The 106,532-nt window shown below is 35.4% G+C and overlaps 3 protein-coding genes and 1 pseudogene across 3 annotated transcripts in view; 3 read left to right on the forward strand and 1 right to left on the reverse strand.

The window, feature by feature from the left end:
• LOC134473576 (taste receptor type 2 member 50-like) overlaps positions 1-11,975 on the forward strand; it is a 13,159-nt gene extending 1,184 nt beyond the window's left edge. Inside the window, exons 1-2 of the mRNA XM_063238291.1 lie at positions 1-11,245; positions 11,388-11,975. The exon at positions 1-11,245 is cut by the window's left edge and continues 1,184 nt beyond it. Coding sequence (XP_063094361.1) covers positions 10,885-11,245; positions 11,388-11,596 — 570 coding nt within the window. The 5' untranslated portion in view covers positions 1-10,884 and the 3' untranslated portion in view covers positions 11,597-11,975. The remainder of the gene's footprint in view (positions 11,246-11,387) is intronic.
• Positions 11,976-57,584: 45,609 nt separating this feature from the next.
• Positions 57,585-58,517, forward strand: LOC100731106 (taste receptor type 2 member 14-like). Its single transcript, XM_063238292.1, has one exon. It carries the CDS (start codon positions 57,585-57,587, stop codon positions 58,515-58,517), a length of 933 nt encoding a protein of 310 aa, XP_063094362.1.
• Positions 58,518-69,473: 10,956 nt separating this feature from the next.
• LOC111757024 (taste receptor type 2 member 31-like) lies at positions 69,474-70,355 on the reverse strand (annotated as a pseudogene).
• An 11,134-nt stretch (positions 70,356-81,489) lies between these two features.
• LOC100730276 (taste receptor type 2 member 14-like) lies at positions 81,490-82,422 on the forward strand. The gene has a single exon (XM_003470300.3). The coding sequence runs from the start codon at positions 81,490-81,492 to the stop codon at positions 82,420-82,422; it is 933 nt and encodes a 310-aa protein (XP_003470348.3).
• The last annotated feature ends 24,110 nt before the right edge of the window (positions 82,423-106,532 follow it).

Raw genomic sequence — 106,532 nt, forward strand, 5'->3', positions numbered from 1 at the left:
TAATCATTTTTCTCAGGATAAGGTATAGAATTAATCATATAATTACGATTCTGATGGATCCTTTGGTCTGTCAACATTTTATTTGGGAACAAATCCGGTGTTTTGTGAAGACCTATCACTATAAAATGTGAAAAAATTGAGACTTTAATAAAAACTATAATCTCTCATTTTTCTTCTTGATTAAATAGTATTGAAAATACATTTTTATACCATCTCTGATTCATTTATGTAGAATATTTGCATAGCTAAACAAATACTTTTATTCTAGAAAGAATTTTTTCCTCTGTTCTTTCTTTCCTCTACGTCTTTTAGATAATGGAACATATAATGCAGTTGTCAAATTATTAAAATATATTGTATTCTTGATTACAAAGGCCAGGGATGTTCCATGAGACATCATCTATTTATTGCTCTTTCATTAAAAATTAAAAAAAGTAATATTGACAAGCTTGTAAATAAATCATAAGAGTATGATATATGTGTATATATTCATACATGTATTATGGAAAGTAGTTTGAGAATTCTTCTAAGATAGTAGAGGGGAGGGGAGGAGAAGGGAGAGAACAAGAGAGGAGAAGAGAGGAGGAGAAATTTCTTCTACTCTTTAGCAAGGAGAATGAACTACTAGGCCACAAAGTCAGTTTATTTTGAACTCAGTAGAGTTGAGATTGCAAGGTAAGCAGGTAAACTGAATTACAAAAGATGATGAATCTTTCCAGGTCAAATACACAAATTGTTTCATTGTGGTAGGACTGAGACAGAAGTATCTACCATAAATGTAGATCAGAAAAAAATGGCTTCAACTTTAACCAGTTATTATATTTGTTAATAGTAGGTTATGGATTCAGTATAGGATTTCTGGAAACTGCAGATACAGAGCAATGTATAATTGCCACTTCTTTTCTCTGGGCCTCTAGTAAGGGTTTGTAAGAAGGGCTGGAGACAGAAGATGTAAAACATTCTTTTTCATTACATGGCATGGTAAGCAGAAGAATGACCCTCTAAAGATGTTTATAGTCTAATCCTGGGTCCTTAGATGGTGTGCAAACTTTGTAGATATGATCAAGGATATGCATCTGGATTATTTAAACAGCTCTAATTAATAACCCTTAAATGTAGAGCCTTTGTTTTAGTTAGAAGAAGAGAGAGGAGGGGAGAAAAACCAAAAGCAATAGGTTTTAAGTGGTTTCCAGTAGATGAAAACTGCAAAGAAATTGATTTTTTCCTTTATGGCCTCCAGAAAGCAGTGTAACCTTGGTGACATCTTGAGTTTTAGTAAAGTGATCTGTGTATCAGAATTCTGATGAATAGAACTGTAAAATGTGGTATTAAAGTTACTAAATTTATGGTAATTTGTTATAGCAGCAGTAGAAATCTAAAGAACATGGAAACATGGTCTGCTTAAGTTTGAAGGTGGAACTGAACATTAGAGAAAGCCATCTGCATTTTAGCCCCCATATAAATGAAAGATGATTATTGGCTACAGTGAGGGACAAGCAAGAGATCTGCTTGTGTTCTGAGTCCTTCAATATGCTTAGTCTGTCAGTGCTGACCAAGGAGCACTGTCCACTGTAATTTGGATCCTATTCTGATGCCAAGCAAAAAGCTCTGAAACCAGAAGAAAGAAGAAACTCTACCTCTGGACTTGCAATGACCAGTGTTAGAGGTCTGCTGCTACAGAAGGACAGAAAATTCTGGGTCCCACACTGACACTGGCAGAAACCATTTGCAACTCAGAAAAGGTACAAAACTATCCTTAATGGACTGTTCATAGATACCAGTCAGAAGCCATTTGCTGCTAGAAGGGGGCCAGTTAACCTCATGATAGTTAGACCTTCCAGGGTTAAGAGACATTGATTGATACAAGGGAGGCCAGGAAGGGAGCCTGTCTTGGATTGCTTTACTGACACTAGGTAAAGGTCATGTGTTGCCACTGGGGTGGGAGGAGGAACAACACTTTCAAGCAGGATACTACACAGAGCAAGAGTGTTTCATTATTGTGGGAGTGATGGGAACACTAGGAAAGCCCACTTTTGAGGGAAAAATACCTAGCAGGTGATAATGGCAATTGCTAGGGGTGAGGAAAAACACGTGATTGTTCCACTGTGAAACTGCACTGAGAAATAGGAATGTGGCAGGACATCCTTTTCTGTGATGCATGGATGGACAGATGAAGCAGGCATGAATACCAGAATCTCCTTTGTACTTTAGTCCTCACAATGAATGCAAAGCTGTGGCAAATTCTATTGTTGGGATACTTTGAATCCAAATGCATATAACATATGGACTGGCTAAAGTTTCACATATGAGTTGCCTACAGAGTTGGAAACATGTCTTTTTTTGCATGATAATATTTACTTTACTTCATAATTTATTATACATATCTAAACAAATATGCCAACAACCAGCATTGTTAATAGAAAACAAGAGGCTAAGATGTTGAAATTATGAGTCTTTAATCATAACTAAGCAGGGCAAGATAGTGAATGCCTGCAGTTCTAGCATTTGGGGAGGCTGAGGAAGTAGGATCTCAATTTACAGCCCACTCTGAGCAATTTAGGGACTCTATTTCAAAATAAAAGCTAAAAAGGGATGGGATTGTAGCATTGCGTTTTAACCTTTTGTGTGTGTATGTATGTATACATGTGCACATGCACTCATGATTATTACTAAAAATGTGGGCAACTGAAAAATTTTGGAGACATAGTAATTATATGAAGAATTCAGATGAAAACACTGGACAAGAAAATCTTGAAGATGAATGATTCATTTGCTAGCTTATTAATTGGGCACAGTAGAGACTAAAAATTAGTGATCAGTGAAGGTAAATTAATAGAAAAATGCCTGAGCTGAAAATAAAAATGAAACAAAAGGGAGAGTTGATGAGAGCAAATTGAAAACATTGACAATACTAATTGCTTTCATGCATTACTGATGGTGATAAAAATGGCATAGTCGCTTTGAAAAACAGGTTTTTTTTTTGCCGGGGATTGAACTCATGACCTCTCCTTTGCCAAGCAGGCACTTACCCTGCTGAGCTAAACCCCCAGCCAACTTTATTGTTTTAAAAATAAATATAGTGCTAGGTCTAGCAGTAAAATTTGGAAACTTGGGGTATTAGCATCTAAAAACTATTTAATATATGCATTCTATCTAGATGCTTAGTTTGAATTTGCTTCTTTGCACTTTGTGATGATTTTTTGGTACCTTTTAATCACTGCCTTTTTTGCTTAAGCCACCAGAATAACTTCTTTTAATAATTTCTAATGAGTTTATATTAGTACTTCTAATTGAAATTTCAGTATCTATTTTTTTTTCTCATGCTGAAAACTTTGCTCTCTAACAATACATTTGCATATATTTGTGTGTATCTCAGTGTGTAAAATTTTCAAGTTAACAATACTTGGTTTACTTTCTAGCCATATAATTGTCAACAGTTTTAAAATTTCTATTAGGGTATATCCTAATGGAGATAAAAGTCAAATTATATCTTAAGATCATTTGAAACAATTTCTGTTTTTAGTTAAACCATCAATCAAATTGTTTCATCTTTTGTTTGAAATTTTATGATTGTTTAATGAATTTTCATGGCACTGAAATAAAAACTTCAAAATAATGTTTCCAGAGAAGCCTCATTTCTTCTCCTTTCATTGGTTTCCTTTCCTATTGAACATTCCTATAGAACATTTACCTTTTCTTAGATAATATATAGCACTGTATAAGTGTTATTCTGTATTTTGCTTTTTATAAGTATAACCAGGAATGACTCCATCAGACTACATAGCAGTCATTGGCATTCCTTTTTATAACTGAATAGTACTTTACTCATCTCGTCTTTGCAGTTATACATTAATTCGGGATATAGGTGACTTAGCAAAGTTCAGCACATTTCATAGCTGCCCAGGGGTTAAGGGGGGACGTAGACTGGTTTTTTTTGAATAGTAAATTATTTTTCACTTTAGAAGGGTAAGGGATAATTATAAATTTTAATAGCATCATGTCCAGTAATTTTTTCTCTGGAAATAGTTAGAATTTTATCTTTTGGGATGACATAGAATTTTAACACATCGATCGATCGATATATTCTGTTGGCTAGAGCCCAGTCACTTGATCACACATAACTGCAAAAAATTTTAGGCGATTCAGTGGCATGTGTGCTCAGGAAGAAGAGAAGAGTAAGAATTTTGTTGAACTGCATACTGTTTCCTACATTTTTATGTCTGTTCTTCACCACATCTACCTTTCAACCCACACATAGGACGTAACCTATACTTCCCTGTGAACACAACCCACAGTCCTATTAGGGAGTCCCTATTTCAAATTAAAAACTTCAGCTTCTAGTGCAGAGTTTCTGGGTGACAGCCACTTCTTAGCATTTTTGCATGTGGTTCCTCATGATCTGGAGATAAACTTAGAATTAATACCATCCTTCATTCCCCATCTCCAAGTATAAAATGGCTAATTGGGGTCAGGGTAGCTAGAACACTCCCATTCCTTTACAAGAGAATGGAAGGAAAACAGTGGTCTGTGAGTAAAACCTAAGTGGCCTCTATGGAACTGCTTGCACAGACTTAAACGTAGAAATTCTTGGTTTATCCTTGTGTCTGATCTCAGGGAGGAGCTCTCTTACCCAGCATTCTCCGTGGCTTTGTGCTCCACCCTTTTCCTATGCTACAATGTCTTCCTTGACTATTGCTGAATTGAATTATGGATGAGATATACTCCTGGAGAAGTTACATATTTCAGGACATTCCAAGGAATACAAATTTGGGATCTAGAAAGCTATTTTAATATTACAGATTTTATTAAGTCACATGCAGCATTTACTAGCAAATACAATATCCTCAAAATTTTTGAAAACTTTAAAAAATCTATTTGCTTCCAATTAGTTCCATGTTTTTCATATAAACATTTCCACAAAGATTTTCCTCATACCAAAGTTTCATATCCCAATACGCAAATAAGTATTTTTGCTTAGCATACTGCACATCTCTTCTACTTCAGTGGCAGCTATTGTGAAGGCATATGATAGGGCACAGTCTGTTTAACTGAAAAATCTTAATGAACCTTTGTTGCTGTTGGGTTTTGTGCTAATCTCAATTGCTTACGAGAACCCAGTGTTTAAATATGGCATGGTTTCATTAATAGGAGAAACTCAAACTATAATTTGAAGAGAGATAGCAGAAGCAGAGAGATAATTGGAGATGGAAAGGGAATGAGAAGTAGGGAGAGGGAGAGTATGGTGGGCAGAGTGGGATGAAGTGAAGGAGTAAACATGATCAAGATTCAATATTTATATGACTAGATCTCCAAGATAAATGTAATTATTATGTATTGCAAACATATGCTAATAAAACTTTTTAAAAATTCATTATGTTGATGGCCTAAGTAGAGTGTAACAAATTAGTGTTTATCTTAGCAATTAGGGCAGTAAGGAGGGAGGAGAGGGAAGGAATTCCTAATAGAAAGGAATGTATGGCAGCATGGCTGGTTAGCTGGAAAGTTCCAGTTTTTGACAAGATGTGATAACATGGTATAATTTGTTTCTTTTATAGTGAATTTAGGTTATATATCTATGTCGTATGTAAACATAAAAATAGTTTCAAAAGCAGAAAAAGTTAGTGGAATATAAAATTAAAGCATAATGACATTTTCATAGATATTGTATTTTGATTGTTACTGAATAAAGAGGAAAAGGGAATTATGTTAGCAGGAAATACAACTTAAAAGTTTTAAGAAGCCTTTATAAAAAAGATATTTGAAAAAAGGAAGAGAGAAACAAGAACCATAAATGCACACTTTTAGTGCTAATCTTGGTGCAACCTTCAATCATTAAATATCTAGATTTTCCTAGACACTTAAAAAATTCGACTTAATTATTTGTAATATAACTTTCATTAAGTCAGAAAATGAATTTCCAATGAATTTTAGTATAGCTATCACACACTGTGGACAATAACTATACTCATACTGTTAACTCTGAAGATCATAATCACAAGCATATTCTAAAATTATGTGTATGTGTGTATGTGACTATGCATATGTACACTTGTGACTTGGGCAAATATTTTGTTAGCATAGTTTTTTTTCCTTGTTCCTTGTTGGAGAACAAACCACAGAGAGTAAAGTATTTTTTGAACTATAATATAAATTTAGTATAATAGTTGTATATATTTGTATATATGCAGTCCTAATTTTATTACACCAAAAAACCCCCAGAATGTAATAGTTGGGCATTTAGGTAAACAGCTGAGGGGATTTTACTTGCTCTATGATGATATTAAAATATGAACTAAAGATTTTTCCTTTTAAGTTTTTAAAAAATTGAAATTCATTTTAACTATTCATAAAAATATAAAAACTGTACATTAATGGGATGCTACCATGTGACATTTGAATATATATGTACAATGTGTAATGTTTAAATCAGTTTACATATATTTATCTCCTGAAGTTTTTTGTTATTTATTTATTTATTTGTTTATTTATTTTCTTTTTGTTTTTTCAAGACAGAGTCTCCTTATGTAGTTCAGTCTGGCCTCAAACTCAGGGCAATCCTTCTGTCCTAGTCTCCTGAGGGCTAGGATTACAGGAGTGCTATCATGCCCAGCTCTCCTAAAGTATTTATCATTTATTTATGATGAAAACATTCAAACTAACTTTTTGAATAAAGACAATATACTGTATTTTCTATCAATAATATGCAAATATCCATATTAAAAAACTCACAGGCAAATTAAAGTTCCAGAGCTTTGTTTTTGGTGTTATTTTTGTCATAATTATTAGAATGTATGTAGCAAAGAAAAAATGGTAAATAAATTCATTGAAAGTATGTTGGTTTTAGGTTAGTCTTGATGAAGCAGGTGAAGGAAGATATTCTTAAAAGTCATGGAGAAGGAAATTAATGTTCTTCCATCACAGTGAACTGTGGCATTCAGTAAACTGCACTCTGATCATATCTATCATTTAAGTTTCTCTCCTTTAGCTGCCATCATTGTCATCATCATGTACCTCACTTAATGCTTTATTTTGGAATGATCTCATACCTAATTTGGACCGTGTCTAAGTAATTTTCTAAAGACTGTTACTGTGGATAATAAGGCACACTGGCCAACAACAAGGTCAAGTCAACCTTATACTTTAAGACTTAGAAATTCATCATACTTTAAATTTAAGATACATTGTTTGAACAAATGATCTTAAAATCATCAAAGGATAACTACATGAAGATTTAGTTTTTAGTGCACATAAAATTCTTTTCATAAAAAAAAGATAAAATAAATGGAGTATTTCATAAATAAGCTCTTATTTCTAAAGAGAGGATTTTAGGAATCAATGGACAAATAAAAGTAAGCTGTACATCTTCTATATCAGAATTGAGTAACACGTTCTTAGGCAAAAAGTCTCATAAGAATATATGGAGACTAGGGCTTGGGACATAGCTCAACAGTACAGTACCTGTCTGGCAAGCACAAGGTCATGAGTTTGATACTTGGTACCCTCTCCAAATATATATATATATTTGGAATATTATATATATATATATATATATATATATATTGAAATATATATATATATATATGATTATTAAGGATTTACTTAAAAATTAAGCAATGTTAACAGCTTAATAAACCACAGAGTCACTGTGTTTTTACTTATTGGAATGCTATTTTGAGATCAAATTCTTTGTGTTAAATTTTCTCCAGTAAAAGCCTTGGTGAGGATTCAGCAACAGGTAAATTGTTACCAAAAATAGCCACTCACATCAAATCCTTTTTCAGTTTTTAAAACCAATGTGTAATTGGTCTATTTGTGGTAATGGATTATTAAGGTCTCCCATTATAATCATATTACTGTTTATCTTATATTTTTGTCTCAGTGTTTGTTTTATGAAGATAAGTGCACTGTGCTTTAATGCATGTATGTTTATAACTGTTATCCCTTTATGTTGAATAGTTAGTTCCGTTAAGCGCTATGTAATGTCCTTTCTTGCTTCATTTGATCAGCTTTGACTTGAAATACTCTGACTGAAAATAAGATAGATATTCTTGCTTGTTTTCAGATTCCTGTTTTATGGGATATTGTTTTCCATCCTTTGATTTTTAGCCTATGAATTTTTATTTTATGTTAAATATGATTCTCGAATTCAATGTACTTTTAGATTCTGTTTTTGATGCCTCCTGCTGATCTGTGTATTTTGTTCGATGACTTGTTTTTCTGCAATCTTGAAATCAGGAGAAACTTTTAAATTTTACAGTCCATGTTATTAAGTTTTAAAGTCATGTGCCATGGTTTTATGTATCTAAGAGGTCTGTTTTTAAAAACAACATTTCTTCTAAATGTTTTATTGTGTTAGTTTTTACATTTAGGTTAAAGATCAATTGTGAGTTAATTTTTGGGCATGAGGTTTGAAGGAATAGCTTAAGTTCATTATTGCTAGATTTATTAGCATTGTTTGTTTACAAAAGTAATAATGTATCATTGGGTTTCTGTGACATCTTCTAAAATCATATTAGCCATGAACATAATTGTTAATTCCTGAATCCTCGGTTGTGTTTTTTTCCTTTTTCAATCTAAATGTGATGATCAAACTATGTTAAATATTACAGCACTGTAAAAAGCTTTGAAATCACAAACTGTAATCATCCAATTTTGTTATGATTTAAAAATGTTTGACACTTTAAAAATTTGCATTTACATGCATACTCTTAAGAATAATTTTTAACTTTCTGCAATAAAAGAAATCTTGTTTGAATTTCATAGTGGTTTCATGAATATGTAAATTGGATTTTCATATAGAAAGACTCCCTTAAACTGGATTTCAGTGTAGCTAGTCTTCCTTGCTTGCACAGGTCTCTGGTAAATTTAAAATATAATGTCAGCCACTTATTTTCTATTCTAGTTGTTGCAAGAGTACTTCATATGTTATGTGTATTTGGAAGTCTTCACATGGAATTATTTTATTTCTTCCTAGTTCTGGAGATTGAACGCAGGGCTTTGCACATGGTAAGCAAGCATTCTGTCACTGAATTACATCTCCACACCCTCATAAGTAAATTTTAAGTTTAGATTACTCTGGATCAAGTGACTATTTAACCATCTCTGGCTCCTACCCTAAATCAGACAGAACAAACTGGAAGTACTTCATACAATTAGCTTATGGAATCCTCTTAAGATGAAGACAAAAACAATATTATTTCTCTCTGTGTTTTACAATGATTGTCTTGAAGCTGAGAGAAGTTTTAAAGCAGAATCTAAGATCAGAGTTGTATAAGCAGAGAATCTGATTTTCTGTGGCCCTGTGACTCCAAATCCTCCCATAAAAACTGTTAACTATAAATACTCAGAAGGAATAAAATATGTAACTGGGCTAATTTAACACTTACAAGTCTTAAAATTTAAGTCATCAAAATGAATTAACAACAGAAAGATAAAACTGAATGTATGGGAAAGTCTTTATTCTACAATGAAGAACATATGTTAAATAAGAACTATTAAGAAAATTACTGATTATTTCAAATAATCTTTCAATATTAACAACACAGGAGAATAACTTTACTAAAGGCCTACGCATGACAGATATGTTTGCAAAATATTAATGTGCAATGTCTGAAGGGGAAAAGGCATTATTTAAACTTATACAACCCCCTGAAACACATTATAGGACAATAATTGCTTCTATCCATAAGAGATATGTGCATGCATGTTTGTGTGTGTACTTGTGTGCATATACAGGCATGCTTTCTAGATTCTAAAGAAATCATAATAAGATAATACATAGACATTAGTTATCAATTACCAGATTTTAAAGGTAATGTAATGGTTGACACATTGTGTCAATTTGAGAAGTCTAGAAGTTTAGCTAAGTAACTGAGCAGTTTTACATCCTAGGTTATAGATGACAAATCCTTACCTCTCTAGGGTATTGTTCATAGTGTCTACTTGAGAAGTTTATAAGTTTTAACTAAGTCACTCATCAGGAGGACAGGGTCATTATTTTATAAATACTACCATGAACCGGTGCAAGTGAAGCGCATGGAGATGGTAGGTCTAGCAATGATGGGTAGGTTGCATATAATATAAAGGAGGAAAAGAGGCTTGTTCTCTCCCTTCTTTTGCTTTTGATGCTTTTGCTATCTTTTGGCATCTTGAACTGTTGCTCCTCAGCCATGCCACTTTGCCTTGGACCAGCTGTTAGAGACTGAAACCTCCACAAACTGTGAGCTAAATAAAACTTTCTTTCCTTAAGTTTGGGCATTGGATATTTTGTTTCAGCAACATTAGAAAGATAATTAAGACAATCGATCTTCTTGGCTTCACAAGAAATATTTAGCTGTGTTTGCAAAATTTGGGCTTTTTTTCTACATAAATCTGAAATTCAAAATGAATCGGTAGTGTTGATCATTCTAAATCAAACTAAACTTCATGAAATGATTTAGATATTCACTATTGGTTCCTGTTTTGAGATCTAAAATTTTACTTTAAAGAAATTAAAGCAGACTTACACAAATTACAGGGAGGTAAAACAAGGAAAAACTACGTAATACTGAAATAGAATATCTATTTGCATTCTAGCAAATTAGAATGCAACTTTCACTAACATTAGTTATGCTATATGCTGATATATGGCAGAGTATATGAGTAAGAGCTAATTTTGGCTCTTTGTGAAAAAAAAAAAAAAAACCAAAACTCTGTTTTCTATAAAGGCAGGGTTGAATTAATCCATGAGCATACTCTGCTGCTTTCCAACAAAACTGCCCATCCAGAAGTTGACGGCAAATAGAATTCAAAGTCAATGTATTAGAGGAATCAAGACCAGTAACAGTCCTGTATTTTCTGCTTTTCACATATGTTAAGTTTCTGTGGAGCATTTTGATCTTAGTCATGGTAGAATTTGCTGTTGCAAATTTTGCCAATGTTTTCATAGTACTGGTGAACTATATTGACTGGGTCAGAAAAGGAAAAATCTCCTTATGTGATGAAATTCTCACTGCTCTAGCTGTATCCAGGATTGGTTTGCTTTGGGTAAAAGTAATAAATATGTTTATAACTGTGCTTAATCCAATTTTACAATGTAATCTTTTTTTTTTCTTTTTTTTGGTATCTGCGTGGTTAATAACCAATCATTTCAGTATCTGGCTCGCTTCTGGCCTGAGCATATTTTATTTGCTCAAAATAGCCAGTTCCTCCAATCATGTTTTTCTTCACTTCAAGAGAAGAGTTAAGAGTGTCATTTTTTGGGTATGTTAGGGGCTTTTGTGTTACTGCTTCTTCAGATTGCCATAGTAACCAAATATGCAGCAATGGCAGTGGAAGGATGTGAAGAAAATGTTACTTGGGAGTCTGAACTCAGAAAAATTGTATATAATGTTCAAAAATAACTATTTCTTCTGATGATATTTGCACCGTTTTTACATCCATGATCTGTTTTCTGTTGTTAATCTACTCCCTTTGCAAACATCTCGGGAAGATGCAGGTCTATGGAAAAGGATTGTATGACCCCAGCACCACAACGCATGTGAAGGCTTTGCAAACCGTGATCTCCTTTCTCTTATTATTTGCCTTATGCTTTTTGTCTGTAATCGTATCCATTTGATTTTCTACTAGTTTCCATAATGAAGTCTTCTTTTTTTCTCAGGTTATTGGGATCTTATATGCTTCATGCCATTCGTGTGTCCTGATTTGAGGAAACAGAAAGCTGAAACAGGCATTTTTGTCAGTTCTTTGGCAGGCAAGGTGCTGGCTGAAAAAATATTCATATCTATAGCAATAACGGGGAAGGGTGTGACTTCCAGCAGAAACTGAAGTCTGGTATTTTGTACTTCATAATGTATAATTTTTGCATAGTATATTTGAGTGCTTTCTATAGACATTCCTAGAAAATATTTTAGCTAAACTTGTTAAATAAAAGTACATGTTTGTGTGTTAGTGTGCACATACAGAAAATATAAGAAAAATTGTGAAAATATATATAATTTTTTTGTACAAACTGCCTAATTATACAAAAAGTATATATACTTGAGGTACAATTTATTTCTTCACAAATTCTTCATGTTTAATTAAAAAGAAATGCAATTTTTATTATAAAATATCCACATATTCAATAACAGATTTATTTCTATCATACATAGTATAGAATATTAGATTTTGAATAAGTACATGAAAAGCTTAGATGATTACTATATCTGTAACAAGGATGAAAAAGAGAGATCCATGTTCATGACTTGATTTTAATGCATATGCAGTTACAAAATTCATCTTTCAGTCATCTCACAGTTTTTTTTCTTTCTTTTTCCTTTTTTTTTTTTTTTCTTTTTAAACTGAACTTTTGTCTACCTATACTTTAAGCTGGCCTTGAACTCATAATCTTCTTCCTTCTTTCTCACACTGGAGGGATTGCAGGCATGCCCAGCCATCTTTGGCTAGTTTCCTATTCTTGAAATAAGGACTACATTTTTTGTAGTAGAAATATGAACTTACATATTTCTTTTTTTCCCTAAGCCACTTTTGGGCCTCTGAATCAATAATCATTTTCTTCATTTACCACTCAAAATTTCTTTTAAATTTAACACATAAGTCTAATTTTTTCAGTACTATATATATGCTCACTATAAAAATATTATAGAGATTGTTATGCATAATTTCATGAAAATGCTTCAGCCATTAAAGTGATAAACCTGAAATGTGCTTCATAGTTACAGGGAATTGTTTAAGATCTAGTTAAATATAATCTGGTATAAAATGTGGACATGAAAGTATTGATACAATCATTAATGGTAGGGGAAAGGAAATGTATCACCTTGTACAATAGTTGAATTTTACATGACTAAATTTGCACTTATAGTCATGGAAAGGTTAGCATTATCATCTAAGATAACATGTAACATCTTGATAACTAATTTATTTATTTGTATGTTTGTCATACATCTTCCCTGGAATAGTATGAACTCCACTGAAGCTGAAATAACAAGTGTCTTGTTTACCTTTATTTTTAGCACCTATATTGGTGATAGAATAGTTGTTAAAAGTGGTATTGAATAAATAAATACACAAATAAATTAACTATATGAGGACTGGTAAAGCCACAAAAATAAAACCTTTCTCAAAAATCTTTCATGAATTTCTTGGGTCTGGTTTCATATGAGTTACAGGCTTATCCACACAGGATCATTTCTTTTTTGTCTTTTTCGTTTTTATTGGTACCAGGGATTGAACTCACGACTGCCTGCTTGCAAGGCAGGCGCTTATGCCGCTGAGCTAAACCCCCAGCCCCTACAGGATCATTTCTTAAAGCAAATGACTGGCTAGAATTATTACATAATGACTAGAATTATTACATAATTCTAGTGAAAATATCACTAAAATTCCACAATTCTAGGTAAAATATCACTAAAATATAGCCTCAATGCAGCTGTATCATAAAGTGATGTGAAACATCAAAATTAGATGGCATTTGTGACAATAGGGTTTTAAAAATATATAAAATTTTAAAAATTGTATATACAGTCTGCATTGTAAGTGATGTTAAAGTTGCTCCTTTAAAATACAAATGGCATTTAAAAATGTAATTAGTACCTGTTGTTCTCTCTTTTTGCTTTATTTTATGTTTTGTTTCAGTGCAGAGAAATAAATTTAGGGCTTTGGGTATGTGAATTAAACACTCTACAACTGTGCTGACACCCAGCCTAATAATTTCTTTCTAAAGTGTTATTTTGTTATTTTTAGTAAACTTTCTAAGTACATTTCTAATTAGTATATTGTAGACTAAAATAAAAAATGAAACAAAAATTGTAAAATCCAATGAGTATTTTAGCTAAGGGCTTTTGAAAGTAGACAGTGTCAGGGATTAAAGTGATAATATTGGTTAGGTCATTGCTGAGACAAAAATATCAGATACTCAAAATTAAGGAAAGAAAAGTTTATTTAGCTTGCAGTTTGTGGAGGTTTCAGTCTCTAATCAGCTGGTTCAAAAGCAGGGAGGATTGGCACAGGGGCAACTTCAAGGCAGCAGAAGACAGCAAAAGCAGCAAGAGCAAAAGCGGGGAGAACAAGCCTCTATTTCTCCTTTATATTATAAGCAGATTATCCTCTCCCAGGGTGAGTGCTCTAACACTATCTCTCCATCCTCCTCTTGCACAGGATGAGGATGTTTACCAAATGAGGGCACTGGCTTCCTGCTTGAGTTAAGCTACTGAACTTCTCAAGCAACATCTTGAAGTAGACTCAATGTATCAACCATTAAAAGAAGTAAGGTCCAGGGAAGAAATTAGGTAAAGATAGAAATTGAGCCAAAAGATGATGGGAAACAATGTGATGTGATGTGTGATTTTGCTGGTGCACACTTCATGATGAGCTGAGAAACAGCAAGATGATCAGCACATGTGTGTACTTATTCCTTAGTAATTTTCCAGAAGGACCTGAGAGGAAACTAGATCTAGTATCAGTCCATGAGAGATACAGAGGAGTGGCAGTTTATCTTTTTAACTCCTCTGTGTCTTTTATTTTCTGTTGATCTGAGTTTATACCACTATGTCCTACATCTAAAGATGCATATATATTTGTATCTAGTCTTCCCAGTATGCAACTTTGATGCATTCATATTTATAAATGTATGATTTGTATAGTTTTAGGGAACTCTGTACTTAGAAAGTACTTATACTTGTTTTAATGCTTTGCACTAGGTGTTTTGTTTCTTAGGGACAGAGTACTCCACTGTTGAAGAAGGAAAATTCTTGCATTAATTCATTTGGTATTTGGTTACTCCTTTTCCTTCGAGTCAAATCTGAGAAATGTATGTCACTGAACATTAAAAAGACCGCTAGCAGGTTTGAATCTAGTGAGTCATCTCAGGGTGGTCAAAGCGGTATGGAGAAAGTATACACCAATTATGGAGCCCTTTCTCACTCTGGGTCCAGTTGAAGCCAGTAGCCTTTAAGGAAATTTCAGAAATGTGTCAGTGTGATATCTGGGAATGTGATATATGTTGACCCCCAAGTAGAAAGATTCCCAACATGCATGGTGGCACTATTTTAGTGATAGAACATATAGGCTAGAAAGGCATAATTTTTTTTTCTTTTTTATTGGTACCGGGGATCGAACTCGCAACTGCCTGTTTGCAAGGCAGGCGGTTATGCCGCTTAGCTAAATCCCCAGCCCCCCAGTATACTTTTTACTTTAAAAGAATGTTTGTATATGTGGATAAGAACCGTGGACTCCTATTATTGATGCAAAATGCCTTAGAATTTTCTCATTTCAAGTTTTATGTTTTTCCAATATTATATTTTATAACTTTTTGGGAACCCATAATTTCCTGCTTATAGGTACCAATTATTATCCTATATTGAATGACTTCAGTGCTTAGAAAATTTACTGAAACTGAGAGCAGAAGGGATATGTTCATGATAATAAAGGTGACTACAGTTCTTAACACAAAATTTAGATTGTTTGGTTTTGTCTAATGATAGTGATATATGAAAATCATTTACAAATCAAAAAACCAAATGCAAATTGAGTAAAAATACTCTGTCTTGGAGAACAGTTTCTAGGGTAATGGAAATCTATGTAGTCTATATTCATTCTGTAGTCTGTCTGGCTATGATAGCACCCAGACACATTAACTTAGTGCTGATATGAGAAGGAAGATTACTCTGTGTCATTTGTGTGGCTGTACAATTAGTTTCATTCCTTGGAGAATGGAGTTGATACATGTTATTCATTGTCTGAAAGGCAGTGATAATTTCAGAAGTTTCCCCTTGGTCCTACTTATAATAATGTCCTACATGTCAGGCAGCAATGAGAATTTTCTTGGTTGCCAATCTGTGCATTTCATGCATACATTCAGGAATAATTAAGTAATAATAAACTCATTAACTCTACCTAGGGAGCATTTGAGATTTAGAACCTCCTAATCCATGCTGTGGGTCATCAGGTCTCTGGGTTCCCAGATATTAGAGTCACATCAGAGTGTATCCTTAAAGTCTTAGGCAATGTGAATACCTGCCTTCTTGTTTGGGCATCTTCATCTGAAAAACAAGCCTTTGGGAAATAGCACATGAACACATCATGATATTCCTGAGAGTCCTTTTGGGTCTTTTATTAGGAGGCTTAGATTTTCCTCAATCACTGGGTTTCTCTCTCTCTCTCTCTCTCTCTCTCTCTCTCTCTCTCTCTCTCCTCTCTTCTATCTCTTTTTAAAATTCTCTTTCTTTTTATTAACTAATTTTAATAACTAGCATTTCGTAGTCAGTTTGTGAAACTTGTCATGAAGGAAAATGTTGATGTGAAATAAATTAATGTTTTCCAAATATGAGTAAGTATAAACTTGATACAGAAATATATAAGGATAGTCCATTCTCAAATTTGACTTATTCAAGTACAGAATTACATTGTTTCCAATCACAGTAAAAGACACATTTAGGGACTCAGAGCCAGTTCCTCATGGGTTAACAGAGACCTTGCTGTTACTCCCAAATCTGTCTCTTCTGTAAAAGCCCATGAATTTTCAGTGCCGGCTCCAAAGCTACACATCCCCACATTTGCATTTCTTTTTGTTTTTCCAGAATACATCTTAGTTGAAAGGAGACTAGTTCAAGAGATTACCTCTACAGTGATGATATGCTTTTCTTTAATTCTTAGTATTCTTGCCTTTTTAAAAATTTTGCATCATTATTGTTTCTTTTAAAAATGTGTATTTGTGAGAATTTTCAAGCTACACTGGATTATCTTATTGCTCAGAATTGCTCAGGTGTGTGTGTGTGTGTGTGTGTGTGTGTGTGTGTGTGTGTAAGTGTGTGTATAGGGTCAATTCTTTATAATAAATAACACATTTATGTGTTAATAGAATGTTGCTTAATTTTTTCATTTACTCTGCTGATTGCTGTTTAGTTATTAATGAATGTTTGTGTATCGGGGACCAGGCCTAGGACCACTGATCTGCTCTGGGGTATTGACAATAGAAAAAAAACACAAGGAAGAGATGTATTTTAATTACAAAGGACATCAGGATGTCCAAAGCCCAGTGACAGGATAAGACCAGCAGGCACGATGTCCTTGCCTTTTATGAGGCAAGGACAGCTTGACTGGAAGGTGTGGTAGTGCGCTTCAGGGAGCAATTGGAATGAACTGCTGACATGATCAAGATTCAAGAACTGAGGAACAATGCATTTTTCGAAAAATGCTCAGGAACAGATGATGGTTAACTAGTGACCTGATTGCTGACTGAGACTACTGAGCTGTAAGGAATTTGCATGAGTTGATATGGACAGAAAAATGACAGACTCCAAAAAATTTAAAAAAGCACTTTATTAGCTGAGCTCAGCAGTGACACTGTCCTTGAAGGCAGTCAGCAAAGTGTGTACCGGAGCCTCGGCTGCAGGGAATTATAAAACAGCAAGCCGCAAGGAGAGGGTCTTAGGATCAGTTTGTCCCTATAAAAGGAACCAGGGAGGCAGAACAAGCAAGTTACAGGAACTAGGGAAGCAGGGAGGGGGTTACATGGTGGGTATGTTACAAGGTTGCAACTTAACTGGCAATTACACAAGTTTTACAGGAAGAGAACAAGTTATAATAAGTACAACACATTTTGGGTTTTTAGCTTATAACATTCCCCACTGCTTTTGGTCATTGAGTCAAATCTTTGACTCTGTTACATAATTATATGTAGGTAGTTGGTTATATCCTTCTTGCCTAAGTATAAATATTCTAACAGCTTGAAGTCAGTCCCGGATGTGGTTTAGAAGGCTCTTTGTAATGTATGGTGGGACAGTTTTGGCAAGTAAAAAGAGAATAATTGGTCTTATTAGAGCTGAGAGTAGGCTGGTCAGCCAGGACAGTGAGAACAGGTTTTGGAACCAGTTTTGGCCAAGTTGTTGTTGCTCCCATTCATGGAGTCTTTTTAAAGCTTGTTTATGTTATCTTGTGATTGGCATAGAAACAGCAAGTCTCTCCTATGGCTATGCATAAATCACCTTTTTTATGAATGATAGGTCTAGGCTCCTACAGTTTTGGAGAACCATTTCTGTCAGAGACCCTAGGGATTCTTCCAATTTGGATACAGAATGTTTTAGTGTTGCCAAATTTTTGTCTTTTAGGGCACTTAGTTCTTGGTAGTTTTGGTCAACAATTATTAAGCCTGTGGCTCCCAATGCTGTGGCTCCAGAGAGACCTAGTCCTATCAAAATTGGTATTAGCATAGGGACTCCCTGAGCTGTCCTAAAGAGGTCAGATAAATTTAAGTGCTTTTAAATTTAAAATTTTAAAAATTTTTAAATTTTAGTATCAGAATACCAGTAAACTTGGGGAAATACATGTGCAAGAATACATAGTTTAGTATGACTAGTAAATATATCAAGCATGACATAAGGAGTTAAACCTGAAGTGCAAGCAAGCCAAGATCCTATAGGGGTTTCCAGGTGTTGACTCGGTTTGTGAGAGACATTAGTTATTACAATAGAGTCAGAACATAAATTTGCATAGGGGCTAGAGTCGAGGTTATAGGCACATATCTGACACAAGTTCTATTACCTTGAATATTTCCTAAGGTAAAGATGGGTCATGTTCAAGACACAAAGCAACCATTTCCTAACAAGGAACAGAAATCATGATTATCGAGAACATTTTGACAGTTTGAGTCTTAGAGGGTGTTCAGTTGAGTAACAGTGCACTTATCCTGGGTATCTGGAGGGAGGGAGGACTTTGATGTGTGAGTGAAGTATCCAGGTAGGTTTTCCTGCTACTTTGACAGTCATAGAGGTGCTGAGGACAAGGGTGCTGAGGACAGTCGTAGGGGTGCTGAGGACAATGGTGTATGGTCTAGTCCAGCAAGGTTCAAGACAAGAGTAGGAACGATGCTTAAGTAGCATTTGATCTCCTGGGCTTGTGGCCAGAGGGGTCTCTGGTGCACCTGGCTTAGCTTGGTGGTCTTGGAAAGTTGGTAGATGGAGGTTGAAGAGCCTGTAGGGACTTAATTAAACTGTGGTTAGCAGTCTCTGCCAAATGGGTACTACCAAGCTGGAGAACCAGGGGTGGCGGTCTCCCGTAGACTTCCTCACAAGGTTATTCCATTTGTATATCAATGTGCATGCAAGAGCGCAAAAGGAAGGAGATTCACCCAGTTTTCAGCAGACTCTAAAATCAATTTGCTAAGATCTCTTTTGAAGTTCGATTTATCTTTTCAACTTTACCTGAACTTTGGGGATGGTAGGCACAGTGAAATTTTCAATCAATCTGTAATAACTGAGCAACTTTATTAGTGATGGAAGATATGAAAGCTGGGCCATTGTTGGACCCGATAGATAAGGGAAGGCCAAGTCTAGGAATTATTTCATATAAAAGCTTTTTGACAATTGAGGCTGATTTGGTCTTTGTCAGGAATCCCTCCGTCCATCCATTGAAACTGTCCTCCAGAACCAGCAAATACTTATGTCCATGTAGTCCTGGTTTTCCCATGTCTGTGAAATCAATTTTAGTGTTCTCCTGGAAAAGTTCCCTGATATCAAATTCCCTCTGAGATAGTGGTGACTTTGGTATTTACATTCAGGCACTGTGGGCATCTTTGACTGACTTCCTTTGCTAATTGAGTTAGCTTAGGAATGAAGTACCTGTTCTGAAGCAACTCAGCCAGTTTTGAGCCTCCTAGGTGTGAGGCTTGGTAGATTTGAAGAATCAAGTCTGTTTAAGGCAGCAGGTATTAAATTCATCTGGCAATTGAAACCAATTTTGTAGGGGGGGGCTCTTGTTTTGCTCTCAGTCATCTAGCTAGCTCTTGGTCTGACTCAGAATACACCACTTGGGGCAAACAAGGGGGTGGCAGAACTGGCAGCAGATGGGCCATAGGCTGTACAGATGACTTTGGAGCTGCCTTTTGAGCATTCCTGTTAGCGAGTGCATTTCCTATTGAGATTGGATCTTTTCTCATCTGGTGGTCCCTACAATGTACAATTGCTATAGATTTGGGGATCCAGATAGCAGCTAACAAGTCCAGGATAAAAGGAGCATTCTTAATCTTTGAACCAGTAGAGATTAGGAGCCCCCTCTCTTGGTTGATTGCCCCATGTACATGAATGGTAGCAAAAGTGTAATGGCTATCCATGTAGATAGTTGCCCTTAGATCCTTAGCCAACTTTAGGGCCTCTGTGAGGGCAATGAGTTCAGCCTTTTGAGTGGAGGTGATCCAGGGGTTGGGCCCAAATTACTTGTGTTTGAGTAGTTACGGTTGCCCCTGCCACCGGTTTACTTCAAAAAAGGAAGCTGCTACTATCAGTGAAATATTCAACATCTGGATTCTCTAATTGAAGATCAGTAAGGTCTTGATGAAGACTGGCAGTAGTAGAGACCAAGTCCATGCAATCATGGATGGGCACCTGTGGGTCAACATCTGGAAGCTGGGTTGCTGGGTTTAAGACAATAGTCTCCTTAAATTCAATAAGATCAAAGTTGAGCAAGAGGGCCTGGTATTGTACAGTCCTTGAGTTTGAGAGCCATCTGTTGAGTGGGGCCCTGAGGAGGGAGGGTTTCAATTGCATGAGGAGCCACAACTTGGAGTTTCTGTCCAAAAATTAATTTAATTGCCTCTTTTATTATTAAGGCAGTGGCTGTGATGGCTTGAAGGCATTTCAGCCAGCTCAAAGAGACTGGGTCCAGCCTTTTTGAGAGATAAGCAGCTGGATGGCACCATGGTCCCAACATCTGAGTCAGTACCCTCTTTGCTATCCTGAGCTGTTCTGCAATGAACAGCAAATCTGGTAGGGCCAACATTGGAGCTTGGGCGAGGGCCAATTTTAGTTTTTGGAATGCTTGGATTTCTTTCTTAGTCCAAACAGGTGGATCAGAAAGGGTTCCCCAGTTGCAGCATGGAGAGGTTGTGATCAGCAGACAGAGAGGTATTGAAAGTGGGGTGCTCAGAAAGTAGCGTCCTTCCTTGTCACATGGGCACCTGCCCACGACTTCCATCCAGCTCTCTTGCTGGGTGTGTGTCCTTACTTCAGGGAAGGTGTGGGACAAAATGCTTGTTCACTGGCAGAGTGCACCCCACTCAGTCTCAAGGAATGAAATGGTGAGGGTGAGGGCAGGGCCAGCACGTGGCTTTAGGGCTCCTGCTGGCAACAAGAAGCCAAACCCAGAATCCAGCATGATTGCGACTGAAGGACCAAAAAAGATGCTCCCAAATATGGGCAGGCACAGCACATACCAAAGGGAGTCAGGGAAGAGGCCAGTCCTTGTGGCCTGTATTACCCACCTTTACAGGATGACCCCAGTTTCTATCTAGCAGGCATTATGATTTGAGAAACTAGTGTGTTCACATCAGAGGCCTTCAATAAAGGTCAACTGAAAAGTTGACAGTCAATACCCCAGTTAGGCTACGGGAAGAGGATCAGGGTTCCAGGCCCATTATTCCTCCCTGCAGTAGAAAAGTGAAGAGAACAGCACTGAGCGAACATTTATGTTTCTAGTTTTTTTTGAATGGAAATCAGAAACTGAACTCAAGACCTTGCCTTTGTCATGTAGGAGTTTATGTCATTGAGCTTTATTTTTAGTCCCTGAAGCTGCATCTGGATATGAGCATACCCAATGGGGCGAGGAGCAAAACTCCATGAAGGTGAACTTGCAACTCTAAAATAAGAGCAGCCTAAGTAATCAGGAATATCCATGAGTCTCCATTCAGACCACAGCTGAAAAGAGCAGAAAGGGCAAATTGCAGAGGATGTGCTCCCCAGGAGGACAAGGGCAGGGAGACCAGGGCACACATGTGTGCAAAGCTGGCCCAGTGTCATGTCATGGACAACCAAGCCAATGCAGAGTGCTCAGTGCAGAGTGATTCTCTAGTATGTTTACAGCTTTTAGACTTCGGCAGAATTGACAGGCCCAAACCCTGAATGGATAAGTCACAAGACAAATGATGCTCACCAACTGCAATACCCTACATGCAACGTCTTTTCCAAGAGAAGTGGGTCACAGAGGCTGAGCTGTGTCGAGAGCCTACAAGGCCTGCATAGGCCCTGCCATGCTGTACTCTGGCAGGAGACAGCAGCAAACTTAAAAGCCAACCTGGTTTCCTGATAGCAGCAATGCTCCTGTGCTTCTATTCCCCAGTGGCTTGGGAACAGTGACAAGCCTGTGTGACTGTGGCCATGACAGCACTGAGTTAGGATGCTGATGCACAGTGACTTTCTTTAGAGATGTCTACTTAGGCTGCTGGGCCAGATTCCATGGCCATGGTTGAGCTTAAGAAGGGGAGCATGGTGCTCCATGCATGGAAGAGGAGAGCAAGAAGAGGAGATCACCTGGATGACTGGAGGAATCAGGGGGAGGCATCCTAGGCCTGGAGATTATGCAGTGAAGGGATCTTAATGTTGCTAGGCCCCAGGAGTGACACTCACTAAACACTTCCAGGAAGAGGCTATGCATCAATTCTTGACCTAGGTAGTGTCTTCCATTGCAGTAGCCACCTGCATGTGATGCATGTGGAGGATGCAAGCAGCTCCAGGAACAGAAGCCAGACAGCCTCAAAGACAGAGTCTCTTTCTTTGGCCCATAGCACATCCTTGGCAGCCAACAGGGCCAAGGTTGGTGTCTGCATCCACACACCAAGGAGATCCTATGTGCCCAGATGCTTGGGGTTGTCTCACACATGGAAGACCCTAATGCGTAGCATGCCAGGTAATTTTTATTCACATAGCCTTCTGGATGGCTAATTCTGCACTAGGAGATGGTGGTTACCAAATCCAATGAGCAGAAGGATCCCTAGGAACAAAAAGTTGCCCTCCAAGGGGAAGTCCACATGGTAAAGCAGAAGGGGCTTCACCAACACAATGGTACTGCAAAGACACCCCTGGTCAATCGTCAACATAATCCAATGGCTGAGGTGCTGGGCACCCTGTCAACAGCTCTTCCTATTCTGCAAATTAGGACTACCAACGACCGGTTTCTGGGATGGGAAATACCTCTACGGAGAGGGGGATGGGACAAGACCAGGCATTGACACACAATACTCAGCCAAGGCAGAATGATATAGCCTTCTACCTAAAAATCATCCTTCCTGGGGTAGTATTCTTCTGAGGGCCAAACCCAGGCCACAAAACAGCTGCAGTGTCCATGCAGGACAAAAGAAGTCAGAGACAAATGCCAACAGGACCAGGAATGACATGCAAAAGAAGGGTAGTACTTCCAAATAGAATTGTGCCAGCTCAAAAAAGTCCAGCATTGACCAGGAAACCTATGGGTTTCCCCCCACCCACACACAAACACAGTTAAGGTTACCCTGGGCTCTGGGGGGTGGGGAGTGGATGAATTCTGAAACTGTCAATCTTTTTCCAATAAGACCCAAGGGGTGGTTTCCCCTTTCTCCAATTTGGCCTATAACTTTGGACAATCCTTTTTCCAGTGGCCCAATTCTTTGCAACATACACATTGACACTTGTCTAGCAGGGTCTTTGTTAGTTGGTCTTTTCCCTTTTTGCCTTATATCCTTTTGCTAGTACAGCCAAGATTAATTTTTTTTTTCTCTTGTGGGTCTTCCCTGTTGTCAAAAACCTTTTGGGCTATTTCTATCAAGAGACTTATCATCATTCTTTTAAAATCCTCTAATTTTTGCAACTTTCATTTACTATCAGTGCCCACTGAGAGACGAATGCTATATTAATAGCTTGTCTATTCTCTGGTGCCTCCTGCTCTATAGGTGTATATATTTGATAGACCTCTAGAAGGCACTCAAGAAAAGCCAACGGAGAATCAGAAGCCAATTGTCTTACCTCAGTTACTTTTGATAAGTTGGTTGGCTTTCAGGCAGCACCTCCGAGTGCCACAAGAAGAGTCCAATGGTACCGATCTCCTTACCTTCCATGTTGGGGGCCCCATTTAGGGCGGGGTCCAAAGGGAAAACAATATTGAGTCTCATTAAGTCTAAAGTGGATTCCCCATTACTGTTGAGGATAGATCAATGCACCAAGGTGTGAATTTGCTCACTTTCCTCAAATGTGAAGAGAGTCTGCAAAAGCTGTTGGCAGTCATCCCAAGTCAGCTGATGGATGAGAGTGCAGAATCCTAACAATTAGACCCCTTGATCAGGGTGCATGGCTGGCTTATGAGGGGGATTCAAAAATGACTTGATGGACCTGTTGAGAGACTTGTAAGTTAAAAGTTCCCTGTGAAGGCCACCTGACACCAAAAGAAGGCCATGTGAGTTCACAGAAATTTCTCACCCTTTTAGGGTAGACAGAATCTCCATATCCCTAAAACCCTTAAAATGATTAAGAATGAGTTGCAAGGATGACAAAGGGGAGGAAGCTGTTTGGTTCATAATAGTAGACATGCAAGACAAGGGATGCAGAGAAGTGAACAAAGACAAGATGGCAGAAGCCTGCCACACAGACAAAGCACTATCCAAAAAGCTATAACAACTGGAGCAGGTTCCCGATTTTACAACCAGGAGCTGATAAAAATCAGGTGTGCCTGAGCCAGGGGCTACAGGGAGTTATAAAGTAGCAAGCCGCAAGGGGAGAGGTCAGGGTCTTAGGATCAGTTTGTCCCCATGAAAGGAACCAGGGAGGTGGAACAAGAAGTTACAGGAACCAGGGAGGCAGGGAGGGGGTTACATGGTGGTATGTGACAAGGTTGCAACTTAACTGGCAATTACACAAGTTTTACAGGAAGAGAACAAATTATAATAAGTACAACACATTTTGGGTTTTTTAGCTTATAACATGAATCAAGTCCTCAGCTGCCAAGGTAAGCTGTCTTTATCTTGCCTTGAGGCACCAGTACTCCACAGAGGGTTTGCTAGTCTTAGCTCTAGCTGTTGGCTTAAGGATTAATCTGCCCTTAAATTGGCCACCATTCTCACCACAAGTCACATAGACCTAGGGCAGAGTCTCAATTTATTTTTGTGCCAATTTATTAACATTAATTTTTTGCCTGCTCTGTAGTGCATCAAGCTGGCCCTCAGCAATTGTGCTATGCTGTTTACTATTATCCATTTTGATAGGCAGTATATCATCCTTCATCTGCTTTGAAGCTGCGTGAGTCTCATGGAGCAGATGTTGGTGGAAGATGCTAGAAAGAGGATGAAATCTGAGAATATTTGGTGCTGATGGAGGAATGTGCCCTCCTGAGCAAAGAAGAGAATTCTTGATGTGTGGATGAACTCATTCACCTTAGTGACAGCAGTTGTGCACATCTTTTAAAATGCAAATAACAGTCCCGTATTTTAGAGGATATTTACATTAATTTGAGTAATAGAGATGAGATTATTTTTATACATCTTTTAACAATGATTACAAAAATAAACTTGAGTCATACGTCCAAAAAACATTGAGTGAATGAAAAATCTGACTTACCAAACCTCGAAAAGGGAGAATTGAATCCAAATAAGTGTATATATATATGTGTGCACATGCATGCATGTGTGCGTGTGTGTGTGTGTGTGTGTGTGTGTGTGTGTGAGTGTATGTGAATGACCTTGTAAAAAAGAAGATAGACTGTATCCTTCTTAATACTGAATATCTAGGATATAATGATACATACAAAATAATTGACAACTCTGGTACTATGTAGGAAGAATTTTACACCATATTTGAATAAGTTTCTGTGCAGGCCAAATTTTGAAGTGTTGTAAAGCATATGGTAGTTGATATTTTCATTGCCTTCTGTTAAAACTTGAAATGTTATTTGTTCAGAATTCCATAAGCCAGATTGAAACATGTAGATAAGAGAAAAAGCAGCATAATAATGTAAACAGATGTATCTCTCTATAGGCTGAGCTTCTCACCTCATCCTTCTCAACTGTCTGCCGGTAAGTGCTAAGACAAAGTGATCTATGGTGTTGAGTGTTACAGCAAAGGTACGTAACTCAGGCTTTGCTTTTATTTTTTTCTCTTTTTTTTTTTTTTTTTTTTTTTTGGAGACAGGGTCTCATTATGCAGTTCCAGCTGGCCTTGAGCTCACTTTATAGTCCAGGCTGATCTTGAACTTGTAGCAATTTTTCCCTCTTAACCTCCCAAGTGCTGGGACTACAGGCATGCACCACAATGCCCAGCTTGTTTTTTGGATTTTTTTTTTTTTTTTTTTTTTTAAGTGAGGCTTGTACCTAAGTAGGTGGACCTACATAGAACATTGGTATGCATTAGGGTAGAAAGCCAAGGGCAGGATGCTTCCCACGTGGCCTGGCTACTGTGACTGTGGTCCCAGATTTTCCCCCCAGTGAATACACAGCTGACTGGCCTTTTTCCCTGTCAAAATATTCAAACTAAAGATTTGTATTTAATGAAGTTTCCTAAACTTTACTTGGCATCAGTTCTCTATTTAGTATGAAATATTAGCTAATATTTCTTTCCTCCCAGATTAATGCACTCACCATTGCCTGGTAGAACATCATCCCTGCCTGGAACAGATGATTCAACTCACACTGCTCCTTTTTCTTAGCCGATCAGTGTCACAGACTCTTTTCTTTTGTGCCCAAATAACTCAAAGTGAATTTCTCAGGCAATGTTACAGTAAGGCCTGTTGAGTCTTTGAGATAACAAAAAAAAAAAAATGCAGGGGTTTCGTTTCTTCCACAACACACACCAGATAAGGGGATTCATTCTTCTTAGCAAAATTTGAAAACTTAACCACAGGCCACTGTGAATCTGATGTCAGATTACACCACTATAAATTTTCCTCTACGGACTGCTTTCATTGCGTTCCACAGGTTCTGATATGTCACATGAGCATTTTCATTTAATTGTAGATATTGTTTAATCTCTTTAATTTCATCTGTCACATTTGTTGTTCAGGAGAATATTATTTCATTTCTATGTGTTTACAGAGTTTTTGAAGTTTATTTTGCCATTAAGTTCCAGTTTCATTTCACTATGGTCAGATAATATGCATGGAATAATTTAAATTCCTTTGCATTTACTTAACTGTGTTATATAGGTTTGCATTTTGTCTGTTTTAGAGAATGGCTCATGTGCAGTTGAGAATTTATACTCTTATGTCCATAGTGACTCTGAAACACTCTGTATACGTATTTATGATTGTTAACTCCTCCCCGCAAAGTTTTTTTCTAACAAATATATAGTGACCTTCTTTATTTCTTTTGATCATTCTTGGCTTGATGTTCACATTGTCTGCAAACAGAATAATGACCTCTGTTTTTTTCTGGTTCCTGTTGTATGGAATGTTGTTTTCCAACCTTTGACTTTTGGTCTATGAATTTCTTTATGAGTTAAATATGTTTCTTGTATATAGAATTTTGTTGGGTCTTGTTTCTTGATCCATTCTGTCAGTGTGTTTCTTTTGATGGCAGAACTGAAGCCATTTACTTTGATGGTTATAACTGATACATATTGACGTATCTTTTCAGCTACTTTCCTGCGGTTTTCTTTCCTGTTTTTCCTTTCTGTTTCATTGCTTGCTCTGCTTGGTGGTTTCTTTCTGTTGTTCCAACTGTGGTACTTTTTGTCTTTTTTAGAATATCTTTCAGAACTCTAGTGTGTTTTTGGTAGTCATGAAGTTCTTCAGTTATTCTTTGTTGTGGAAGTATTTTATGTCTCCATTAAATTTGAAAGGTAGTTTTGGATGGAACATCAGTCTAGGTTGGAAGCCATTTTCTTTCAGGACTTGAAACACTTTACTTACAAGACCTTCTTAACTTGAAGGTTTGTATTCCAATGGGCTTTCCTTATAGTTGATCTTTTTGTTTTCTTTAACAGCTTTTAATACTTTCTTCTTGTGAATTTCTGAGATTTTAATTATTGTATGTCTAGTTGTAGATTTAGTTTGGTTATGGTCATTTGGGATTCTATATGCTTTACTTATCTGTATTCAGATTCTTTTCCCATCTTGTGGAATTTTCTATGATTATTTTTACAAATAGATTTTTATGTCATTTTCATTGACTCCTGCTTTGTCACTGACACCAGTAGGTGTTATATTATTTTTCTTTGCATTGTCTTGAAGCTATTGAATGGCTATATCTTGATCTTTTGCTGTTTTTGAGGTATCTTTCTTTACATGGGCACTAGCTATGACCCTGTCTTCAATGTCTGAAAGTCTGTCTTCAGTTTCATTCGCGCAGTTTTGTCAGATTTTAATGGAATTTTCAATTTTACTGGCTATCTGAATTCATTTCTTATATTATTTTCCTTTTACATATTGATCATTCATGGTTTCCAGCCTTTTACTGTCATTATCTTTTTTTCCTTATCTTATTTCTAGATTTGCTGATGGATTTCTTTATTAATGCTGTCATTTCTTTTTACCAGAGATATCCTACTTTCAAAATCTGCAAGTCTATCTACAGTTTTGTTCAAGCAGTTTTACAAACTTTCAATGGAATTTCTAATTTCCTAGATTTCTGTTTGACTCCATTTCATGAATTCTATTTCATTCCTGTGTTCATGGCTTCGATCACTTTCTTATGATCCCCTATTTTTTAACCTAGGTCTATTCTTGATTTGTTGATCATTCCCTTCATTATGGTTGTAATTTTTTTTTAACCTGAGAAATCTGATCTGATTTCATCTATCACCACATTAATTTGTATCATTACTTCATTGGTGACCATTTCAGAAATTTCATTACTGTCCATCTTGTTGTCTCTTGGACTTTTTCTGGGTAGTCTGAAGGTCTGAGGTTGCATTTTGCTTCTATACCTTGTAATTTTCTATTTCAAAAACTTTTATTTTGTTTTCTGTGTTGATCCTTTTAAGTTTTCATGGTAGCTTTATCACTAGCATGAAGGCCACTGTAGGTAAAGTTTGTTCTTCAGGGATATTTTCTGTGGTTAGGAAGTTCTTGATTTGTGTTTCTTTCAACATTCTACCTTTTTAGTTAATAAAGTGAAAGGTTTGTATATGTTTGACTTAGTCCCTGGGCTTTTAGGGCTGGTGTGTGATGAGGTTATTACCCTGGAATTTCCCAGTATTGTTACAGAAGTGAGAACATCTGATTAAAGAAGATACAACATCTTAGCTAAAGTAGTATAATTAGCACAAGCAATAACATTAGACACAGTTTAGAATCTGATAAACTATTGTAGCTCTTAATATTATACCTTAAACCATAGGAGTAAAATCTAATTATGTAAAAAATCCCAGTTATATAAAAGCACTGATCATAAATTGGGAACACGTATGTAACGTGTTTCCCCTTGGTTGAGTGGTTTTATCCTGTGGTGGGAAATTTTAAGAAGGACAGTGGCTAGAACAGAGATAAATGAAAAGAAATAATGTATCTGCCGGGCTGGAGGACAGAGGACTATTACACAAATTTTGGGAAACTAGAGAAGAGGGTAGAAGAGAAAGAATAAAGTAGTAAGCAAGGGATTATTGAAGTTGACCAGAAAAATTAGAGAGACCATTCATATGAAAATATGATTAAGTCTAGAGAGGTAAATTGAGAAAAGGGGGAAAGATGATGAATAGATTATATCAAAAATATATGAAAAGGAAAAGAAAGCAAACCAGGAAATAAATGGAAAAAAAATAAAATAAAGCAAAACTCCTCTAGTGTCCAGCAGGAATCCAAAGCTACCAGATAACATAGGCAAGTGTTCAGTAGAGTTTATCCTGGATTTGGTTCTGATCTTCACCTCCAGATGTGGGAGCCTTGATCCAGAGTCTTTAGCAAGTACTTTAGTTTGTTCCTTAGAGGCCCCTCATGTCTTACATTGTTTCTCTCGGTGGCATCTCTCTCCTCAATCCCAGTTGTTACTCTTCTCCCAAGGCGGTGTACTAACTTCCCATTCATTGATTTACAGGTTCCACTGCCACTGTCATCTCCTTCTAATGTAGTCTGTAACTTCTTGGGCAAAATAGTGGTGGTGGAGTTTCTGTGGGTGTCTTTCTGCTCTCATCCTCAGCAGCATGGCAATAACTCAAGGCTGCATAGTTCTGAGGTGCAAGACTGTTTAATTTCCCATACTTCTCTAACCACAAGGCACAGGGAGGGGTTGGTTGTTCCATTTACTACACTCATCCTGTAGTCTTTAATCTTGTTTCTGACAGTTTCAGTAAGTGCACTGGTACACTAAAGGAAAAGGAAGAAAAGAAAAAAGAAAAGAGAAAAAGGGGGAAAAAAGAAAGGAAAATGGCTGATTATTAGGGAGAGAGAAATTCTTGTGGCAGAATTTACTGCTGGGCTGTAGTGTCTTCTGTTTGCAGGAAGGAGGAAGAGGCAGGGGATCTTATATCCCAAGTCTATCCTGTATGGCTTGATTTAGCCACTCTATTTTAGTAAATTTCTTTCTTTCTTTCTTTCTTTCTTTCTTTCTTTCTTTCTTTCTTTCTTTCTTTTTCTTCTTCTTCCTATTCTTCTTCCTCTTCCTCCTCCTTCTTCTTCTCCCTCCTCCTCTTCTTCTTCCCCCTCCTGCGCCTTCTTCTTCTTTCTCCTTCTTTCTTCTTCTTCTTCCTCTTCTTCAATTTCAAGTATTGTGGGCATCCATCCTGATCTGGTGATCAATTGGCAGCCGAGTGGGCTGGCTGACTGTTTTACTAAGTCCTTTATCTATGTTTTGCATGATCTATTAGTCTCATGTCAGATTGATTTTATTTTCAGGATATATGTCCACCCCCTTTCTTCCAATTAACTGTGATTTAATTTCTCTGAGTAGCCCTGAATGAGGCTCCTCCTCTATTTAGCCATATTGTCTCTCCCCAATTTGAAAGTTTCTATACTTTTATTTCATAAATTGTTTCTTTTCTTTTTTTGAAGAGCATAACACCAAACCAAACAAAATAGAATAGAGACAATAAAAAAAATGAACATGACACAGGACTTCAAAACAAGGCAATCAAAAAACAATGAAAGCACTATAGGATTTTGAAGCTAGATAATAGGAAATCAACAATGGCTACCATAATGTATTTTGTTATCTTTGAGGTAGCAGCCCATACCATCTGATATAATAAAATCAAACAAAACAAAATAGAATAAAATTAAACAAAACAATAATGAAAACAACACACGATTTCAAAACAATATAAGAGGAAAGTAACAATGACTACCATCTTCCTTTTTCAGATGCCTCCATCCTTTGCACTTACATGGTCTCGATTTTGCATTTTGGATCCCACTAACTCCTTTAGTCTTTTATAGTAGGAACACAACTCAATGTTCACCCATGTGACTCTGAACCATTTTATCCAGGAGTATAATCTTAAATTGCATCCATTTATCTCCAAGAGCCTTGAGGGTATTTTTCTTTATAGATAAGTAGTTTTACATTGTATCAAAATGCAGTATCTTTCTTATGCATTCTGCAGTTGATGGGCAAGCTACTCCTGCCTTTTCCTTATTCCGTCTCACAAGGAACATTGTTTTCTCTCCTTTGACTTTCAGTCTATGAATTTTCTTTCAAGTTAAATGTATTTCTTGTAAAAGCATGTTGATATATCCTGTCTCCTCACCACTCTGCCTGTGTTTCTTTTTATTTGTGAATTGAGGCCATCTACGTAAACGGTTATGGCCAATATGTGCTGGCTCATCTCAGCCTTGCTATTTTTCTGCCTTTGGCTCTCTATTTTTCCTCTCCATTCAACTGTTTAGCTATCCATTTCTGATGATGTTCCTGGACTATAGTCATTTTATCTCTCTTTAGAATGTCCTTTAGTATTCTTTGTACAGTTGGTTTGTTGGTCATGAGTCTCTTCAGTTGTTCTTTGTCAAGGAAGTATCTTGTTTCTCCATTATTTTTGAAAGATAATTTTGCAGGGTACATCAATCTGGCCTGTAAGGTGTTTTCTTTCAGGACTTGAAACATTTCAGTCCAACCTCTTCTTGACTTGATGGTTCGTGTTGAGAAATCTGTCATGATTCTCATGAGTTTTACTTTATAGGTGATCTGTTTCTTTTCACTAAAAGTATTTAATATTCTGTTCTTGAACTGAATATCTGGGATCTTGATTATTACATGTCTGGTGTAGATTTATTTTGATTATGGCTATCTGAAGTACTATATACCTCATTTATACTATATGTTAGGTGTTTTTCCCATGCTTGGGAAGTTTTCTGCGATTACTTCTGTAAATAGTCTTATTATTTCATTTGTGTTGACACCCGCTTTTTCACTGACACTTATCACTCTTAAATTATTTTTCTTTGAGTCATTTTGCAGCCACTGAAGTATTATTTCCTGGTTTCTTATTATTTTTAAGAGATCTTTCCTTTCACTGTTGCTAGCTGCAAACCTGTCTTCAAGGCCTGAAAGTTTATCTTCAATTTCTTTCAAGTGACTTTTGCCAGTTTTTGATGGAGTTTTTAATTTCCTATCTCTTTCAATCTGTTTCATGCATTCTATATCTCTGATATATTGTTCATTCAAGGTTTCTCTCACTTTCCTATGCTCCTTTCTTTTCTTATCCATGTCTTTTTTACATGTGATCAGAAATTCTTTTATTATATTTTTCATTTCTTTTTTATCTGAGATAGACTTTCTGATCTAATTTCTTTTATGAACTCATGAAATTGTTTACTTCAGTTGCCATCACTTCAGAAACTTCAGGTGTTCAGTGTCCAATCTTTTTCAAATTTACATCTGCTGGACTTGCTCTGCATGGGTTGGAGGCCAGAGACTGCCTTTTGCTTCTTTGTTGAAAATTTCCTGGGTTCTTTGAGACAAGCAGATTGTGTGTGTTGTGATTTCCTGGGTTCTTTGAGACAAGCAGTCACTTCTTGGATTGGCTGTCTGCCCACAGTGTAGGAGAATGGGTGAAGCAGTGTTGGGGTGCAGGAATGGGTTCAGCAGACATGCACAGCTGCTCGGTTGCCTGGTTCTCCCCACCAGAACTGGCTACTGGTTCCTGAAGGCTGTTTGTGGGCTCATAAGTTTAGCCTATGAATAGGTTTAGTTTCTTGTTCTAGTGTTCACAGTTCTGTGCTAATGCCCTGTGCTGCAAGGCAGAGATGTGTTGGGTATGGACCTGGCCTTGGCATTTGTGGGCATCTGTTCACTGGGCTATTGTCCTAGGTCTTGAAATTCCATTCAGTCTTACATTCTTACAGATGACCCACCATCCAGGATGCAGTGGGTGGGGCCAAGATTACAAACTCACTGACTTCAAGTGGGTTCATCCTCCAGGATAGAATGGAGAGAAGGCACAGAGAATGGACTCAGTATCCTCCAGCCAGCCAGCCCTCAAGGATGGAATGGAGGGCCAAAGGGCATAGACTCACTGCCTTCTTGCTGACCAGCCCTCCGGGATCCATACATTATTTCTTGCATAACTAGCCAGCACCTTTCCTGCCATACAATCTGCAGAAATGCTAGTTTCAGTTTCCTATTTTTCCCAAATAAGGACACTTGAATGGGTTGAAAGATACAAAATTCCAGTAGCCTGGGAAGTCAAGTAGATTGGTTCATTCCACAACCTATTGAAACTCTGACTTGATATGATTATGATTATAGACAGAGAGTACCTGGCAAATAACAAGAGATAGGAGACATAGTTTGCAAAGCCTTAGGGCTGGGATTTTGGGGTCCTTTGTCATTAAGCTGAATTTTCCTAAGATGTTTACACAGGGAATAGATTAACAACAGAAAACTGATGACACTATAATAAAAGCTATCAGGTTGGTTAGAGTGAACACAATTATGTTGGAAGGGTTTACCGTGTCTCTCACATCTTTCATGTTCTTTTACCCCTATAGCCTCAGATACATAGAATATCTAAAGGCTAGAAAGAAATAATACCAAAGACCTCAACAATATGGCTATGATGACCCTGTTAACTTTCTTCTTTAGATGAAGAAAAACAAAATTGGAGAAATTGGCCACTTTGAGCAAATAAAATATACTAAAGCTATTATCAAACCAGTTATGAAAATATTTGGTTACTGTCCAAGCAATATGAAAAATAATTCTTACTAGATTACTATTTTTAGCTGGATTAAACAAAGTTAAAATCCAGATTTTGAAAATTACTCAAAGTAAACCAATATTGGAGGAAGACACAGCAGCATGATTTGATCAACTGAAGAGATTCGTGGTCTCCTGGTCCAGTCAGTGTAGCTCACCAGTGAAGCTCACCAGTGAAGCTATGAAGACATTGTCAAAGTTTCCAACAACAACAAAACCTGCCATTGCTATGATGATTAAAGTGCTCCACAGTAAACATATGTCTGAATAGAAAAAGACTGATCTAATATTACTGTTCCTGATCCCTTCAATAATCAGCCTTTGAGTTTTATGTGCTCTTGAAGTTAGCATATGGATGGATGAGGTTTTTCTTTTTTTCACATTGTGTGACCAACATCAAGCAGGAAATCATCAAGGAATGCTAATATAGGAATTTCAATGCTGCTTTATGAAAAATAGTTTTTGACCCAATGGTTCAAATTCGTTCTTATTCACACATTCTGCCCTAGGGTAGTATATTTAATAAGTGATATTAGAGAGACAGCAACATTCTCATTTGCTGGCATGTAAATAAAGGCATATTCTCTTCCATTGTTATGAAATCTTTCTTAGTTTCACCTCTCTGTAATTTGTGTTTTTCTATTTTAGTTGACTGTTAGTAAAATTTGCGAAGTCAAAATATGAGTATCTAAATGTTTTGATGAAACTTGGTTATATTTAGAATCATCAATACTATAAATTTGTTTTGTTAATGCCATATTTTCATAGAAAGAATCCAGTATTTTCCTATCAAAAGGAGTCTTGTGGTTTGGGGAACTTTGAGAAGTCAATATGCTATAAGATCAGGTAACATATAAGTCATAAGGATAAATTTATTCTTTAGAAACTTTAAGCACATGTGCATCACACAAGTACACACACACACACACACACACACACACACACACACACACTACACTCCTACCTACCTACATATTCTGAATATTGCCCCCTATAATCCAAAATGGAAAATGTCATTCAGGAAGGTCATGTTCAGTTGAGCAACCTTTCTTCCATTTCAGGTTTTTTCATATATATAATTATTTGACCTTCAATAAAGTTACTTTCTTGAATCCAGTTAATATTTAAATATTAATTATTTAACTAAATTAATCAGCAATTTTCTAAATATTTCTTGGTCACTCAAAAGAAGATGTATTTTTTTATTACAGAATCAAAAATTCTCCACATCTAAATATTGTTTTAGTTTTCATTAGTTAACTCACTTTGATGCTGTAATTCTTATGATTATAAGTGTTAAAATCAGCCTCATGTTATGAATTTAGTTCTTCCAAATTTTTCTAGTATAACTGTTTTTAGGAGAGGATCTTGGAGGTAGACGCCTAGAACAGAAAGCCAGATTTTCAGCTAGATGCAGCTATAATCATCAGTAAAACACAGAGGAAAATGTGTGATCTTGAGAGGACTATGCATAAAAATTGTATGAAACTTTGCCAACTGTCCAGTGTTGTATAGGTCAAGATGAGAATTGTCAGTTTTTCATTTGTGCCTGTTTTTATCTGTTAGGAGTTTAGGATGTAGCTCCATGGTAGGGTGCTTATGTAAGACATGCCCAGCTGTGGGTTCAATGCCCACCACTATCCTCCCAAAAAAAGAAAAAATATTGGAGAAATTCTACATATGCATAAAATATAGAAGAAAAAAAATTTTATTTCTGTAAGAACTAAGATAGGAGAAAGTTATGGCTAAAATTACATTTTAAATATATCATAGAACTTTACAAAATAGACAATTTGAACTGAAATCCAAACAGAGTCTTGCAAGATGAAGAGTCAATTTTTATATTAAATGTAATTCATATCAACACAAATAGGTTATTTTGTTTGTTTGCTTTTTTAAAAAAGGAAAAATGAAAATGAAAAATGTTCATGTGGCAAAAATATTTCTCAAAGGTGAACCAAATTATAGCTTGTGATTTCAAAAGTTATTACAAAGCTACATTAATTGAAATGGTGTGGTACTATCATACAGATAGATATATAGAGCTGAGTGTGGTGGCACATAAGAGTAATTCCAGCAGTATAGGATGCCAAGGCAGGAAGATTACAAGTTCGAGCTCAGTCTGTGCAATTCAGCAAGATTCGAGATAAAATGTAAAAGATAAAAATACAAGCAGGTTAGTGATATAGCTTAGTGTTCAGGTCCTGGGTTCAATCCCCAATAGGAAAACAAACAGATATATAGATCAGTGAAATAAACAAAAAGCCAGAAAATTTACATTTATATTCATGGACCATTGATTTGATAAAGGTACCATGGCAATTAAATCAAGAAATGGTAAATTTTTCTAAGTGAATGATGCCATGAAAAAGAAATGTACACATGCATAAAGAAGCATAGGCCCATGTTCCACGCCATATATAAAAAGTAAATAAAAACCATTATTAGACCTAAATGTAAGGACTAGAATTTATAAAATTTCTAGAAGACAACAAATGTGACAAAAAACTTTGAAATTGAACTGGGCTGCTTGCTTCCAAGTGGGTTGGGCTGATCTCATACCTAAATCATGGTGCAGAAAATTGAGAATTTAGCTGGATCAGATGGAATTTCTAGTTTTAGTGGTCCCACAATTATAGTTTTATTCAGAAAGTAATTTCCTACAATGATGACTTTGAGTTTTACCTATTTTATCTTCTAGTAAGTTCATTATTTCTGTTTTACTGCTCATACCTTTGATTCATTTTGATTTTGTTTAACACATGGTGAGAGATATGAGTCCTGCTGCCTTTCTTTGCATAGAGATAACTAGTTTTTGTAGCACTGTTTGTTAAAGAGGCAGTCATTCCTCCAATGCATGTTTTAAAAGTTTTTGTTGAAAGTCAAATAGCGGAATGTATCTTGGGAGTTTTTACATTCTCAATTCTTTTCTATTGATCCCTATGTATATTTCTGTGTCAATAACATGCCAGTTTTTAAAAATTACTGTTACTTTGTATTAAAACTTGAAGGCAGGTATTTTTGATGCCTTCTGTTTTGATCTTCAAGTATTTTATTTATTTTGATGTATTACAAGTAGTTATTAATAAAGAAAATATAAAAACTCTCTTCTCAAGTGTATGGAAAAATAAAAAACTCTCATAACAGAATAATTAGAAAATAACAAAGGTTAATATACTATGCATCATGATCTTAAAAGTATGGCCCAAAAGTTTTCAGAGTATAAATCATACACAAAAATATTCTGACTTATAAAGAAAAAACAAATAAAAGGACAAAGCTTTCTGTTCAATGAACAAAAGAAAAAAGTAGTATAAATAAAACAAATGAACATTTATTTTAATATATCTTTGAAACACCATAATTTGAGGAGTTAAGTGAACTTTCTACCTCCTATTTATCTATAATCTATATCTCTATATCTCTGTTACCTAATGATCTTATATCATTTCTCATATAAAAGAAATTATATGACATTTAAACTTGTGTTTCTGACTTATTTTACTTAACATTATGTTCTCAAGTTACATCCATTTGCCTATGAATGCTTTGTTTTTCTCTATTTATGTGAGAGTAGTACTCCATTTCATATAAATACCACTTTCTCAGTCTATTCATCTGTTGATAGACATGTTGTTTCCAAATTCTAGCTTACTGAGGACCAAACTGATGTGGTACAGAGAGGACAATAATTAATATCAATAAATTGTCACAAAAATAAATCAAAAGTGTGTCCTAGGCCTATAGGACTCATAACAAAACATGCAGCTGGCAACTGGCTTAAAGACATATTAATATTAAGCCAACGGCTAGAGCTGAGATTAGCAAAAACTGTGAAGTGCTGGCACCTCAAATCAAGATAACATGGCAGATAAAGGCTTGACTTATGCAAGTTTCTTCTAGCTCAGTAGTCACAGTTATCAGACACTCATTACTAGCTAACTATGATCTGTTCCCCTCTGCTTTTCCAAAAATGCATTGTTCCTCAGTTCTTTTTCTAAAATATTTTTTATTTTAAAGAAGGTAAAACTAAACAGAACAAAACAGATCATAAGAAAGCAATTTAAAGAACAGAGAATTCAAAGCAAGCCCACCGGAGATCTTCACTCTCTATCATATTGGCTCTTGTTTTCTTCCAAATAGTTGTCCATATCTTCACACACAATGAATACATACTGAAAAATATAGTATTAGACTGATCAGAACAGGATGATGAAGGCATTTTAGGTCTTCAAGACCAGACAATAGGGAAGTCAATAATGGCTGTCATACGCCTCTTGTTCTCTTCAAAGTAGCTGTCCATATCTTTATGTATGTTAAAATTACACAAAAGAAAGTAGACTAATATCACTCTGAACAGAGAATAATAGTATTGCTAGATTTTATATCATACAGCATTAGCACTGGGTATCTTAGTATCTCTTCTTCAGAGTATCTGTTCATTATATTATGTATTATATAAACTATTGTAAATGTTTAGAAGTTCTACACATGCATGAATCTCTACATGTATAATTATCCTTTATTTATTATAGGGAAAACAAGACAACAGAACAAATTCCTAGAAAAACATGAAATAAAAAAGACACACAAAACCACAATACTAGGTGATCTATAGTAGTTATTATGATGTCTCTTGTTATTTTCAATAGAATTGTCTGTATCATCAGGTATAATATAATTGAACATAGCACTACATAGCAATATTAATAAAACCCAACAGTAGAGACATTGTAGGACTTCAATAGCAGTTAATAATCAAATCAGAATGGGTATCCTGTTGCATCTTGTCATCTTCAGAGTAGTTGCCTCTACTCTTAGACTTGATACTATCAAGCATATCAAAGTCGAACAAAATCAGTCAAGACAAAACAGCAATCTAACAAACTAGATTCAAATAAGATCAGTCATAGTAAGACAGTGTAAGTAATACAGAGCTTCAGTTTAGGTTAATGGGAAATTTAGGATACTTACCAGAGTATATCCTGCTATTTTTGGGATAGCTGTCTGTGCCCTCAAATCTAGTATGAGTAGACCGACTGGAACAGAATAAAACCAAACAAAATAGAGCGATAAGACTAATGTGGCTTTTAAATCCTGATACACTATTAACGATGTCCTCTGCCTTCCTTTTTTAGATAACTCCTCCCCTTTTCCTTTCTCAGGGTGCTTTGTACATTTTGGGTCCCACTAACTCATTTAGTTTTTAGATTAAGGGGGCAATCTGCTATTTATCTAAGTGGTTCTGAACTTGATCTTGAGCTATATTCTTTTACCCACTAAAGCTTCAAGATTTTCCTTCCTACTTATAGTTCAGTAATTCTCCACTACACAAAAGTGTCACGACTTTCCAGCCTATCTGCAAATACTGGACGAGCTGTCCCTATTTCTCTCTGGTTCCCTGTCAAATAGAGCATTGTTTTCTCATTTTTTATTTTTGTTCATTAACCCTCTTTCAGGTAGATTATATTTCTTATTCAGAGCATCTCTATGGACCATATCTTCTGATCTACTCTGCCTGTGTTTCTTTTTGGTAGTGTATTAAGGCATTTATGTTAGAGATTATAGCCAGTCTTCTCTGCCTCATCTCTGCCATGCTGTTTTTCTGCTGTGGGTTGTCTACTTTTCCTCTTCATTCCACTGTCTGCCCCGTTCATTGAGGCCTCTCTGCCACTGTTGCCGGAATCCTGGTGATTTTTTACTCTCTCTCTAGAGTGTCCTTCAGTATTTTTGTAGGGTTGGATTGGTGCTCACAAACTCCTACAGTTCCTCTTTGTCATGGAAACATCTTGTTTCTCCATTAATTTTGAGAGACAGTTTTGCAGGGCACATCAATCTGGATTGGAATTTATTTTCTTTCAGGGCTTGGAATACTTCACTCTAAACTCTTCATGATTTGATAGTTTGTGTTGAGAAGTTTGTCATGATTTTGATGGGTTTGCCTTTATAGGTGATCTGTTTCTTTTCTCTGACAGCTTTTAATATTCTGTTCTTGTGATGAATTTCTGTAATCTTGATTACTATATGTCTGGGTGTAGATCTGTTTTGGTTATAGCTGGCTGGAGTTCTGAGTGCCTCATTTATCTGAATATCATTTCCTTTTCCTATGCTTGGGAAATTTTCCTTAATTATTTCTGTGAATAGCTTTTGTAATTCATTTGTGTTTACTCCTGCTTCTTTGCTCACATTTTTCATTCTTAAGTTATAGATCTTTCTGTCTTCTTGTCTTTGTATTGTTATTTCCTGGTTCCTTGTTATTTTTAAGAGATCTTTTCTTTCACGATCAAACATTGCAAATAAATCTTCAAGTTTTGAAAGTCTAACTCTAGTTTCTGTCAAGGAATTTTATCAGCCTTCAATGGAGTTTTTAATTTCCTAGTAATCTCTTTGGATCTGTTTCATGTATTCTAGATTTTATTTATATTCTTCATCAAAGGTTTTTTTCCTTTTTCTGGGTTCCTCCATTCTTGCACCTGTGTCTTTTTGAGAAGTGTTTAGCATTTCTTTTATTAATCCTTTTATATCTTGCCTCACTTCAATTAGAATTTCAGTTTATCTATTAGGTCATTAAAGTATTTCTTTTATTTCCACTGATGCTGTGGCTGATATTCCATAATTGCTGTCCTCGATCTCTTCTGTATTTATGTCTCCTGGACTTATTTTCCCTGGGTCAGTGGCTGGAGGCTTTTCCTTGTTTCTGCTCCTGTCACATTTCTGGTTTCTTTCATACAGGTGTATGGTGGAGATCACAGGCCCTTTCTGTATTGCCTACGGTTTTTCTGAAGTGTGCTGGCTAGGGGCTTGCAGTTCTCTACAGTTTACTGTTATCTGAAGTGCACACAGGGATAATGTGGGCTGGCCCCTCTCCTCTGAGCCTGTCAACTGGCGAGTGTCTTTAGCACATTAGTTTGTGCCGTGCAGACATCACAGGTTCAGGACAGTTTTGTCCCTGGCTATTGGGTCCCCACCAGGGACGTGACCCAGTCTAAGCAGATCCCACCAGTCCTCTTTGGGCCAGGGGTGGCAGACTGACACCACTGCGGTTCCAGGTTCAGGCCTATCCTGCCCAACTCCAATATGTCGTCCAGCTGGTCACCCCCACATGGGACCCAATTCCTAGCCTCACTACGGATTAATGCAGCTCTCCATTTTGGTTGTGCTCTCCGTTGCACTGCATCCTCCCGCCAAGGGTCCTGGGCTCACCAACTCCCTATATTGGCAGCTGCGACTTCAGCATGACCATGAATTTTCCGACTCCAAGGCATGCCCAGCACTGCATGGGAACAGCCCCAGTGACAGCGTCTGCTTCCAGCCTTTCATCCACATTTTTCCTTCCTTCTTTTTTTTTCTTTTTCTTTTTCCTCAGCTTTTCCTGGGTCATGAGAATCCCTCTCTTTTCATCTGATCTTCTTCATGGTGTTATATTCTAGTGTCTGTGTTGTTTTTCTCAGAGAGGCTCTCTACCCTGCTACCTATCAAGCTGCTATCTTCAGACCCTGGTCTCAGTTCTTGAACCTTGATCGTGTCAGCAGTTCAACCCCACTGCTTCCTGCAGCCTACCAGCACACCTTCCCATCAAACTGTACATCTAATAGAGGCCAATGACACTTTGTCTTGACCTAACTAATTATTGGTCTAAAATATATGTTTTGTGTGTGTTTTATTCTGCTATCCTACTTCTGTGCAGGAGATTGGCAGTCGTAGGCCAGAGCCTCAATATTAGCTATTACAAATTGTGCTGATATAAACAGGTATGCTCCAAAATCTTGGGACATACCCCAAGGTGATTCAAAGCATGTCAGTGGAAAGGAAATCAACAGTTAGCTGTCTGAATTGTATAAAATGATAAAAAAAAAAAGGAGAGAGACAGACAGGAGACCAAGAAGGAGTTTGGTGAGCTCAAGGATGATGTAACTAAACATATTATAAACTTAACACAATTATCAGTTAGCTTAAAAAACTCATAATAAAAAGTTAGCAAAGCTAATCAAAATGATATAAGGTATGAATGACAAATTTAGCAAATGATCAGACTCCATGAAAAAATATCAAATAGAAATGCAAGAGATTTAAACAAATTGTCTTGAAATTTTTACACACACAACTGATCAGTGTGCAGAGAAAGTGTTAGAAATAGAACAGCATTGATGCCAAAAACCATATACTCAAAGATGCCTGAATCCAGTAAGACATCATGGAAAGTATATACAATAGCTGCTCTATAAAGAATAGATTGAACTATGTTCAATAGTAATTTAAGAAAAAACAGAAGGTGTCACAGATGGCATAAAAGTCTGTTTACAGAAATCAAGGCAGAAAAATTTCCAAGTATGGGGGAAAAATCAACACAAAGGTAAATGAAGCATATAGAACTCCAAATAGTCATAATCACTAAAGGACTTCTCTATGACAAATATCATAGTTAAAGTTCCAGGAGCCTAATAAAAGGACAGAATATTAAAATATGGTGGAAAAATAAATCACCTATAAAAGTAAACCTATTAGAGTTTCTGCAGACTTTTCAACAAAAAGGATAAATGCCAGGAGAGCTTGAAGAGAAGTTCAATAAGGCCAAAAAGAAAAGAAGCTTTGGCTTGGATTAACATATACTGCAAAACTGTCTTTCAGAATTGGTAGAGCAATTAAGAACTTCCACAGATAAAAAGCACCTTAAGAAATTTATGACTATTGAGCCAGATGTGGTGGTGCATGTCTATAATTCCAGCTTTGAAGCAGGAGGACCTCAATAGATTCTAAACCAGCCTAGACATAATTCAATAAAATAATGATAGATAATGGGAAACAGGTAGACAGGTTAGAAAAGGGAATGTAAAGATGGTGGGAGGAGAGAAGAAGTAAAATGATTAAGATACAATACAAGCACAAATAAACTTCCCACAATGAATGTACTTATTATGTATCACAAACAAGTACAAATAATTATTTTTAAAAAAACAAAGTAGATGCATAGATTTTCTTTATAAGTACCGAATAGTAAGTAAAAATTTTAACATTTAAACATTTTATCAGCTGATAGAAAAAACTAAACTAGTAAAACAAATAGGATGTGGAAAAACATCTGAGTTTAATATAACATAAAAAAATGAATCCTTTACCAACACACCATGTTCAAATGTTTCAATAATGCAATTAATTGTTACAAAGATATCTAAAGGGTTAAAAATTTCTGGATCAATGTTAATGTCTGATTAGTACAGAAATATATTCTCACCAGGCATAGTGGTGCAAGCCTGTAATCCCAGGATTTAGGAGGTTGAGCAGGAGGATCATTAGGAGTTCAAGGCCAGCCTGAACTACATAGTGAGTGACTTCAAGGGCTGCCTAAAATATATAGCAAGACTCTGTCTCAAACAACAACAACAAAAATTCTAGTAATATGGTTTAACAATATTTAACAAAATAATAATCATTCTGATGTCCCAAAATGTTGCAAAGTAATTATATTCAAATTCAGACTTAGATATATAACATCAACAACAAACCTTGTCAATCCAACTTAGAATTAAACACTAATAAATTTACTAAATATCTGGAGTTGGAAAATTTCAGCCAAATATGGAAAACCCATATTTGTGATGGTTTATCTTAAGTGTCAACTTGATGGAATGAGAAGCACCTAGGAGAGAGTCGAACACCCCAGATGTGTCTGTAAGTGTGATTCCAGAAACTGTTAATTTTTTTTTAATTTTAATTTTTTTTAAATTTTATTTAAGGAGAAAAGAAAAAAAAAGCAGAGAAAGGGTACAAGTTATACAGATTTACAGAAAAAAAATGAACAGTAGGAAGTCACTAGTTAATGGATTACATATTGTCATCTTAGAAATAATTGTTCAAGTCACAAAATAAAGCTTGTAAAGTGGACATTCCATCAATGATACTGCACACAGTTCTGTTCAATGATCCAATAAAACTCTGTGATATCATTTTCTATCTTATACACTTAAATATACATGCAGTTATATAGTTTAGAGCACTTTCTTTTCCTCTCTTTTGTAAATGACTATTACACATTTTGGGTTTCATTGCTCCCACGGTTCTTATTATTTTTTGGAAGAGAGTGAAACCAAATGTGACATAACAGAACAGAATAGGTCAAGTCAAAAGGGTGGACATAATAGATAATGTAAAAACATAATACAAGGTGATCAACAATGGTTACCATAATGCCTCCCGCTATCTCTAATAGAATTGCCTATATCGTCAGTTATAATACAATTGAACAAAACAGTAAAGAATAAAACCGACAAAACCAAAACATTGGAGACATTGTAGGTCTTCAAAAGTAGATAAAAGTCAACGAGAATGGGCGTTATAATGAATCTCATTATCTTCACAGCTGATGCCTAAACTTTCGAACCTGATACTATCCAGCAAAACAGAATAGGGGAACATCAGTTAAAAACCAGATGGTGAGAGTAATACAGGGCTTTAAATCGAGGTAATGGAAAGTCAAAGTGGGTTACTATAATATATCCTGCTATTTTTTTCCTTTAATTAAAAGGATAAAGATAAAAAAGTAAATAATGGAGTGGAGATTGAGATAAAAGAGGGCATAACAACGAAACAGCGCAGATCAAAACATAACCATTTAAGCAGAATAGTGTTTCACCACCAGATAAACCTAACCTAAAAGTAGTTACCATATTGTCTCTTTCCTTGATTTATGACACCAAAGCGAGTGAAAATAGGTTCTGAATGGGAGCAGAACCATCCTGTAGCCTGAGAGCCTGCATGGAGCAAAGGTTTGAGAAAGAGGAAGTCAATCAACCAAAGTGACCTCTTGCTCTTCTTCCTGCCCACCAGAAGGCAACAGCTGTCCTCTTTAATGCCTTCTCTGCCAGTGGTTTAAAAGCAATGGAGCCATCTGACCTTGGAGTAATGTCGAAACCAAGATAAACGTCTAATTATTTAAGTGAGTTTGCTCAAGTATTCTGTCATAGTGAAAATAGACTAACAAAAATCTCAATATGGTGAATTGGAATGATGTTTCTCAAAGAGTCAACTAAACTGAGAGCAGTGCTTATGGGTGGAACTGAATAATAAGAGTATGTAGGCAGTGAGTATGAATCTCTGGTTTCCCAAAGACTGCCAGAACAAAAGCAAAGCGAAACAAAGCAAAGCAAAATATTAATATCCTGAGATTTTAAGAAGTGATACAACTCTGATTTTGAAAGTTCAGTTTGGAATTATTCTTAGATCCCAGAAAGTTATTAGTTTTATTTACTTAAAAATTTTTTTTGAGAAATGATCTAACTAGGTAGCTCATGCTGATCTCAAAAGCATGGTAATGCCCCTGCCCCAGTCTTTTGAGCACTGGGATTACAGATTTGCACCACCATGTCCATCTTATTTTCTCAAGTTTTGAACAACATAAAAAAGGTGTTCACCAACTCAATAGTCTTATATGTTGTGCTAGAGACATTCTTCTGCTAAGTAATGACACAAATCTATGGTGATTCTCATTTAGCCTACTTCCCATTGGGTTTGGGAAGAGTCAATATACATTAAATTAGTAAGAATTTGAAAGGATCTCCACTCTCTGTAATGGTAGCTAATGATTGCCAACTTGACTGGATTAAGATACACTTGACAGATTTGCCATCCTTTTCACAATTTATTTTTCTTAATTTTAAAGTTTACATAATTGAAATATAGTAAGATGTACCCTATCAAATGCATAGTTTGATGAACTTCAATAATATATGTACTCTTAAAACAATATATAGAACAATTTTGTCATCTCCAAAAGATATGTTCTATTCTTTTACAGTCAGATTCCTGACAGTGGTTCTTGTGTTTCCTGTTTTAACATTTTCTATTTTAACACTCAACATGAATGAAATCAGGTAGTACATACTTTTTTCAGGATATTTTTCAATCAACATATGTAAAGGCAATTTACTTTGCTACATGTATGAATATTTTGTGTCTTTTAGTGCTACATAATATTTAATCCTATGAATATTTATTCTATAATTTGTTAACTTATTGCTATGTTAATTTGTTTAAATTGCTTCTTGTTAGGCGTTAGACAATAAATGGTGTTGTACAAGTGGTTTTGTGGTCGTTTTTACTAATGTTGAATGAACATATACAGGGTAGAATAGTAGGATAGGAAGGAATATGATTAAACTTATAGGAAATGGTCAAATAGTTCTTTAATGTGATTAAATTATTTTGTATTAAACAGTAGGCTTAAATGAGAGTTTACTGTTTTATCTTGTTGCCAAATCTGCTGTGCTCAGTCTTTTAATTTTAACATTCTAGTGGGTATGAACTGCCATTTCATTCTACCTTTATTTACAATTTTCCTTTGAGTAATTATGTTGGGCCTCTTTTTATAGGCTTAGGATATCTTGCTTTGTCTGAGTTATGTTTGAATTTTTCAATAACTCCTGACAAATTTAGATTTTTCTGAGTACTGACTTGGAAAAGTATTTAATGTATGTATAAACATAAAAAACAACTCTTTGTCATCTTTCTCTATAAAACTATGTCTGTATATATATTTCCTCCAAATATGTGGGAAAATTTTTCTTTGTTTTAATGGCATCTTTTCTATTATGGATAGCATTTTTTTGTTCTAGTTAAGAAATCTTTTTTGTAAAACACAAAATTATATTTTCCCTGTAAGTACCACTTTAAATTTTGTATTTTAAATTACTGTCATGTCAAGTTATTTTTGTATAGTGTATAATAAGAGTTGAAATGTATTCTTCTATTATTCAATTTTTTTCATTTCTTGAAGAAACTTTTCTTTGTCATTGAAAATCTTTGATTTCTTTGTTGAGAATGAACTGATAAGATACAAATAGGTCTATGACTACACATTTTATTCTATTCATTGATCACAGTGTTTAAGAGAACAGCATTGACTTATTTATTGCTCCTTATTTATTATTCTCTGTATTCCTGCTCTGATCTGTCCCCCGACAACCACTGAAACCTTAGATGAGGAAAAAGGCTTAGCTTGTTCACCTCCACACAGTGAACCAATAGCCTCAGATGCCCCACAGATGGAGGAAAGAAGCCTCTACTCTCCCACACCTGCTACGGGTGCCTCCTGGGTCCAGTGGAGGAGGAAGGAGGTCCTGCTCCATACCTATCACCAACATTGGGTTGCCTCACGTGCCCCGCAGCACAGGATGGCAGAGGTGAGAGGACGAAAGTGTTACTCTATGACAAAGAGACAGTCTTTGGATGAAGTCTAGGAGAGGGCAAGAGCTAGACAGAGATCTCCTGAGGCCACCTGGGTAGTTCAAATGCAGGCCAGGGAGATCACAGAGCCTGTATTCTGAGATGGAAGGCCAGCTTTGGTAGTTGTAACCTTGAGATGTGGAAGATCTTGAGCAGCTGAAATTTAGTCCAGTGGTTTGCTTGAGCTTCTGCCCTGCTGGCTATATCCAGCAAAATTAGTCATCTGATTTCCTATTGGTCACTAACTTAGTTGCCTAAGAATCTGCACTAAAGTCCTAGACCTTTTTGCTTTGGTTAGGGGTAGTTCATCACTGGTTCTTAGGGCTTGTTAGGACACAGTTCATATTTTATGTTATTGCTGTTTCTGACTTTACTACTATATCCAATGTCACATAGTTGCTATTTTCAATTAGATTTCTCTGTAAGCAAGTATATGGATTGTCTGAGGCTCATAAACAATAGTGAGGCTAATTCCCAAAGAACTGGATACTAGACCAATGATGCTGCAGACCACAACACAGAAAACAAATACACAAACAAGAAAAAGTAAAAACATGTGAAAACAAGGTAACAAAATGCCTCCAAAATCTCCCAACTCCTCCACAGCTGATCCAGGGGTCATCAAATGAGAGGAAATTTAGGCACAGCACAAATGCCTGAAAAAGTAATGGTGCCGGTAACAAAACAGTTTAATATGTTGCTTGATGAATTGAGAAACAGATGTAACTAGACAAATAACGACTGAAATAAAATAGTTAATGAGTTTAGAGAGGACACACAAACAGCTAGTTGAGTAAAAAAAGAGATACAAAAAATGCATGACCAGAATAAAAAAATGACATTCATTTTAAAAAGTTCCAAACAGAAATCCAGGAGAATAAAAATATCATTGAAAGTCCAGGCAGCAAAAGTGCCTAATATGAAGGCAGAGTGTCAGATCTGGAAGACAGAATTGTGATTATGGATCAATAATGAAAAGTATACAAAATACCACCAAACAACATTAAAAATTGGTCCAACAGCTGCTAGATGACTCAAAGAAGATTAGTGTAAGAGTAAGAAGAATAAATGAAAATCAGAAGATAGTACAAATGGCATAAAAATCCTGTTTACAGAGGTAATAGCAGAAGACTTTCAAGAGTTGGAGAAACAATTTAATATATTGACAAATGAAACAATAAGCAGCAACAACAACTCTAAAGCAAACAAAAAACCTTCCAACCTAGGTTGGAAAGTTATCTTGCAAAATTATCTACCTTGCAAAATTATCATTCAAAATTGATGGAGGAAAAGATATTTCCAGGATAAAAAGCACCTAAAGCAATTCATGACTATCAAAGCAACCATCCAAAAGATTCTCAAGAATTCTCAATTCTTCACTGAGACAATGAAACTAACAGTATGAAAGGTCCAATAGAATAAATACATCAGGTTAGGCATATTAATTAATTAGAACACAATGAAAGCAAAACAGCAACAAGCAAATAATACAATGACAGGAATAAGTCAGTAACTATCAATATGAATGAACTCAATTCACAAATCAAAATATGAAGATTGGCAGAATGGATCAAAAAACAAAATAGAGTGTTAACAAATATACAAGAAACACATAAAACCCAAAAAAGAAATTTATAGACTAAAAATATAAGAACAGAAAGTGATACTCCATGAAAAAAAAAAAAAAACCTCTAAAACAAACAGCAGCTATGTTATTCTCAGACAAGGTGGACGTTAAGCCAAAGCTGCTCAAAAAAGACAAAGAACGACATAACACATTGGTTAACAAGAGCTATTCGACAGGAAGAGCTAATACTTATAAACATATATGCAGCAAACCATGATGACCACAACTTTATTAAACACTAATGGACATAAAGATGCAATAAACAATTAATACAATTATAGCCAGATATCTCAAAAATATCCCACTTTCACAATTACACAGGTCAAGTAAACAAAATACTAAAAGATGAATTTCAGAGTTGATCCAAACTCTTGAGCAAATAGATTTAATAGGCATCTAGAGTGTTTCACTAAGGACAGCAGAATACACATTCTTATCAGGAGCACATGCCATTTTATGCACAACAGATCACATACTACTTAATAAAGCATACTCAAGTAAATGCAAAAAAAAATCAAAATATCAGATCACAATGCAATGAACCTAAAAATCAGTATCAAAAGAAACCAAAGAAACTATGTAATTGCATGGAAATTAAACAACACAGTTTGCTTTTTTTTTTTTTTTTTTTTTTTTTTTTTTTTTTTGGTACTGGGGATTGAACTCACTACCTTGTGCTTTCCAGGCAGACACTTAAGCTACTGAGCTAAATCCCCAGCCCTAACAAGACAGTTTTGAATAATCAATGGGTCAAAAAGAAATTAAGGAAGAAATAAGATAGCTTTTCTAATTAAATGATAAAGCCAGTATAGCATATCTGAACTTATGGGACACAATGAAAGCATTCCTTTGAGGGAAGTTTACAGCTGTGACTCTCCATAAAAACAAAAGTACATATTTCAAATAAACTGAATAGTTTCAGTACTTGGGTCAGTAGTAATGACAGTTTTTCATGCTAGTTTCCCAAGGTATCCGGTGGACCACAGTACCTGGCTGTTAGCAGTTTTCCCCAGCAGCCTCTCCAATTGTTTTACACAGAGCATTCAGATAAGACAGCAGTCTGTGAGGAACTTTCCCCAGACTCAAAGGGGAAATTTCAGCCAGACCTCTACTGAGGGCCTCCAGACATTTTGTATTAAGAACTGATAATCATGGCTGGGGTCTTTTTAGCCTTGGCTGAAGAGAGAAAAAGTGTGTGTGTATTTGTGCTTGTGTGGGTGAACCTAAAAATCTACCTAAAATCAATGATATTATGCTGTTACATGGTAACCTTAGTTATAATTATTGCTGCTATTTCTGTATTCCACAGAATTATTTTTACTTATTTCTAATCAGTCATTATTCCATCTCCTTACAGTTAATTGTTTTTATGTTATTCTCCAGTGAAATTCCTATGTGATATTGTGTCTTGATTAAACACTGACCATTGACAGATGTTGAAATATCTTTTGATTATACTTAGTGAACCAATGTATGTGGTGGTAAATAATAATGATCTAATGAAAATTGTATACTAAACATACAGGAACATTATCTCTAATAATGACAAGTAGACAATTTTACACTATTACCAATACTGACTGTAACTTTATATTAAAATTATTTGCCAGCTCATGAGATTTTTTTTATGGGAAGGTACTTTTAAAAATGAAAAGTTAAATGAAAGTGGCAAAACATATTAAGTATAATCCATGAAATTTTCTAAGAAGCCATGAATTTACCAACTAGAATCAGAAGGCTTCGCAACATTGCAAAATATTGTATTAAGATAAAACTATTCATTTATAAAGCTCTTTTAGGATATGATGTTTGAGGCTGAACTTTTTTCACAGTAGCAAGAAAAGCTAGAAAAAATATGTTTTAATATCACATTATCCTGTTCTTAAACCATAATGCCAATAGAATTTCAATGAAGATCAATGAAGATTTCAATGATTTCAGAAATATCTATACAATTACAAAATATTTTCATTGAGTTGTGAACAGTGAAATTTAAAATGGAGCCAGGAAAAAAGACTTTGTAAATGATTGCTAAGCATGAGAGATATATTTGAGATATATTATGGTTAAAAATCCCGTTCTGAAAGAAGAGGATGCAATTTCCCAAAACCTCAGTGATTCATGTTTGTTTTGGATATGATAGAATAACAATTCATGTCTTAGTGATACAAAAAATATTTTCATGAAAAATAAAATATTTTCTGGTTTTTATCAGTGGTATTGTGTGTTTTCCCATTTATGGGTCATAGATAACGAAGGGTGGTTTTTAAGGATTCCTTGAAGCACTAGGATAATTTTGAATAACAGCAAAAACAAAAAAAAACCCAAACAACCTTATAAATTTGTTTCTGTAAATCTTCCTCATGAATCTAATGTATTTTTGTCAAAATAAATCCTTGATGCAAATGAACACATGGTCAGGTCCTTAAAACTGAGATTCATAGCTCAGTTTGCATATTTCTGCATGTTCCATATCCTAGGCTTGAGAATTTTACTAGCTGACATCTAAGGCTGATAAAGCCAAATCATTCTAGCCAAGCAAAACTCTGCAAAGCAGTGGAAGAGAATATCCCTTCATTTGCATGTCAAAAAAGAGAATTCAGTTTTCAGCCCAACATCATCTGTGAAAGATTCTAGTTTTGTAGACCTGTAGATATGGATTGGATTTATTTTGAGTCTTTTTAGGGACACCTATTTTCTCTAACAGTATCTTTCAATTGATCTGTTAGCATACTATAGTGCTTTCCTGCATGATATTGTTCATAGAATGTAAAAGGCAGAAATAACTTTACTACACACAGAGAAACCAGATGTTAGCAGAACTCTAGGTAAGGAGATCAAGAAATAATGCCCAGCGGTACTGTATTTTCTCTTTTACTCTTTTCTAGACCTAACAAAGTATCATTTCTACATGAGCAATGGCAAATTGTTATTGGAAATTTTGGCACCTTCTTCCACAGCACTGTTGAATTGCATTGACAGTGTCAGAGACAACATATGCATCCTGGTGATCAAATTCTTACCATTGTGGTCATCTTCAGAGTTGTTTGCTTTTGAGAATGTTTTACACTGATATTCAAACATGATTCATCCAGTTTAACAAAGTGGAAAAAATAAGAACTATCTTCTTATGGTCTTGGCATTGAGCAACCACTTTGGCTCTTGGCTTGCTGTTTAAGTGTACTTTATTTGCAACACAGCCAATTTTCCCAACTTGGTTTTTCTTACCCTAAAGAGGGGAGCTAAGGATGTCATTAGAATAGTACTATTGGGTCTTAGTCATTCTTTTCATCTTTGCATGATTATCAAAAGTGAGATCAAGTAGACATAAAATCATGAAGGAAAAGTGACTGCAAACAATAAATGGAAGTCCTCATGAATCTTTCCAAAATGATTACATTCCCTCCATTGAATCATAATTACATTCTTAATTACATCAATGCTGTTTTCTGATATTACTCTACTCTTTGTGTGCACAGCTCAGGAAGATGCTTTCCCATGGCAGAGGAACCCAAGACTGTAGCATCAAGGTTTATGTGAAGGCCTTGCGAGCTCTGGGTCTCCTTCCTGTTGCTATTTACCATGCACTCGTTGTCTGTGGAGCATGTCCCATTGAAATTCTAATAGACTCCTGAGTAAACTGACCATATGTCTTAACTGTAATGGCCAGTTTACTTCTAAAAATTTTAACAAATCTTCACAGCCCTAGTGAGCTGACTGGCTCAAGACACAAATATCTCCTTAGCTGATTCAATTCATACTTCTTTTAGCCTCTCCATAGTTGACTTGGCTTAATGCTCACTCGTGGTTTTATTTTCTTAGACACAGGGAACTCCTCTGTGGAAGGGATTAATGACTTTGCTATAGTTTGGTTTATAGAGGTTTTATATCCCCTTTTTTTAATTGTTTGTACATATAGATCAGACTATTGGATTGCTAAATATATGACTTGTGGTATTAGTCTGTGAATTTTTTACGTTTATTAGTCTTTCTTTTACCTGTTTCTCATGGTTAATTTTATATTTTTATATGAGAATTTTGCCACTTTCTACTTATAAATGTAAATTAATTATCTAATATGCTGCATTAACATGATATTCTTGGCAAATGCAAGTTAAAATGAAAACAGAGTTGTCTTAGTTACTTTTCTCATTGCTCATACAAAATATCAAATACCCACAAATTAAGAGAAGGAAAGGTTTATTTAGCTTACAGTTTGTAGATGTTTAAGTCCACAATTTGTTGACTCCAAGGCAGACTGGTACCTGGCAGTGGGGCACGGTGGCAGAAAACAGCGAGGAGCAACAAAGGGAGAGAGAAAACAAGCCTCCTTCCAGCCTTTGATCTTATCCAGACAACTGGGATTAGAGGGGTGCTAATCCAATCAGTGGGATTGATCCAGATAGCACTCACATTTAATCTCAGCATCCTTAATCCTAGTATCCTTAATCCCAGCCTGAATTTTGAGTCAATCACACAGTCTAGATTCAGTGACATCAGAAAAAGTCCCATCAAAAATTACATGAGGCTTTGGGGAGACATCTAGACACAAACTATAACAAGGGTCACAGGATGTAGCTCCTCACAGAGTATGTTTAGCATGAATTAGGCCCTGGGTGCAAGCATAAAGTATATTTCCAGGAGTTGCCACTTTTACTGAGGCCTGTGGTATCTCAGTCTTTCTTTTCCAAGAGACTTCTCTGTTTTTCATTCTTTGTCTAGTTAAAGAAAGCTTTACCCCTAGGACAGCAAGTGGGCAATTGGGCTATTCTAGTATTTTTAATTTTCCAGAGATGCACATTTTTATTGTTTTACAAATCAAGGGATAATTAAAATTTTTAATTGTAAACAAAAAGAATAAATAGGATCTAGCATTCCCAGGCACTGCCTAGACACGGACCACACTACATGAATACTGCCAGCTCCAAAGCCTGCAGGACCTTCTCTAGTGAGCCTCTCATGCTCCGGTACTTCCTCAATTCAGGAAGAGAACTTCAGCATTAGGCAGCAACATGCACAGAAATGCCTGGAGTCCTAGGTCCCTGTGGCTGCAGGTTCTCAAAATAATAATATTAAATTTTTTGATTTCCTTAAAAATGAATATTGATAAAGTACATTAACCAAGTCAACAGTCACATACAAAGAGGAGGTCAGATGTTGTGCTCATGAAAGGTTATTTAATGGAGAGCATCAGTCAGGGAAATGAAATTACTTGGCAATCTGTATTGACCCTAACTAGCCTGCCTGACTATGGCAGAGTCTAGATATTTTAATTTAATAGGAATATAAAAGAAATATAACTTTCTTAAAATTTCAAAGATTTTTAAAGTAGTAATCCATTCATTCCTTAGAATATGTGATTTACTTTCTTATTTCTTGTCTGTCAGGAAGAGACTTTCATAAGCTTCCAACTTAGTCCTGCTTACAAGAATGCCCCTTAATCCACAAGGTCTGAACAATATGAGCATTGTTCAAATTGTGAATTCTGTCTACTGAAATTATGCATTTGTAATTAGTTAAAGATGCCAACTCATGGGGCCCACCTTGGGCTGAACATGAGTCAAATTTCCAGAAAGCATTATCAGTCTCAAGTTTCTATCCCATACAATATAACATAAAGTCTCTTTGCCTCCCTATTTACCATTCCTAGTTTGGCCTATAAAATTGAACTCCCCCCAAAATGTGAATAGGTGCCCTTCCTCCTCAGGACTGGTATCTGGTACGTGATTACAGGTCTTCAGAAAAAAACCATGAATACACCCTGAATAATTCTCTTTATATGTTCAAGGACCTGTGTGAAAGGGATTTAGATTTCCCTGATTTTGACTCAGTGCTAGGAACTGGGTAATGGGTTGAAACTCCAAAGGCTATCCTCATGAATCTGCTTTTCAGTTCTCAGCTGCTCTTAGTTTATAGTATGTCTCAGACACAAAGCCTAATGAATGGCTGTTTCATGAAACTTCTCAGTAAGGCTGTTAATCATTCCATTTCCTTTCCCAAAAACATCAGTGAGAAGCTGCTGCCAATGCTCAGTCTTTGTCCTACAGCACCGATAAGCAGCATTGCAGGGACTCATCTGCTTTCTTGCCCAATGCTTTCTCTTGAGTTTTATCCTTGCTCACTAATTACTACGTTCTGCTTTTTTTATTTCTTTCCCTTTTATCTAGAACATATCAGAAAAGGCTAAAAATCACTTCTTCAATTATTAATCAGCTTTGATGAGTTTGCAGGTGATCTCAAAGAATCACTTCACTGAACATAGTTGCAGAGATAAATAAGGCTGATCATTCAGATCAATCTATATCTAAGTGTCTAGGTGTGTATGTATATGTTCATACACTTCACAAAGGAGTGGTTTTTCTTCATATGTCTAAGGTATATTTAAATCTAATGCTACTAAGTTGGGAAAAGAAAGGAGCTTCAATAGTCACTTTGTGTCAAATCATAATAATTATGATCTACTGTTTTATTTGTGTTTATGAATAACAAGGTGTATATATTTATAACCAAGGGGTTTTTTTATAATTATCGTAATCTAAGTAAAGATATAGCTCTAATGATTTGCATTTGATATGCTCAGTATGTAAAACTTACCACCAACAAGGAAATTAACATGAAATGTACTGAGTATATATATACCTCAGTCGGATATTGGTTATGAGATGAGTGATGTCTCTGCTATTTTCAAGTACTGCCCTGTTATTGTGATGCTGGTTGTAATACTTGGAAATTATCCTCAATTCTTTTCTCCCCTTTTCTGGAAAGGACTGTCTTTCCCAAGTAGTTCTCAGTGAGGTGGAACACACATTGCTTCCATCAAAAGTGGAAGAATCAGGGGTATAGCTCAGGCAGAGGTCCCCAAGGGTGAGTGTACTCCTTGCCAGGGGTCCAAGTTTTCTCTGTTTTCTAAAAAGTTATGAAATTCCTCTACTAGCTTGCACTCCACAGAACACCACACATGGCTGTTTGCATGTCTTTTTGTCCTCTTCCAGAGCTCATCTATATCACTTCGAAGCAGAAATGCAAGGAAGATTGTTCTCATTCAATACTAAAAATCCTGATAATCATTTTGTTAAAGGTTGTGGAATTATTGAAAGGTATGTAACCATTGTGGGATAGAGTGTGGAAGAAGATAGATGATTCGGGCATGCTCTCAAAAGGGATATATTGGTTCCTTCTTCCGTTTTCCACTCTTTGCTTCAAATAGTAGCGGGGGGATTAGTTATTCTTTATCACATGATTCCTCATATAATGTTCTATCTAATTACAAGAGGCAAACAATAAAATCAAATTCTGAGGTAAAAATCCAAATGAAGCCTTTCCTCCTTTTAAGTTGATAGTGTACTATTTCAGAGTGATGGAAAACTGACTCACACAGGGATCTTCCTTCCTCTAGTCTGATGGTATGCCTATGCTTTTATTCTTGGATCTTTTATCTTGTAATTTTCTTATGGTAGGACTATTTTGCCTTATCAAAATAAACCTCCATTAAATGTGCAGCTATATTTTTAAAATGTGTAGTGTTTACTTTGTTTGCTAAATCCAGGTTGAAGAAAATGAAGATGGGATCTCACCATCATGAGTACCCTGTCTTTCTCTGCCAGCTCTGAAGCTGGTGATATACATTTGCTGTTTTTGTAGCTGCTGCTGAATTTGTCCTTTGGTCCCTTTTATATTCTGTAGCTACTGAATAACAGTTGTGTGGTTGTTCTTTTTTCCATCACACTCAGGCAGTATCACATATCGTATCTTCCTTGGTGCCTATAGCGGGAGTCATGAAGTTTATACTTGTGGGTGTGAGGGAAGGATACAACTTGGAGGTCTTCAGGTGGTTGGAGGAAACAGCCATTCAGTGCAAAGGAGAGGCAGAGAAGTAGGAGGATACTGCTGTGCAGGTGAAGTTGTTCATCACAGTGTATGATTCATGGGACCACAGAGAGATTTATACCTCTTCCTATGCACAGAAATGACTGTTTTAAATCTTGTTGAGTATTTACATTAATACTAAACAATTTGTATGTCAAATCCTTTTGTAAATGATTTTGATATCTATGAAAACATTTATGATATCCTTAGTGTACAACAATTGCTTATTAAATGAAAATCTGAATTATTGAACTAATAAAAGGATATTTGCCTTCATAAAGTCTTTTTCAATGTAAGTGTGGTTGCATATGTGTGTGTATACATGCATTTGTAAAAAGTAATGAATAAACATTATCTCAATACAGAACATTCAAGGATTAAGGAACTTCTGAGATTAATACTCTCATAATTTCCACAATGAAATTGGCATAACATGAACATATCCTTATATAGACTGAATTTTGAAGAGTTTAAAAGTTATTGGAATTAGGAAATTTTATGTATTATTTTAAATTCTTTTTTATTTTATTTTATTTTATTTTATTTTTTGTGGTACTGAGGATTGAACTCATGACCTCACACTTGCCAGGCAGGCACTTATGCCGCTGAGCTAAATCCCCAGACCTAAATTCTTTTTTTTTTTTGTATATGAGTCAAAATTTATAATGTTATTGGTCTTGATCGTGGCTTAAAATACATAAGTAATGCAAGAGGGGCAAAAGCATGTAAATAAATACATCTTTGTTTTATGTTTCCTTCACCAACAACTACAGCAGACTCCAGATCCTGTCTGTGATGCTCAGAGTACTTGGATGAAACTCATCTGAGATGTCAGGAAAATACAAGATTTTCATGAAGACTGTGTGAATCAGCTCATTTGCAAATGTAGAATTCTTTTTTTCTTTTTTAATATAGTACCCTAGATTGAAGTTTCCATTTAGAAGAAGAATGGTTTAAGATATAGGTACATATAAAATTTTACATGACTATTAATACATCTTGAGCAGTGATATTACGTGTAGAGCCAGTCTTTTACCAACAATGGGTAGTATTACACTAAGCATATTTACTATCATTTTTAGTGTGAAGTTCATATTTGGAAATTTAGGAAATATATTTATAATCCTGGTGAACTGCAGGGACCTGATCAACAGAAGAAAGATCTCTTTAGCTGATCACCTGCTCACTGCTTTGGCAATCTCCAGGGTTGGTCTGCTCTGGGTATTATTCATAAATTGGTGGAAGGACATGTTTTATTCCAATTTCTGGATGAATTTAATAATGGTAAGAACAATGTATATTATTTGGATTGTGACTTGTCATTTTAGCATGTGGCTTGCCACATGCCTCAGCATCTTTTATTGCCTCAAGGTAGCCAATTTTTCCAACTCTATTTTTCTTTATTTTAAGTGGAGAGTCAAAAAGGTTATTTCAGTGACATTATTGGTGTCTCTTGTTGTCTTGCTTTTACACCTTTCGCAGTCAAATACACATATGAATGTCTTGATTGATGAGTATAAAAGAAACATGTCTTACAACTCCAGCTTACAGAACTTTTCTGAGTTTTCAAAACTTGTCTTACTCAGCAACACTATGTTCACATTCATAGCCTTTGTGCTGTCTCTGATGACTTTCCTCCTGCTCATCTTCTCCCTGTGGAAACATCTGAAGAAGATGCAGCACAATGACAGTGGGTTCAGAGATGTGAGCACCACAGCCCATGTAAAGGCCTTACAGGCTGTGGTGGCCTTTCTCCTCCTGTACACAGTTTTCTTTCTGTCACTTTTTATACAACTTTGTAGAATTAAGTTTCCAAATATTCTCTATTTTTACTTTTTTCAGACTGGTGAAATTGCCTTTCCATCAGTCCACTCACTTGTCCTAATCCTGGGGAATAATAAGTTAAAACAGGCCTGTCTTCCAGTGTTGAGGTGGCTGAGGTGTGGGCGCAAAGATGAATCCTCACATTCATAAAGCATTTGGGGATCATGTTGCATATGCTAAGAGGAAAGTAAGATCATAGGAAATTCTTGTTGTGCCATGTATGGATACATATTAGCTACGATGAACCTGACAATTATATTTACCTAAAATGTACACCAAGCATAATTATTTTAAAAAGAATACTAAAACATACTTAAGAGAGTCTTTTGATGGAACATTAGATAGAAATGAATGCTTTAGATTTTCTTTCATCATTAAGTTGTGTATTGTCCGAGTGCAAACAAGCAGATTGCTACAAGAAATCAGAATAACTTATCATGGTTAACATATAAATAAGGTAAAGTTTCTTGTGTTTATGTGTTTTTCTTTGGTGTGAGAAACCAAAGTGTAAATAAGTACCAAATATATAATAGATATGGAATAAGAAGAATATTCAAATGGGTAGGGACTCATACTGGTAGAGATGAGGGGATGTAAGAAAAAATAAAGGGAAAAGAAGGCAAAAATGGAAATAAACCTTTTATAAATAAGGAGAAGAAGTGAGTTTAAGGGAGTTTAGAGGAGTGGAAAAAATCAATCAAGTTGGGTCATGTTCAGGTACATATTCCCTATGATGAATGTGATAATTATACATGCATAAAATATAGACCAAACATAAATAATTTTAGAAAACAATTCTGAAACATAGTTATGAGAATCTTTTGATTTAACATTAATTAGAAGTGAATATTTTTTATACTTTCATCAATACGTTGTATATTCCTGGGTGAAAATAAGCAGAGTATTATAGAAATAGGAAATCAGATTGAATTATGAATGGCGAATATATAATTAAGGTAAAGCTTGTTGTGTTTATGTGTCAACCGTACAGATTGGCAAAAAAGGAAGATAAATACAAATTAAATGAATTTTTGATATACGAGAAAAATGTAGAATGAGTGAAGTTCAAAGGTGTTATAATAGAGGGAAACATAGATCTACGTCCTGTGTCCAGTGGTGTTAAATCTTCAATAAAATAGAATCCTCTATATTGGAATGAGTGAAAATTCTTTACCGGGGTTTGAATTCACCAAGAAACTCCTTTAAATTGTTAGGACTGAGTTGGGAGATTTTCTTCCTCTCTTGTTCATGACCTCACTTAATTGTAGAAAACATTTGAACATCTTTTCTGAAGGTTTTTTGAGATATTTCATTGAGAAACATTTTCTCTGTAAAATAAAATATGGACATTTCTTATATATTCATCAGTAGAGGATGCTACAACATTTGTTGCCATGTCAGCTGTACATGTCACTTCTTTTATGACTCACATATGTGTAGTAATATTTTTCATGTGGAAAGACAAAGGATCCACAGTGTTAAGCACTTATCATGTAAGGCAAGCAGATGTCAGCAGGCAGCTTTACTGATAGTCCCTGAAGACAGATGCTCTGCCCCAAATTCACATAAAAATGTGGCTGTTCTACGTCACACCAGACACCTAGGTTAAAGAAGAAACAGAATTTAGAATTTTGATTTTTATACTTAAGAAATTTTAAGATTTTATAAAATATTTATGACAGTGGTAAGTGTGTATGTAAAACATACATGGTGGCCCAAGCATAAATCATATAAAATTATTTTCATTTAACTTTATACTGAATGGAGAACAAGCTGTCTTACTAAGCTATTATATGTGCTTTGTGTTTTAAGTCCACTCTCACCAGTTTTAACTAAAGAATGATATTGTTATAGACAGGTTAGCTAGGCAGAAATATTGTAGAGAATCAGATAGAGCCAGACCCACAAGAGCCAGAAAAAAGGTGAAACATGTCTCAGTTGGACATGGAGACACATTTGTTGGAGACCAGCCCTCAAGATAAAGACAAAATGACCTGGCTGGTACAGTTCCTCAAAGGAAAACACCAGGTCTAATGAAGCCTTGATTGACATCAATTGTCCTAGTGGGTTGTCAAACCCTCTGGACGCATCATTTCCTAGCAAAGTCTTTGCTCTTTTCATACACCTTTCTTACAGGATATTTCTCATATCAGATCACTATTACCTAAGTGAATATACTTGAATCATTATTGGTTAAACATAGTTGTAACCTTCTTTAAATCTACATGGAGATTTCTCTGTAAAATTCCATGTAATTCCAAGCTTCCTGGCAACCTATTGAGGCCCCCTCCTGCCTCACAGGAGCTATATCTACCCTTCTCAATAACTGTCTTTCTACTCTTAACCTGTATTGTTCCTAGAATCATTCTTTAATTTTTAGGGAATAGAAATTCAGCATATCTGACATCTAATAGATTGTGAGTTCTAGTGTTTCTTTTATATCATATGCAGTTCTGATGTCATCTCTGCAAAATATCATCTGCATTTATTTATATAGATTTCTTTACTTCTCATTTTTATACAATTCTCTTCTATTACTAGCAATATAGTGAAATGCTTCCATATTCAAAATGTTACTTAATTTTGGTGATATTGGCCTCTCATTTGTAAGTAGAGAGTTTGCTAGTATTTTACCAGCAATCATTATTTTGATTTTATCTTGAAACTAATTCATTCTTAAATAACTTCAGCAATAATATTTTTCTTCCCTTTTCAATAAAATTTACACCTAAAAGCACCTAGTGTGTAATGTTACTCATGAAAATAAATATGTATTTTCTTCTTCTCAATTAAAGAGATAAGTTAATTATCTTACATAAAACAAGGATCTGATGTCAAGATGTGTGCCCCATATTAAATAAAATTACCTATATGTTATCATATTAACTTATTATTATGAGAATTTTGAAACCATCAGAGGCAAAGTGAAATACAGAAAGTATCCACAGTAATTACTGAAAATATTCAAAAGCAGAAAATCCACTCTGATTATAAACAATATCTTTTCAAAACTCATACAGTAGAAAGTGCTGGATTCATATGTTTGAAAGTGTGAAAGAATGCAGATATAATATGTGCAGTTGGTCTGTGGGCCAAAATTTGCCCTTAGACATTCAATTAATAAATATCATTTAATATATTAAGAGCATGAAAAAAATAAGTCAAGCACTGGATTTATGTCCTATGTATACTACCTTAGTGAATTTACTGTTCATAGACCTATTCAAAAAGACTATTAAACACTGAATAATTTTGCTTAAAATTCAAGTATTGAAGCCCTTACCCCAAAAGATTCAATATTTGAAGACAATGCACTTATACATGTTACTAGTGTTCAAAGAAGTTCTAAGTGGAGGCACTAGTGTGGTAAGCCTTATGTTCTCTGGAACAGAAACCCAGAAACCTATAGTTACAGAGAAAGTCATGTGAGGTCTCAGAATACGGTGCCTGTGAGAAGGTGGCTTCCTATACACCGTCAAGTGGGGCCTCTCCAGAATCCAGCCCTTCTGGGGTCTGGGACTTACGCTACCACCTCAACAATTCTGAGGAAATACATTTCTGTGCTTCACCTCTGTGGTATTTGGTATACAAGCCATGTGTATTAATAAAAATGGAAGTACAAGTGATTTAAGAAGAAAATTGGTATTTAGGAACCAAAAAGTTCATATGCTGCAAACATAAGCATTGATTTCAAATAAGTTTTACATAGTGGAAATTTTTCTTGAAAGTGAGCTTTTTTAAAGGATACTTTATGAAATATATTACACCCTAAAAGATATTGTACTTTGCTTAACATCAGTTCTTCAAGTGTTTATTTGAACAAAATTCTGTGCATGACACATGTTGAATGGTTACTAGAACACAGAGATCTGAAAACATGTTAAGGTCTTTGATTAGACTAAAAGGACAGAGTGATGTAAAACAAACATTAGAAACAGAAGTGTTATGTACTTTATCTTAATAAATATGTGCTGCTTAGAATAACGAGAAAAGTGTGTCATCAAAATTGGAAAAACAATAGCAAACATCTTCAAGAGTTGACAAGCAGGCTCACTCACGTGCTGCTCTGGAAAATTCATTCATCCAAAGCACCAGAAGACAAGTTCAGATTGAGAAACCCTCTTAGGAATTCACCAGATCCCTTGCTTCCACTGAATAAGCAGGAGAAGGACAAAGGAGATGTGGGGTGGAAAGTTGGCCACGTAGTTTCTCCTTAGGCCCAGAAAAATCCCTTTATTTTCTCTAACTGCAGGCAGTAATTGTCACCATGCTACTGGAAAGAAGTTTTCACCCAAATAGAACTCTAGGGCTAGGAATGAAGGTGACTGTGGCATGATAAAACTAAAATCTTCAGACTGGGGCAAAGATACCAGTCTCCACTATGTGGAGGACTTAACTCTGATTGGGCATTATATTATCAGGGTAGAAGAGCAGATCAAAATAGCAGTGGTTTGAACAGAGAAGGAGCTGACAAATTTGGCCTTCTGAGAATTTTTGGAGGGAGGTTGCTTGTGGCTTTGTGCCCCTGGTGAGACTTAGAAAAGAGTGGATACCCATGGCCTTTAACATTTTATAGACTTTAGCCCCTACCATCTGTTGAGAGCCATACAGAGTAAACACATCAATGAGCTGCCACTGGCCCATTATGCCCCACAAAGGGCAGTTTGGAAGCTCACAGTGCTCTGATCCACATTCCAGATCTACCCGCAGACTATGCCAGTTACTGATTCAGAGGCTAACAGTTTCCAGCCTGTGCCATGCAAGCTGAAGAGTCAAGATGGAAGGAGACAGTCTTGCCATTGGCAGATCTATTTCACTACCATCCCGAACCACAAAGGGACAAGGATCAACCTCTTGCATAACAGTAGGGCAGAAGTGGAGACTTCTAGATTGAAAAGCAAGAGTTTGTAGCATCCTCGTTTTATCAAGAAACCATCCAAAAGTTGACTCCAGTTTAAGTAACACATAGGAAAGTATACTGGACCATATTTTGTGTGTGGGTGGCGATAGTTATTTCTTTTTGTATTTGTTTGGAGTCTGTTTATGTATGTTAGGGTTTGTAAATATTAAATATTACTTTTGACTCTGTAGTGTCTTACAATGATACTTCATGTTCTCCTTCAGTATAGGTTTTTTCATAGGGTTTGCTAAATTTGTGGTGTTTTGGTGTACTCATTAGAATCAACCTTCCTATGTTTTATGTCATATTCTATTAAATTCTTCCCTGTAAGGATCACAACAGATTTGACTCTCCCAGTCCCAACCCAGCAGATGCACTACTTTCCGCAGGCAACTCAGCTCAGCAGCACATCTGTCATGGGCAAACACAAGATGTCATAAAGAAAATAAGACAGGACAAGGAAATTTGCAGGTCCTGAGACATCTAGGAACATATGGAGACACCCCAAAATTTATACCAATGCTTCAAGGACTTTGCTCACCTAGGTGCCAGACAGAAAACAACTTTGACTACAGTTGTTTATTAAAATCTTCCTGGCTAATGTCTCTTACCTTCTTTTCATCCCTATGAAGGGAAACTTCTGTTAGTTTTCTATCAAAGGTCTTATGCTTCCTGCCTGCCTGCAGTCAAGCACAATACCTTCCATACTTTCTCTGTAAAATAAAATGTGGATGTTTGTTAAATATTCACTAAAAGAGGATGGTGTAACACTTGTTGGAAGTCAGCTGTGTATCTAGGACTTTTATGACTCACATATGTGTAATAATATTTTTTCTGTGAAGATACCGAGGTTCCACAGTGTTAAATACTTATCAAGCAATGTATGCGGATATTAGCAGGCAGCTTTAGTAATAGCACCCTGCAGACAGATGCTGCACCTCAAATTCATATAAAACATCAACAGGAAGAGGCTGCTCAGAGCCACACCAAAAACCTAGGTTAAAAAAGTAATAGAATTTTGATTTTTATATTTAAGTATTTTAAAATTCTTTCATAATATTTATGACACCATACGCAGTGACCAATGTGTACACAAATGATGTAAAATTATTTTCATTCAATTTTATACTGAATGGAGAGAAACATCTTATTAAGATATTATGTGTGCTTTGTGTTATAAAACTACTTTCTCAACCATTTCAGGTAGAAAATGATATTTTTATAGACAGGCAATCTAGTCTATAAGATTATAGATCTAAAATCTATAAGATATAGATCTAAGATTTCAAGAGAACCAGGATGACAAAGGTGAAACATGTCTCCGTTGTGGCCAGAGACACATCTGTTGGAGGCCAGGCATCAGGATTTTGATGAAATGACCAGATTTATACAGTTTGGAGGACATACACCAGGCCAAATAAAGCCTTAAAAGACCAGTGGGTGACCAAGCCCTCCAGATCCATCACTTTCTATAAAAAGTCTTTTTTTCTTTCCATACACATTTCTTACAGGATTATTTTCCCCATTGCTTCACTGTTAACTAAGTGAATATATTTGAAACTTTATTAGTTAATATAGTTGTAGCTCACATGGGTATTGCTTAATAAAATCTCCCTGTAAAGTAGGGGTTTCCAGTAACATATTCAGGCCTCCTCTTGCTGCTCAGGAGCTATATTTCTTCTTCTCAATAAATATCTTCCTACTCTCAACCTCCACTGTTCCTAGAATTCATTCTTCATTTTAGAGACCAGAAGTAGCACATTGGACATCTATCAGGTTGAGAGTTCTTGTTTTTCTCTTATATTATATTCTGAAGCTCTGATATTATCCCTGTAATAATATCATCTTTATCATTATTTATAATGATTATTTACTTCTCCTTGTATATAATCCTCTTCTACAGTTGGCAGTATAATGAAATACTTGAATATTCAAAATGTTAATTAATTGTGGTGATATTGGCTTCTAGTTTGTAAGTAGAGACTTTACTAACATCTTGCCAGTAAGCACTAGTCTGATTTTACCTTAGTATTAATTTTTTCTCAAGTAACTTCAGAGACAATAGTTTTCTTCTCTCTTCTTATAAAACTTGCCCAAAAAAGTAACCTAATGTATATTGCTACTTATGAAGATGCTTATATATTTACATCTTCTCAATTAAAATGACATCAATTTTTTTACATAAAATAGGGAGCTGTTGTCAAGCTGTGTGTCCTACACTGAGTGAAATACCTGTAATGAATCACATTGATGTATTAATATGAGAAATTTAAAACCATTAGAAGCAAAGAGAAATTCAGAAAGTAATCACAGAGTAATGACACAAAATTGTCAAAAGGGGAAAAATCCAATCTGAGTATATAAAAAATCTTTTAAAAACTCAGATAGTAGAAAGTGATATTCATATTTTGAAAATGTTGAGGAATGCAGCATATATATATATATATATATATATATATATATATATATATTATGTAAGTATAATTGGTTGTGGACCAAAATTTGTCCTCTGGCATTCAATGAATGGATATCATTTAATATGTAAATGTCTGGAACTATGTCTTATACACATCTCTTCACTGAAAATACTGCTCATGAACCTACTGAAAGGGACTGAATCATTTGGCTCAAAATCCAAATGCTGAAATCCAAGAACCAAAGGGGACAATATTTGAAGACAGAGCACTTGTGCATGTTACTGGTGTTAAAAGAAATTCTAAGTGCAGTACTACTATAGTAAGTGTTGTGTCCTCAGGAAGAAAGACCCAGAAACCTATAGGTATAGAGGAAGTTGGGTGAACTCATCGAGTATAGGGCCTGTGAAAATCTGGCCTCCTACACAGTTAAGTGGCGCCTCCGTAGAATCCAATCCAGTTGGGGCCAGGACCTTATGTTAACATCTCTAGAATTGTGAGGAAATACATGTGTTTGAATTCTCAGGCTACGTGGGTACATTAATAAAAATGGAAATATTTAAGAAGAAAAGTGATATTTAGAAAATGAAATGTTCAGTATCCTGAAACCATAAGCATTGGTTTCAAATAAGTTATTACACAGTGGAATTTTTTCTTGAAAGCAAGCTTTTTTTTTTCATGATTTTACATGAAATACACAGCAGATTTAAAGATGTTGGACTTTACATCAATTATTCTTAAATAAAAGCAGTGCTTCAAAACCAATTTTTCTGCACAGCATGGATTAAAAATGATGACTAGTGCACAGAGATTTCAACATGTTAAGGACTTTAATCAGATTGAAAGGAAACATTGATGCAATTTAAACATGTTAGAAATAGAAATGTTATAAAATTTACCTTAATAAATATATGCAGAGGGGCTGGGGATTTAGCTCAGTGGCATAAGCGCCTACCTTGCAAGCGTGTGGTCGTGAGTTTGATCCCTGGTACCAATAAAAGTCAATCAATCAATCAATCAATAAATATATGCAGCTTAGAATAGCAAGAAAGGTGTGTTATAATAACTTTGAAAAAATAATAGCACATTTCTTCAGAGATGATAGGCTGCACTCACTGCTGCTCTGGAAAAATTCGTTCATTTAAAACACCAGAAGAAGGCAAGTCCAGATTGAGAAACCCTCTTAGGAATTCCCCAGAGCCCTTGTTTCCATTGAATAAGCAGGAGAAGGACAAAGAAGACGTGGGGTGCAAAGTTGGCTGAGTAAATTCTCCCTGGATCAAGAAAATTCACTCACTTTCTCTAACTGCAGACAGTAATCCCCACCACGCTACTAGAAAGAAGTACACACCCAAATAAAAATCTAGGGCGAGGAGTAAAGGAGACTGTGGCATGATAAAACTAAAGTCATGAGACCAGGGCAAAGATACTAACCTCCATTGCATGAAGGACTTAATTCCGACTGGGCATTACATTGGTGGGGCAGAAGAATAGAGTGAAATCACAGAGGTTTGAATTGAGTAGCAGCTGATACATTCATCCTTGTGGGTATTTTTGGAGGGGGGTTTCCTGAGGTTTTGCAGTCCTGCAGAGACTAGGGAAAGAGTGGGCACACATGGCATCTAATACAGTGTACACCTTAAGCCCCTTGCTTCTGTTGAGAGGCATTCAGAGTAAATACATCAGTGAACTGCCACTGGCCAATTATGCCCTGAAAAGGACAATTTGGAAACCTATAGAGCCCCAGTGGACACTTGTACCCACATGCAGAATATGCCAGTTACTGATTGAGTGGCAAACAGAGTTTCTAGTCTGTGCTTCCCTATGAAACATTTAAGTATTTAATAGATGCCATTTTAGTGATTGAAGATATTTTTTTAAATTATGTCTGGATTATCTCTATAATATTTTTACAGTGAGTAAATTTTTGCAGTGGGGAAACTTGGAACTTTCACTTGCTACTTTGAAGTTTCAAATATATTTAAAAGTTTCAAATATATTTATAAGTTTCAAATATATTTAAAAAATTAAAAATAAAGGGAATGACTGGCAATTCAGAGTCACAGATGTGATTTAGGGAAAAAATGAAATGTGTAAAATAAGATCTTAGGTTCAAAACAGTCTTCTATATTTCAAGAAGTACAGAAAACACATCTCTTTAAATCAAGTTATTATTATAATTCTGTTTCCATCTTATTATAGATATGGAGTTTTTCTAAGCTTATCATTTACTTGGATAAAATCTAGCATTCCTCTGCACACTTTAAGAATATTCATAAACTATAATTATTATTAATACAAACAGAATCATGAGTTATAGTGATAATCCTCTTTTCACTACATAAAATATAAAAAATTGAAGAAAGAAGATCGACATGAAAAGTACATATTAGATATGTGATCCAAGATTGAATGTTCTTGACCCACAAGAGGTAAAGGTTCAAATTATATTTTAGTGTGCGTTTTAGTATCTATATGTTATAGATTAAAAACTGGTGGTCAACTTAATGCCAGCTGGATTACATCAGCATGGTGCTGAGTGTAGATATTCCACCAGAGGAAAGTTGCCAGCATAAATAAGAAATGTGGAGAAGGTCAAGGTAGGTATTGAGGCATTAAGGCATTGAAGCATTGTGGGTTTTCTCTAAGTGTTGCTGTTTGAGCCGTTGTTTCTCCTGGAGAAGCTCTGGTCCTCACATTAAGCATTGCTTCCTGGGTCTGGAGAGGAAGATGTGTGCTGCTTCATCTCCAGGATGAACTCATCACTCTGGCTTCCTGGCATGTACTCAACCTTGCTTATCATCTGAGGAGCTCAGGGCTTCCATGTTGCTGAGGATGGCTGTGGTGGTTTTCAGGACAGCCCTGGTCTTTGTTATCAGTGTGACTTCTTGGCTCCAGCATAGAACCCTCAATCTATCAGCATAGCTCCTTCACCCAGCTGGAATAGAGTTTCTGGCTTCCACCGCTGACCTTTGGGCTTTCCCAGCATGGATCCATAAAAGAGACTGGCATGAGTCCTTCTTATGAGCTCTAGACCTCCACTCAGACTGTGGGAGGCATTTGTCATGAGCTCTGGTTATTCCTTTGGACTAATGTAGGACATTGCTGAGGGATTCAGGCCCTTGGCTAAATATTCTATGTATTTAGTGTTGTGGATAGATTTCCTACATTTTCTTGTGTTAACTCTGGGTGACCATCACAAAAATAATATTATAAACTCCATATCCTGATTTGAATTGTTCTCTTCACAATCCCTGACTGCAACACTGTATATTTATATCTAGCTAAGAAAGAATAATAGAAAATGACAATGATTTCCTTAGTATATGAACTAACAATTATAAAGAGTAAATGGTGAGTTTAAATTAATGAAGTGGAAAACAACATACAGTGGTGTTTGCAGACTTATGGCAAACATGCCACAGTGAGCTGTTTGTTATTTTGAAGCTCTGTAAGATTCACCATCACTGACGTAATGTAATATGTGGACTGTGCTGGGTTTCACAATTCTGATAAATTAGTACTTTAGTGCAATTAAGCAGTTTGCATGAAAAATATGATTAAGGATATCCTACTGACAATGTTTTTTATGTATTCTAAATAAGCATTCTAAAGGTAAAACACATATATTCTTTATTTTAGTTCAATATACCTAAAACATTTTCTAGAAAAGTCATTGGAAATTACTCAAATATACTATGGAAAAAGTGGAAAGACATACTAAATGTTAAATACTCTATCTCTTTGGTTTCTAAACTTTCTAAAAGTCATATAATGTCCCTGTTGATAAAATCAAATGGAGGGTTTCTGTTTTTTCAGCCAGCATCTCACACGTGACACAACCAAAATAAAGCTCTCTTGAAGCTTCTTGTTCCCCCAAATCAGAATGAATGAATGGTACAAGGGATGTAATTTTTTAGCAGTCTGGCAAAGCAAATATATTATTCATTTTGCAACTAATTAAAACTCCAACTTGCTAATATGAAAAACACAGAAGAAATGGCAAATAACTGAAGAAAGGAGATAACGGTTTGCACAGCCTTCATGTGGATCTTGGGGCTGGGATCCTGGGATCCTTTTCCATGGAGCTTTATCTTCCTAAGATGCTTGCACAGGGAATAGAGTAACAGTCAAAAGCAGATTAGAGATGCAATAAAGCACACGAAGTTCACTGGAGTGAACATAATCACATTGGAAAGATCTTTAGCATCACTGAGTTTTGTCTTACAAGTTTGCTTCATGTTCTTTCATCTTCATTGTCTTAGTAATATGTAACATTGCAAGATTTAAACACAATAACACCGAAGTCCCCAACAATGTCACTAAAAGTAAGCAGTTAATTTTCCTTCATAGCTGAAGAAAAATACAGTTGGAGAAATTGGCTATTTTAAATAAATAAAACATGCTGAGACTAGTGGCACCCCAGGACCTAAAATGGTTGGCTATTATCCAGGCAATAAGAAGAATAATTCTTATTGGAGTACTACTTGTATGTACATTCTACAAAGTTAAAAACCAACTTAGGACAACTACCAAAAGAAAAAGATTCCTGCAGACAGCCGGATCAGTGAGAATTCCATCAACTGAGGAGATTCTTTTTCTCTTAATCCACCCAGTGCAGTTCACCAATGTTATGAAGAAATTAGCAAGATTTCCAGCAACAAATTCTGCCATTGTAATGCTAGTCAAAATGTTCTGTAGAATACTTGCCATATTTGAACAAACAGGAAAGAAAAGACAGTCCTAAACACTGTTGGTGCTTCCTTTACAACATTCCTTTGAATTCTATGCACACTTGAGTTGAGGATGAACAGTTAGGTTCCTGTTTCTTCTATTATCAATGTCAAGGATCTAAGCAGCACAGAATGCTAATGGATGAATTCAGTGATCCGTGTATGGAAAACAGTTGTTTTTCCAAATGCCTGACACAATTGAACATACTTTGGCATATATCATAACTCACATTAGCCTGAAAACTGTGTTCTCATTTGCTAGAATGTAAACAGAGACTTATTCTCTTTCTTTAAGAAATATTTCCCTTGTTGCACCGCTCTATAATTTGTATTTGTCTACTTGAGTTGCCTCTCAGTAAAATTCTAGATCTTGAAAACATGAGCCATACAGTGACTGTCTACACCATTTGATGATTCGTTATTTATAGTAGCATCAACACTTTGGATTTGTCTTTCTGATGCCAGACTCATGTAGAAAGAATCTGAAATTTTCTAGTCCAAAGCATGAAAGTTTGTTTTGGGCACCTATTATGGTTGATACACTTGAGAAGTTTAGAAGTTTAACTGAGAGACTCAGAAGGGAGCCAGAATCTTTACTTTGTAAATATCCCCATCCTGTGAAAGTGGAGAGCACAGAGATTTTGTGAGTTCTGCACTCATCCTGGAGGGGGTTTGGTAGCTTGTGTGCAATATAAAGGAGAAGAGGCTTGTTCCTCCCCTGAACCGCCTGATTTTTTGCTCTGGCTGTTGCCTTGAAGTGTTGCCCCAGTGCCATGCCATGCTGCCTTGCAGTTAGCTGATTATGGACTGAAACCTCCCCAAACTGTAAGCTAAATAAACCTTTCCTTCCTTAATTTTGGGTGTTGGGTATTTTGTCTTAGCAATGAGAGAAAATTAACCAAGATAGCACACTAAGCTAAGTGAAACACCTTAACATCTAACAACTAAAAATAACTAATACCTTTATTTAATTTTATTGTTTACTGTTTAAAGGATTTAATCACATTGTGAATGCACAAAGTCATATGAATACACATATACACACACCTTTCATAGATGAATTATTATGTAATTTCCAAAACAGAAAATTTATTTTAGGTATATTAACTAGTTCTTTTTCCCTTTCAGGAATTTTAGTGCTTTGTTATTTTTCAAATATAATCTCTCATTTTTAAATTTCTGATTTTTAGTAAATATTTCCATGTTAATTATCATTAATATCAGTTACCATGGTACTTCATTTCACAAACTGAATTCATTGCATGATATTGGGAAAGACAATTACATTTGTGCCACTCCACTCTTGGGATGGGCTCTCCACATCTTTACCCAGCCATCTGTCTCTTCCATGATTCCTCACAGGTGTGCAGAGCAGCATGCAACATTGCTGTTTCTCAATCAGGAAATACCAGCTCTTGGCTCCTTTCCATAACTGTGACCAAAACTCAGCAGGGTGCTTCTGCTTCCCTGGTTTTGCCATAGACCTCAGGAAAAATCTATTATCATCCACAATGATGGTTAGGATAAATGGAAGGTTAGGGCCAATGCCTTACAGGGCTTGTACTTATGTAACTGCCCTCTTTCAGTCCTAAAGAGCAGCTTCCACTGCATCTGTCCAGCTTCATGTTGTGGCGCTTTTCATCATTTGGCACAAATGACACAGCAGGGAAAGTAGATGAGGCTTTTATGTAGTCTATTTTTGGAGAAAGTTCTGTGTAATGATGAGAAGAATTTGTATTGTGATGTTAATGGGTACAACACTCTAGACATCTATTAAGTCTATTTGCTTGTAAGTGTGCTTCAATCCTGATATTTCTGAGGTTTTTTTATAGTTGAGTTGTGTATTTGTGAATGTAGGATGTTGATATCCTCCAGTATGATTATTTTAATATTTTTGTGAACCTTTACGTTTAATAGTATTATTTTAAAAAAGTACTTAGTATTTTTTTAACTGAGGTTAAATAAACTGAAAATGTCCCATAGTGTTGATGTTGGTACACACAAAGCATTGTCAACAGTGCTTAAAAAAAGAAAAGCCAAACTCATCTCGTACTTATTACTTGTATCTATGATAATTAATTCTTTTTTTTTTACTTTAGAGGTAGTACAACAGAACAAGACAGAACAAAGCCAATTGAGGTAATGCCGTGAAATTGGTACAGAACTTCACAGCAGGATACCAGGATAACAGTAATAGGTACCATAGGATATCTTGTTATCTTCACAATAGTTGTCTGTTCAATCTGGTATAGCAAAATCAAACCAAAAACAGAACATTATAAAACCTATCAAAACAGAATATTGAATAGAGCAAAACAATTAATCATAACAAAGCAAACACTGAAAACAATATTTGCCTTCGAAGAGAAGACAGAAGGAAGTCCCCCATACTTGCTATACTGCATACAGTCATCCTGCTAAGAGATGCTCAGAGCTCTGACCCTCAGTTGCTGACTAGGAGGGAGGGGGACAGGATGTTTGATTTTCAGCCTGCGTTCTACTAAGTTCACCTAAGACATTGACTCGGTCTCTTCCCGGCTAGCCAGCCATAGCTGCTTACGAAGAAGTAGGGCATGCTGCTGTCTTGCTCAGCGCCCCCTCCAATAGTATTATGACATTTGGTATGCTGCTGTTAGTTGCAAATATATTTACAATTATTACTTGTTCACTTTTGCAGTATGAAATGACCTTTGTGTCTTATGATCAGTTTTGGCTTGGTGTTCATTTTGCCTGAAAATAGTATAGATAGATATTCCTGCTTGGCTTTGGGTTCCTGTTCTGTGACATATTGTCTTCCATCTTTGATATTTTAGTTAATGAGAGTCTTTTAAAATTCTTACATATTGAATATCATGAAGCTCCAATCTGTCAGTCTGTATCTTTCTCTCTTTTGGGAGGGGCGTGGGGGACACTGGGGCTCAAACTCAGGAGCTCGCGCTTGCCAGGCAAGTGCTTATGCTGTTGAACTAAACCCCCAGCCCCAGTCTGTATCTCTTGACTGGAGAGTTGAGACTTCTTATTCTTGAGAGTTATTATTAAAAGTTATTGACTAATACTTGTCATTGTGCTGTTTTCTCAATTTCTGTTCCTTCCTTTATTTTTCCTTTTTGCCTAAACCACTCACTCTGCTTAATGTATTCATTCTATTAGACACTTCTGGTTGTTTACTTCATTGTTTTTGCCTGGGATATTTTTCAGTGTTTTTTGCAGTGATAATTTGGCAGTCATTATGGTAATGTTCTTTTTCTTTTATATTTTTTGGTGGAAAGTCTTAATTTCTCAATCAATTCTGAAAAATAGCTTTCTAAAGATATATTAATGTAGAGTGAACATTATTTTCTTTTAATTGTTAATAAACGTCCCTGGAACCTTCTTAGCTTTTAAGGTTTGTGTTGCAAATCTATGGTAATTCTAATAGGTTTAATTTTATAAGTGATTTGTTTTTTTCCCCTACAGCTTTAAAGACTCTTTCTTTAAAAGACTCTTTCATGTTGGAGCTCTGGGATTTTAACTGCTATACATGTCATAGAGACAGTCTTTTGTGATCATGTCTATTTGGGATTATGTGTATCTCCTTTGCCTGTATGTTGAATTCTTTCCCCATATTTGGAAATTTTCTGCAATGATTTCTGTAAACGTATTTAATGCTGTTTGTGGCATTTGCTAATATTTCTCTAATTCCTTTTTATAATAGTCTTCTTTGCTTGGTTTGGCAAATGTCGGCTCTATTTCCCATGATCTCTTATTGGTTTTATGATACATCTGAGTATATGGCCACCTGTATCATTTATATATTCTTATTCTGAAAATTTATCCTCATATTTGTCACTTGAGTCCATAATTTCAATACAATTTTTTTAAACTTCCTGGATGATTGTTTGGTGCTTTTCATAGATTCTAAGTCTTTTGTGAACTGGTCATTCAGATTTCATGTGATTTGATTAGCTCAGCTAACTTTGTGTCTTCTTTAAGCTTACTGATCATTTTGGTAAATTCATGATATTTTTTTACATTATCTTTGAGAGACTCAGGCAAGACAGCAGTCTGTGAGTAGCTTTCATCAGACTCATAGGGGAAATTTCAGCCAGGTCTCTACTGAGGGCTTCTAGACATTTCTGGTTGTTCAGATCTTAAAGCCCTGGTTGTCTTGTTTTCCATGGAGTCTTGTTGTTAACCTTTGCTGCAGAGAGAAAATTGTGTGTGTGTGTGTGTGTGTGTGTGTGTGTGTGTTCCTTTTGGATATCACATAGTGAGCTTGGTTATTTTATTTTGTAAATCACATAGTGATTCATATCTTATTTATCCTTAAAATCTTTTCAGAAAACAAATAAAATGTTGAGTGGCTATAGTGGTGGTATGTGTGTTTCCATATGTATCAGTCATAGACAACAAAGTTAGATTTCTGAAAAACTAGGAAGATTTTGAAAGAAAAATCTTGCAAATCTGTTTCTTTCCATTTTGTACATGAAGCTAACGTTTTATCAAAGTAAAATTTTGATAATAATGAAATAATAAATTCATATCCTTAGGGTTGAGATGCATCTATCAATTTACATATTTCTGCATATTTCATATATTAGACTTTAGAATTTTACTAGGTGATTTCTATACTTAGAAAAGCCAAATTATGTAGACTTTGCACAAGACAAAACTGCAAAACAGTGAAAGAGAATATTCCTTCATTTGCATTATAGTAAATAAGAATTCAGCTTGTAGCCCAACACCTTCTGTGAAAGAAAAAAAAAGTCCTTACTAGTAAGGACATATGCATGTATATATACAACTCATTTTGAGTCATTTTAGAAATAGTTATTTTGTCTGAGAATACCCTTTAGTTGATCTTTTAGTGTACTATGGCGCTTTTCTACCTGAGATACTTCACGAAACATAAAAGAGAGAAAGAACTTTACTATACATAGAGAAAACAGATGTTGTAGAACTCTGTGTTAAGAGATCAAGAAATAATGTCCAGGGGTATTGCATTTTCTTTTTTACTCTATTCTAGACCCAATTAAGCATCATTTCTATATGAACAATAGCAAGTTGTTATTGGAAATTTTGGCACTGTCTGCCACAGCTCTGGTGATCTGCATTGACTGAGTCAGAGACAACCTATGCTCCCGAGAGATCCAGTTGTTACCACAGTGGTCATCTTCAGAGTTTTATGACTTAGTGGAGGTTGATACACTAATATTCAAGCATGATTCATTGAACTCAAGAGAGTAGAATAAAGATTATTCTTATGACTTTAGCATTGACCCACCATTTTGACTCTTGGCTTGCTGTTTATCTCAGAATATTTTATTTGCAACACAGCCAAATTTCCCAACTTGGTTTTTCTTGCCCTAAAGAGAGGAGATAATTAGAGTAGTACTATTGGGATCTTAGTCATCTTTTTCAGCTTGGGCCTGGTCACCATAAGTGAGAGCAAATAGGCATAAAACTATGAAGGAAATGTGACTGCAAACATCCAATGAAAGTCCTCATGAACCTTTCCAGTTTGATTTTATTCACTCCGGTGGATCATAATTACATTCTTAATGATATCAATGCTCTGTTTTCTGATGTTACTCTATTCCCTGTGTGTACAACTCCGGAAGATGCTGCCCCACAGCAGAGAATCCCAAGATTTCAGCACCAAGGTTCATGTGAAAGCCTTTCAAGCTGTGGGTCTCCTTCCCTTGCTTTTTCCCAAGCACTCACTGTCTATGAGCATATCCCACTGGAATTCTAATAGGCTCCTAAATAAACTGACCACATGCCTGTGGTGTAATGGTCAATTTCTTTCTTGATGGAGACTATTACAAAGCAGCTCTGAGCAGGATTTAAAGTTAACCAATTGGCTTTCTATGTTTACCTGTAAGTGTGTTGAAGTACTAAATTTCTTGTCTGGAAATGGCAGCATATTCATAGTAGGTGAACCTCTATGAACCACTGGTTCCAGATGAGGCCTGTAGTGGCCTGTGATGATGCCATGATATCTCAAAGGGCAAGATAAGGCCACAACTGAGGACACCTGGCTCCAATCCCAGTTAACTAAATAGAGACTGTAGCTGCAGGTGTCTCACTTCTCTGGGTAATGTCAACTTGAAGATAAGATAGTCTTGCTAACTAGGATATTTTACTACTTGGAAAAGTCTTTGAACCAACTCCCAAGGCCCTGCTCAGTTCCCAAGCCACCCACTTTAATATTTTTCTTTATTTGAAAACCAAACAAATATGGGATGCACAGAGAAGGTTTTTTGTTTGTTTGTTTCAGCCCCCATATAATGTCTAATTATGCTAGAGGGTTTTGATTCTCTTGGAGTGGTGTTGACTGGCTCAAGAGACAAAGTTCCCCTTAGCTCATTAAATTCTTACTTCTTTGTTCCTCTCCATAGTTGGTTTGGTTTAATGTTCTGCTCTTGCCACTTTCTTTTTTAGACATAAGGTTCCCCTCTGTAGAGGGGATGAATGACCTTGTTATAATTATACAGAGGTTTAGTACCCCCTTTTTATTGGTTCTCAGTGTGCCCTGTTACCTAACCTTGTTTTAACTCCATGCACTCTGCCAGTCACCAAAATACATTGTACATGGAGGAAAATTTTGTCACAAGGTAGCTAAGCATCTATAGATGGCGACCCTGTTCTGACATCTGTTTCCTTGTGGAGAGGTTTCAGGTGTATTTATGAAATAAGGAAGTAGGGGTATCTATGGTTTTGGAAAATAATTTGGAAGTAAGGAGGAGTGATATAATAAGTAGTATATGCATGTGCCTTCAAAATTCATGGGTCTTCGAATATTCTATGTTCAGAAAACATCATTATTATATTCTGTGGGTGTAGTTTTGGCCCTCTGATATCAAAACATCACCCACAGAACAGTTGCACAAACCCATATGAAAAATTTATGCCTTCTACCACTTGAGTTAGACAAGATTATCTTCAATTTCCTGAAAAACAACTTAATCTTTAATATAGTGACTTTATGTCTCAGTAACTTTCTTTGTCACTGGACTAAAATACCAGATACCTACAATTTAAAGAAGAAAAAGTTTATTTTGGTTCATTTTTCAGTGTACAGTCATCTGACTCCAAGACAGAATGGCATGGCACAGAGGCTTTCTGGAGGAATAGTTGCTTGCCTCGTGGTAACCAGGAAACAGAGAATGAAAGGTGAAGCCAGTGAGGGAAAAATACCCTTCAAATTCCTATTCCCTAAGACCTAATACTTCTGATGATACTGAGCCTTCTAACATCAAGACAACTCAGCACCTCCATAATCCAATCATCTCTCAGGAATCTTATCTCTGAGTGTGTGAGATTTTGAAGACAGACATGCAGGTATAAACCATAATACCACATACAGAGAGCAAGATCAGATGCTGTGCTCAAGAAAGATTGTTTCCTGGAGAGTGCCAGCCATGGCAATAAAACTTTGGGTAATCTATATTCACCCTAAATATCCTACCTGATTATCAGAGTCCACATATTTTAATTCAATAAAGATATGAAAGAAATATATCTTCCTTAAAATTCCAGAGAGTTTTATTAATAGTAATCAATTCACTCCTTAAGGAATGTGATTTTTAAAAAACTTTTTCATTCTTTGTCTGGCAGGAAAAAATACATTCATTAGCTTCCAATTTAGTTCTGGTTACATAAATATCAATTACTACACAGATGAGGACCAATCGAGCATCATTCCAACTGTCAACTCTGTCCACTGCCATTATGAATTCTTAATTAGTTAAAATACCAACACATGGGACCCACATTGGCTGGACATGAGTCAACCTCCAGAAAGTGTTGGCATTCTCAAGCTCTCACCCCATGCATTATACCAAAATATCTCTTTGCCTCCTCATTTGACACTGTTGCTTTGGGTTCTAAACTTTAACTCCTCAGAGAGTGTGACAGGTGCCTCTCTCCTAGGGACTGGTATCTGGCTAATGGCTAGAGATCTTTGGGAAAAACACATGAATTCATCCTTAAAATTCTGCTTGTATTTTCAAGGACCTGTATAAAGGGATTTAGACTTCCCTGAACCACAGGACTCTGGGTCATCCAGTTATTTCAGGGCTAGAAACTGAGTAATGGATTGACACTTCAAAGGCTAGCCTCATGGATCTGTTTTTCAGCTCTCAGCTGCTGTTAATTCATAATGTGTCTCAGACAGAGAGCCTAATGAATGACTGTTTCATGAACCCTCTCAGGAAGACTGCTGTGCATATCCTATATGCATCTTTCCCAAAATCACCAGCGAGATGATGCTGCCAGTGCTCAGTCTTGGTCCTGCAGGAATGATGAGCAGCACTGAAGGGACTCATCTGCTTTCCTGCCCACTGGATTCTCTTGAATTTTGCTCTTGTTCACTAATCACTACATTCAGCCTCATTTTATTATGGTTTCTTCTCTCTAAAAAAGAAGGAATCAGGCAAAACTAAGAATCATGTTTTCAATTAATATTCGACTATGCTGACTTTGCAGGTGTTCTCAAAGAGTCACTTCACTGAGAACAGAGTTGCATAGATCCAGAGATAAATAAGGCTGATTATTTCAACCCATCTACACCTTAGTGTGTATGTGTATATGAATATGTTCACATAGTTCACAAATAAGACAGTTTTTCTTTATATATTTAAGGTATGTTTAACATTAAATGCTACTAAATCTGCGAAGAAAAGCTTCAATAGTCACTTTGCTTCAATTTGTATTAAATCACATTAAATAACTATAATCTTGTGTTTTATTTGTGATTATGAATAATAAGGTAGGCGTGGGTAAATTTATAACCAAGGTATTATTTTAATAAATGTAAGGATCTAAGTAAAGAAGTAACTCTAGTGATTTGCATTTGTTATACTCAGTATGTAAAACTTGCCACCAACAATAAAATTAACAGGAAATAGATTGAGCTCTTCTCTCTATATATCTCAATCTGATATTGGTTATGAGATGAGTAAAGAAACTGCTATTCTCCAGTACTGACTTGTTATTGTGACTGCTGGTTGGAATGTCTGGAAATTATTATTGATTCCTTTTTCACCTTTTCTGGAAAAGACTATATTTCCCAAGGAGCTCTTGATGAGGTTGAACACATAATGCTTCCATTGAGAGGGAAAGAATCAGGGTTGGAGCTCAGGAAGAGGTCCTCCAGGGTGAGTGTACTCCTTTCAGTGTTCCAAGCGTTCTCCACTTTCTAAAAGTTATGAAACTCCTGTACCAGCTCCCACTCGAGAGCACCACACATGGTTATTTGCATATCTCTTTTTCTTCTTTCCAATCTCATTACTTTGAAAGAGAAAAATAAGACAAATTCCCCTCATTTAGTATTAAATGGTCTGCTTTTAATATGGTTTGCTAAAGGCTGGGCAATTATTGAGAAGTATGGAACCACTGTAGGATAGAGACTAGAGGAAGAAAGATAGGTGGGTCATGCTCTCAAAGGGGGCACTGGTTCCTTAGACCATTCTCCACTCTTTGCTTTGAACACTTGTGAGGTGATTAGTTTTTCTTTATCACATGCTTCCTTGCATAATGTTCTATCTTGGTGCAAGAGGCAAGCAATAAAACTTAATTCTGAGATCAAAATCCAAATTAAGCCTTTTCTCCTTTTAAGTTGATTATAGCGGGTGCCTTGTCAGAGTAATGGAAAACTAACTCACACAGGGATCTTCCTTCCTCTAGTCTGATGGTATGTCTATGCTTTTATTCTTTGGATCTTTTATCTTGTAATTTTATTATGGTAGGCTATTTTGCCTTATCAAAATAAAACTCCATTAGATGCACAGTTATATTTTCAAAATGTGTAGTGTTTACTTTGTTTGCTAAATCTTGGATGAAGAAAATGAAGACAGAATAACACTATCACAATGAGTACCCTATCATTCTCTGCCAGCTCTGAAGCTGATGATATACATTTGCTGTTTTTGTAACTGCTGCTGAATGTGTCCTTTGGTCCCTTGTTTACTCTGTAGCTACCAAAAACAATTGTGTGGTGGTTCTTTTTTCCATCACACTCAGGCAGTATTGCATATCTTATCTTCCTTGGTGCCTATAGTGAGAGTCATGAAGTTTATACCTGTGGGTGGCGAGGGAAGGATCCAATCTTGAGGTCTTCAGGTGGTTGGAAAAGAAGACAGCCTATGCAAGGGAGAGGCAGAAAAGCAGGAGGATCCTGCTGTGCAGGTGAAGTTGTTCATCTCAGTGTGTGATTCATGGGACCACAGAGAGATTTACATCTCTTCCCAAGCATACAAATGACTGATCTAAATTTTTCTAAATATTTATAATAATATTATAGTTTGAATGTGAAAACATTTCTAATAATAATGCTAAAATCTATGAAAATACTAGTGATGTCCTTACTGGACAACAAATTCTTATTAAATGAAAAATCTGAATTATTGAACTAGGAAAAAGGGAGATTTGCCTTCATAAGGACGTTTTCAATGTGTCTTTGCATATATGTGTATACATGTCTTTGTAGAGAGTGATGCAGAAATATTATTTCGGTACCGAACATTCAAGGGATAATGACCTCAAGAGATGAATAGTCTAATAATTTCCAGAATGAAATTTGCAACACAAGCACAGAGTCAAATACAGACTAAATTTTGAAGAATTTAAAAATTATTTGTGATTAGAAAATTCTACATATTATTTTAGATTCTGTTTATTTGTATATGAGTTGGAATTTCTAATGTTATTGGTCCTGATCTCTGGTACTCAGATTAAAAAATCATAAGTAAGCTAAGCAAGGGTAAAAGCATGTCAGTAAATACATCTTTACTTTATGTTTCCTTCACCACCAATGACAGCAGATTCCAGGATCCTGCCTGTGAGGCTCACAGTACTTGGATGAAACACATCTGGAATGTCAAGAAAATGCAAGATTTTCATGAAGACTGTGATGAACCAACTCATTTGCAAATACTGATATTTCTTTTTCATGTGGTACTCTACATAAGAGTATTCATTTAAAGGAAATATGATTTGAATTTTTAAGATTTAGATACATAACATTTTTTACATGAAAGCATTAATACATGCTGCACAGTGATATTGCACATTGAGCCAGTCTCTTATCAATAATGGGTAGTGTCACACTGAGCATATTTACTATAATTTTTAGTGTGAAGTTCATATTTGGAAACTTAGGAAATATATTTATAATCCTGGTGAACTGCATGGACCTGATCAACAGAAGAAAGATCTCTTTAGCTGATCACCTGCTCACTGCTTTGGCAATCTCCAGGGTTGGTCTGATCTGGGTGTTATTCTCAAGTTGGTGGAGGGACATGTTTTTTCCCAATTTCTGGATGAATTTAATAATGGTAAGAACAATGTATATTATTTGGATTGTGACTTGTCATTTTAACATATGGCTTGCCACATGCCTCAGCATCTTTTATTGCCTCAAGGTAGCCAATTTTTCCAACTCTATTTTTCTTTATTTTAACTGGAGAGTCAAAAAGGTGATTTCAGTGACATTGCTGGTGTCTCTTGTTGTCTTGCTTTTACACCTTTTGCAGTCAAATACACATATGAATGTCTTGATTGATGAGCATAAAAGAAACATATCTTACAACTCCAGCTTACAGAACTTTCCTGAGTTTTCAAAACTTGTCTTACTCAGCAACACTATGTTCACATTCATAGCCTTTGCTCTGTCCTTGACGACTTTTCTCCTGCTCATCTTCTCCCTGTGGAAACATCTGAAGAGGATGCAGCACAGTGTCAGAGGGTCCAGAGATGCAAGCACCACAGCCCACATAAACGCCTTGCAAGCTGTGGTTGCCTTTCTCCTCCTGTACACAACTTTCTTTCTGTCTATTTTAACAGAACTTTGGATAACTAAGTTTCCAAACATTCTCTATTTTTACTTTTGTCTGGCTGGTGAAATTGCTTTTCCTTCAGTTCACTCATTTGTCCTAATCTTGGTGAACAGTAAGTTAAAACAGGCCTGTCTTCCAGTGTTGAGCTGGCTAAGGTGTGGTTCCAAAGATGAATCCCCACATTCATAAACCATTTGGAGAACATTTTGTATATGCTAAGAGGTGATTCAGCTCCCAGCAACTTCTTGTTTTTGTAATTTTGTAGTTTTTTTGGTTTTATTTGGGTTGTAGTATTGGACATTGAATCTAGGGAGTGCTGAGGTGCATTTCTTAGTGCTGAGTGGCTCAAAAATAGTCTAGATTCTTGTGTAAGACAGGGAAAGAACTGCCAAATGGACACCCTTAGTATGTAATAAGTAGCTACATTTATTTAAGATCACAGGATGATAGCAGAAACAGGAAGAAAGGTAAAAGGAAAAAGAGGCTGAGGGAAAAAAGGACTGTAGGGGGAAAGGAAAAGGGTTCAAGCCAGAAGGAGAGAAAAAGTACAGTTTTGTACTTCTGAAATATCCTAATTTATGCAACATTGTAAATTTTACAGAATTATGTTTGGTGTAAGCTCTAGCTAAACACATTATAATCATAACTGTACAAATACAGGAATGTATATATTAATATATATATATATATCTGTGAAAGTAAGTCAGTGCACACCAAGTAAGTGTAAGAAAACTTTACAGTAACAAAAATATTCAATTTTTTCAATTGTTAATCTTAAGATTTTAAACAAAAGTCTATATTTAATATTTGTCTAAGGGATATAACTGCATGTATGTTTGAGTGTGTAGGATGGAAAACCATATTACTGAGCTTTTGTTGGATCACTGAACGGAACTGTCTCCAATCTCACTGTATGAATGTCTACTTTATATGCTTTAATTTTATAATTTGGACAACTGTTTCTAAGAAGACAGTATGTAACCTATTAACTAGTGATTTCTTATTGCATTTTTTTCTTGAAATTCTGTATTACTTGTACCCTTTTACTGCTTTGTTTTTTATTTCCTTTCTTTTTTCTCTTTAAATAAAAAAATAATATATGTATATATATATGCACAAATCCTTAAGAAATAGAACTTTATAATTTATTCAGAATGTTTATAATATATATAGAATATAATATATATAGAATGTTTATAATATATATAGAATGTTTTTAATATATGAGTCTAATATATAGCTTTAAAATGAGGAATAAAGGACAGATCATTAAAATCAAATATATCAAAACCATTATCTGTATACAATATATAACAACCTGTTATAGATGAATTTAAATAACTCTCCAGAATTGTGAGATTATTTTATTCTAATTTCCTATTTATCTCATTAATTTCAAGTTAAGAATTCTTTTAACATATTGTCTTGAGAAATTGAAAACTCACATTAAGAAATGTGTTGTCTGATGTAGTTCAATGCCTATATTACAGTACATTTAAGTTTTAATGCACTAAATGCTACTTGTAAATATTGTCTTATTTTTCTGGTGTGAAAAACCAAAGTGTAAATAATTACCAAAATGTGTAATAGATATTATGAAACATAAAGAGTATTCAAATGGGTAGAGAATTAGGGGTAGATGTGAAGGAAAGAAAGAGAAAAGAAAAGAATGATGAGAAACAAAGGAAAACATGAAAAGTTTTGTAAACAAGAAAGGGGGTTGAAGGGAGTTCACAATAGTGGGAAAACAATGAATCTAGTTGTGCCATGTATGGATACATATTCCGTATGATAAATGTGGCAATTATGTTTACCTAAAATGTACACCAAGCAAAATTAATTTAAAAAGAATACTAAAACATAGTTAGGAGAGTCTTTTGATGAAACATTAGCTAGGAATGAATGTTTTATATTTTCTCCCATCATTAAGTTGTGTATTCTCTGAGTGCAAACAAGCAGATTGCTATAACAAATCACAGTAACTTACAAATGGTTAACATAAAATTAAGGTAAAGTTTGTTGTATTTATGTGTCAACAGTACTGATTATATGGCAAAAATGGAAGGTAAATGCAAATTAAATGAACTTTTGATATGGAATAAAATGAATCAGGTTTAAAAATATGATATTAGAGGGAAACATAGATCTCTGTCCTGTGTCCAGTGGTGTAAAATCTTCAATAAAATAGAATCCTTTATATTGGAATGAGGGAAAAATTCTTTACTGGGGTTTCAATTTACCAAGAAACCCCTTTAAATTGTTAAGATTGAGTTGGGAGATTTTCCCCTACTGTAGTTCATGACCTCACTCAATTGTTGAAAACATTTGAACATCTTTTCTGAAGCGTTTTTGAGATATTTCACTGAGAAATATCTTCTCTTTAAAATAAAATGTGGACATTTGTTATACAGTCACCAATAGAGGATGCTGCAACATTTATTGCCATGTCAACTGTACATGTCAATTCTTTTATGACTCACATATCTGCAGTAATATTTTTCATGTGGAAAGACGGAGTATCCACAGTGTTAAGCACTTATCATGCAATGCGTGCAGACATCAGCAGGTAGCTTTACTGATAGCCCCTGAAGACAGATGCTCTGCTCCAAATTCACATAAAAATGTGGCTGTTCATCATCACAGCAAAAACCTAGGTTAAAAAAGAAATAGAATTTAGAATTTTGATTTTTATACTTGAGAATTTTTAAGTTTTTCTACAATATTTATGACAGCAGTAAGTGTATACATAAAACATACATGGTGGTGTATGTATACATAAAAGATAAAAAAATGTTTTCATTTAGTTTTATACTAAATGGAGTGTGAGATATCTTACCAAGCTACTATGTGTCCTTTGTGTTTTAAGTCCATTCTTACCAGTTTTAGGTAGAAAATGGCATTATTATGGACAGGTTACCTAGACAGAAACATTTTAGGCAAGCAGACAGAGCTAGGCCCTCAAGAGAGCCAAGACAAAGGTGAAACATGGCTCAATTGTGGCTGAAAACACATTTGTTGGAGACCAGGCCTCAAGATAAAGAAAAAAATTACCAGGCTGGCACAGTTCCTCAAAGGAAAAACACCAGGTCTAATGAAGCCTTGATTGGCATCAGTCCCAGTAGTGTTATCAAATCCTCCAAATCGATAATTTCCCAGACAATGTCTTATTTCTTTCCACACACTCTTAAATGATATTTCCCTCATCAGGTCACTATTACTGAAGTGAATGTACTTGAACCATTATTGGTTAATCATAGTTGTAACCTACATTAAATCTACATGGGGATTGCTCTGTAAAATTCCATGTAATTCAAGATGTCTGGCAACCTACTGAGGGCCCCTTCTGCCTCTCAGGGGCTATATCTCTCCTTCTCAATAACTATCTTTCTACTCTTAACCTGCATTGTCCCTAGAATCATTCTTTGATTTTTAGGGAGCAAAAATCAGCATATCAAGGCATCTAACAGATTGTGAGCACTAGTATTTCTCTTATATTCAGAACTTCTGATGTCATCATTGCAAAATATCATCTGGATTTAGTCATTTATATGGATTATTTTACTTCTCCTTTTATACAATTCTCTTCTATTACTAGCAACATAGTGAAATGCTTTCATATTCAAAATGTTACTTAATTGTGGTGTTACTTAATTGTGTGTGGATTGGCCTCCCATTTGTAAGTAGAGAGTTTGCGAGTATTTTACCCATAAGCATTAGTTTTGTCTTATCTGAATATTAATTCATCCTTAAATAACTTCAGCAACAATATTTCTCTTCCTCTTTTAATAAAATTTGCACCTAAGATTTATTGTTACTTATGAAAATAAATATATATTTCCCTCTTCTCAGTTAAAGTGATGGTATGCTAATTGTCATATGTAAAACAGGGATCTATTGTCAAGCTGTGTGCCCTATATTAAATAAAATTACCTATAGGTAATCATATTAACTTATTAATATGAGAAACTTGAAACCATCAGAGGCAAAATGAAATTCAGAAAGTATCCACAGAATAATAACTGAAAATATTCAAAAGCAGAAAATCCAATCTGATTATATACAATATCTTTTCAAAACTCATACAGTAGAAAGTGATAGATTCATATTTTTGAATGTATGGAGGAATGCAGGTATAATATGTGCAGTTTGTCTGTGGACCAAAATTTTTCATTAGGCATTCAATCAATGAATATCATTTAATATATTAAAAGTATGAAAAAGATAAGTAAAGGCCTGGAATTTGTCCTATACACGCCACCTCACTGAATTTACTGCTCATAGACCTATTTAAAAGGACTATTAAACACTGAATCATTTGGCTTAATATCCAAATATTGAGGCCCTTATCCCAAAAGACACAGTGTTTGGAGACAATGCACTTATACATGTTACTAGTGTTCAAAGATGTTCTAATGGAGGCACTAGTGTAGTAAGCCTTGTGTCCTCAGGAACAAAAACCCAGAAAGCTAATTATACAAAGGAAGTCGTGTGAAGTCTCAGAGTACAGCGCCTGTGAGAAAGCAGCTTCCTACACCCAATCAAGTGGGGTGTCCTCAAAATCCAATCCTTTCAGGGATCTAGAAGTTAGAGTACCACCTCAACAATTCTGAGGAAATATATTGTGTGCTTCAGCTCTCAGGCTGTGATATTCAGTATACAAGTCTGAGTGCATTAATAAAAATAGAAATTATTAAGTGATATTTAGAAAACAAAATGTTCAATATGCTGCAAACATAAGCATTGATTTCAAATAAGTTTTACAAAGTGGAATTTTTTCTTGAAAGTGAGATTTTTTTCAGGATACTCCATGAAATACATTACACAATGAAAGATATTGTACTTTGCTTGACATTAGTTCTTCTTCAATGAAAGTGTTTATTCAAACAAAATTCTGTGCCTGACACATGTTGAAAATGGTGTCTAGTGCACAGAGATCTCAAAACATGTTAAGTAAGGTTTTTGATTAGATTGAAAAGACAGAGTGATATAAAACAAACACATTAGAAACAGAAGTGTGATGTACTTTATCTTAATAAATATATGCTGCTTAGAATAACGAGAAAAGTGTGCCATCAGTATTGGAAAAACAATAGCAAACATCTTTAAGAGTTGACAAGCAGGCTCACTCATGTGCTGCTCTGGAAAATTCATTCATCCAAAGCACCAGAAGACAAATTCAGATTGAGAAACCCTCTTAGGAATCCACCAGAGCCTTGCTTCCATAGAATAAGTAGGAGAAGGACGAAGGAGATGTGGGGTGGAAAGTTGGCCAAGTAGCTTCTCCTTAGGCCCAGAAAATCCCTTCATTTTCTCTAACTGCAGGGAGTAATTGCCACCATGCTACTGGGAAGAAGTTTTCACCCAAATAAAAATATAGGACTAGGAATGAAGGTGACTGTGGCATGATAAAACTAAAATCATCAGACTGGGGCAAAGATACCAGTCTCCACTGTGTGGAGGACTTAACTCTGATTGGGCATTATATTATCAGGGTAGAAGAGCAGATCAAAATAGCAGTGATTTGAATAGAGAAGGAGCTGACAAATTTGGCCTTCTGAGAATTTTTGGAGGGAGGTTGCTTGTGGCTTTGTGCCCCTGGTGAGACTTGGAAAGGAGTAGGTACCCGTGGCCTTTAACATTGTATAGACTTTAGCTCCTACCATCTGTTGAGAGCCATGCAGAGTAAACATATCAGTGAGCTGCCACTGGTCAATCATGCCCTTCAAAGGGCAATTTAGAAACTCACACTGTTCTGATGCACATTCCAAATCTACCTGCAGACAGTTACTGAGTCAGTGGCTAACAGTTTCTAGTGTGTGCCGTCCAAGCTACAGAAGGTGTGAAGGTGGAAGGAAAGAGACCATCTTGCCATTGGCAGACCTATTCCACTACCAGCCCCAACCTCGTGCTTAGTCTTATCTCAGCTGGGCAGAGATAGAGACCTCTGGAATGAGATAAGTTTGCTGCATCCTCCTTTGTCAAGCAACCATCCAAAAATTTACTCCAGTTTAAGCAACACATAAGAAAGGATATGGGACTATATTATGTGTGTGGGTGGGAATAGTTTTTTCTTTTTGCATTTGTCTGGAGTTTGTGTATGTTCGGGGTTCATGAATGTTTGATATTATTTGTGCCTCTGTAGTGTCTTACACTGATACTTTACGTTCTCCTTCAGTATAGTATGTTTCATAGAGTTTGCTAAATTCTTGGGTATTTTAGTGCATCAACCTTCCTATATTTTATGTCATTTTTGATTAATTTCCTCCCTGTAAGGCTCCAGCCCCACCCTACTTGCCAGCAGAAGTACTACCTTCAGCAAGCAACTAGGCTCAGCACCACAGCTGCCAGGGGCAAGCTCAGGATGTCATAAAGGCAATAAGACACAACAGGGAATTCTGCACGTCTTAGGACATCTGACTAAATGTGGAGATCCCCCCAAATTTACACCAATCCTTCAAGAACTTTGCTCACTGAGGTGCAAGAAGTCAATACATTGCCTACACTTGTTTATTAAAATCTTCTTGCCTAATAAATATCTGTAGTCAAAATTATCTGTTTTGCACCTCCATGGGCAAAATTCCTGAAGCATGATGTAAATTTTGTGGTGTCTCTAGATGTCTTGGGACCTGTGAAATTCATTGTGCTATCTTATTTCTTGTGCTTGCCCATAATAGCTGTGGTGTTGAGCTGAGTTCCCTAATGAAAGTAGTATCTCTGCTGACAAGCAGATTGAGAGCTGGGAGGGTCAGGTATGATTAAGTCTTACATTCTGGTCTTCTGTTGTTATACAGCAAAAGAAGAGAAAGAAGAAAAGAGCAAGTGAGCGTCAGTTTCACCGTTGTTTCAGCCATGAAAAATGGACCAAATGGGCAACCCAGTGGCAGAGAAATCTTGAGGAATAGTGCTGTACCAAAGAAAAGTCAGCCCCAACATCTATCTGCTGATAATTACTGTCACAGGACCCTGTAAATACTAATGGAAATGTCTGAGAAGGCATGGAAATACAGATCTAGGGAGGGACTGGAATCCAACTATTAAGACAGAAGCATTAAAACAAAAGTTAGGGAAGCATTTTATCATACTCAAAAAGCTTTTGTACAGAAAAAGAATCAAATAGTAGAGTGAAGAGACAACCTACAGAATGGGAAAGTTTTTTTTAGTTATTCTCAGACAGAAGACAAATATTTAGAATACATAGAGTGTCAAAAATAATTAAGCCACCAAAAATTAAAGATGTAATCAAGAAATAAGCAAGAAAAATGGACAACTTAAGAGAAAAAAAATACAAATTGTCAACAAATATTTGAAAAATTCTCAGTATGTTTTGTCATTGGCCTAATGCAAATTAAAACAATGATAAGATTTTATCTTACTCCAAAAAGAATGCCAATCATTATGTCAAACAATAATAAATGCTGGAGAGTTTGTGGTGAGAAAACAACCATCTTTTATTTTTGGCATGAATGTAAATTAGTATAACCATTGTGGAAATCAGTATGGAGATTTTTCACAGAACTGACCTTAGAAATTCTTCATGACCCAGTGACCTCCTGTTAGTGACTCCCATTTTTTCCAGAAGTGCTTAATACGTCATACTACAGCAGTTCACTCATACAAATGTTTATGGCAGCACAATTTTTATTAGCTACACCCTAGAACCAGCCTGTACACACCTCAACAGATGATTGGATAAAGAAAATATGGTCTCTCTATATAACAGAATAATAGTCTCTATGAAGAATGACAAATTTGAGATGGTTACATGTGAAGAAAGTAATGTTGAGTGAAATAAACCAGACACATAATCTTTTTTTTAAATTTTATTTTGAAAGTAGTAAAAATGCAACAGCACAAGACAGAACAAAACCAATCGAGACAATACAGTGAAACTCGTACAGGATTTCACAGTACGATACTAGGATAGTAGTAATGTGTATTATGGTATATCTCTTTAACTTCACAGTAGTTGTCCAGTCAATTAGGTATAGCAAAATCAAACCAAAAATAGACCACTATAAAACCAATTGAGAATACTGAATAGAGCAAAAGAAACATAACAAAACAGTGAAAATAACCTATGCCTTCAAACAGAAGATAGAAAGAAATCCCTCATATTTGCTAGACTGTATATGGTCATCCTCCCAAGAGATGCTGAGACATCTATCCCCAGTACCTAGGGGGGAGGGAGCGAGCGGGGGAAGGGTTCTTGATTTTCAGCCGGCATGGCAATAGGCTCACAAGTAATGCTTCTCCTCTGGGCCTATGCTGCAGGCGCTTACCAAGAGGGCAGGTGAATAAGCTGCCTGAGTCCCACCATGGCCCACGGCCGGATCTCGGGAGTTCTGGGTCTCCTCCTGGCCCACGCTGCAGGTGCTTACAAAGAGGGGCAAGTGAATAAGCTAGACACATAATCTTAAACATGGTATAATATCTGTCATTCAAGTAAGGCAAATACTAAACAATAGACAGGGCCTAGTAGATGAATCTTTTGTAAGAGGGAACTGGTCCAAGGGAAAAAGCATGAGGAATGATGGGATGGAGTTGAAGAAATAAGTAGGATAAAGATATGCTCTGTTCAGGAACATAACAACAATTAATGTACACATTATTTTGTATGACATGAGAAGAGATCTATAATGCCAAGAAGAATACTAAATGGGGTGGGGGGTGGGGGGAGAGGGTGAGAAGGGGAAGTAGATTAAAAAAAGAAGCCATAGGGTAAACATGTAATCACTCTCCAAGATAACTGTCAATGGTTTGAACTGCAAACATGTAGTAATAAACTAAAAAGTGAAAAAACAATAGAAGTGCACAAATGAGGGCAGATTTGATATTTTCAGACAACTGAATTCCTAGAAAGACTCCACCAATTGACATTCTATAGGAAACTATTCAAACAGTGAGCTCTCATCCCATATGCAAAGCCACAGATACAGGACAAGTTACTATCTTTTAGTTTCTCTGTTAGTGAATTAAATATGCCATTAATACACCATGATACAAGCTTTCAGTCTAAAGTAAAATTAATGTGACTGTTACTATGAAGAGCCTACGTAGACCAGCATTTGAATTTTCAGCCTTTTTGCTTGCCTATTTGAGCTAGCACATGGCTTATTTTTTCTGGAAAAAGATGATGATGCTTTTATATCCATGCCAAGACCTTTTTATTTACATATTTATTCTTTTCTGAATTTTGACAGTACAAGTCAGGCAGAAAACTATATTTTTGTTTACAACTTTCAAGCATTTTTACATTATTTTGTCAATACAAAATCTTTCCTGTTCTCTGGAGAATGTTAATAAAATAAGTTATATTTCCTACTAAGAAGGAACTCTACTCTGCATGCTAGAAAAAGATGAAGAAATGTAAAATCTCACATGCTATGAACTGTCAAAAAGAAAAAAGTTACACTTCTATTTTAAATAAGGGTATATTTTCAAAACTTATCTTTAAACTTTCCAACTAAATATACCAGTTCAGGAGCACTTTTTTTTCCTGTAACAAACTAAGTTAAACCACTCAAGGCTATCATTCAATATTTTAGACAGACATAACAAACTGGATTTGAAAAAAAAGTTGTTCATTTTTTTTGATGTGACATAGGTTTGTTTTGGTAGATATGAAGTGGTTAATGTAAAGTTTCTATGCTTGTTATATTTAGTTACTAATTGATCCATATTATGGTCACGTAATTTTCTGATACAGAAAATGTTTGCATATATGTTTAATTTAAACAAAATAAGAATTATGAAAAATTCTGCATGTTAGCAGAATTTATATTTACTAATTTAAATTAATTTCTATTATTTTCTTTTTTTATTTAAAAGGAAAAAGAAAAAAACAGAACAAAACAAAACAGTGTAAGGGTACAAATAATACAGAACTACAAAAAAAAAACCAGTAAAATATCACCAGTTAATAGATTACATACTATCATCTTAGAAACAGTAGTTCAGGTCATAGGATCAAAGTATACAAAGTGAACATTCAGACAGTGAGACTGCAAACAGTTGTGTTCCATGTCCACTCAAAAACATTAATATGGTCATCTATTTAACATACCCAAAAACACTGGCTGTTGTATCCTTTAGGGCACTTTTTTTTTTGGAACAGAATAAAATCAAACATGATAAAACAAACCTGTCAGTCAAAGCCAAGGACAGATATAGCACATGATGTAAAAACAAAATACAAGGTTATGAACAATGGTTACCATAATGCCTCTTGCTTCCTTAAGAATTGTCTATCTCATTAGGTATTATAAAGTTGAACAAAATAGTAGAGAACAAGACCAATAAAACCTAAACATTGTAAACATTAAAGAACTTCAAAAGAGGATAATAGTCAAATAAAAATGGGCATCATAGTGAATCTTATTGCCTTCAAAGTAGTTGCCTATACTCTGATACTTGATACTATCGTACAGAACGGAACAGAGTCTAATCATTCAAAACAAGATAGTGGGAGTATTACAGGACTTCAAATCAAGTTAATAGGAAATCAAAAAAGTTACTATATTATATCCTGCTAGGTTTTTAAAATTTTTTCCTCTTAGTTTAAAAAAGTAATAAAAAAATTCAATAATTTTTTTAATGAATAAGGGAGAGACTTTGATAACAGAGGGCATAGCAACATAACAATACAGGTTAAAGCATGACAGTTTCAGCAACCTAGTGCTTCACCACCAAATAACCCGACTTAATAGTAGTTACCATAGTGCCTTTTGCCTTGAAACATTTGAATATAACTTCATATACTATAGCATCAAACATATCAAGACAGTGTAAAACCATTCAAGTGGATGAAAGCATTGTAGAGTATTTAGAACCAGCTAACAGAAAAACGAACAATGGTTTCTATATTATCTCTTTGCCTATAACAATTTTTGTTTATACTATCACATATAATAAAATCCAGCAAGATACAACATGATAAAACCAATGGAGATAGAAAAGCCATACTTTGGTGGGGCTTTAAAACAAGATGGTATTAAATAAGCACTATTCTTGTTTTCTTCAAAATAGCTGTTCATTGCATCACAGGCAATAATATCAAACAGCCCAGAATAAAGCCATTCCAATTAATGAGTGAAAACCTTATTAAGGCTTCAAGGCCACATAATGGGGAATCATGGTTACCACATACTTTTATATATTTGAATCATTTCTTGCACTAGGGAAACTATTTGCTATTCACAGATGCGAGTTTGATTTATTTCACTTATGACTATGGTTTCAAGCTGCACCCATTTATTGATAAATATCTCAATTTTATCTTTCCTTGTAGCTGAGTAGTACTGCATTGTATAGAAATATCATAACTTTTTTATCCATTCCTCAGTTGATGGACACTTGGATTGTTTCCAAGATCTGGCGATTACAAATTGTGCTGCTATAAACATAGGTGCGCATATATCACTGTGGTATGAGGCTTTCAGTTCTTCAGGGAATATGCCTAGAAGTGGAATAGCTGGAACAAATGGGACTTCCCACCCCAGCCATTTGAGAAATCTCTGGACTGACCTCCACAAAGTTTGTACCAGTCTACACTCCCACCAACAGTGTAGGAGAGTTCCTTTTTCCCCACAGCCTCTCCAGCATTTGTTGTTGTTGGTTTTCTTGATCCTGGCCATTCTTTCAGGAGTGAGATGGAATCTCAGTGTGGTTTTAATTTGCATTTCCCTAATGACCAATGATGGTGAACATTTTTTTCATGTATTTATTTGCCATTTGTATTTCTTCATCTGAGAAATGTGTATTCATCTCAGATGCCCATTTTTGGATTGGGTGTTTGAATTTTGGGGGTCTGAGTTTTTTTTAATTCTTTATATGTTTTAGACAAAAGTCCCTTGTCTGAGGGGGAGTTCACTAAGATCTTTTCCCAGTTTGTGGGTTTTCTTTTAACTATGCTGGAGGTTTTTTTTTTTTTTTTTTTTTTTTGACATGCAGAAACTTTTTAATAAGAGGTGGTCCCAGTTATTGATTCTGGGAAATAATTCCCATGTAGTTTGAGTCCTGTTCATGAATTCTCTACCTACCCCTATGTCTACCTAATTTGTCTTCCAATAGATTTAGTGTTTCTGTTTTAATATTCAGATCTTTGATCCATTTAGATCTTAATTTAGTACATGGTGATAGGCTTGGGTCTAGTTTTAGTTTTAGGCAAATGAAGAGCCAGTTTTTCCAACACCATTTATTAAAGAGACTGTAATTCTTCCTGTGAACCTGCTTGGCTCCTTTATCAAAGATAAGGTGGTTGAGTATGTTTGTAGTTGTGGTTGCAATTGTCTAATCTATTCCATTGATCTTCTGCTCTGTTTTGATTCCAGTACCATGTTGATTTTACTACTGTTGCTTTGTACTATAATTTCAAGTCAGGGATTGTGATGTCTCCTGTCTTGCCTTTGCTGCTTAGAATTGCCTTTGATATTCTAGATCTGTTTTGGTTCCAGATGAATTTCAGGAGTGATTTCTCTGGATCTGTAAGGTATGCTGATGGTATTTTTATTGGGATTGCATTGAATCTGTATAACAGTTTGGGGAGAATGGCCATTTTCACAATGTTCGTTCTTCCTATCCATGAGCAAGGGATGTCTTTCCATTTTCTGAGATCATCTTCAATTTCTTCTTTCAGTGTATTATAATTTTCCTTGTATAGGTCTTTCACTTCTTTCATAAGAGTAATTCCTAAACATTTCATTATTTTGCTTGCTAGTGGGAACAGTGTGGCTTCTCTTATTTCTCGCTCTGTGATTTTGTTGTTAGTGTATAGGAATGCTATTGATTTCTGAGTATTTATTTTGTATCCAGCTACATTACTGAATTTATTTATTATATCTAAGAGTCTTTCAATGGAGTTTAGGGGGTCTTCTATGTAAAGTATCATGTCAACTGCAAGCAATGACAATTTAACTTCTTCTTTTCCTATCTTTACCTCTTTTATTTCTCTCTCTTGTCTAATTGCTCTGGCTAGCACTTCCAGTACTATATTAAATAGGAGTGGTGATTAAGGACACCCTTGTCTTGTGCCTGATTTTGAAGTAAAGGCTTTCAATTTTTGGCCATTTAGTATGATACTGGCTGTTGGTTTGTCATAGATAGCCTTTATTATATTGAGGTAAAGACCATCTATTCCAATTTTCTGTAAAGTTTTTATTATGAATGAATGTTGGACCTTATTGAAGGTTTTTTCTACATTGATAGAAATGATCATGTGATTCTTACTTTTGGCTTTATTGATATGGTGGATTACATTTATTGATTTACATATGTTGACCCTGCATGCCTGGGATGAATCCACTTGGTCATGATGTATAATCTTCTTGATGATTTGCTGCATCCCATTTGCCAATATTTTATTGAGGATTTTTGCATCTGTGTTCATTAGGGAGATTGATCTGTAGTTCTCTTTTTCAGTTGAGTCTTTCTCAGGTTTTGATACTAGAGTAATATATGCTTCCAGGAATGTCTTGGGAAGGATTGTTTCTCTTTCAATTTCATCGAATAGTTTGAGAGTGTTGGCATTAGGTCTTCTTTGTATTTCTTGTAGAAATCTGCAGTGAATCCGTCTGGACCTGGGCTCATCTTTGTAGGTAAGGAATTAACTACACGTTCAATTGCATTGATAGAGATTGGGTTATTCAGTAGTTTTACATCCTCCTGATCTAGCTTTGGTACTTCATATGTTTCTAAGAATCTGTCTATTTCTTCTGTTATGAAGCCTTTGAGAGTAGAGGTTTTCAAAATAGGCGTTGATGATCTTCTGTATTTCTATAGAGTCTGTAGTGATTTCACCTTTTTCATTTCTTATTGCACGAATTTGAGCTTTTTCTTCCCTTTTTTAATAAGGTTGGCTAGGGGTTTATCAATTTTATTTATTCTTCAAAGAACCAACCTTTTGATTCATTGATTCTTTGGATTGCTTTGTTAGTCTCTATTGCGTTAATTTCTGCTCTGATTTTTATAATTTCCTCTCTTCTTTTGGCTTTGGGCTTGACCTGCCCTTCTTTTTCTAGATGTTTGAGGTGTAACATCAGGTTATTTATTTGTATTCCTTCTGTTTTCCTGATATGGGAACTCAGTGCAATATATTTTCCTCTGAGGGCAGCTTTCATTGCATCCCACAGATTCCGGTAAATTGTATCTGTGTTTTCATTTTCTTGTAGGTATTGCTTAATTTCTTCTTTAATTTCCTCTGTGACCCACTGATTGCTGAAGAGTGTGTTATTCAGTTTCCATGTGTTTGTGGGAATTTTGCGTATCTTTTATCATTAATTTCTAATTTCATAGCGCTATGGTCCGCTAGCATGCAAGGGATAATTTCAACTCTTTTGCGTTTATTTAAATATGTTCTGTGAGTTAATATATGGTCTGTTTTAGAGAATGACTCATGTACTGCTGAGAAGAATGTGTATTCTGTTGTTGTTGTGTGGGATATTCTGTATATGTCTATTAAGTACATTTTTTCACAGGCGCAATTCGGTTCTTTTAATTCTTTGCTGATTTTCTGTCTGGTTGATCTGTCCATTGGTGTCAATGGTGTGTTAAGATCTCCTGTTAGAATTGTGTTACTGGTAATTTGGTTTTTTATTTCTGTTAGTACTTGTTTTATATAACTGGGTGCTCTGGAGTTTGGTGCATATATATTTAAGATAGTTAGCTCTTCGTCTTGGAGTTTTCCCCTAGCCAATATGTAGTGACCTTCTTTATCCCTTCTGATCATTATTGGCTTGAAGTTCACTTTGTCTGCAAGCAGAATAGCTACCCCCACTTTTTAGTATTCTTTGCAGGGTTGGCTTAATGATCATGAAGTTTTTCAGTTGATCTTTTTCATGGAAATATCTTATTTCTCCATCGATTTTGAAGGACAGTTTTGCAGGGTATATCAGCTTAGGTTGGAGATCATTTTGCTTTAGGATCTGAAATACTTCACTCCATGGTCTTCTTGACTTTATTGTTTGTGCTGAGAAGTCTGCTGTGATTTTGATAGGTTTTCCTTTATAGGTGATCTGTCTTTTCTCTCTGACAGCTTTTAATATTCTATTCTTTTGTTCAATTTCTGGGATGGTCATTATTATATGTCTGGGTGTAGATTTATTTTGGTTATGGCTATTTGGAGTTCTATATGCTTCATTGATATCAGTTTCTGATCTCATGTTTGGGAAATTTTCAACCGTTACTTCTCTAAATATCCTCTTGACATCCTTTATGTTGTCCCCTTCTTTGTCATTTATCCTATCAACCTTATGTTGCTCCTCTGTGCATCATCTTGCAGTTGTTGAATTGTTATTTCCTGATTTCTTGTTATTTTTAAGAGGTCTTTCCTCTCCTCTTCACTTGCTGCAATCTTGTCTTCAAGGTCTGAGATTCTATCTTCACATTCATTTAGGCAGTTTTTACCTCTTTCAATGGAGTTTTTGATTTCCTCTGTATCTCTTTGCATCTGTTTTATGTATTCTGTTTGTTTCTTATGTTGTTCATCCAGGGATTCTATCCTTTTGTTTAGTTCCTCCAATTTTTTTTAACTGTGTCTTCTTTAGCTATGTTCAGCATCTCTTTCATTTCTTTTATCATTTCTTCTTTTACCTGAGAGATTATTTCTAGTTTGAATTCCTTTAAGGCTTCCCAGAGTTGCTTCTTTATTTCAGTTACTATTATTTCAGGTATTTCAGTTATGTGACATGTGTTTTCTTCTATGCACATGGCTCCTAGGCTTTCTTGGGATTGGCTGGATGTTTGAGATTGCATTTTGGTCTTTTGTTTTGTCATTTTTCTGTATTTTCGAGCTTCAAGTGTTGTTCCAAGTGTGGGAGACAGTTCTGCCAGCCTGGGACAGGCCCCACTCACTGGACCTGGCAGGGAACCGTGGCCTGATTCTCAGGCCAGGAAGAGAATTCCCCAGGCTGGGGCAGGATTCTGCGCCACTGCTGCTCCACTCACCGGTCCCAGCAGTGTTTGTATTATTTTCTTTAAAATTTAGATTTTTAGTTAATTTTAACTTAATTGATGTAGTGAAAAATATTAGGATAGATTGTTAGGTAAGAATGAATGTTGAAAAACAGTCACCAAGCGTGTGAAGACAGATTCAGAAATAGATAGATACTTAGTTTTAATTTTTATGTGTGATGGGGTAATTATTTCTTTAAATGCATGAGGAAACAACATTGTCCTTTGCCAATTAAGCACATGTATGAGGAATGAGTGTTACTGCAGAAAGCTCTAATATATGCACTTAAGACTTTTGAAAGTCTAAATCTCTTCAAGTGTTCCTGCAACAATTGAGTATCCATATAAAAAAATAAATATAAACTCACACCTTTTGTCATGTATTAAAATAAAATCAAAATGGAACAGAAAGATATAAACATAGAAACACTGAATCAATTGGAAGATAAAATAGTAAAACTCTTGAGGACACAGAAATTTACAAGGACTTTATTAGCAGAACCACAATGACACAAGAAATAACAAGAATCAACAAGTGAGATAAAATAAAATTAAAATGCTTCTACACATCACAGGAAACAACCAAAAGAGGAAAGAAGCAACTTTTGGAATGTGAAAATTATTTTGTCACTCCTCAGTCAGTGGAGTAGGTCTTAGAATATGCTAAGCACTAAAAAACTACACATCCAAAAATAAAAGACCCAACCAAATATAAACAATTGAAATGGATGCACGTTTTTCAAAAGAACTGCAAGCAACCAATAAACCCATGAAAAACTGTTCAGCATCTCTAGTTTTTAGGAAATGTAAGACAAAATAGCTCTGAGATTCCATCCTCCACAGAGTAAGAATGGCTGTAATCAAGAATAAAAAAAAAACTACAATTGCTAGTGAATCCTGGGGAAAAAAGTGCCCTTTTAATTGTTGGTAGAAGTATAAAAGAGTACATCTGTTAATAAAATCAGATCTCAAAAAACTAAAAATAGAAATTCTATTTGACCTAGCTATACAACTTATGAATATCTTCCCAAGAGAGTTAAAGATATCACATTATAATGATACATGCATATGTTCTCCCCTTGCAAAAGTTTTCCCTTAATTAGCCCATTGCTAATGACAATCTGTACCAGTTTTTATCATTCTGTGAAAATATTTTTCCTTTATTTTAACAATATACACACATTTTTCCTTAATTGATCCTTTAATTCTCTAAAAATACCTTCCCTTAGTCTTATTACTTTTGCAGCAAATTGACTTCATTTATCTGAAATATCAATTAATGAATTTTGTCCTGTTACTCTGGTTGCAGATCTACTCACTTTCATTTTAACTCTGAACTTTGCCCCTTCAGTGAGAGAGGTTTCCATGCACACTCACATTCGTCTCCTGCAAATATGTTTCATTACTTCACACAATTATCCCTCAACAATATTTAAAACTCTTTTTCAACAATGTTGATATACTGTTTCCTTTGTTGACACAGTAATCTCTTAAAAATACTTCTCTTCATCTCAACAATACCAACACACTAATTTTTCTCTTAATTGTCACATTAATCTCCTAAAAATATGTAAAATACTGAAGCAGGTTTGGGCAGTCCCTTATTCCTTGTGGCAAAACAGTTAACTTACATCAGTGCATGGACAGTGAAGTTAGCATTGTATCCAAAGCTGACCCACTAAAACACTACTATTGAAGCAACCTCACTTTGTTTAGCTAAACTATCAGTCAACAATTTTTGCCCCATTACTAGGACTGCTAACAAACTTACTGAACCCTCACTTTCACTTTTAATTCTGAACTTTTCTGCATTATTCCTGCTGAGAGAGTTTTCCACATACGCTCACATTTCTTTTGCTTTTTTTCCTTCTCTTTCCATTGGCTGACAAAGTTTTTCTATGTACACTTTTTTCTTTTGCTTTTTTATCTTGGCTGCTGCTTTCTTTTCTTTGACTTACTTCTCACTCTTTTCTTTTCAAAAGTTCTAGACGCACACTCTTGTTTCTTTATTTTGTGCTATAAATTTGCACCCTTGTCTTCATATTTTTTTTTCTTTTTAATTTCTTTTCTTTTGCTGCAGAGTCTCCATTGCTCACAGCTTCTGCTCAGAGCAGAACTTCTATGGTAAGGGCTTAAGTCTCTGCTTAAACTTTCCTCATCCCAGGTCCCTTCCCTGGTTTGGACTTTCTCCAGTCCTGGAGTCCCTTTTTGGACACCTGTTGTAGCAAACCAGTCTTACAACAGTCCCAAATCCCTATCCATGTTTCAGATGCCACTTGTAGAGAACAATCCTACTTCAGTCTTTCCTCACCCAAGGGACCTAGTTCTGCTAGTTTGTGCCTCTTAACCAGGGGTGAATGAGGATGAAGGACAACAGACACTGTATGGACATGATCAACAGATCTCTGCAGATGACCACCTACTTACTATTTTGGCAATCTCCAGGATTGGATTGATTATTTTTAATATTCACACATTTGTGGTTGCACCTGTTTTACACAGGTTTCTACATGAATTTGGTAATTATAAGACTATTCTATGTTTCTTGGACTGTGAATTTTCATTTTAATGCCTGCTTTGCTACATGCTTCAGCATCTTTTATTGTCTCAAAATAATCTCCAAGACAAACGAAAAAGAAACAACACCAGCCCCCAATATGGTCCATTAGTCTTCTTTACAATGTTATTTTTATTGTACTAAATTCTTTGATGCTGCTTGATAAAAGGAGGGGTGTGAAAACTCTTTTATCTTTCAAAGTAGAGTTCGCTAGTTCTTTTTTTATTTTAAAAACAAAAAAGAAATACCAAGTTTCAAAATGAAATAATAGGAAATTAACACTAGTTAATATACTGCATAATGTTATCTTCAAAGCAGTTATTCAGATTACAAAATTTAGGCATGAAAAAATGATTAAACAATCAAACAATAGAAATGCAACCTGTTCTTTATGATTAACATAGATTAGTAGCGTAGTTAGCTATCTTGCACATATATAATCTTTTCTCTCTTTTTAATTTCTCCTATTCTAGTTATTTCTTTTTAAGTACTTTCTTTCCCTTTTGTTTTCACAATATCTATTATATATTTTAGATCTTATTTATCTTTTCAGCTTTTTTTTACACTATAGAGACAATATGATATTTACACATGTGAGCCTGATTTAATTCATTTATGAGTGTGGTCTCAAATTTCACCCATTTACCTATAAAAGCCTCAGGTTTATCCTTCTTTATAACTGAGTAATACTCTATGGTATAAAAATACCCCGTTCTTTTTATTCATCCTATGGTGATGGGCATTTGGGTTGTTTCCAAGGTTTAGCTATTACAAATTGTGCTATTATAAACATGGGTGTACGTGTATCACTTTGGCATGATGTTTTCAATTTTTCTGGGAAAATACCCAAAAGGGGAATAGCTGGATTGAATGTTACCTCCAGTCCTAGTTTTCTGAGGAATCATCACACTGATTTCCACAGCAGTATACTAGTCTACACTCCCTCCAACAGTGGAGAACTGTTTCTTTTTCATTACAGCCCACCAACATTTGTTATTGGTTGATTTTGTGATGACAGATATTCTTTCTGGAGTGAGATGGAATCTCAATGTTGTTCCAATTTGCATTTCTCAAATGACCAGTGACATTGAACATTTCCTAATGTATTTATTTACCATTTGTACTTCACTTCTGTCTTGCTGTGTTAAGAGTAGGCAAAACTGGCTCTCTCCATCTATCTCAATCTTTTCTGAATCTGGGAATGAGTGGATTAGAAGCTCTGCTCTCGTCACTGAATCTGTCACCACCTTTGTTTGTGTGCAGGTTCAAAGTGTGGATCAAAGCTCTGTGAGTTTCTAGAGAGTGTGTTTTTGGAAAAGGAGTGGCTGGTCTCTGTGCACTGCTGCATTTCCTCTGAATACTTCTACACAATGGAGGGTAGTCAGGTATAGGTGCACAGAGTATTAAGAGGTGGAGTACTAGGGCTTCCAGGCTGGCTCAAGCCTCAGGACTGTCCCAGCCTGCAGGTAAGTCCACGGAGACCCTAGAGAGGGAGTGGGATGAAAAGGAACAAGAGACACAAAGGATGGAGACAAGATGAAGAAGTCCAATCAAGTCTCGTTTATTCAGAGAAGGAGTATCAAATATATACGGTATTGAGGAGGAGGGAGTTGTGTTCTGAGACGTCAGCAGGTAACTTAGCAACAGTGGCAAGACCAAGAGTTATAGGTCAATTCAAATTTCCCACATGGTGTGACTCATAAGGCGGGCGGATTAACATAAACCCTGAATAGATGAAACAAGCTAGGTAGGCAAGGTGCTGCTTAACTACCAAACTTAACTCCTAGAGGGAGTTAAGATGGTGCAGCCTGCGATATAAGGTGGCAGCCAATTACAGAGCTTCCCACACAGGACTAGCCTTCACCACACAATCTCATAAAGCTGAACTTGTTACCGCCACTGTTTTGTGCTATTCATCTTCCCAACAGACATCGGCTCTCCAACAGAGCTTAATTCTTTGCAAGGTAAACACTAGGTTCTTTGTCCCATTTCATGATTTTAGTTTTAGTGTATCATAGTCACCTTTTTTCCTGGACCTATATATTATGATGCACATCCATTTCTTCCCTGTAGCACAGTGGTGGTTACTTCCCATAGTTTTAGGAAATGAACAGATTTCCTGGGCTTTGGGAGAAATTACTCAACAGGACTTCTCATCTCTCTTCGTCTCATGTCTTTCTCCTGCTTGTTCTACAAAGAAAAAGAGTAGAGGAATTCTAAGGTAACTTCCCATATGGCCCTGTCTACAGCTGAGGTTTTGGATGAATATTTCAGAGGAACGTATGATGCAGCTTGCTGGTCATTTCTGAAGATATTTGCTATTATTTTTTCAAAGCTATTTATAACACATTTTTCTTGATATTTTAAGTAACACATACTTATTAAGATACAGTATATAATATTCTAATTTCTAATACGCTTCAATTGTATCATTGTCTCCTTTCAGTCTAATTAAAGGCCTTAATATGCTTTGAAATCTCTATACATTATTCATCATTTCTAGTATGTTCCGTGTAGGTAATTTTGTTAGAAGAAACATCTTTATTCAAGCAGAATTTATTTACAACAAATTGCAGCATCTTTGAGTGTGAAGGATGTATCATGTAGAATCTTAAAATGTGGCTTTCAACAAAAGATTCCACTGTGTAGCAACTTATGGGAAGCCAATGCACACATTTTCAACATATTAAACATTTCATTTCTTAAATATTACTCTTTTCTGCTTCAATTTCTCTGTTTATATTAGTGGGTATAGGCTTCCATACCAAACACCACAGCCTGAGGATTTAATCAAAGAAATTTATTTCCTCACAGTTTTGAACCTGCAAGTGCAAGCCCTCTGGACCTGTAGAATTAGATTCTGAAGAGGCCCCTCAAGCTTATATGTAGGAAGCCCCCTCTCAAAGGCCCTGATCTCCGTGAGCTTGCATGACTTTCTCTGTATCTACAGACTTCTCTCCTCCTAAGGAGGGACTCCTCCCACCAAAGTCTGTAGTAGTGCCTTTATTCAGAACTTCTTTTAACTTTAATGACATCCATAGGTGCTTCGTCTCCAAACACAGTCACTTTTGGGGTTAGGCCTTCAACATTTGCATTTTGAGCTAATGATTCAGTCTATAACACTCCTTGAAATAGGTCTAGTGGCAGCATTTTCAGTGAGGAGGTATGTATGAGACATAGCTGCCTACTTTCATATATTAAATGATATTTACTACATAAATTTATTGAGATAATTGAGTGGTAGAGGATAAATTTTGGTTCTTGAAAAGCAATTTATACTTGTATTCGTCAGCACTTTCAAAATATGAATCAATCATCTTCTACCATAGAAAGTTTTAAAAATAATTTTCACGTAATTGGATTGTATTTTTCCTATTTTGGAGATTACCTATCATTACTCAGTAGATATATTCTGAATTTCACTTTGCAACTAATGGTTTTAAATTTCTTATAGTAATATAAAATATGAAAACTTACAGGAAACTTAATTGAATATATAGCTTATAAACAGGCTTATGTTTTATGTAACACAATTAATATGTTAGTATTTTAATTGGCAGAGAAGAAAATATAAAATTCTACTTGGAGGACAATTTTATCCATAGAGATAAGAAGAAAATTATTGTCCCTGAATTTAATTGTAAAGAATCTATATCTGGATAAAACCAGAACTGTGCTCGCAGGTGAAACAGTAGCAAATTCTCTCCTTACAAACAGATGCCAGGATCACCACAGTTAATTAACATTTTGAGTAGTCAAGCATTTTATTTTGTTGTCAAAACCACAAAAGAGTATAAATAATTAAATGTAGATATAATTTTCTACTTTTAAAAGACAAGACAATGAGCTTAAATACAAAGCACACATAATGGCTTAGTAAGACATCTTGCTTTTAATTCAGTATAAAGTTAAGCAAAATAATTATTGTTCTTGTTTTCTAAATACATTAGCCATTACATATACTGTCATAAAATATTACAGAAAAAAATTAAGAACATTTTAATGTAAAAACCCAAATTGTAAATTCTGTTTATTTTTTACTAGATTACGGTGTGGCTGTGAGCAGCTTCTCTTTGTTGACTTTTAAGTTGAATTTGAGGTAGTAGCTCTGTCTGTTGGGTATTATTACTGAAGTTCTCTGCTGACATTTGTATGCTCTCCTGGAAAAGTATCTAATACTGTGGAAACTCAATCTTTTTACATGAAAAATAACATTACATATATGTGAGTAGCAAGCAATGTGAGATATAAAATAATCTACTATACAGATATTTTACAGCATCTTTGTTTTACTAACCACCACAAACAAATGCCCACTTTATCTTTTACAGTGTTTGCTTCTCCACATTGAAACAGACATGCAGAAAAGATGCTCCTTTTTTCCCTATAAATGAATTGAGGAACTGCATTAGAAGAAAATCTACTCCAAAATGAATCTTGACAGTTTGAAGGGATTTCTTTGTAAAAACAAACATGAATAAGCAATTTTTTACTTATAAAAATATTCGAGCATTCTTCATCTAATGACCAAGTTCTGCTCCTGTGATTAGGTCTTTATCTGACTTGGTTGCTAAATGAGGAATTAGATATAGTATGTAGATTAAAATATTCAGAAGAAAAAATGATCTAAGGAAACTAACTTGATGACTTTGCTTTTCTTTCTATAACTCTTGAATGCAGTATTGTAATATATAACAGGACACAAATCTACAGTACTCTAATATGTACTACAATCAAGAATTTCAGCAAAATATTGCAAATGCTATATAAAAATGTGACCTTGAGGCTCTACAATAGGAGGCACAAAACTGTACAAAAAAAAAAGAAGGGTCATAAATCCAAGTGGTGGATCTGACATCCAAAGAATACACTTGGTTTGTAAACACAGGGTTGATAAAACAGGTAGATTATTAAATGAGGAATGTCTGGATAGGATTCTATATTGTTTAAGATTTAACACCAATAAATATAGGACACAGCCCCATGTCTCACTCTCTTTTCACATCTCTTAAACCTAATTCACTCTTAGTTTTTCACTTCGTTTTACAAATTCATTTAATTTTATTATTTATCTTCAATTTTTGTCATACAATCAGTACTAGTGATATATACACATAAAATCTTTTACTTTTATTATACTTTGGCCATTGATGTTACACTAATTTCTTAGTTCTCTGATAACCTGCTTGTTTTCCTCTAGAATTTCAAGCTTAATGATGACAGAAAACATGAAACTATTTATTTTTCCAGCATAGTGTTCAATCAAAAGACTACAATAATCATGTTCTGGTATTCTTATGCATTAAAATTAAAATAGATTGATATTATATATTATACATGTATAACTTTCAAATGGAAATTATACACGCATAATTAAAATGTGTTAAAAGAATTATTAGCTCGAATATAAAAAGGTCCATAGAAATTTGGAATAAATTAGTCTCATGACTATGGAAGTTTTAAAATTGATAAGTAGATTTTTTTGTTTCAAATAACAGAGCTAGTATATTTGATTTTACAATCTGCACTTCATTCTTTTTATCTTGTATTTTAGATACATCATATACATTGAAAACATATATACATAAAATTATAAAGTTCTCTTAGTAACTATCTCATGTGCAAACATATATATTACATAAGTTTTTCATTTAACATCTCAAAATAAATAATTGACAAAAATTCACGTTCTTTGTTACTAAAAGCATTCTTTCACTTAAAAGCTGGAACAAACACACTAACACCCTTCCATGTATAATACATATAATTATATGTCTTACATATATCTACATATAGA

This window comes from Cavia porcellus, unplaced genomic scaffold (assembly GCF_034190915.1).
Source record: "Cavia porcellus strain 051 isolate PalLab524CR breed Dunkin Hartley unplaced genomic scaffold, mCavPor4.1 scaffold_27, whole genome shotgun sequence".
Taxonomy (NCBI): Eukaryota; Metazoa; Chordata; class Mammalia; order Rodentia; family Caviidae; genus Cavia; species Cavia porcellus.

What these genes read in the sequence shown, in the direction of transcription:
- LOC100730276 (XM_003470300.3), top strand. Translation starts at nt 81,490, where the DNA reads ATGGGTAGTGTCACACTGAGCATATTTACTATAATTTTTAGTGTGAAG.
- LOC100731106 (XM_063238292.1), top strand. Translation starts at nt 57,585, where the DNA reads ATGGGTAGTATTACACTAAGCATATTTACTATCATTTTTAGTGTGAAG.